Source organism: Marmota monax, unplaced genomic scaffold (genome assembly GCF_021218885.2).
Source record: "Marmota monax isolate L192 unplaced genomic scaffold, Marmota_monax_Labrador192_F-V1.1 WCK01_AAM20220418_F8-fsc00096, whole genome shotgun sequence".
Taxonomy (NCBI): domain Eukaryota; kingdom Metazoa; phylum Chordata; class Mammalia; order Rodentia; family Sciuridae; genus Marmota; species Marmota monax.
This window is the reverse complement of record NW_026695236.1, coordinates 153,799-280,056: the sequence shown is the minus strand read 5'-3', so window position 1 is coordinate 280,056 and position 126,258 is coordinate 153,799. Positions and strand designations below refer to the sequence as shown.

The 126,258-nt window shown below is 34.8% G+C and overlaps 3 protein-coding genes across 3 annotated transcripts; 2 read left to right on the top strand and 1 right to left on the bottom strand.

Moving 5' to 3' along the window:
* Positions 1-8,404: 8,404 nt before the first annotated feature.
* LOC124089357 (tripartite motif-containing protein 51-like) lies at positions 8,405-15,116 on the top strand. The gene is given in 7 exon segments (XM_046439366.1): positions 8,405-8,415; positions 8,624-9,038; positions 9,331-9,426; positions 11,300-11,530; positions 12,205-12,231; positions 13,091-13,187; positions 14,620-15,116. Coding segments are annotated over 7 exon segments (1,374 nt in total).
* Positions 15,117-54,742: 39,626 nt separating this feature from the next.
* On the bottom strand, positions 54,743-98,466 carry LOC124089347 (N-acetylated-alpha-linked acidic dipeptidase 2-like). The gene is given in 20 exon segments (XM_058577352.1): positions 54,743-55,440; positions 57,684-57,776; positions 59,090-59,171; positions 62,429-62,693; positions 65,408-65,498; positions 70,820-70,911; positions 71,792-71,843; positions 71,845-71,857; positions 72,766-72,829; positions 74,929-75,011; positions 75,098-75,217; positions 75,462-75,547; positions 80,358-80,456; positions 81,455-81,548; positions 85,927-86,113; positions 88,439-88,564; positions 89,387-89,489; positions 91,281-91,466; positions 96,808-96,919; positions 97,774-98,466. Coding segments are annotated over 20 exon segments (2,517 nt in total). The 5' UTR covers positions 98,153-98,466; the 3' UTR covers positions 54,743-55,250.
* Positions 98,467-108,916: 10,450 nt separating this feature from the next.
* On the top strand, positions 108,917-115,585 carry LOC124089356 (tripartite motif-containing protein 43-like). The gene is made up of 6 exons (XM_046439365.2): positions 108,917-109,324; positions 110,149-110,244; positions 110,835-111,065; positions 111,839-111,861; positions 113,501-113,598; positions 114,681-115,585. Exons 1-6 carry the CDS (start codon positions 108,917-108,919, stop codon positions 115,193-115,195), a joined length of 1,371 nt encoding a protein of 456 aa, XP_046295321.1. The 3' UTR covers positions 115,196-115,585.
* Positions 115,586-126,258: the final 10,673 nt, after the last annotated feature.

Here is a 126,258-nt window from a genome sequence, read left to right as displayed (position 1 = left end):
GAAAGGACTCGAAATTTTCAAACACAGAACGGAGCAGAGCAGGGAGGACAGCGTGTAGGATGAGTTCCGGAGTCGAAGTGCACACAGAGCGCAGGCAGAACTCGCGCCCTTTTGCTGGACCCAGGATTTGATGTCCTACATCCAAACAGCTACTGTGATGCCATTATGGCTCAGCGAGCCTAGCCGAGCCCTCGCGCTGTAAGCTTCAAGCTGGAGAACCCAGGAGAGCTCGCTACAGGAGAGCAGTGCTGCTGGTCTGCTTTTCTTGGTTAGAGCTACAGAAGGAAATTTATTAAGGAGCAGCCCTAAATTAGGACCCAGTTCTGTGTGAAAATATGCAAATTATTGTCCATTGTTGGCTTCTGCCATCCACCCACCCGCAACTTCTAAACAATCTTGATTTCAGGTTCTCTGAGTCTAAGATTTACCAGAAACAAACAAATAGATAACATCAGGGTTTGAGGAGAACATTGCCAGGTGACAAGTCCAACTTTTTCCTCATTTGGATGGTGGCAGTAGATACCAGTGAAGTATGTACCCAGTTGGTTTTAGTTGGAAGACTAAAAGATCAGTGAAGATTTCAAAGGAAAGTGAAACAAACCTGAACCTTTCTTCTGTCTCTGATATCACTTGTCAGATCCATTTTGGAAGGAACTTGGGTACATTTTCTCAGGAAAGGTGGTCTTTATTTCTCTAGGCAGAATTAAAAGTCAGTTTTCCAAGTTTTGAAAACTCTGAATGAACCATCATTGTTTTCTTACAAACAATGAAAACACATATTTAGATTTTACTTTGCAATTACACAAGAACCAGAAACTAATTCATCAGGATTTTTAAAAAAATACTGAAAAACAGAATAATAAAATTAAATCCTTTTATTCTCAACACACCTACAACAACTTTATAAAATTTTGGGAAAATACATAGTAGGTTCTTTTTTATTTCCTTCTTCTTTTTTTCTCCATCTCAGGGGTATTTTCCCTCTGAAGTACATCCCAGCCATTTATTATTTTATTTTATTATTTTATTTTTTGAGAGAGAGAGAATTTTTTAGTATTTATTTTTTAGTTTTTGGTGGACACAACATCTTTATTTTTATGTCGTTCTGAGGATAGAAGCCAGCACCCCATGCATTCCAGGCAAGCATGTTACCGCTTGAGACACATCCACAGCTCAATCATTTATTATTTTAAAATTCAATTATTTTATTTTATTGGCACTGGGGATTGAACCCAGGGGTGCTTTAAAACTGAACTACATCCCCAGCCTTGTGTGTATGTGAGTGTGTGTGTGTGTGTTCTTATTTTAAAATTCTAAGACAGAATTTAGCTAAATTTCTTTGATACTTAGTAACTTGCAGAGGCTGGCCTCAAATTTTTGGTACAGGCATGTGCCAAAACTCCTACTCAGATCTTCTTAATAAATACAGATTTTCATACTTCACAGAGGAGTGGATGCTGCTAGAAAATTTGATTTAGAATTGGAAATAAAGTGTTTGTGTTTGATGATTATGTACCCCTGAGTGCAGCTGTGATTTCAAATCCAAGATCATTTCTAGAAAGCACAGTTGTGAAAAGTTTCCAGATCATAAATTACATATGTACATATGTGTATGTTGGAGGACTAAAAGATCTGGTACGAATTCTCAATCCTTCTAAAACTCTTGCATTCCCACAGCTGAATATTGGTGTGAAGTATGCCTGGAGGGGAGGCACCCAGATTTAAAGATCAAGTTTGGTACAGTGGCAATATGATTTATTCTTTTTAAAACACTATTTCTAAAAATAAGTAAATAAACAAATGTTCTCACATTTTTTCCATTGTTCTTTTCTTTTTGTAATAATGTCAGATTACAGGTGTCACAGCTGTGCACACCTGTAATTCCACCACTTGGGAGACTAAGGCAGGAGGATCTGGAGTTCAAGACCAGCCTGAGCAACTTAGACTATATAAAATACAAATATTAATAATCATAATGTGAAGTATAAATTAAGTTGCACCACAAAGTTCCCTGAGCTAGGAATAATCTTGGCCTTTCTCTCACATACTCTTGAGATGAGTCCAGCAGTGCCAATCTGAATTCCTGGTCTTGGGAAGCATGAACTTGAATGAGAGGGCAGGAGAAATGTCTACTGTAGAGAGGGATCAAAGATATTCTTGAATTAAATTTTTTTTTAAAAAAAAGAAATCAATAACTGCATCACTTTCTAGAGGACAGGATAGAATTAAAGCCAACCTGAAGTAAAATATTTCCAAATTTTCCAAAATGCTTGCTAAAAGCATAAACTGATGATATCTCTGCTCTATCATTTCATTAAAAAATTCCAAAAAATTACACTTAAAGTTGACTGTTGAATGTTCAATTGTTCTAAAATCAGTGGCTGTTAATGAGAAAATGTTTTTACAATTTTTTAATGGAGATTAACCAAGGTGTTAAATGAATCTCGATTTTGTACATACTTAATGGATTACACATTCAAGCATCTAGCCCAATATTCAAGAATGCAATCTCTTGGAGGAAGTAGGAATTATTTTAGGAGCAATAGAAAAAAAAAGAAAGAAAACAACTTGAAAGCCTAACTCATTTTTCTCCAGAACTCACAGAGTGCCTTTGGGACTGGCTGGAAGATTTCTGTCAGTACCACATGGAGGCCCTGATCACTTCATAGTATATCATATTATTACTTCTGCAGCAAGTATTGGTGAGCACACAGACATATTTCTTAGATGAGTATACAGAAGAGCATCTCTGGCTTCTTTCCCATATCAAAGCAAAGAAATATGTGAATTTTATTTATCAGAAAACTGAACTTGTGGGCTGGGGATGTGGCTCAAGCGGTAATGTGCTCGCCTGGCATGCGCAGGGTGCTGGGTTCATCCTTAGCACCACATACAAATAAAGATGTTGTGTCCACCAAAAACTGAAAAATAAATATTAAAAAGTTCTCTCTCTCTCTTTCTATCTCTCTCTCTAAAAAAAAAATAAAGAAAACTGAACTTGTTTTCTGTAAAGTGATGTAATTTGCTTTCTTAAAAATAATTAGACTGCTTTTTTCTTAACTTTGTACATCCACTGAAATTAATTTGATGATTAATTTACTTCAATAATTTATGGACTCCATTGTTGTTCCTTTGTAGTACAGAAACCAATTTACATCCTCACCAAAGTGTATAATATTTCCTTTTTTTCTCACTTTCCTACCAGAATCTATTGTTTTGTTTTTGTTTGTTTGTTTGTTTGTTTGTTTGTTTTGTTTTGTATTCTTGATTATTGCCATTCTCATTGGAGTGGGGTTCACAGTGTAATTCTGATTTGCATTTGCCTGAGAGCTAAATATACTATTTTTTTTCTTTTTCCTTCCTTTTTTTTTTGTGAAGGGTAGGGGAGTACTAGAGATTGAACCTAGAAGAGTTTTACCACTGAGTCACATCCCTAGATCTTTTTAATTTTCATTTTGAGACAGGGTCTCACCAAGTTTTTTAGGGCATACTGAGTTGCTAAAGCTTGTTTTGAATTTGCAATCCTCTTGCCTCAGCTTCTCCAATCTCTGGGATTACAGGTGTGCACCCTGTATACACTGAGCATATTTTTTATATAATTGTCTGCCAGCCATTTATAATTCTTTTGAGAACTGTCCAGTTCAATATGCCTACTTGTTAATTGGATTATTTGTTTTTATACTGCTTGACTTTTTGTGCTGTTTCTGTTCTGGATATTAATCTTCTGTCAGAAGAGATGCTGACAAAAATTTCTCCTGCTCAGTATATTCTCTTTACTCTATTATTTCCTTGTTGTACAGAAAGTTTTTAATTTGATGTCATCTCATGTATTAGTTCTTTTCTTCTGAGCTATGGGGGTCCTGTTCAGAAAGTCTGGCAAAACGCATTCTGATGGAAAGCACTGCTTGTTCCATGGTGTCAATGAAGATAAATACATGTTTTTCTAATGTGAAGAGTTCTTGATATTAGTTTTAAGGATTTGATAAATATACCTATTAGTTGTATTCATGTGTATATATATTTTTTAATTACAGGAGTATAGATAAAAAAAAAGTCAGGAGGGCACCACAACAGATTATTATAGTTTTCAGTAGATTTTGGATGAAATCCAATCCAGTTTTTGAATGTTAATTTTAACCATTATCACTCAGGAATTTAGAAATTGTTCTGGGATAGTGAATTCAGGTTGAAATAATAATAATAATAATAATAATAATAATAATAATAATAATAAAACTATCATTAATAATGTCATTAATAATAATAATATCAAATGTGATAATTAAATAAAATAACATAGGTAAAAGTTCAATAGCAGGGCCATTTCTATTTTTTTTTTTTTTTACTTTCTTTCTTTTTTTAAAGGTACTGGGCACCAAACCTAGGGCCTCCACCACGCTGGGCAAGACTCTAACACTGACTAAGTCCCTAGCCCTCATATGTCCTTTTCTATTTCAATTACTGACAGTGAGTATTATGATTGATGTTAAGAGTATTAAGAATCTACACTGTAAAAAGCTAACTGGTTAACATCACCTTACTTTCCTTGTAAGGGTTAACACAAGAACATTATCTTATTGTGTTGGCAAAAACTGGCTTGTTTAAGTGATTGGCCATTCTCTCTGAGTTTCTCAAATGGTTATATAAACAATTGGTTTTTATTTAGTGATGTGGAACATTAGTACAAGTGGCTCTACTTTGGTTTGGACCATTGGGGAAAGACCAAATCAGTGAATACCTATTCAATTTATTTAAGAGATAGAATACACATTTGACAAAACATTTAATTATTTACAACTATAGTGCACAAATTAAAATATGCAAACATATTCAAGAATCAAATTTTTATGATTTGATGAGATTTAATTTCCCATTTTCAATTCTTCTTTTCTGATAAAGGTTGAGGGGGAAAATGAAGGTTGAGGTCAGTCACCAAATTCATATAATATTTTGAAGCCTCAAAATCTTTCAATTGAGAGCTCAGATATTTACCAGGATGTCTTTGGTTTAAGTTAGAAGTTAAATTCAGCAATTCCTTAGTTGGCAAATTTTAAGTACGATTTTGAATGAGAGGAAGAAAGTTTAGTGGGAACTGGAGGGAAATGTGATATGGAAAAGAGATCAATGATAATTATGATAATTATTTTCTTCAATTAATATCAGCCTTTTTTTAATTTTGAGACAGAATCTTGCCAAATTGTTCAGGCTGACTTTGAACTTGCATTTCTCCTGCTTTAGCATCCTTAGCACCTGGGATTATAGACACACACCACTGCTTCCAGATGCTTCAATTCAATCTTGGGGAAAGGTCAAATGTTTACTCATGTGTTCCCATACCCCCACATCCTTAGATATCTTTGAGCTTCTTCCTGCATCTCTAGTCCATTTCCAAATATATTTGGGATACACCCATAAGTTACTTTACATTACTATAATTCCATTAAGAAATAAAAAAAAATAATAATGGAGTCCCATTGTCACATTCCTGTAATCCTAGCAACTCAACGTTGACACATGAGGATCACAGATTTTGAGAACACCCTTGGCAATTTACAGAGGACATCAGTAATTTAGTAAGACCCTATTTCAAAATAAATAAGTAAATAAATAACTAAAAAGTTCTGGGGATGTAGTTCAGGGATAAAGTGCCCTGGATGTGAACCCCTGAGCTACATCTCTAGTCCTTTTTATTTTGTATTTTGTAATAATCTCTTCCTAAATTTCTGATGCTGGCTTCACACTTGGGATCCTCCTGTCTCAGAATCCTGAGTTGATGGGATTACAAGTGCAACTCACCTCACCCAGCCAGGGAAGACTCCTCTATGGAGTGAAGGAAGCACTACTTCAGTAGAAGTTCAGAGCAATCTGACATCATTTCTAATACATCTTTGCTGACATCCTTCTTGAAAAGTCAGGTAAGAATAAACTCTAGAGGCTGTTACTTTCCCCAACATCCTTTTCTTAAATACATTTCTGTAATTCTACATACTATGTATCAATAAATTGTTTTTTCATAGAAAATATTTTGCTAAGTTTTAAGTAAATGATGTTTCTTATATTTCTTTGACAATTATGCTCATTCGCTGGCATGCTTATATTGTGTAAACAAAGCTTGTGCTGATGATTTTACATTATAAACAAGACTGCTATCTTATGTGTTACTGCTGTATCTGTTCATCTAGATTTGAAAAACCAGTTCATATGTCTAAACTGTTTTTACAACCTTATGAATGTCACATGTTTATATATTTTTTCTCAATAGGTATTACATCAATTTTAATTGGAATGATGTGTCTTTCCAGGGCACATTTATAGACATCTGAAAACATTTATGATTTTTATACTGTGGTGCTTTCCACTGGTATCTAATGAGTAGAGACCAGGAATCATGGTGGACATGCCACAGTGTATTGGACAGACCCCTGAACAAAGAATGTTACCCAGCTCTGATGTTGAAAAGTTTTGAACAAGTGTATCTTAACTTAGGTAAATAGTAATACTCAAATTAAAAGGCTAGAGATGTAGCTCCGTAAAAAAGCCCTTGTCAAGTATGCACAAGGTCCTCAGTAATAAAGCCCTTGTCTAGTATGCACAATGCCCCAAGACTTCAATTAATAAAAAATAAATAATACTTAGCCATCTATTGGAGAAAACAGGTAATTAATAGAAGTCCTACATAAATTGCAAGCTAGTCTCAAAAGCCAAAGTTACAGCAAATTAGTTTAGTGACTAAATACTTCATTCTATAAAATGGAGAATAATTATTCCAAAGAGTTGAGCAGAGGAGTTTGGTATTTTAGATAGAAAAAGGCCAAGTAAAGCAGAAACCAAAAGCATGTGGATGTCTTCGAATTAACCTACCTTGTATGGTGGGAGCAAACATGGAGCAATAGAACAATAAACTAATTTTTAGTATTAAATTGCATAAGATTACATTTTTTATGTAAGGATTAAGGTGGAGAAAGCTTCATCAACATACCCATGAAATTGCCCTGCATGGGAAATTTGGCCTTTTGCCCTTAATCTTTTTAAGGGGAGTAGAGGGAAGAAGGGATTGAACATAGGGATACTTAACAACTGAAATATATCTCCAATCCTTTGTATATTTTATTTAGAGAGAAAGTGTGACTAGGTTACTAAGGTTTTCACTAAATTGCAGAAGCTGACCTTGGATTTGTAGTCCTTCTGCCTTAGGCTCCAGAGGCAATGATAGATTACAGGCTTATGTCATAGAACTCATATCTTTAATCCAAAGAAAAAAAATTTAAAAAAATATAAAACAATACAAAACAAAACACAACAACAACAACAACAGCAAAACAGTTTCTATCTGTTCTTTCCCTTGCAGAAAACCTAGGTTGTTTTTTTTTTTTTTTTTTTTTTTTTTTTGTGTGTGTGTGTGTGTGTGTGTGAATTTATGGTTTTTTTGGTTCTTTTTTTTGAATATTTATTTTTAAGTTATAGATGGACAAATATATTTATTTTATTTTTATGTGGTGCTGAGGATTGAACCCAGGGCCTCACACATGCTAGGCAAGCACTCTACCTCTTGAGCCACAACCCCAGCCCCTTGTTTGTTTTGTTCATATGATGTAATTGTTAATGTGAATTGTCATCATGATTGGATTAAGAAATCAGATTTTAGGTGTGTCAATGAGGGTGTGTCTAATAATGATTGGCATGTGGAATAGCCAACTGAAATGGAGACCCTCCCTAAGTGGGGCAGCACCATTCAATAGGGTGATGGCTTGGATGGAATAAAAGTTGGAAGAAAAAAGAAGCAGCAGCAGATGCAACTTAATTCTTCTTGAACTGGTTCTTGATTGGTGCTGGGAGAATCTGAAAATATATGATTATTGCTTCTTTGCTCTTCTAAAGCAGACTCTGCCAGTAATTGTCCAGAGAGTTTCCAGAAAGTTTCAGTCTTGAAATAGGGTAGAGCAATTGATCCCTCTTGTTCTGAGGCTTCCGCCTCTTGGACTGCACAGCTACTGGTTCATCCAGCTGTCTAGACTGCAGGAGACCTTTGTGGACTATTCACCTTTTGGTCGCATAAGCCAACCTAAAATATCCCTTTTTATAATTATACTTCCTATTGGTTCTCTTCCTCTAGAGAACTATAATACATGTGTGCTTTTGTTTGTTGGATTGTTTGTTTGTTTTACTTTTAAAGAGCTGGGCTTCTATGTCCAGCTGTCCAGGGATATTTTATAAAACTTTCTTATGAACTTCTCATACTTCATTGGCCCAAATAGAAATTTATCCCAATCCTGCTTTCTTTTCCTGTTATTGGAAAGAGGAATGGGGAAAATTATGATTGTACACTTCTTATGACCCAATTCCTATACCTAAATTCAGAAGATCAATACTAAAATTTCTACTCTGGTGGGAACAGGAACTCAGTATGGAAGGGATGTGAGTCATCTACTCAGAATTATGGCTGATATAAAGCTAAAGGCTCTCCTTGTGCATCACTTCTTCTTTTGTGTCATAGAATATAGTTTATCTTGCTTTAATGAGCATTTTTTAAGAAAATAAAATGTAGTTATTACTCCCCAGGCATAATTCTTGAGAACCTTTTAGCCTAAGAAGGCTCATAAGTGACCTGTTTTATCTTCTTCAGAAACATAGATTCCAGAATGATTCAAGCCTTCCAAAAGGAAATCACCTGCCCTCTCTGCATGAAGTACTTCCTAGATCCAGTCACCTTAGCCTGTGGGCACAGCTTTTGTAGGCCCTGTGTCTACCTTGGCTGGCATAACCTCCCAGATCATGTTACCTGCTCTGAATGCAAGCAGATGGTACAAAAAAGAAACTTTAAAACAAATATTTGTATGAAGAAACTGGCAGCTGTTGTCAGAAAAACCAGTCTTTTGCAATTCCTGAGCTCTGAGGAACACATGTGTGGGGCTCATAAGGAGATGAAGAAGATCTTCTGTGAAGAAGACAAGAACTTTCTCTATTTGCTCTGCTCTAAATCCCAGGAGCATGAAGCTCACAGACATTGGCCAATCGAAATTGCTGCTGAGGAGCACAGGGTAAGTGATTCCTCTGAAGATCCATGTCTATAAGAACAAAGAAATCAACATGGATCTGTTTCCTTGAGGAATGCATGACTTTCTCTGTGTTTCTTATTCAGAATCTCTTCCAGGTTCCAAGTCTCAGGCTTCCCATATTTGACAAACATCTGAAAGGAACAAAGAAAATGTAATGACCCTGTTATTTTCAATGGGTTTAATTTATCTCTCATTTCTGGCTTCTTCCCTATGTGAAGGTTTGAATGTTACACTAGTCATTGCTGCTTCTCTGATTTATGATTTTTTTTTACAGGAGAATATGGCGAAGAAAATGCAGTGTTTATGGGACAAATACTGTGAAAGTTACAGAAACCTGACCATGGAGATATTGATTATGAGCTCATGGGAGGTTAGTTCCATGCTTCTACCTTCAACATGAACTTAGGGGGGCATATGTGCAATATTTAAAGTAGGAAATAGATCTGAAAACTCTAGTTTTCTCTAGGATTAAACAAGAAAGGGGTAGAGTCAATAGTAAAAGTATTTCCTCAGTTCCTATTTAGAGCAATATGGCCCTTAGCTAGAATTTCTAGCTGAGACACAGATATTATCAAAAGCATGCTGCTTTACTACAGGTAAAGGTACACTTAGTACTTAAACAACAGCTACAAAAAACTGGGCCATTTCACAATGTCATATGTTCTGGGATGATATAAGTGACAGGCAAAAGTGGTATTTGGTAGTCACTGAAAATTCAAATGCAGCTTCCAAAGCAGATTAATCTGACTGCTGGTAGAAAATTTCAGAGTGGGATAAATGGTTCAAATATAAGAACACTCTGAAATTACCCCAAATAATTAATATTTAACAACATAATATAAACTATGGAGGGGAAATATGATGGATGACATAGCTTTGGGTTTTGAGTAGAAGATTACAAGTTTGAGAATAATTTTTTAAAAACTCATTTTCTTTATGAATGGTTATCCTGAGCGTGTTATAATTTAAATGAAAATTAATTAAAAATTGTTTCATGATAACTTTGACAAATTATAAGCTAGAAAATATGGCAGAAATGAAGTCTGCAAATATCTCTTATTGGAAAGGTTAGGATACAAATCAGAAAAAAAAATGGTCAACATGTAAATAAGTAAAATTCTTGATATATTAGAGTATGATAACTTGTTTTTTTTTTTTTACAATAATTAAGCAGGGAAGTAGAAAAAGAGTACAAGGGCAGAGACTGGAGATGAGGTTTGAATTTTAAATAGTTGGTGGTAAAAGTTTTCACTAAATAATTACTTTGAGATTAAGTCCTGAAGAAGAACATAGCCATAGAGTGTCAACCCAGAGAGAAGCACATATCAAATAATTGCACTTGGTATATTGGGAGGGAGGTCGCTGAAGTGACATTTAAGTTGATGTCATGGATTGAAATGACTTTTGAGGAGAATCGAAGGAAATGGTCTCAGACAGATAATAGAATCAGATGCTAAATGACATTTCAGTAAGTCAGTTAGGTGGGTGAAGTGCATGAAAATGAGTATTGCACCCTGAGGTTACAGTATGTAGGCTTTAAGTGACTTGGCTTAAACTCAAGAAAAGTGAATGGATTGCAATTCACTCCTTGGGGTTTAAAGTCCTTAAATATGAAATGGGTTATGTTCCTCCACATATGGGTTGGAAAGGATAAAACAACTTTATTTTTGTGTGTGGATTGCTTTAGAAAACTCTTAATCATGAATTAAGTGAATGTAACTTGTTGAATAAAATTGTTGATCATGATTTAGAGTAAAGGACATGGTGGCACAGTCCTGAAATCTCAGCTGTTTGGGAGACTAAGGCAGAAAGATTTTGAGTCCAACCTCAGCAACTTAATGAGATTCTCTAACAAAATTAAAAGAAAGAAAGAAAGAAGCCATGGATATTTATAGAAGAAGGAAAGGAATAAAAATTTGTGGATTCTGAAAGTTTGACAAGATGAAGGCTTAAATATAATTGTTAATAACACAAACAAGAATCAGGGAGTTTCTTTATTTTATTTTATTTTTTGTTTGTCCTTTTAAAATACACATGACAGTAGAATGTATTGTGACATATTATGCATACTTAGATTATAACTTATTCTGATTAGAATCCCATTCTTGTGATAATACATGATGTGGAATTTCACTGGTAGTATATTCATATATAAACAGAGGAAAGTTATGTCCTAAAATCAGGGAGTTTCAACAGGAGTTAGAGGGATAGGTCCACATTTTGATGAATTTATTTTATTGCAGAACTACATAAATTTAAGAAGAAAAGCAGTTAGAGTTGAATATGGGAAGATGCCTGCAACTTACTATGAGGAAGAAAGGCATCATTTAGAGAGGCTGCAAAAAGAGAACAAAGACATTTTTGAGCAGCTCAAAGAGAGTAAAACAAGGATGGCTCATATGACAGAGATGCTAAGAGGAATATATGAAGAGCTGAAGGAAATATGCCACAGACCAGATGTGGAGTTACTCCAGGTAACTACTGATACATGGGGATGTAGGACAAGCATGTATAGCTGTTGCATTTCCCACCTGAAATCCACTTCCCCTGTTGCTTCAAGTTTGGGTCTATAAACATATTTCCCTACAACTGCAGTTACTTTGCTAGCAGGTCACTGCTTCCCAGGATTTCCAAAAACCGAGGATCCCTCCTATGTTATCTGTAAGAGACAAAAATGTATGGAATGATTAATGGATAGTCCCCATCTGAAAATCAACAACATAATTGGGACGTTTAGAAATTCACAAAATAGTGAGCTGAACATGGGTATTCAGGTTAATTCACCGATGTAACAAGATGGGGTGATTAAAAAATATAGACCTTATTAATACTCCTTTGTGGCTGCTCACCTGAGACACAGGGCTTTGGGACAATGGCTGGGATCTTATTTTTGATTGCAGCAGAGCCCATTGTCCACAGTCTCTGCCCCTTCCACTCACACAGAATATTGAAGACCAGAGTTTACCAGGACTCTATAGTGGACTATGTTCTTTTGAGTAGAGAGGAAGTGGGAAACACATCCAAGGATGGGAGATAAAACTTCTGGGGAAGTAGTAACTTCTGGTGCTGTATCAAAAATCTCACACTGTACCTAATGGTAGAGGGGTCCTGTGAAATTCACTCAGACTTTTTATATTTCTTTTCACAGGTCTTTGGAGACACACTGCACAGGTGAGTGTTTACCTGCCTCCCAGCGGATGCTATTTTCAGTTTCTACAGTACTAGTCAGGACTACTATAGTGCATAATTCATTGGAATACTGAGTCACTCTATGGTCTACATTTTTCCTCCCCCACCTACTCTTGACATCTCTTTTACTTCCTATTCTCAGTGATTTTAGGAGCAGCTTCAATAAAAATGTGACAAAAGAGAAATTATTTAAAAATCCTTCCATTCCTTGTTTTCTTTCCAGTTCTGGAAAGCCTATGCAGATAAAGGAGAAGTAGTAAGTGTTCTCAAGGGGGATGAAGTCAGACACCTCACAGAGCTAATAGAGGGAACAGTGGCTAACAGGAGAGATAGAGTGCTCCAATGTGTGAAACCTCTAGAGATTTTTTTAATTTTGTATGTATAAGTTGACAGTTTTAAATGACAGTGGAAAGAAGCTCACAGCATTTTAGAACTCTGTGGGTCCTCCAGGAAGCAGATATCCTGCTTAAGATTCTTCAGAAACTCCCTGTTAAGGAGGCAACAGCCTTTTCTAGTTTTTAGAGAAGCTTGTGTCTGCAGATAGGGAGACTTCAGTGCAGACTGGAAATGGACACCAGATTCTCACTCTTAAATATATGCAAGTGAACAGAAAACTAAGTATGTTTACAGAATTTGAGGAATAACAGAAAGGATTAAGGTGGATTCCAACAGCATTTACAATAGATTTGAATGTTTAGGAACTGCGAATAAGAATTAATTTCACAAAGTGATAATTTCTGTATTTCCATATCTGTGTGTTGCAAGAATTCTTATAAAGTGTCTTATCAAGAAGAGTCATGATTTTCTGACTGTACATATGTTAACTGCATATTCCTTCTTGCAAGATTGAATCTATGCAGCTGTATATAGTCCAGCCTGTGAATCCAGAACTCAGTGCAGGGCCCATCACTGGACTAACTGACAGGCTCAACAGCTTCCGAGGTAAGCATAAGTCCATTGGCAGTATTCTCACAATCTATTATTTGTTGTTAGGACCACATGGGTGGTATTTCTCTTTTATTACATATTTTACTTATTTTAGAAATAAATAATTTGACTGCAAATTCTTGAGTATGAGTCTATAGTCAAATTTACAGTATAAAGAGTGAAAGATTAAAAAACTACTTAAATATAATCCAGGCTCATATGTCCTGAGATATATAAATATGATATATGTATAAAATATATACATATATATAAAATAAGATGTATGTATAAAACAAGTGATATAAAAATTGGAAATTTTAATAAACAGAGCTACACTCAGATTTAAGTTTCATTATTCAATTTCATATACAAATTTATGCAGTTGACCAGTATGTTCATTATTGAAAAAAAATTTGGTCCTGGCATTCTAACTTGGGGCCTTGCACATATTAGGCAAGCACCCCACCACTTAGCCAGGTATGCAGTCCCTAGTTTTGTTTTGAAAGAGAGTCTCACTAATTTGCCCAAGCTGGCCTTGAACTTTTCATCTACTTATCCCACTCTTCTGAGATTTCAGGCTTAAGCCACCTTATCCTGCTAAATTTGAATTGTTAGGAGAAGCTTTGGGGGGGGGGGTAAAAGTTGACTAGAAATTTATGTTGGTTTTAACATGGGTATATGTGATTAAATGACATAAAATTTTAAATAGTTATAGGAAATCTAAGAGAAGAAATCAGCTTTATCACCAAGAAAGGAAAATACACATAAAATTGATTTTGGTTTGCTCAATATAAAAAGCTATATGTTAAATCTCAGATATGCAGGGCAGTGCAGAGCATGCAGAAAACTTACGGATACTGAAAAGTTTTGCATAAATTAATTTTAAATTATTCTTTCTAAAATTACAGAATTTATTGAGGAATAACAGAAAGGATTAAAGTGGATTCCAACAGCATTTATAATATTTTTGAATATTTAGTAACTGTGGATAAGAATTAATTTCACCAAGTGATAATTTCTAATATGTATACAGTTATCTAGAAAAGGTTACAAGAGAGAAAATCTTCACCTCTCATCCAAATAATGACACCATTTTTTTGAAATAGGAATATTTTTCTGATACTCATTTTTTATGCCTCCAGAGAGTTCAGGGCATCCTCTCTGTAGCTATTTTGAAATAAAAATCAAATTAAAAGATATTAGTTTTATATTTGACTCAATATTTGATTTTTCACATTTTCAACAAATTTCTGTATCTGTGGCAAGGAATTTGTTTGTTCTGTAGATTTACTATTCATGCCCATAATTTATTAGATTTTATAACCACAATCATTGTTGCTGCTACAATTTCACATTTTTCAGTAGTATCATTTCTTCTCAGAAAGACTTTTTTTAGAACTTTAACTTCTTATTATTTACATACATGTCTGCAATATTTTTCTTACAGTTGATATTACTCTGTGTCGTGAAAGAGCCAACAGCCATATCTTCCTGTATGGAGAGTAGAGGAGTGTGAATGTTGGATGCTATCCACAAGGTGCCTCCTTGATCACTCCAACATCAGAATGCTTTCTGGCCTGGGATACTCAGACTTTTACCACTGGCAGATATTACTGGGAGGTGGAGGTGGGAGGCTCTTGGAACCAGACTTTGGGAGTCTGTAATGATTATTGGAGAAAGAACAGAAATTACAAGATGGATGAGGTGGAGGGGCTCTTCCTTCTTGGATGTGTTAAGTAGGGTTCCCATTACACTCTCTTTACCACCTGCCCACTTGTACTTCAATATGTACCAAGGCCCGTTGGCCGAATAGGAGTATTCCTGGATTATGAAGGTAGAATGGTGAGCTTCATTAATGTTTCTCAAAGTTCACTGATATATAGTATTCTTTCCTGTTCCTTTTCTCCCCGTGTCAATCCTGTTTTCTGCTGTAGTCACATCTGACCAGACATAGATAAGGACTATGCCCCAATGTATGGAAAATTAAATATCTAAGGAAGCCCTCTTCCTTGGGTATTATCAAACATTACAAACAGGTTACATTTTATTATATTTACACTCCTTTTAATGTTGTGAAAACCTGCTTACTCTCTTATTAATTATGGTGATAATATTAAAAGCCCATATATTTCTAAAATTTGTTTTTTCAAATTTGTTCATTTGAGGAATATAATTGCCTATGGTACATGAAATAGAATATATTTTCTGGTTTTACTTTATTTCTGGACTGTCACAAATGACATCTTGGTCCATTTTCTGTTGTTTTTACACAAAACCTGCATCTGAGTAAATTATAAAGAAAAGATTCATTTATCTCACAGTTCTGAAAACAGGTAAGTTCTAGGTCATGGTGCCTCAGTTTCTGGTGAGTTTCATGATGAATCTGCTCATAGCAGAGAAGCAGAAGGAAAAATCATCCAGTGCAGAATGTGGGAGCACGTGGATGGCATCCTTCATAACAACCCACTTTCTTAAAAATAACTCTCCAAGGGCCCAAAATTCACTCTTTCATTCAGGTTCAGTCCCAGGAGAAAGGCACTGATCCTTTTTAATGACTTAAAGGCCCCATCCCCAAACTCCACTGCTCTATGAAATTACACTTTAACTTGTTTTTTATGGAGGACAAACCATATTCAAAACATATTACTATATGTCCTTCCTGTCCATTATTCTGAGTAATCATGCTTAATCATCTGTGTGATGATTTCCTTTATAAAATTATAATCATACATGTGAATATTTACAATCATTAGTGTTCTCCTCTGCAGTGGCAATCACAGGACAATCAATCTAGTGCTGAATCAAATGGTTATACAGATGGAAAAAAAGAAACCTGAGCCCTACCTATACATAGTCTTTTACAGGTTGACTTAAGAGAAAATAGTAGTCTCATAGAAAAATTGCCTAGACAAGACATAAAAACAATAATCAATGAGGAAGAATTTAATGCATCTGCATTAAAATTAATGACTTTTTGCTTAAAGATAATATTTTACAAGTGTAAACATACAAAACTGGAGTTGGAAAATTGCCATGCACTATGAGCTGTGCCTGTAATTTTACCTACTTGGAAGCCAAATAAGGTGGTTGGTTTGAGTCCAGGTGCTCAAGGCAATAAAGCAAGATCTTTTCTCAAAAAAAATAAAAGCTAGAACCAGGCATGATGGTAGATGCCTATAATCCCAGCCACTTGCAAGGCTAAGGCAGTAGGGTCAGAGGTTTAGCAAGGCTCTAAGCAAATTAGTGGGATACTTTCCCAAAAAATAGAAGTGACATGGTATGAGACTCGGTGGTAAAGCAGCCCTGGTTTCAATTCCCAGTGCACTCCCCTCAAAAAAAGAATATATTTACCAAGTATGTATCAAAGATACAATATATATGCATCATAGATGCTATGTTGGTTGATCTGAATTGTTACTTTGGATTTAAGGATGCTTAAGATTAGGATGCTTCTGGCATGTCAATGGGAGTATTTCTAGAAATGATTGACATGTGGGACAGCAAACTGAAGTACAGATTCAGTACAGATTCAGAACAGATCCAGTACAGATTCACTCTAAGTGTGGTTGAAGCCATGGATGGAATAAAAGTTGGAAAAATGAGGCATCAGTGCCCTCTAGCTTGATTCTTCTTGAGGGGTTTTAGATTGCTGCTGCAATATCCTGAGAGGATCAGACTCGAGCTCCTTCACTATTCCAAAGGGGACTCTGACCACTGACTATCAGGTTGTTTCCAGGCCTTTTATCCCACTGGGACTACATCATTAATCCATCTTGTTCTGAAGCTTCAGTATCTTAGACTAAGCAGCTACTGGTTTCTCCAGCTTTCCAGCCTGCAGACAGCCATTGTGGAATTATACAGCTTCTGGTTCTGTAAACCAATCTAATAATCTCCTTTCAATAATCATATATTCCCTGTTGGTTCTGTTCCTCTAGAGAGCCCTGACTAACACAGATGCATAAAGTTTGGTAAATAAAGAAAAGTGGATCTGGTAAAAAAAATTAGATAAGTTTTCTTGAATGGTAACATCACAAAACAGAATACACATATGTAGTCAGTGAAATATGAAAAAATACTCACCTTTATGAGTCATTAGATTATTGCAAATTCAAACCATAAATTGAATCACTAGACCTTGACAAGAATAAATAAAAATTTAAAGATGAATAATATGTGTTGACAAAAATGTAGAATAAATAAAGTTTACACAAGGCTAGAGAAAGTATTAATTTAAAAAGTAAATTTTGGCTTACTTACTGAAAGCATTTTCTAAGGCCTAGATATTCCAGTAGGGATAAACATATATTATCAGCACTTTCTACATATACTTGTTAGGTAAAAATTATAGGCAATGTTGTTCCTTTCATCATTTCTCATAATACCCTAAAATTTGGAGCCAAAGACACTTACCAACAGTTGAATAGCTAAATTGTTGTACACTCATGCAGAGCAATTCTATGAAGCAATCAAAATGAACAAATTCTCATTGCAACAATGTGAATGAATCTCAAAAGCATAAGCTGAAAAACATATTCAAAGAGTTTTTCCACTGTATATATCTAAGGAATGATATATTAGATATTTACTAAGAGAATACATTTTATATACTTTTACCACACACACACACACACACACACACACACACACCACATACACACACACAATACCAATGGCACCTTACTTAAATAAATTGCAGACTCTATGATGTAACATTAAAATAAAATATTTTGGGGGAGGTGTCGGGGATTGAACCCTGTGCCTTGTGCATGCAAGATAAATACTCTATCAACTGAGGTGTATCCCAAACTCCAAACTTAATATAGTAAATAACTTCATGAGAAAATAATTATATAGGTCAGTAATAACTGGGAATGAAATATAGGACAAATTGCAATTGAGGGGGAGGTATTTTGTTTCACCAGGAGGTAATTATCTCTCCTGTTTAACAAAACTTTAAACAACAAAGAGAAGAGCAAAATATATTATTGTCTTTGGGAAAGGGGAAATAAAGACATTTTAAAAGCAGAGAGAAATTTTAAAGTAGACACAAATATGTGATAAGTCTAGACCTACAGGTGGAGGAGGACATGATCATGGATAAAGCCCCTCCCAAGACTCAGGGACATGGAATGTGCCTAAGATCATGGCTTCATCAGAAACACAAGGAATGCTCCTACATCCTTCATGTTGTCATTGCCCAATGAGACTAGCAAGTGATGAGTAACATGTAAAAGAGTTTGTCTGAGAGCCTGAAAAGAGTTTGTATGAAGAACTAGAGTGTGGAGCAGATATTGAGACAAACTGGTGAGCCAGTCCAACCCTTAAAACAAGGTAATGCTAGGTGAATATGCAGCCCATGCAGCACTGAAATAATGACATCAGTAATGAATCCCAAAACAAACTCAACTTCCCACCAGATTTATTCAGACACAACACACACAGGTAAAGTCTAGTATGAGAGAAAGCATGTCAATTTACATTCTACATTATCATAGAATTGTTAAATTTTATAAGAAAATTATAATATATAAAAATAAACAAGAAAAAGTAAAAGAAACACTATTCAGACACCAAGCAATCAACAGCACTACATTGAGATGTGGCACAGGTGTTGGTACTCTTTACAGTTAGATCAGTTGGCACACTTCTCCAAAAGGTTGGTAAGGTGTCCTTGCAAATTGTGACTTTGTTATCTTTTGTTGTAACTTTTAAGGTTACTTACACAGAATGGAAAGGGAAAGGAAATAATTTTCTTTTTGAGTATGTGTGGTACGGGGAATTGAACTTAGCGATCCTCTATCATTGAGCTATATCTCCAGCCCTACTCATGTTTGAGTTTGAGACAGGGCCTTCCTAAATTGCCAAGCCTATAAACAAACATGTGATCCTACTGCATCAGTCTCCTGAGTAGCTGAGATTACAGGAGTAATCTCACCATGCTGGCTAAAAAAATGACATTTTATACAATGTTTTTGTAAATAGATCAGATTTATTACTTTTCTACAGATCACTCATTTATTTCAGTTATTTCAAGTTTGGTAAAGTCTTCTATTTATTATTCTGTTTGATATTAAAAGGCAATTTTTTAAAAGTTAAGATAGTGATATAAACTTTTAAAAATAAAATTCAAGGGGAAGAAACATAAAGATTGAAGTGTGTTCCAAAGGTTCGTGCTGTTGGCTACATGCAAAAGGATTAACAGTGTCCCACCCTGATTGTCTGTGCAGAAGGTCTGGGTCTTCAGCTTGTAGCTTCCACTTCCTGCCTGTACCATGCCTCCACCATCATATGAGATAGAAGCAGTAAATAGCTCAGAGTTTAAGAATCTTGACATCACAGACTCTGAGAGTATTTGGCAGTTTTTTGTCTCTCCCCTCTTTTACTCCCAAACACTTCACCAGGAAGTAGTGAATGCTCTACTGGTTCCCCGGTGAAACTCAATTTCATGGATAACTTTTTAACAGCATTAACATTGTCTGAAACTAGCCCCTACCCCAACCTTTTTTTTTTTTTTTTTTTTTGAGATTATCTGGCTCAGTCTCCATCTGGCCTTAAATTCTTTATCCTTCCAAGTAGTCTCAGACTCCTGAGTAGCTGGTATTATTGACATGAACCCCTATGCACAGCAGCTGTCTCAATTTTTTTGCCTGAGCTAGACCTTATATAATTGCTTTATCCTAGGTGTCAGAAATCACTGTGACCATACTGCATCTTCCAGATATAAAGTATGGATGCCCAAGCCAGTATCTGAGAGCTTGTATCTCTTTGATTTCTCTTTTAGGGAAGAAATTTAGCAAATATGTACATTTGAGGATTCCAGAAATGAGGAGTTTTCCTCATCTAACACTTTGAAAATCTGGGGCAAAAAACAGGGTCTCCTGGGCATCCTAATGCCTTTGTAGCTCAGGAAATCACAGGGCAGCTACTTCTCCTAAACACTCTCCCTTAAAGCCCAGGATTCTTGTATTAAAAGTCTTGATTTTATATCCTAAGATCATAATTAGTAACAGCTGGACAAATTCATCCTTGACACTAATCTGTGTACAAGGGAAGTTCTAGAAAAAGTCCATCCAGCGTATAAAGAGTGTGTAGAGGCTTATGGTGGAACCTTTCATGTTCCAAACACGATGGGTTGGAGGTGTGCCTCGTCTGCTCTTGCAGTTTACACTGAATATATGTCATTCCTTAAGAAGCACTTGCTAGGAAAGGTAGCAGAATACAACAGTTACTAATAGGGCATTATGTAAAAATGTGGATGTGTAACCGATGTGATTCTGCAATCTGTATTTGGGGTAAAATTGGGAGTTCATAACCAACTTGAATCTAATGTATGAAATGTGATATGTCAAGAGCTTTATAATGCTTTGAACAACCAATAAAAAAAATTAAAAAAAAAAAAAAAAAGAAGCACTTGCAAGGCAGGACCCTAGGTCTCTTACTGGAAAGCATGAGATTGAGGTGAGAAAAACAAAATTATTTTTTTTTCTTTCCTTTTTCTTTCGTGTGTGTGTGTGTGTGTGTGTGTGTGTGTGTGTGTATACCAGGGATTGAATCCAGGGGCACTTAACCACTGAGCCACATCCTAGCCCTTTTTCATATTTTAGTTATGGATAGGTTCTTACTGACTTGCTTAGGACCTTACCAATTGCTGAGGCTGGGGTTTGAACTGCTGAACCATTTGCCTCAGTTTCCCTAGCTAGGAATATAGGCATGCACCCCCAAACCTGGTGAGTAAAATAAAATTTCTAAACTAAATCCCTCTCTAAGTATCAGAATAAAATTAAATTCAATCTCAGGGAAAATATTTATAAATGTTCAAAAATATTTACTAAAAATCATATATTGATGACACCCTCGTTATATGTTTTTAAAGCAAAAAAGTAAAAGAACGCAATTAAAAAGATTAGATATAATCTGAAGCTGAGGATTCATTTTGTTTTATTTTTTTAATTGATCATTTTTGGTAAGCCTGTGGAGGTTTATGTATGAAGATTAGAAAAGGTGATACATCAATAATCGATATTCTGTACAACAGACATTAGTATGGCAATATGTAAATCAATGGATGTGTAACTGATGTGATTCTGCAATCTGTATATGGGGTAAAAATGGGAGCTCATAACCCACTTGAATCAAATTGTGAAATATGATATATCAAGAACTATGTAATGTTTTGAACAGCCAACAATAAAAAATTAAAAAAAAACAATAATCAATATTCTGTACCTGAAAACTAATTACCCACATTACCAAACCACCCACACTAATCCAATCACCCACACTAACCCAATTACCTACACTAACACTGATTGGAAGCATCTTGAAATGCAATCAAGGAAGAACTGGATGTGGTCTTCAGGCACTCAGTAAAAGGGCACTCCTGGAGACAAGCTCATTCTTCTCCAGAGCAGAGTTTGGAACTCACCTGGCTAAGGGACAATTTAATCTACCTCCACTACAACTGGAGCATGTAATCCAGGAGCTGAATTCATACTCTCCCTTCTACAACAGGCACTGGTGAAACCATGGACCCACTAGTTAGGTAAGTACACAATTTATAGTGGAACTGTAGCTGCTTTCCCAAGCCAAATCAAGTGAAATTTCCTATTTTAAATGATCATCAAACTAGGTTATCTCTATGAAATGATGCTGTTTCTCTACTTAGTATAAAAAATCATTCCTCTTCTGTCTTGACTTGAATACAGTTTGGAATTAAAGTGATATTTAATTTAATTTGGTTAGTTTTGTATCCCTTAGTTAGTTCTATGTGTTTTATAAGGACTCAGAAATTAGTTTTCAGATAACTTGTAATTTTGTACTTGTAGATCTAAAAATATATTTAGGAATATTTCTTCCCTCTTATTTCTAGAAATTCAACCACTTGTAGATATGAGAACCCAAATCTTTAGCAAAATAAAATTATAAATGATGCCTTGTTGGGGTTGGGGATGTGGCTCAAGTGGTAGTGCACTCGCCTGGCATACGTGTGGCCCGGGCTCGATCCTCAGCACCACATACAAAGATGTGCTGTCCGTCGAAAACTAAAAAATAAATATTAAAAAAATTATATCTCTCTCTCTTTAAAAAAATGATGCCTTGTTTTATGGAACAGATTAAAATAATTACATATTTTCACAGTGTGAAGCAGTGCTTAGAAATAGTTTGGGCTTGGTAGAGAGAGAGATTCTCTGAAATGCATAATTTATTTGAGTTATTTATTTATTTTTTAAATTTTTATATTTGGTCATACATTAAAGGAAGTCTATTTTGGCACAGGCAGAAGTGTGCTATTCAATAAGAACTTGAGTAAAATTATGTTCAGGACTTTTTCTCTTCAAGCATAGATGAATAAATTCTATTGATATTCTTCCCTCAGAAAATGGACTTAGAAATCTCACAAGCCTTCCAGAAAGAAAGCACCTGCTCCATCTGCCTGAACTACCTTGTGGACTCAGTCACCATAGGCAGTGGCACAGCTTTTGTTGGCCCTTTCTCTGCCTTTCCTGTGAACAAGCCCAAACTCCTGCCTGTTGCCCTGTGTGCAGAGAGCCATCTCAACAGAAATATGTCAAAAATAATATTCTTCTGAAGAATTTGATGTCCACTTCCAGAAAAGCCAGTCTCGGGAAATCCCTGAGCTCTGAGGAAAATGTGTGTGATCCACAAAGAGACAAAGAAGATCTGCTGTGAAGAGAACAAGCCCCTGCTGTGTTTGCTTTGATCTAGCTCTCAGGAGCAAAGGGCTCAAGGACATCCTTCAGTAGATGGGGCTGCTGAGGAGTACCAGGTAAGTGAATCCACTAAGAGCACTATGAAGGGTGAGTGAGGGCGCTCAGGGATTATAACAAAGATGAGGATCTCAACAATGATTGCCCTGTTTTTTACTGCTTGCTACAAAATTTTCTATGCATCAAGGAAGAAGCTAAGAACCAAAGTTGTAAGCAATAAATAAAGTATACAAATATACCTGCCTTAGTGGAGCTTGCTTCTACAGGGCTAGTGATAAGGTACATGGTTACTTAAATTTTGAGTTTAACACTAAGGCATTAGAAAGTTCTCATTTGAAAAGAGTTACAGGATACTAAAATAATATATGCAAAATATTTGTATATAGTATGCATATATACTAACACAAGGGAATAAATAGGATAAAGTGCTTGGAATTAGTGAAGGAGAGCCTCAGAAAAATCCCAATTGTGATGGAATTGCCACACTATCTTAGAGCTATATATCACTATCCCTGGCTACATTATATTTTGTACTTTTGCAGCCTGAAATCTTCTAAAATTCATTATCATCAATGGTAAAAAAAAATAAAATATTATAATTTTTTCCATATATATATATATATATATATATATATATATATATATATATATAGAAAAATTACATATATACATACATACAAAGGAGAAGCTGCTAAATGAAATAAGATCATTATGGGAAAAGATCCATTTAATTCAGAAAAAAATCTAAATGAAGAGAACGGAATTATCAGTCCATGGATGGTAAGTATAAGTCTATTTTCCTAACACCCAGCTTGAGACAGACATTCTAGAAATTGATCTATAGTCACTTTAACATCATAGTGTAAGGATATTAGGCATAGCTTTTCTGGTAGTTTCTAATTCTCAAAGTAAAATTCAACTATGTTGGTCAAATGAATGACCAAGCAATGTTGTAGGGAGGTTTGAGTTTAAAATTAATTTACTAACCATAGAAGAGACTTTTGCATATTATGATGTGTGACTCAACTATAAATTATAATTGCTTGCATAGATGCTTTTATATGTGGAAGAATAAATTATCAATCAAAACTTTTTTCTTCAGATATTTTATGCAGTCATGAAGCAGATAGAAGTGGATAAAAGCAGATAAAATAATGGTTTGGTTCCTTCCATCATTAGAGAGAATAGAAAAACAATCAAGATTAAAGAGGAGTGAAATTGTAATTTCTGAGAAATGGGCAGATATGAATTCATGGTGTATGTAACATACTGATAAAAGGTACTGGCCAAGAGAGGTTTAAGTGGAGGAGGATAAAATCATGCTTCAAAGGTGATCTAGACAACCTATACCTGCAGTGCTACATGTATCTACAGGAAGAGCTGATGAGGGCTGAGTATAAGTAATTGTGTCCCATTCTTCTTGAGGAAGAAAAACTACATGTAGAGTCTTAAAAAGGAAAGCAAATGAATTTTAGAGCACCTCAAAAAAAGCGATGACAAAATGGTTCAAAAGAAGAAAGGCCTCAGAAAAATACATAAGAAGCTGGTGAAAATGTCCCATAAACCCTATGTTGAACTTCTGCAGGTAAGCACTGAGATGCAGGTGAAAGTGATTTATGTACTTTGAGGTTCTCAGTTTTGACCACATTATTTAGTGCCACATCTAAATTTTCACATCTCCTGTGTGATTGATGCGGTTCTTTCCTCTTTGGATATAATCTAGGTAAAGCTTAACTTTCATTCTGACTACAAATAAGCAAAATTTATGGAATGTTGTGAGTAGCTGTCCTAGGAAATGTTTTCTTCTTAAATTGTTGTTTTGAATCTTGCTTTCTTAAGAACCATTTATAACCATTTATTCATGAAAATTCCGTTTTTGCCTGCCACTGGACAATATGAAGAAATTTTGGAAAAGCTAATGGCTCCTTAATTCTGTTTTGAAGTTGTGGGTTTGAAATACCCTCATTAGAGACATTATCTACTATGTGCTACCCATGTCCTACCTTCTCACTCTTTTCTCACCCTCTGGGTGCTGAAATCTTCAAGAATTCAGTTTCTTCAAATATGCTTTACCAGTATTGTCCTGAGAGATGAAAATGAATTTATAACAAGGGTTGCTGTGATGATATTTGATACTTACCTGAACTTTCAAAAAACAAAATACCATCTTATTTCTTAAGAAATTTAAGCCTTTCTGGTTTTCTTTGCAGGACTTGGGAGATCTATTGACAAAGTAAGTTTAGTCTTTAGTGCAAACTAGGGCACCATGTGAGCTATGAAAAGGATCAAGCTGTTTCTCACGAAGTGAAGAAATACTTTATGTAGACAATAATCAACTGTGTGTGCATGTGTTTGTGTGAATATGACTTCCTGTTCCCTTTATCAGAAGTTAGCTTCTCTTTTCCCCTGTGTTTGAGGGTTGAGGGATGAATGTTGACATTCATAAATACAACTCTGTATGATTTTACATTCTAAATCAGAAACACTGAGGTGCATGGGATAGTTTTTCCTAGTTAGGAAATGAGATTGGCACCTCTGAGAAATGAGTTGTTAACAGGCAAATAAAGTAAGAAAGACTCCTAGGAACAGTCCCTTCTCATGAAGATGGAGGTACACTCTGATGAGGAAAGGTTTCAAGAAATATTTTCAGTGGAATGGTTGTTTAGTTCCTTAAAAACTGTGATGACATCTTTCACACCACAACATTCATGTTCTCTTCCTCCTTACAGGAGTGAGTCAGTGCAGCTGCACATGCCTCATTCTATAAAGCCAGCACTTTCTGCCCAGACCATCACTAGACTGATAGGCAGCTCAACTGCTTCCAAGGTGAGTATCAGCCCACTGATGGGAACACAGTATAGCACCTTTCAGTAATGATTTTCTGTGGGAAATCTTTAACTTTATTAACCTTTAATATCCCAAAAGGAGATGGCTTGTCAATTGGTATCTATAATCTCATTTAGTAATCTGGTTACCATGATTAAATAAGAAAAAAAAATAACTGCAGGCTGGTATAATAATAAATGTGATTCAGGGTATAGATACAAAATCATTTAAGTCAGACAATTATAAATTAGTTCAGAATGTTCTCCCTTTAAATTAAGTGCCAGTAATGATGGAGATTATTTAAATATTTTCCCTTAAAATGCCTTTGTAATTGAATGTTTCACATGTATTATATTAAATATAATATACACAAATACATTAAATTTAATATATTAAAATGCATGAACAAACATAAAATAACTGAATTCACAGAGCAATACTTTATGAACATCAAAAATAAAATGAGTTGGTAAAGTTGAGGCAGTATATAGATTTCCATGGTAAACCTAAATAGGAAAAAAGCAAGTGGTTATTTATTTGGATTTAATGGCAATGCAGACCTCCAGTTCTCAGGTAAAATGAAAATCAGTGAGATAGAAGTAGGCATGACCACCCTTTTTGTTACAGTGTCCATATTTTTACCAGTGTTTTCATTGAGACTGGGCTCTTGTTTCTGCAGCAGGTTTTCTGGAACTCTTGCAATATACTCCAGTCACAATTATGCCTTTACTTCTGCCTTCTAAAACACCTCTCCTCCCAAAAGAGTCAAAGGTATAACTTCTCATCTAACAGAAATTTAAAAGATGATTTTGACTGGAATATTGTCTTCCTTCCACAGTGGAAATTTTCTTCAAAAATGCAGTAATCGATCATAACATCAAGCTATTTGATGATGTGAGAAGTTTGAGATCTGAGCATGTCCATCCAAACTCATGTTTGAATTCTGATAGATCTAACTATTTTGCTGTATGGGGAACAAAAAGTTCCCTGGGAAATATTACTGGAAATTCGATATGAAGGACTCTTTGCACTGGGATCTAGGAATCTGCAAGGATTCCTGGGTAAGGAAGAATGGCACACGGATTGACTCCAAAGACATGTTTCTTCTCCTCATTGTTAAGGAGGATGATCACCACGGTCTCTTGACCACCTCCCCAATGTTTCCTAACTACATAGAGAAACTTCAGGGCTACGTTGTTGTGTTTCTTGATTTTTTGAGTGTGGAAGTGTGAGTTTTGTGAATGTTACTAGGAGTTCTCTTATATGGCAGTACCTTGCTGGCTCTTTGAATTTCCCAGTCAGGCCTTTTACTCATACTGGCCACAAATGACCAGGGATAAGTCAGGAAACTATGCCTAGGAATTTTGTAATTCAGGCAGCCCTTCCCAGTAAAAGGCAACAATAATATACTTTAGTATTTTTTCAGTATTTTTTACTTGAGCCTGGTGTGGTGGTACACAATTATTAATTCCAGCAATTATATTAATTCAGGAAGCTGAGGTTGAAGGACCTCAAGTTTGAGGCCAGCCTTGGAATCTTAGCAAGACCTGGTCTCAATAAAGAAAGAAAAAAGAAAGAGAAAGAAAGAAGGAAAGAAGGAAAGAAAGAAAGAAAGAAAGAACGAACAGACTAGATGGGGCTCAGATACAGCTCAGTTGGTAGAGTGGTTCCCTCACTTGCACATGTTCTGGGTTCAATTCCCAGCACCACCAAAAAAAAAAAAAAAAAAAAAAAAAAATTCTTGAATGTATCTTCATTCTGCTTTTAAAAACAAAGACATGTTGAAGACAGTGTGAATGCAAAGTTGTGTTGATTAATTTTCTTTAAATGAAGATCATGTTTTGTGGCACATAAATTGCTTTGCAGTCCCTTTTTTCCATCTGCACTATAGGTTGTGGATCTTTGCATGTTTTGTGAGTTTGTGAAAATTAACAAAATTACAAGAACTATGTTGAACAGAAATGGAAAGAGAGGGCATTCCTATCTTGTTCCAGATTTTAGAGGCAATGCCTTCAGTTTTTCTCCATTTAGAATGATGTTAGCTTGAGTCTTAGCATAGATATCCTTTACAATGTTGAGATATATCCCTAGTTTTTCTAATATTTTGATCATAAAAGCATTTTGTCAAATGCTTTTTCTGTGTTTATTGAGGTGATCATATGATTCTTATCTTTAAGTCTATTGATGTGACGCATTACATTTATTGATTTCCAAATGTTTAACCAACCTTGCATCCTTGGGATGAATCCCACTTGATCAGAGTGCACAGTCTTGTTGATATGTTTTTGTATTTGATTTGTCAGAATTTTATTGAGGATTTTTGCATCTATGTTCATTAGAGATATTGGTCCAAAGTTTTCTTTCTTTGAGATGTCTTTGTCTGGTTTTGGAATCAGGGTGATATTGGCCTCATAGAATGAATTTGGAAGTACTCCCTCTTTTTCTACTTTCTAAAATAGATTGAAGAGTATTAATATTAGTTCTTCTTTAAAGGTCTTGTAAAACTTGGCTGTATATCTGTCTGGTCCTGGGCTTTTCTATGTTGATAGTCTTTTCATGCTTCTTCTATTTCCTCACTTGATATTGGTCTGGTTAAATTGTGTATATCTTTCTGAATCAATCTGGGCCAATCATATGACTTAAGGAATTTATCAATGTCTTCACTATCTTCTATTTTATTGGAGTATAAGGCTTCAAAATAATTTTTAATTATCTTCTGTATTTCTGTAGTGTCTGTGATAATATTGCATATTTCATCATGTATGCTAGTAATTTGCATTCTCTCTCTCCTTCTGTTCGTTAGCATGGCTAAGGGTATTCAATTTTATTTATTTTTTCAAAGAGCCAACTTTTTTGTTTTGTCAGATTTTTCAATCATTTCTTTTGTTTTGATTTCATTGATTTCAGCTCTGATTTTAATTTCTTGATTTCTACTACTTTTGATGCTAATTTGTTCTGCTTTTTCTAGGGCTTTGAGATGTAGTGTGAAGTCATTTATTTGTTGACTTTTTCTTCTTTTAAGAATGAACTCCAGCAAATGAATTTTCCTCTTAGTATTGCTTTCATAGTGTCCCAGAGATTTTGATATGTTGTGTCTATGTTCTCATTTACCTCTAAAAGCTTTTTAATCTCCTCCTTGATGTCTTCTGTAACCCATTGTTCATTCAGTAGCATATTATTCAGTCTCCATGTGATGCAGAAATTTTTATTTTTTATTTCGTTGTTGATTTATAATTTCATTCCATTTTGATCCGATAAAATGCATGGGCCACATCAATGTTTATAGCAGCACAATTCACAATAGCTAAACTGTGGAGTCAACTTAGATGTCCTTCAATGGATGAATGGATTAAAAAACATATGACATTTATACACAAGGGAATATTACTCAGCATTAAAAAAGAATCATGGCATTTTCAGTTAAATGGATGACATTGGAGAAGATAATGCAAAGTGAAGTCAGCCAATCCCCCCAAAACCAAATGCCGAATGTTTTCTCTGATAAAAGGGGGTGACTCATAGTTGGGTAGAGAGGGAGAGCATGGGAGGATTAAATTAATTCTGGATAGGAAAGAGGGGTGGGAGGGAAAGTTATGGGGAAGGGGATGAGCAAGGATGGTGGAATGTGATGGTCATCATTATACAAAGTACATGTATGATGACTTGAATTGGTTGTCAACATACCTTATATACAGAGATATAAAAAAAAATTGTATATATGTGTATTAATAATTATAATGCATAAAAGTACATTTATAATGGCATAAATTGACATTAATATAGTTTATATACAGAGATATGAAAAATTATGCTCTATATGTGTAATAAGGATTGTAATGCACTCCACTGTTGTAGTATATTTAAAAAAATAATAAATCAATTTAAACAATTAAAAGTACCATAAAAATATTTACATATTAATAATGTTCATTGAATTTATTTTGAGTTTTATTTTGCCAAATAGAAAAAAAGGATTAATAGGATGTTTAAAAAAATAAGGAAATAAAATATTTCTTTAACCAAAGGAAAAAAAAAAAGATAGAACACTAATCTCTAGGGTCTATAAAGAATTCAAAAAGCTAAGCACCAAAAAATCCAAATAATCCAATCAATAAATAGGCCAAGGACCTGAACAGATACTTCTCAGGAGAGGATATACAATCAATCAACAAATATATGAAAAAATATTCATTATCTCTAGCAGTTAGAGAAATGCAAATCAAAACTACTCTAAGATTTCATCTCACTCCAGTCAGAATGGAAGCTATTATGAAAACAAAAAACAAAAAGTGTTGTCTAGGATGTGGGGGAAAGAGTACACTCATACATTGCTGGTAGGACTGCAAATTGGTGCAGCCCATGTGGAAAGCATTATGTAGATTCCTTTGAAATCTAGAAATGGAACCAGCATTTGACCCAGCCATCCATCTCCTTGGTGCATACTCAAAGGACTTTAAAACAGCATACTACAGGGACATAGCCACATCAATGTTTATAGCAGCCCAATTCACAATAGCTAAACTATGGAACCAACCTAGATGTCCTTCAGTAGATGAATAGATTAAAAAAATGTGGCATATATACACAATGGAATATTACTCAAAATAAAAGTGAATAAAATCATGGCATTTGCAGGTAAATTGAAAATAATGCTAAGTGAAGTTATCCAATCCCCAAAAGACAAATATCAAAGTTTTCTCTGATATAAGGAGGCTGATTCTTAGTGGGGTAGGGAGGAACAGCAAGGGTGGAATACATGAACTCTAGATAGGATAAAAGGGAGGGAGGGAGGGGATGGGAAAGGGCAGGGGTTTAGCAAGGATGGTGGAATGTGATGGACATCATTATTCAAAGTTTATGTATGAGGACACGAATTGGAGTGGACATATTTTATATACAACCAGAGGTATGAAAAATTGTGCTGTATATGTGTAATAAGAATTGTGATGCATTCCACTGTCATTTTTTAAAAAATATCAATTTGAAAAAAATTGTTTAGGCATGCCAGCCACTGCTGCCTATAATCCACCTACTCTGGAAGTTGAGCAGAATGATCTCCCATTCCATGCCAGCCTCAGCAATTTAACCATGCCTTACGTAATTTAGAAGACCTCGTCTCAAAAGAAAAAAAGTAAAAGTTCTGGGAATGTAACTCTTTGGTTAAGTGCACTTGGGTTTAATTCTCAGGGGAAAAATAATTTTAAAAATACATATATAAATGCTGTCTTTATTCAAAGAAATGTATCACCCCCTGAAATTACATGATTAAATCCGTATGTACTGGAGATAGATATAGTTTAATGTGGGCTGCTTTCACTGAAATTGGAGACTTTTTGTTGGTTAGTATGTATTTTATTCAGTGACTCATGAATTGGAATATGATTTTCATTCCTTATTTATTAACAACATGTGCTAGCCATCAAAGACAGACCAGAAAGAAAGAAAATTATTACTCTATGGGAAGCTTGCTGTTCTCATGAAAGCAAACTTGCACTTTTAGAGAAAGTTGTTGAAGAGACAGATGTAAGAGTAATCACTTACTTTCGATAAGGTTGAATGTTATGAAGGAAAATACTAGTGCCTGTGGTCATAAGTGCTGAAAAGTGTACTCAGATGACTGTAAGAAAGAAAAATTTGACCTTAGAGATAAAACATGATTAGAGTGTGTTTGGCAGGGATAATTAAGTGGGAGAAAGTATAAGTTGAAATGACTAAAAGAAACCATTTAGTCTGGAGTGAGCCTGACACAAGAGTGAAATAAAGAAGGATAAAAAGTTAAGCACCAGCCAGAATATTCAGGATAATCAAGGGTCCAGAAAGCCTTTTTTGTTGGTTTGTTTGTTTGTTTGTTTGAGGGGAGGGGTGGTACCAGGACTGAACTCAGTAACAGTTGAACACTGAGTCAAATTCCCAGCCCTACTTTATATTTAGAGATAGTCCCTGAGTTGCTTAGTGCCTTGACATTGCTGGGACTGGCTTTGACCTTGCAATCCTCATGCCTCAGTAAACCCAGCCACTGGGATTACAGGTGTGCACCACCACAACTATTCAGAAAGTCTTTTTATTTTTAATACATTTACCATTTTTTGCATGTATATAAAAATAATTTATTTATATAATCGCAAAACTAGAAAACAATACAGCGTATTACAGGTTGAGATCCTTTAACATTTAAAGAGGTCACACAAAGCAACAAGTTAATTAAAATGGGCAAAAGATATAAAAAAATTCTAAATACATAAAAAAGATGTTCCATCTAATTTTGGAAAAGAATCAGAATTTTCAAACGCACAGAACAGAGTAGAGAAAGGAGGATGGTGGGAAGCACGGGTTCCAGCGTCAAAGTTCACACAGGGCAGAAATCATGCCCTTCTTATGGACCAGAGATTTGGTGCACTTCATCCAAAAAGTTGAGATGGCTACCCATTGGTAGCTCTGTGAGCCCAGTGGAGCCCAAGGGCTGTAAGCTTCAGGTGGGAGAACCCGGGAGAGCTGCCTGCAGCGAGAACAGCCTTCTGGATTGCTCTTCATGGTTAGAGCTGCAGAAGAAAATTCTTTAAGGATCAGTGCCAAATTAGGACCCTGTTCTGTTTGGAAATATGCACAGGACTTGAAAAAATGAAGTTGCCAAACCAAATTATTGTCCATAGTTGGCTTCTTCCATCCACCCATACACGACTTCTAAACAATCTTGATTTTATGGTTTCTGGTTGTAAGATTTAGCAGGGAGGAAAATAGTAATAATAATAATAATACAGGTAAAGGTTTGACAAGAACATTGCCATATAACAATCCAATCTTATTCTCTCATTTTTGTGGTGGCAGTAGACACCAGTGGAAGTAAAACAAACCTGAAAGTTTGCTCTCACTCTGTTACCAACTTTCACATCCATGTTGGAAGGATCTTGGGTAGATTTTCTCAGGGAAAAGTGGTCCTTATTTCTCCAGACAAAATGAAAAGTTAACTTTAAAAGCTTTGAAAACTTTAAGTGAACCATTCATTGTTTTCTCCCAAACAAGGCAAAAACATATTTAGATTTTACCTACATTTTTAACCTGCATTTACAGAAGAACTAGACATGAGTTATCAGGATTTTGTAAAATATCGAAAATAACAAACAAAAAACAACAACAAAAATCCCCACAAACTATTAAAATTAAATAATTTCATTCTCAACACCCTCAACACCCTTACAGGTACTTTATAAATATTTTGGGAAAATATATAGTAATTTCTGTCTCTCTCTCTCTCTCTTTTTAATTTTTTCTTCTTTGAACCCAAGGGTGCCTTACCACTGAACTACATCACCAGCCCTTTATTATTTTATTATTTTAAAATTCAATTTAATTTTTTTATTTTTAATTTTTGGTGCTGGTAATTGAACATGGGGACAATTTAGCACTGAGCTGCATCCTCAGGCTTTTTTATTCATGTATTTACTTATTTTTAAATTTTAAGACAGGCTATAGCTAAATTTCTTAGGTCCTCACTAAATTGCAGAGGCTGGCTTCAAACTTGTGGTTCTCCTGCCTCAGCATCATGAGTGGCTGGGATTATAGACATGTGTCACAGCTCCTGATCAGATTTGTTAAATAAATATCAATTTTGTACTTTACTGAGGAGAGGATGGTGTTAGAAAATTTGATTTAGTGCTAGAAAGCCCTTAGGTTTGCCAATTATGGGTCCCCTGAGTGCAGCTGTGCTTTTAGAATCCAAGATCATTTCTAAAAAGCAGTGTTGTGAAAATTTATAAGACTATGAATTGTATACATACATATATGTACATTGGAAGACTAAAAGATCAGGTAAGAATTCTCGTTCCTTCTAAAACACTTACATTACCACAGCAGAATCTTGGTGTGAAGTATGCCAGAAAAGGGAGGTACCCAATTTAACAATCAAGTTTGGTAGAGTGGGAATATGACTTATTCCTTTTTAAAACAGTATTTATCAAATTCAGTAAATAAACTATTTCACATTTTTTTTCTTTTTTTCTTTTATTTTTTGTAATAATAAGCAAATTGGAGCTATCACAGTGGTGTACACCAGTAATTCAGCCACTCAGAAGATGAAGACAGGAGGATATCAAGTTGAAGGCCAGCCTGAGCAACTTAAAGTATGTCAAAAAACAAAAATAGGGGCTGGGGTTGTGGCTTAGTGGTTGAGCACCTGCAGTTCATGTGTGAGGCACTGGGTTCGATCCTTAGCACCAAATAAAATAAAAATAAAATAAAGATATTTAAGAAATAAATAATTATAATGTAAATCGTAAATTAAGTTGCCTATAAAGTTCCCTGAGCTAGAAATTTTTGGCCTTTTCTCCATGTATTCTTGAGATGGGGCAGGCAGAGCCAAACTAAATTACTCTCCTTGCTGGAGGCCTTGGGAAATGTGATCTACAATGAGACGCCTGGAGAAATTTCCAGTGTAGAGTAGGATCAAAGATATTCTTAGATTAAAATAAAAAAATAAATCAGTAACTTTATCAATCTATACAGGCCAGGAAAGAATTAAAGCCAATCTGAAGCAAAACAGTTTACCTTTGAAGCTGGTAAGATTACTATACAGGCACACTATCTAGTTTCTATGCTGATGTCCTTGTAGAAAAGGGCTCTGTGTTTTAATTAACATGGACTTGATCTCAGTTATCTAGTACTTGGGATTAAAGAATATTAAATATTAATGTAGTCATGGTACTAACAAACTATGTGACTTTTGATATAAATAATGCAGCTGCTTGGAGAGGCAGCCATTCTTTCTTTCCCTTTCCTGCCTCTGCATCTTGTCTCTATGTCTCCTCTGATTGTCTTTTAATAATAATGATGATGATAATCATCATCATCATCATCATCAAATCCAATATTTAAACAAAATAACTAAGGTAAATATTCAATGGCAATGCCATTTCTTTTCCTTTATTTTTTACTTTATTTATTTATTTATTTATTATGATTCTGGGAACAAAACCCAGGGCCTCTGTCACAGTGGGCTAGATTCCACCACTGAGCTACATCCCTAGACCTCACATGCCCTTTTCTATATCAACTAATGACAGTGAGCATTATGATTGATATTAACAGCATTGAAAATCCACATCAGAATTCTGTAAACTGGGTCAAACACACATGGTTAACACTATTTAGAGGAAGGGTCACATCTCCATGAAACTGATGTTCTTTCTTTTTTTAAATTTATTTTTATAACTTCATTTGACAATCAACAGTTCTCATCCACATTGTGTATAGGTTTCTCAATAGGAAAACTGAGATTAAGCTACCAATGTTTAATGATTGTTTGGTGAATCTTCATACTCATTAAGTTTTCTGAAAAACCGAATATGGACACAAATTTGGGACATTCCGTGGCCTTCTTTTCTAGACAGCTTTGATGAGCCTAGTATTCATGCACACATCTAGAGTTCCCATCTCCTTCACAGAAATTTTCTGGATTTTGAGTGCCTGAGGGACGTGCCTTGAAGCCACTCCCTGGATGGGCTTGTGATTACTGATGGGGCATTCTGGGTCACCACTTTCTTGATGGCAGAACAGCCCTTCTCCTCGCCATTTGTTTTTTTGGGGGGGAGCCATTCTGCCTGGACCTAAGTTGGAAAGAAAGAGAAAAAAGGATTATAAGAAAAAATAATTATATTATTATATAATTTTTTATGCATTAAAAAAAATTAAAAATGATGCGATGATGCTGATAATTATGCAAGCAATGGTGTGTACAGACTTTTAGAGCTCTCTCTGTGCCTCAGTTTTGTTTCATATGCAAAATAAAGCTTATTCTTTTCTATAAATATGCTTATTTTTATTAATAAGTTGAGTAAAATTTTCATAGTTCTTTGTCTTTCCAAGGTAGAAAAATAAAGTTGTTCTGATTCTCTTCCCTTAAAAAAATAGAAAAAGAAGAAAAAAACATGGACTCAGACATCCAGCAAGCATTCCAGAGAGAACTCACCTGCTCCCTCTGCATGAACTACCTTATAGCTTTTGTCATTCTTGTCTCTGGTATTACTGGTAAGAAGCCCAAACTCCTATACATTGTCCTATGTCAGGAAGCCATCATAGCAGAGAGATTTCAAGAGCAATTCTCATTTGAATGATCTGGTATCTATTGCAAAACATGCCAGTCTTAGGCATTTCCTGAGCTCTAAGGATCATATATTCTGCTGAATGTGGTGGGGCACACCGGCAATCCCAGCTACTCATGAAATTGAGGCAGGATGATAGTCAGAGAATTGCTTAGGAAGCTTAGACACTGTCTCTCAACAAGATACTAATAACTTTTAAAAAGGACTGGTGATGAACCTCAGTGGTACAGCAGTTTCTTAGCATGCAGGAGCCCCTGGGTTCAACTGGTAGCACAGTGGGCAGTGGAGTGGTACTATGTATTCAAAAGGCTTCTCTAAGGATACAGTACATTGAAACTCACAGAACATTAGTGGCAGTAGATGAAATTCTGAAGAAAATTGCCAAATTACCTAAAGATTTACTAAACTTTTATATTTGCCATTTTCTCCAAGAAAATGATTTTATCATTGTGGTCTCATAGTTTGAATCTCTGAATCTCCTAAAATTGAAAATACCAGGCAGGGAAAACACCATCCTTCTGTTGCCACTAAAGTTGTAGTTTTTTTGTTTGTTTGTTTGTTTGTTTTTTACATCACTTAAAATTCTCTATCATGGTGGGTGTGAAACCAAAAGCTACTTGCTTGTCTAGCACTCAAATTTTGTTCTCTTATAAGATAAGTTTCTAAAACAAATGAGATCTGTTTGGGAAAAGATCCAAGACAACCAGAAAAATCTAAATGAAGAGAGAAGAAACATCAATCAATTGGTTGTAGCATGAGAGTCTATTTCCCTTAGAAACAACTGACAACAGGAAAGTTAGACATTGATCAGTTTATCATATGAGTTTGAATCATCAAGGATTTTAGGAAGATCTTTCTTGATGGCTTGCCCTTATTGGAATACAAAATAATGCTGCTGCTCAGGGAGATTGTTTGAGCTATGGATCTGGGAGGTTTTATATTATTGACCTATTTACTAACAGAAATCACATTATTGTATGTAATTATTTATGAATAATCTAAGGATGTAAAATCCAATATTTTCTCTCCAATTACAGAGACCTCTGGGTCATATTAGTGTGCTCCTTGATTTTCATAGTGAATGTGTGAGTTTTTTGAATGCTTCCAAGAGTTAATTTTATGTAGATATCCTGCAATGTTCCTGAATTTCCCTGTCAGGTTGGTTTTTATTTTTATTTATTTATTTTTTTAAACAGTTCACACATAATTAGGGATAATTCAGGAACCTGAATTCTTCCTGCCTCAGAACTCCATATCTGAGGGACTCTTTCTCAGTTGAATCAAAGCAGTGATACTGCAGATGTATTTTCCCCATATCTTAACCTTACTTCATTTATTAAATTTAAAAATAGGATACAATGTAAATTTTTTTGGCTCAATTTCCCTTTAATAAAAATCCTCTTTCGTTGCCTATTATCTATAATATAGGGTGTGGTTGATTCAATGTTGGGTTACATTTGTATGGTTATAAAAACTTTTGTTTGTGATTCCAAATAAAATCAAATGCAGGAACATAAGAGTTTGCATATTTACTAAGATCTGGCTATCCACAATGCACACGTCAGTTTGAAATCTCCCTCTGGATCTAATAAGTCCTAATAATCAGTACACCCCAAGGGGAGAAAATGTATAAGGGTGTGTTTGTTTGTGTGTGTGTGTGTGTGTGTGTTACAATCATGGTGGGCACACATAATTTTTTATGTCAATCTAAGGAGCTGAGGCTATAGCTCAGAAGTAGAACATTTGTTCTGCATGTAGATTTTGATTTCTAGCAGGGGTGGTTGTGTGGGGAAATTCATGATAATCCCACAGGGCATAAGACATAAGATGGGAAGATAGAGAAAGAGAATACAGACGTGTACTCCCTACTGATTTTCCATAACACCATCATACTATATTCCATTGATTTTTTTTTTTTTTTTGGTGTGTATGTGGTGCTGGGGATTGAACCCAGTGCCTTTTGCATGAAAGGCAGGCACTCTACCAACTGAGCTATATCCCCAGTCTCTCCATTGATTTTTAATTGTTGTCATGTTATAATTAATCATATGTTTAAAAATGTATTTCTGCCATCAAATGTTCTTCCTGAATGTATTGTAGAAATCAACAAATGTTTGTTAATAAAAAATGAAAATGTAAAGCTAGGTAGACATTTCTGTTTGGCATACCCAAGAATGAGTGTTCACTATGTAGTCTTGATGTTCCCTACATTCACCTTGCCAGTTTCATTACTTATCAGTCCTAGTGAAAAGGCTTATGGAGTTTACATTTCTTGAGCATTTATTGTGTGCCTTTATGTAAATGTATGCTGTATTTTTTAAATACAAAATCACTTATACTGCTGGGCTTGGTGGAGCCTCCCTGTAATCTCACTTACTTGGGAGGCTGAGGCAGCAGAGTTACTAGCTCAAGACCAGCTTTATCAATTTAGTTAGGTCCTAAGAAACTTGTGAAGACCTTGTCTCCAAAGTAAATAAGAGTTGTGGGTGTAGCTAAATGGTTAGGTTCCCTGGGTCAATACCCAGTACCAAACAAAACAAAACAAAAACAAGAAAACCACCAGTACTACACTAATTATAAAGAAGAGTCAGGAGGAATTGAAGGGTCTTGAAATAAGGTGATTGTCTCCAAATGAGCTTTAACTTTGGGTTCTGTGTGTTCCCTCTCAGGTGAGTTGGCTTAAGTGATAGACCAGCATTCATTCCAATGACTGTGAGCTCAGATAATATAATGCAAGTAGAGTTCACTGATAAACTGAAAAGAGCATCCAAAATAAATATTGGCAGCAGATTTTAAAATATTATTAATAGGATCTCCAGCCCTTAATATGAATTTTCTTCACTCCTTCCTACCAATGGCTAATCGACAGTGTCAATTCCTACCAGCATGCCCCGTCTTCCATCTATATTCTCAGTAAATTAAGTTGCAGCCTACCCTGCTAATAGGATGACATTTATGCAGTTTCTTCCATTCATGTTCATACTCATGTATTCTTAACCTTGACAGCAGCTTCATTACTGTATTTCAATTGTGTTCACAAAAAATCTAAAATCAGTTTAAATTTTTCCTGTAGAGTGCATATTTAGAAAAATGCCTTTTTTATGTTTAATATGAATTTTTATGTCCTACATCTACAGAGTATTAGTATTCCTCATCTCACACTAAGATGAAAACATAGTATAAACACATACTATGGCAGCTTGAGGAAAGTTTTCAAAGTGCTACACACATACTAGGAGAAAAAATTATCAATGAAAGGCAAGAAAGAGATAGATTTCCAAATTTGCATGTTCAAGAGGGTCCACTATTTTGGAATTTGAAATCATTACCTTATTTTATGGTGGAAGGATGATTTTGACATTTCTCCAGACATAAATATATGTACCAGTGCAATATGAAGATTTATAGTGATAAAGAAGCATAAAATTTGACCTAGAATGATAGACACAATCAAGAATGGAATTGAAATATTATTAAATCACTTACTAAGCCAAAGTTGCTATAAATCTCATTTATTGTGTTACATACAAAAAATTTTACATTTTAAAGACTAATGCAAATGAAAAAGAATACATATATTTATAACAAATGAGATATCTCTGTTTATTAAAAAAGAAAGAAAATATCTATTGTGGGTGTATATCTATGACAAAAAAATGATTTGTAAAGGAATTGTATCATTTGTAATATGTTCAATTCCACCGTGGTGGGTTCATTTCTCTCTTGCTCTCTCTCTCTCTCTGTTGGAATTGGGACGTGATCTCAGGGTAATTAGCCCCTAAGACACAACCCCAGCTATTTTTATGTTTTATTTTGAGACACTGTCTGAAGTTGCTTAGGGTCTCAGGAAGCTGGCGAGGCTGGCCTCAAATATTCTCCTCCTACCACAGCTTTTCCAGTTGCTAGTATTACAGGTGTGAGCATGTGGTCTCAGGGTTTGTTTGTATGCAAAAAAGGGCAATTGGTTGCCATGTTCCATCCAGTAGGAAAGCTGAAAAATAAAGGTTACAAGGGGACCTGACTCAGGAAATGTTTTGGTGTTTTCCACAGCGTATCTGTTTTCATCCTATAGGTTAAAACTTATATTTATGGTACATGAAGCATCAATATATGTCTGGATATGCTGCAGAAACAATGACTGGGATTTTATTTATTCAGAAAAAAATAAATAAATGATAGTCTCAACATAATAAACACTCAAGAGATAATGTTCAGTGCATAAGGTAATCTTTTTATTTTTGTTATTATTCCATGGAAACCCAGGAATTTTTAACCACTGGACCACAGCCCCTGTCCTTTTAATTTTTATTTATTTATTTTTTTTAAATTTTGGGACAGGATACCAGTAAGTTGCTAAGGGTCTCTGCTGAGGCTGGTTTTGAAAATGTGATCCTCTTGCGTTAGTCTTCTTAATGGATGGATGACAGGTATGGGCCATTGTGCCCAGGTGAATGTAAGGTAATCTTTATCCAGGGATGTGAGGATACTTTGAGTTGCAACCAGAAGTGAGTACAATTCATGAGTGAGTGAACTCTGCTTTTAAAGCCTGGTGATATGTTGAGTGTTTCCTCATTTATTTTCTGGGTAAGAAGCACCTTACTTGTTTTTATTCCCTTAAATGGATGACTAAAAGAAGAAAAAATTCTCCAAATTATGAATTTGTTTCAGAAATATTCCCTTTGTTCTTCTTCTCTGTACAAACCAGATTTTATAGTTGACTCTTAATTTTACTCAGTTCTTTTTTTTTAGAGAGAGAGAGAGAGAGAATTTTTAAAAAATATTTATTTTTTTTTAGTTTTTGGCATACACAACATCTTTGTATGTGGTTCTGAGAATCGAACCCGGGCCGCACACATGCCAGGCGAGCACTGTACCACTTGAGCCACATCCCCAGCTCAACAGTTCTTTATTAGCTAAGTATATTTTTGAACTTTTTCCTCACTGTGACCAAAATACCTGACAAGAACAACTTAGAGGAGGAAAAGTTTATTTGAGCCGCAGAGATTGGTTTCAGAGGTTTCAATCTATAGATGGCTCACTCCATTACTCTGCATTAAAAGTGAAGCTGCTCTTTGGAGAAAAGCTGTTCCTTTTATAGTGGATGCAAAATAAAAGAAGGGGGAGGGAATGGCACCAGGGAAAATGTATCCAAGGGAGAAATTTTATACCTATTTGGTACTTTTTTTCCCACCATTATAATAAAAACTTCTTACTATAATGATTATTCTGAAAATATTTAATTACATTTATTTTTTTAACATTTCTGTGGTACGGGATATTAAACTCAATGGCACCCTACCATTGAGCATAATGCCCACCTTTTTATTTTTGTTGTTGTTATATTTTGTGACAGTATGTCCCTACACTGTTGAGGTTGGCCTTAATTTTGTGATCTTCCTCCTTCAGACTTCCACATTTTTTTTTAAATGAAATCAAGGTGAGAACTCTGGAATTTTTAAAAATTCCATCAAAGATACAAGGCTCTCCTTGTTTTTTTCATTTTTTTTTTCCTTTTGGCAGAAGTATAATTCTTCATAGTATTTAAGAATAAAAACTGATGTGGCAAACATAGCATGTTTGAGTTATAACAAAACAGATGAAATTGTAAAAGGGAGAGTTACAAAATTAAAAAGGAACACCATTAATTATAGAATGCTGAGAAAGTCAAAATACGAAGGAAACACTGTAGAAAACAAAAAGTCAAGCAACTAATTGAGTTGTCAAATACAGTAGCTAAAAGATAACTGTGTATAGCAAAATTAAACAAAGGAATGACAACAGCAAATGGAGTGCTTCCCATGAGCCCTCAATGTTACCAGCAGTATCCAGTTTAAGGATCTAACTGTGACTGAGGGGACCCTGTGAACTTGGGGGAAAATCTTCCTGTTCTACTGTCATGTTCACTTTGATTCACTGCTGAAGACCAATGATTCAGGATTATGTGTTAATGTCATTAGATGATGGAAACTGTACTATTTTTAAATCAGAAAATGTTATTTGCGCTTGCAGCTCAACTAAATATATATATATATATATATATATATATATATATATATATATATATAGAGAGAGAGAGAGAGAGAGAGAGAGAGAGAGAGAGAGAGAGAGAGAGGGGGGGGGCGGGGGGGGGGAGAGAGAGACCTATATATTTTTTCTGTATTTCTGGTTTTAAATACAATTCACAGAGGCCGTTGATTTGTACTGAGCTTCCACCCTAAGTCTAACAGACCAAGCCTGACACTATGTCACATGCTGGTAATTCCAGTGGCTCAAGAAGGGTTCAACTCACAGAACCAAATAATAGTAATAATAACAATAACAATAAAAAAGACTAACAGACCAAGTCATTACAGAGATTTACCACTGAAGCCTCTGTTGCCCATTAACCAATTAAGTTGTCCTTATACCTCACTTCCAGTTTCAATAAATGCTGTTAGATCAAAATCTAGGCTGGAGTTCTCTGAATTTGTTTTAGTTCTGGGGATTGTCTGATTTGAGAACTAGTTTAGTTTTATTTTGCATTGCCCTGTTTTATTTATGATTGCTTATTTAAAGACTTTTGAAGTTAATTAAGATATTCCCTTTGATAAATTGAAAGACAAAATTTGAACAAATTTGGTTAAATAATATAATTGGCTTTATTTGCAACTATTAATTTCATCTTGTTTATAGAGAGCTGCAAAAAAAGAAAAAAGAAAAGAAAGAAAACACAGAAACAAACAAACAAACAAAAAAAGAGGCACTATGCCTCATCTGGCAAAACAATGATTTTTATAATGTAATTTGAACAGAAGCTAGGAAATGGTGTAAGACAAAGTGAACTTGTTAAGAATCTTAAATTTTTTGTAAGGGTTAAAACACGGAACATTCTCTTACTGTATTGGCAAAAACTGGTCTATTTAGATGATTAGCTGTTCTCTCCTGTTTTCTCAAAATGTCCAATGAACAACTTGGTGTTCATTTAGTGATGTGGAACCTTAGCATAAATAGCTCTATTTTGGTTTTGATTTTTGAGGACTAGTTCAAGTCAGTGGACCTTTATCCATTTTATTTATCAAATAAAATATATATTTAAAAAATTAAGTACAATTATGACACAACAATTAAATATATGAGAAAAAAAATATAGTGTCAAATTTTCTGATTTTAATCATTTCCTTAATTGAGAAAATGTAAGGACATACCATTTGAAAAGAGAGAAAAAAAATTAGAACTGAAACTACAGGAAAATATAATATGAAAAAGAGATCAATGATAAGTATTTTCTTCAATTATTATTATTATTATTTTGTACCTAGGATTGAACCCAAAGACACTCAACTGCTGAGCCATTTTCCTAGACTTTTATTTATCATTTTTTTAAAAATTTTGTGACATAGTCTTGCTAAGTTGTGAAGTTTTGTCTTCTTTTTTGGTACTGGGGATTAAACTCAGTATGGTTAACCTTGAGCTACATCCCCAGTCCTTTTTTATTTTGTATTTTGTGAAAATTTCTGCATAAATTACTGAAGATGGCTTCCCACTTGTGATACTCTTGTCTCAGCCTCCTGAGTTGATGGGATTACAGGTATGACTCACCTCACCCAGCCAGGAAAGACTCTTCTATGGAGTAAAGGAAGCACTGCTTCAGTAGAAGTTCAGAGCAATCTGGCATCATTTCTGACAAATCTTTACTAACATCTGTCTTGGAAAGTCAGGTAAGAACAAACTGTATCTTCCCCAGCATCTTTTTCTTAAATACTTATCTGTAATCCTACATACTATGTTTCAACAAATTGTTTTTTCTCCTAGAAAATGTGTTGCTAAATTGTAAGTAAATATAGTTTAATATTTTTCATTGACAATTATGCTCATTCACTGGTATGCTTATATTCTATAAAAATTGTTGAGGTCAACAATATGGATACTTAAAGTAACAAGAGCACAATTTACATCTGAGTTATCTGAGAAAAATAGTTACTTATTTTCACTATATCAGACACAAAAATATAGATGTTAAATGAAGTAATCTAAAATAAAATATTTTCCAATTTCAAGAATCTTTTTTAAAAGGAAGTTATAAAATAGTAACCCACAGAATATCCATAAAACTGGATGTTTTGTGATCCAATTAATGCTCCTCTCATTCTTTTCTGCATATCTAAGAATATCATAATAGGAATGGATATTAGTTGAAATGATCTTTAATATGAACATGATAAAAGTTTACTCTAAAATTATTCTGTTTTTTCTCTAAATGGATTTATAAATTGAGATCTGGTAATGACTTTGAGGTGTTCTTCCAAAGACTCAAAATTGCTTCAGACCGAGCACAAAATACTAAAGATTTGTTAATTCTTTTTCATCAATTTCAAGATTATTTATACATCTATTTTAACTAAAAAATAATTTTTATTTCAAAAAGTGACTCAAGCATTAGAGGAGGTGAAGAATATGAAGGTAGAGAAAAGATGTCACAGGGCTTGGGAGTTCTGGATCTATGGGGGTGGGTGGCTCCTGAATCTTATGTCCTGAGCCCTTGTTCACTGTCACCTGGCCTCAGTTCTCCTGTCTGAAAACTTCCTTGTGTTCTACTAAATGTATTTTCTGTTTTATATGGTGGCACTGCATCAATTAATTCATTTAAATCATGTAGTAATTGTCTCCTTAACATTTTGATGTTGTCATAGAGCATAGAATATAATTTGTTCCATTTCAGTCTCCAATGCTTCCTATTTTCCTTACTCTACACATCTTCCATATATATATATATATATATATATATATATATATATATATATATATATATATATATGGTGGAATTCACCTATCTGCACATAGCATAATGTCTTTAACTCTCATTTTCATTCAAAATTAATCCATATAAATATCTACATAAATATTTGTATTTTTATCTCTGATAGATCCAATTGTTAAATAAATGATAACTTTTTAAAAGTGACACAATTCACAGTGAAGATACAAAAGTCATGTTCCATTCCTCTCATTGTTGCTGCTACTATGATAAATTTATATTTTCATTTTTAGCAACGTACCATATATATTTTGTTTATAAAATCTCAGGTACTTTATAAAACTGCATAACTAAAAACAGTAACTTCTTATCTGATTTCTGTACTTGTCCCATCCAATATCTATTTGTCAGATTAAAAGTCAACTTTTCTGTATTTTTAATATCAACCTCTATTTTCATAAATGATCAACAAAGAATGATCAATAACAAAAATTCAAGCACATTGGGAAATTATCAAAAGGCATAAATCAACATTTTTTAAAGTTTTTTTTTTTTTTTTTTTTTTTTTTTTTTACTGAGGGATAAAACCCAGGGGACTTTACCACTGAACTATATCCCCAGTCTCCCTTTTAGAATTTTAAAAATTGAGACAGGATCTCCCTAAGTTGCCCAGGCTGGCTGTGAACTTGTGATCCTATTGCCTCAGACTTCCAAGTTGCTGACATTACAGAAGTGCACCACTGTGCCTAGATGAAAAGTTATTCCTTCTTGGGTTTTTCTTATGCTGTTAATTTTCCTTATACCAGTCTAACAATCCTTCCCTCTCCTTAGTGAGATTTTGTGTTTACTTCTGAACCTCTCACTGCTTGGACTTTCTACTTTTTCATACACTGTTCATAAGAGAATTGTTTTTTTCCATAGAATGTCAGTGTTTAAAAAATTCTGCATACTTCTCTATATAATACTGCCAACCTTATTTACTGCTTCTAATATCTCTGTATTCTTAAATTATTTTTATCAAAAGCAACACTTGACTTGTCTTTGGTTTCCTAAAACATTTTCACATCTCCCCTATTGTTAAAGGCAAATGTGTAAGATGACTACAAAAGAGTGTTTTATAATATTGTCTATACCACACATACATTCATTTATTTATTTGTTACAAACCTAAAGTGAATTTAATTACTGTGATGGTAGACCCATATAAATTAGCATATTGATATATTTAAGTACTTCCTTTTATTTATTATTAATCAAACATTCTGACTATTATTAATAGCAAATATAGTGCTATGTATTTTATTATAAGCTATCTTACAAGAGATGTGTGCTTCTTTTGTAGAAAACACACAAATTCAGCACCTATCCACTGTATCAGAGCATCTATGAAACATATGATTTGGTGATTAAATACCTTTGGGAAGTTTTTACTGTTTTCTCTCTCTGCTCTCAGGCATCCTGTGCAGAGTTGCCTATCACCAAAAGACCTATCTCTGATATTGCTTAGTGAACTGTGCAGCTCAGAGATGCCAGTGCCTTCTTGCTGCCAACTGATGACCTACAACATACCACTTAAATACTGAAGGATCCTCCACCTGTGACCCTGGCTATTTCCATTTTTATCTCTTGCTCTTTCATTGTCTGTGCATCACACTTCAACCAAATTTTCTTACTCCCAAAAAGATACCTTCTTTCTACCTCTTCTTGAGGTCATTACCTCTAGTCAGAAATCCTCATTTTCACCTCCAGCTGGTAAAATTCAATTTAGCCAGAAAAGGAAATATTTTGAAAATATTACTTTTGAAAATGTTAAACATTTAGAATTAATTTGATGTAAAATCATAAATGTAAATCTAATTTGAACAAAATTTTAAGATTGAAGGAAAAATATGACAATACTAAAAAATTCAGAGTAGAATTGTGGCACATGATATTTGTACACATTTATTAGGCAAAATATGCTTTGGTTTGACAATTTTTAAAAATTGGAAATTTGAGGGTAAATATCAGTCATGATACAAATGTCAAAGCTTTGGCAACTGATGCAAGGATACCCAAAAAGATGAAAGAAGATGATTCAAAAGTATAATCAGTGATATTTAAATGAATGTTTAAAATGAAGGATATAGCAAAAATCAATGGCAAAATAATTACTAATAATATTTTATAAGACCCTTCAGCAACTGTTAAAACATTATTTTCAGAATCTCATTTCATATAACATGAAAATATTAACAATAGGTATATCAGAATTATCCATTAAAAATGAAATTTTCTTGAAAGAGGTATGCACACTTTAGAAGTAAAGGAGAAAAGATAATGAAAGCAGATTTGGGAACATTAAGATGGCTTGGAATATGAAAATTGGCACTGAAAGAGAAAAAGAGTTGGAAACTTCTTCTTCAGCAAACATGGAAAGAGAGTAACACATATAAGATATTTTTGAAAAAAAAAAAGACAATCCAAAAGAACCATTTAGGACATATTAATAATAGGACAAATTGTTCAAAACAAAAATTGCATGAACATATGGTTAAATATTTCCATTCACTAGTAATTCAAAAATACAAATGAAGATAGTATATTACTGTATCATATTACCAATGATTTAAATTTTAGTTGTACCCATTGTTATGGTTGGTATAAAAAAAAGAAATTTCTGATAGCATTGTGAATTATCTGAACCTCTTTGAATAGCGTAAAGAATATACTATACAAGTTTCAATAGCCAGAACAGAGTTCTTATATTTGACTTGGTCTTTTCGTTTCATGTTTTTCCTTAAGGATATAATCTCAAGTTTGGATAAAAAGAAACTACTTAGAGAAATATAGGAATTATAAATTATAATGTCAAATAATTAAAACAACCTAAATGCCCAACAGGGGAAGAAATTATGGAAAGATAACTACCAATTTGGCATTTTATAAACATTAAAATGTATTATTATAAATATTATATATACAAATATAATAACACAAGTTAAATCAAAAATATAAGAAATTATATAGCTTTATTTTTACCAAACAAACAAAAAAAACATAGGGGGAATAAAGCAATTATTGTAATAATTATATTATATTGACATTACTATGAGGGGAGTTTCTTTATCCTTTATATTTTTCTCTAAGTTTTTTTATGCATGAAAAAAACAAGGAATGCCTTTTTATGGAGATCCCAAACATCATCTATTCTATCTTTAGATTTTCTATCTTTTCCTAATTTATTTTTTAAAAACATGGCGATGGAATGCATTACAATTATTATTACACACATAGAGCACAATTTTTCATATTTCTGTTTGTATATAATGTATGTTCACACCAATTCATGTCTTCATATGTGTACTTTGGATAATGATGTACATCACATTCCACCCCTGGCCCCTCTCTTCCTCTCCCACCCCTTTGCCCTATCTAGAGTTCCTCTATTCCTCCCAAGCTCTCCCTCCCTATCCCAGTAGAAGTCAGTGACCTTGTATCAGAGAAAACATCCACCATTTGGCTTTTGGGGATTGGCTAACTTTACTTAGCATTATCTTTTCCAACTGCATCCATTTACCTGCAAATGCCATGATTTTGTTCTGTTTTATTGCTGAGTAATATTCCATTGTGTGTGTGTATATATATATATATATATATATGTGTGTGTGTGTGTGTGTGTGTATATATATATATATATATATATATATATATATGCCATTTTTTAAAATCCATTCATCTACTGAAGTGTAGGAGTAACTCTCAGATTGCATCTAGCAGCTAGAAGCAACTCAGAGTGCTTTAAATACCTTCACTCATATAGGCCTGAGAGGAACACCTGAAGGATGGGGATCTCTGCTCTAGCAAACAGTCTGGGAAACCACATCCTTGGTGACTGAGGTCAGCATTTCCAGGGAACTGAGAGACAGGGGCCTCAGGGCATGATTCCCCCAACTCATATGGCCCCCTTTTCACAGGGACAATGATCCTACCAGTCTGCCTTCCACTGCATAACAATATTTAGAGCTTCCTCATAGTGTGATTACTTTGATTATAAGATGATTGTTTTCTAAATGTTATATAACCTACTTGCTTATGTATGGTTGGAGGATATGCCCTGTATCAATTGTAATCACTTCTTCATTAAATGAGCCTGCTGGAGGTTGGCTGAGGTTGCCACCTGCCATATCTCATCAGCTCCCAGTGTCTGTGTGTTGACTCCAGGTCCCCCACACCAACTGCGACTGAGGTAGCTGAGTGACTCACAGCAACACTGAAGAACATCTAGGTTGGATCAACAATTTAGCTATTGTGAATTGTGCTGCTTTAAACATCAATGTGACTGTGTTCCTGTAGAATGCTGTTTTCCATTGGGTATAGACTTAAAAGTGGGATACCTGGGTCAAATGGTGGTTCCATTCCCGTTCTCCAATGAATCTTCATACTTCCACATTAGCTTCATGGATTTGCAGTCCCACCAGCAATGTATGAGTGTACCTTTTTCCTCACATCCTTGCCAACACTTATTGCTGTTCATCTTCATAATAGCTGCCATTCTGACTTGAGGGAGGTGATATCTTACAGTAGCTTTGATTTGCATTTCTCTAATTGCTAGAGATGATGAACATGTTTTCATATATTTGTTGATTGATTGTATATCCTCTTCTGAGAAGTGTCTGTTCAGGTCCTTGGCCCATTTATTGATTGGGTTATTTGGGTTTTTTTGGTGCTTAGCTTGTTGAGTTTTTTATATACCCTAGAGATTAGTGCTCTATATGATGTGTGCGGGGTAAAGATTTGCTCCCAGGATATAGGCTCTCTATTGACCTCACAGATTGTTTCTTTTGCTGAAAAGAAACTTTTTAGTTTCAGCCCATCTGATTTATTGATTCCTGGCTTTAATTCTTGCACTATAGGAGTCTAATTAAGGAAGTTGTGGCCTAACTCCATGTGATGAAGATTAGGACCTATTTTTTCTTCTAATAGATGCAGATTCTCTGGTTTAATTCCTAGGTCTCCTTGATTCATTTTGAGTTGAGTTTTGTGCATGGTGAAAGACAGGGGTTTAATTTCATTTTCCTGCACATGGATTTCCAGTTTTCCCAGCACAATTTTTTGAAGAGGCTATCTTTTCTCCAATGCATGTTTTTGGTGCCTTTGTCTAATATAAGATAATTGTAATTTTCTGGGTTAGTCTCTGTGTCCTCTATTCTATATCACTGGTCTACTAGTCTGTTTTGATGCCAGTACCATGCTGTTTTTGTTACTGTTGCTCTGTCATATAGTTTTAGGTCTGGTGTAGTGATGCTACCTGCTTCAGTCTTCCTGCTAATGATTGCTTTAGCTATTCTGTGTCTCTTATTTTTGCAGATAAATTTCATGATTGCTTTTTCTATTTCTATGAAGTATTTTTTTCTTTTAAAAAAAATTGTGTTTCTTCCTACCTCTGACAGACTGCCTGATGACTTATATTATATTTTCTGAGGCACTCAGATTAAACTCCCATATGTGCCTCATTCTCTCTAAATGATAATTAAGATACAGTTTGTTTCTTTCTATAATATTTAGGCATCCTGAAACACCTGTGTGTTGCACAAAATAACAGTAAACATCAAATAGAAAATTAAACTCCATGTTGGATTTCTCAACTAAAACTTTCAAATCTAAAAGGACAGTTCTCATCCTGCTTTTCTTACATCAGTGTTTTTGCTCATCAGAGAACATGGGTTCTTGAGACTTTAGTACCTTCAGAGTTGCATAATAATTAACATTAAAATCTATAATCCTCTTGCCCTCCCTGGGGAGACTGGAATGCTCCAAGAGTGAAAAATTTTCTTAACTGTCATAAACTGAGTACTTGAAGCCCAGTGTTGTTTCAGGTTGAACTCAGGTACTGCATTTAGTGGAAGCTACAAAATGAGAAACTTAGAAAAGTAGACATAGGAGATGGAGATGAAGATGAAGAAGGATATTGAAAGAGGGAGAAAAGAGAGAGAAATGGGTGTATAAGAGAAAAAGAGAGAAAGAGGGAAGAAGAATTAAAAAGAAGTGTGTGTGTGTGTGTGCGCGCGCGCGTGCACTTATTTGAGTAGATCCACATAACCTCTTGTATTTACAGCAATGCTTTCTGAATTTGATTCAGAAACCTGTAACTTCATATTGAAATTATGTTTCATTCTTATCTTCTTTGTTTATGTGAGCTGCTAACAGATAAAGTCTATGGCTCATTTATACTATCACAAAAACTCAATTCATTATGTTGAATAAGTAAATGTTGAAAATAGCTCAAATCTAAATTACGGGGTCTTTGTAATATCAATTTCCCATTTGTCTACATAGTGTAGCCTATAGAACAACACTGAACTCCTATTTCACTTTACAGCTTTCCAGTTGCAAATGTGGGCAACTTGATAACCTATTGTTTCTTCTATATGCCATTTATAAAGTGGAGCTATTGCTGGGTGCAGAAGTGCACACCTGTAATCCCAGAAACTCTGGAAGATAAGGCAGAAGGATTACAAGTTCAAGACCTGTGTCAGTAACTTAGGGAGGCCCTAAACAACTAAGTGAGATCTGTCTCAAAATTTCAAATAAATAAAATTAAAAGGTGTGGGGATGTGGCTCAGTGGTTAAGCACCCCTGGGATCAATCCCTAGTACCAAAAATTAATTAAAATCAGTTACAAAATTATATTTAAAAAATAAAGTTATTTCCCTATCCAACCTGAAGGATTGCCCTGAAGATTAAACATAATATGTTAGCACTCAGAACAGTGATTATTAAACACTGTTACTACTAAAAACAACATAAAAAGTAAAAGCAAATTAAGCCAATGAATAAGATAATTATTCCTTTTCATAGTGATTATTTCTCCTTTGTTAATTAAATTATGACACAAGTAATATACTGAATTCAAAAATTACTGTTTATTATTTATGTCTGTTAGATTAACTTTGATTATATTGAATCATTTTTTATTACAACAACAACCAAACACCAGCCTCTGGAATGGAAGCTCTGTGACAGTGTTGGATAGTAGGCTTTTCACTACCATTGAAAGAACAAAAAGACACCATGTCTTATGCTCATGAGAAATAATCTTTAATAACAAGAAAATATCATGAGTTGTCACTTGAAAAATATTTATAATTTTCCTAGCACCTGAAAAAAAAACATTTTTAGATTGTTTCATTTAAATATTGATATGACTTCCATGAGTAGATAATTAAGGTTCCTAAGGTGAAAAAAGTCTTCCCTGCATTTATATTCTTAGATGTATCACTATTTCCACTTACATAAAAATTACTATCACATGATTCCATTGGCACATGTCACAGTATCAATAGGTTCATAAGCCTCAGCAAAACAGAATTTTGCAGGATATCAAAACTATGATAATTACCTTGCTTGTTCTTAATTTGCATATTATAGAATTTTTGATTTTTTTTTTGGCTGGCTAATTAACACACTTGCATTTACTCATACCTACATTAATTCTCTTTTAATCACAATATTATTGAGGATTTTGAATGATCAACTGATGTTTCTAAAAATGCATTCATTGATCATTTATGGTTACTAGATAGGTCATTCTCTTGGTAAGAAAGAAAATATGACTCTTCATTCTAATATAATTTTTAAAATGTTGTGCACTGCGGAAAAAAATATCAAAATTGATTTTTTGCAAGATAATAGTATATTTTAAAATATATGTAGTAAATAATAAAAATATACTATATTGGCTCTGAATCTCTGAAAATATCTTGAGAAAGTTTAAAATATAAAAGTATCTCTAAAAATATTTGTTATCTCCAAATATATTCAATCCAATTTTTAATAGTTGTAACTAGAGCAATTGTCTGTCAGTTACTACAACATCCCCAGGAATGAAACTCCCTATTGAAGAGATTTTAAATAGTGCATGTATGCTTACATTTAGGAAGATCATTCTAAGTATAATTATGGATATAAAGGAGAAAAGGAAGTGGAATGATCTCAAGAGAAGTCATATCATTTAAGTGAAAGATGGCTTCTCTGAATTTAGATTAATTAGATTGGAAATTAGAATATAAGAACTATTGAAAAGGTAGAGAGGCATAGGCATGGTGGTGCACACCTGTAATTCCAGGTACTTTAGAAGCTAAAGCAGGACAGACTGTCAGAAAAGAGAATGTAGAGCAAATGACTTCATAGTTAGAAAGCAACAACAAGGGAAGGCAGTCTAGCTTTTACCTATGTAGCACTATCATTTATTTGGAGGTGACTATTTTACCCTAAACTAATTTCTACACTTAAAAGCTTAAGGATCAACTAATTGATGTTCTTTAAAGTATGAACTTCGGGAAAATATTCAAATGGCCAGTGTGTGTGTATGTAATGAGTATTATTTATATCCTCAGAAAAACTGCTAAATTAGAAAACTGGAAGAGGATTTATATTTGTGAACTGTATTGCATCCCATAAATTCATATACTATTTCCTGTTCAAAATGAAATTTTTTATTTTATCAATTATAAAAGGAATATATCCTGATATTAAAAACTTAAGCAACCCAGAAAAATACTGAGTCTTGCCACCCCAAAGTAAGCACTGTTGACATTTTGTTGATATTTTTATATTTAGATTTATCACTTTTTTTTTTGCAACAAAAGTCACGGACAATTTACCATATGAATTAAAATGTATATATCATCAGTTTTAGGATTATACAGTAAGTTAATCAGTTCTCCATTGAAATTTTGTTCATTACTTATTTCATTATGATAGAGAATGCTGCAGTAAACACCCTTGTGTTATATATTCTGTTCAATTTCCTCTACAGAACAAATTTTTAAAATTTCTAAGTGTAAATATATATATATAATCTTTCACATGCCTATAGCTTAGTGGTCTACTTTAATATTATGTAACTTCTGATTGTATTAAACATGTTTAATTTTTTTAGATGACTAAAGTAAATTACTGTAGTATAATAGGAATGTATGCCTTATTTAACTTTGATTTTAAAAATCATTCATAAATCAGGCAATACACACTGACAACAATATATTTCTTTGTTATTATTTTCTATGTATTCTTAAAAGAAATAATCGTTCATTTGGGGGAATAATGATTAACAGCTCAACTGTTAATCAAATGCTCAGGACGAAAATTAAAAAAAAAAAAAAAACATTCAAATGTGTAATTAACATGGGCTAGCACATACCCTACATCCAGTATCATGGACTGATTACAGTGTTTCCCACGTAGCTGCTTGTTCTGATCAATTGTTGATGAAAGATGAGAAAAACAAAATAGCTTGCCAATTAAAGGAACAGTAAGTTGCAAAGATTAATACTTTATCCCAAATACATATTTCAAGTCACATATGCCGGTTAGCCCATGTATTTCTTCAAAAAAAGCTGCCAGCAGGAATAATACCCTTCAAGAGATTTCCAAACTTTTGTGTTGTCTCCTTTAGAAATGATGTAATAGAGTTGGAAGGAACTGATGTCCAGTTATATATAATTGACTCAGTTGGATAGTAGAAATGTATGACTCATGGGTGTTAATCCACTCTTTTCTACAACACAGTGCCTCCCCATGCATGCCAGGTAAGCACGTTACCACTTGAGCCACATCCCCAGCCCCAACTTGTTATCTTTTTAAAGCAGAAGACTTTGTGGTATTTTTCATAGAATAAGTGGGACACAAAATTTATCTTGATGACTCAAGATTATTGTTACACATGTGCTTATTTTATTATGGGGAAATGGTGAGACACCCTGTAGTAATGTTGAGTTATAAAAGTAATGTCTGTTTCTAAATACCCCCAACTCTTTGTTATATTAAATCATATTGTTGGCCTTGTAAGGAGTGGCAGATGTAGTTTCTCCTTGCAGTCAAACTTGGAGTTGTCCCTTACTTGCCTGTGAATGCCAATAAATCCATTCTAATTTTTGATTCTCAACTCTTTTTGGTAACCTAGTTGAACAGTCAAGCTAATTGAAACTTAATTATGTTCACCTGTAATTCTGTGACTTCATAAAGGCTTGCAGATGCTGATATGCTTTATAGAAGCTAGATTGGAACTTTGGGGCAGCTATCTCATCACCTATTAGATTTATGTATTTATTCAGTAGAGTTGAATTTATCAAAAGTTTAGATACTATTGACTTTTTCTGACAATTGGCACTACTTTGGTAATTTTACAAGAGAAGATGTGCTATCCCAGTTTTTCTACCAGACCTTTATTTTTTTGTAGTCAAATTTACCAGGGCATAATTTTCATACAGTAAGATGTAGACATTTTTAGTTTGATGAGGTATGGCAAATGTGTACACTGCTGTAACAGCTCAAGATACAGAAAACGCATTTATCCAAGAAAGATTTTCCATACATCTTTGTGATCACCCTTTCCCTCCGGTCGTTTGTCCAATCACCAATTTATATCTAGTTTAACACTTCTTCATGTAAATGGTTTTGCCTTATGTACTCTTTTATGCCTAGCTTCTGTCACTCAACAATGTCTGCCAGTAGCATTGCTTCATTTAATTTTAATGCTGAGTAGTATTCCCTTATGGATATGTATTCCCACAAGTTATCCATTTATCTGTTGGTAGACATTTAAAAATCAAGATTTTAGAACACTCTGGCTTCACAGGCAATCAACAAGACTAACTTCATCCTCAGACTTTCAGCAACACATTTAATAGTTATTCACTTAGCTGATGCCTTCTTATAACACTTCTTTCAGTGTTCCTGCTGCTGCTTGAATTGTGAAAACTGCAATAGAAATATGTTTCTTTATTTCTGTCCAGGCCAAGTGAGGGTCTGCTTTATTTTCAATATCAAACATAGCATCATAAATCCCAGGAAATGATTCTCCAGCATATTTGTTGTGGCTACTTGGAGCAAAAATGATGTGCCTAAAAGAAAATATTCTTATTATTTAAAACAAATGGAAATGAATTAGTACCATAACTATATTCACTTCAGAAGTTATTTGGGAAAGTGAAAGGGTGCAATACATTATATATTCACTTAATAAAGTAACCTTTACATTCATACACAGAAAAATTATTCCTATACCACTGCAGTAGACAAACTCCATAATGTAACTACTTTAGAATATACTTTTAATATTTAGTTAATAGTCAAAAATGTATTTTAAAAAATACAGTGTAGGCCAGTCACAGTGGCATATACTTGTCATCCCAGTGATTCAGAAGGCTGAGGAAGAAGGATCATAGGTTTGAGGCCAGCCTCAGCAACTTAACAAGAACCTGTCTCAAAATAGTAAAAGCACCCCTGAGTCCAATCCCCAGTACCAAAAAATAAAATTAAAAAATCAGTGTAATTTTTTTGGAGATTAGGTTGTAGTAACCTCATCAAATTTTAAAATGTGTTGGTCCTTAGACCCTGAAATCCCAAGTCCTAATTATGCAGATAGTAATAGTTCAAATAGGACACAACAATGACTTACTTCCATATATATTTATTATGTCCTATAGTAATAAATAACTGGGAGAAAAGACTCAAAGTGGTAGAGTGCTTGCCTAGCACATGTGAGACACTGGGTTTGATCCTCAGCACCAAATAAAGGTATTGTGTTGTGTCCATCTGCAACTAAAAAAAATAATAATAATTTAAATAAGATAAATTATAAAATGTGAGCCATATAATATAGCAGTAGGCTGCAGATGAAAAGAGCAAAACTATACAGTAACATAGAAAGCTAGAAGAGATTATTAAGGGAAAAAAAATATGTAAACTCCTATATGGTTCCATTTATCTTTAAGTAAAGAAATGTTCATATTATAATGTGTGCATGTATATGTATGCAGACAATATGTGTATTATAAGTAAATGTATACATATATACATGAATACAATTTATGCATACTTACATGTAAACCATATATACAGATTATAATGATACACATTTTACATATTCATATGTGTGTGTGTGTGTGTGTGTGTGTGTAAAGAAATTCCCAATAAACACTGAATTTTTCTGTAAATAGTGGGACTGAGTGAAATATAGGAGGGAGTGATGAAAATGCCTTGTCTCTTTTTTTTTCTATATGATCCTATAAAGACTGATATTTTTATATTTTAAAATAATAGGTGTTTCATTATAAATAATAGAAATTTAAAGAGACTAATAACAAGACTATATTGTTTTTAACTTTTTGATTTATATACTTAACTAATTGCCCTATTTCATTTGCATGAGTAAACATTTATGTTTTTATTTACAATTTATAAAACTAACTGCCATGTACTGAGTGTATGCTTCTTTAATTTTGCCTTGCTCACACTTACTACGTGACAGAGCTGGGCTCCATAAACTTCTTATAATTACTTAAATGTTAATAATAATCACTGATATTTAGGAAGGTAATGTATACAACAATTTTTGGCATGTTATTTGTTGATAGATAGCCTTAGCAATTAACATCATCTTAATTGAGATGGGAAAGCCATGGAAGCCACTTAAACTAAATCTCACATCTGTAAGTGAACTTGATCATATATTTTACGACTTTACATTTTAGGACCTTTCTAATTTCCACAAGAAACCATAATTTACAAAGGACCTTGAGAAAATATGACTGATATACAAAAAGAAAACCATTATATTTCTTTATAGGAACATGGCAGCCATCTTTAAAAAACCTAAAATGTTATATGGAAATGTTACTCTACTTTGGAGAAAAGATCTGGGTCAAAGGGAGAACATTACAGAATAATAGATTTCAGATCTTTATGAAGAAAGTTTTGTAATAATGAGACCTTCTCTAACAGACTGGACTTCCTCATGAAGTAAGCTTCCCATCCTGTATATGTTAACTGAGAATCTGTAAGGATTCATGTAGATAGTTCAACTAGCTGAACTCTCTAAGATCTCCTTTTAAATTCTTTGGCTTGATAATTTTGTTATAAGAGTTCTTATTCAATCCTCACCATTTGTAGAAAAATGTGTAATTTTTTGGTATTATGTATTATACTAGTATTAGATGCATAATATGCCCATGTTTCTTTCAGTATACATAATCACCCTCTATTCATTTAATAATAACAGTTTACAGCAGACTTTGGGTATTTTTTTTCTTGTCAAAGTGAGGTATTTGGTACCCTTTAGTGGATTCCCTACTGTTTTCCTTACCTATAGAACTGTCTCCCTGGTAAACCAAGAGGATCAATGAATGCTCTTTCCAGAAGCATCAATTGGTCATTCATAATTCTCACTGCAATGGGACTTTGAGAACAAGAAATATGTAATTAAAACCTTTACTATAGAACCATATTTAAAATAATATTAAATAAAGATGACATGGAAAAATAATTAAAATCAATATATTTTTCTTTTTAACAAAAATGCATATTAATCCAGTACTGCTTTACATGATAAACTACATAGCAAGGTCATCATTCCGGCATTTATAATAACAGTCCTACTGGTAATGATTTGTTTTTCAAGGCCACAAGATGATCAAAAAGAACTGGAAGACAGTCAGCTAGGCATTTTGGATAGTACAGGGTGAACTACCAAGTTGTTCCTGACAAGTCACTCAGCCTACTGTGGAAGAAAGGAGCCAAATAAAGGCAGAATAGCAAACAATGACTGAAGGTTTTAGGAGTCCACAAGAAGGGAAGGAAACAGTGGGCTGGGAATTCCTTTTGCACTTGAAATTTTCAGACTGTCATCTTGAGTTCCCTGGGCACTCCTACAATTCAAAGGAGAAGAAAGTCTCCTTAAAATGACTGACAAAGCCAGGTGTGATGGCTCATGCCTGTAATATCAGCAGCTCAGGAGGCTAAGACAGGAGGACTAGAAGTTCAAAGCCAGCCTCAGCAATTCAATGAGGCCCTACATAACTTCAGGAAACCCTGTCTCTAAATAAAAATACAAAAAAGGACTGAGGATGTGGCTCAGTAGTAAAGCACCCCTAGGTTCAATCCCAGGTACCAAAAGAAAAAAGAAAAAAAAAATGACTGGCAAAGCTTTCTGTTTTCTGATTAAGTCTGAAAACGTAATGTCATGGACTATAATGTGGAGCAATTTATGTTTATTACATAATGTTTTACTTTGAATATAACTTTTAAACTATTTTCAAGCTAAAACTGGCAACAAGTTATATGAATCTGATAAAGAAAGAGTTATAAATTGATGCATAGAAGTGTTGGAAAAGGACTATAATGAAATAGAGTACAAATGCACTTAAACCCATAAAGCTATGAATGAATACCAGCTAAACAACACAAACTCCTAAAAACACGTTTCTGGCCCTTGTATTGGAATGAGTGTTTAGACTTCCATTTACAACAGTATCTCCTAAATCACCTGAAGTTCTTTTTAAAAAGCAAATTTTAATTCTCTATGTCAAATTTTATTCTCTATGGTGGGCTCTGATTTCTGCCTTTCTAACAAGCTTGTAGGTAATGGTGTGCTATTGATTTGCAGACCATAATTTGAATAGCAGTGATTTAGAGCTGAATGCTTAAGGGAGTGAAAACAGTTCATTCCTGAAACCAGATTATTCTTCAAAACAGTAGGCATCTGAAACTTACTTATTAAGATCAACTTCTGTAAGTCTTCTATGAAAATCTGAAGCAGCCTCTGAGAAGTTTTTTACAGCAGAAAACAAGGAGTCTTTTTTTAAGTAGAAAAAAGAAATTACAGGCATTAGTGAGTCATATTTTAATTTCATTTTTCTGTCCTCTCCACACTAATGTGAAGGAATAGATGCTGAAACTATTTTGTTACTGAACCTTCTTGTAGATTCATGAAAAGTATTAGAATATATCACCAAAAATATTGTATGAAATTTTTTAAATGGCTAAAATTATTCTTAAGGAAATTACCACTCAAAAATTTAGAATATAGATAATTCTTTGACCTATAATTTACTCAAAGCCAATATTCATTCCTTTATATATTCATTTTAATATATTTTATTAGGACAATTACTCCACATAAAACACTGAATATATAGCTATAAATAAATGATAATCCCTATAATTGTTACAGGATTAAAACAATAACAATTTTTTTTTCTGGCACCAGGGATGGAACTCAGGGGTACTTGGCCACTGAGCCACATCCCCAGCCCTATTTTGTATTTCCTTTAGAGACAGGGTCTCACTGAGTTGCTTAGCGCCTTGCTTTTGCTGAAGCTAGCTTTGAATTCTTGATCCTCCTGCCTCAGCCTCCTGAGCCACTGGGATTATAGGTGTGTAACACTGAGCCTGACTCAATTTTAATTTCCAAGCAGTACATTTAAGATCTTACTCAAAAGGCAACCTGTGACAAACTGATATATCCAGACTCAATGATCAGGTTTGATGGGTTAAACTTTTCTTTAGTTTACAAATTAGGTTCTCAGGACTTCTTTAATGCTACAATTTATTTTTTTTCATGTTTTCTAAGCAGGAGTTGATTGATGGATACTGGGAATTGAACCCAGTGTTGATTTGCCACTGAGCGACATCCTCAGCCCTTTTTATTTTTAATTTTGAGACAGGGTCTTGCTGAGTTACTGAGGCTAGCCTCAAATGTGTGATCCTCCTCTCTCAGCTTCCCAAGTGTCTGGGATTACAGGCATACACCAACCACTGCACCCGGCTTCTAAGCAATACATTATTGTTTTGCTATTTGCATCATTCTGTTATTCAGACAAAGTATAACATAAAGTATTCATTTTATAGATAGAGCATGTACAGCTCAGACAACAGGATTTCTATTAGGTCACTCTGATAATTGGTACCTTCAATATAAACACATTTAGAATGAAAAACAGGGTCTTTTCATCCTAGATTTTCTTCAATTTTACTTGTGTTTTAAATCTTGCTTAAATAATAACAGATGTGATGGAAACTGAGGGAAGAGAGTATTGAAGTTTTTAATTTTAACTGTTTAACAGAAGTTACAAGGCACAGTGGCACATGCCTGTAATCCCAGTGACTGAGAAGCCTGAGGCAGTAGGATCTCAAGTTCAAGGCCAGTCTCAGCAACTTAGACCCTAACTCAAAATAAAACATAAAAAGGACTGGGGATGTAGTTCAGTGGTAAAGCTACCTGGGCACAATCCCCAGTATTGGAAAAAAGAAAAAGAAAAATGTACTGAAGTCAAGATAAGAATGGAAATGTTTTCCTAGAATTTAGTGACTCAGGTCAATGACAATTTTGGCAAAAGCCACTTTCAGTAGATAAGATAGCACAATGAATTAATTTGTGTGGCATGGAGAACTGGAGACAGGGAATGCCAATTTTGTGTTCATTCATTTGGTAATTCATCAGACTTTTCTTCTTCATTGAAAACATTTTTCCAAGATAATGTTTTTGACTGGCACTAAATGAAGACTTTCAATAGTGAAAGAAGTAGTACACATCAAAAAAAAAAAAAAAAAAAAGAAATACTATTGAAAGATAGGAAAATATTTCATCTGAAGGAGAGTCACCAATGAAGAAATTACTAAAATAGAGCAGAGCAAGGCATTAACAGAGCAGACCAGGTCCCAAACACGGTAAGCTGGTAGAAGAATGAATACCATTTAAAGGGAGCCCTTCTGTTGAGCTTGTGTAGTTTATGCCTCTTGATTGGACCCTGACTTATACAAATGGATAAGACATAATTCCACCAAAAGGAAATCTGGGCACTTATAAAGGCAACTGTATGCTAAATAGCCAAAGAAATATCAAGGACTGTCTTCCTGTTAACTCTGCTTATTTCTCTAATTTAATCTCTTCATTTCCTTCACCATGCAGAGAGATACCCCAATCATTGATATAACCACAATTCTCTGTATTTTCTTTGCTTGATTTTATTTCTATATCAAAGTACCTCTATTCTTTGTAACTTCATAAAGATTACTAACACTTATGTAATAATACTTAAAATAACATATGACCACTCCATAACACTTTTCTGTGCTATAGTACTCTGTGTATCCTCTAATATCCTATGCATTTTGTCTTCTCCTTGCCCACATAAGGTTTTAATCTTTGAGTATTTGACTAAGTCTTATAATACAATCTCTCAGAAATAACAGCACTTTCGACAGAGTAAACAGTACATATTTTACAATTTTGTTTTATAAGAATAAGTCCCCCTGAATAATAAAAGAAAGTGATAATAAAATAGTAATAATAGGCAGCATTTATTAAGCACAGTGCTAACCACCACTGCTTTTGTATTACTTAATGATCTCCACAATAATCATTGACATATTATAGTCTTTCATTTTATTGTTTCACTTCTTAAAAAAAAAAAAAACAAAAAACTGGGGCACAGAGAAGTTAAGTAACTTTCCAAAGAACACACAGACTAAATGATAGATCTGGGATCTAATTTAGGCAATCTTCCAGACCCAATAATCTATGCTACTATTCTACATTATATTTTAATCCCTACTTTATAGGAGATATATGAAGTAGAACCAAAACTGAGTGACCAGTTATAAAAAGAAAGATATTTACATAGTTATAACATATTTACATAGCTTATAACTATGTAAATAATTCTTCATTTACACAAACACTAATGGAAATATTCAGTGATACGAATGTTTAATACATATATGTAGTAGAACTGGTGGTCTTCTCTACTTTTCAATATTTTTATAATTTCTTCACTTTGCTTTTGTAAAAGTGAAAAATGTTCTTAAAGGCAGTATAGTATAAGGAATATTTACCAATCCACTGCTTGTAGCACTAACTCAGCCATAATTGATTCATTCTAGACACATCAGATTAAATCAGATTCCGAATTTGGAAGATGTTTATTTTTGTGTAAAAGAATTAGTTAGGAAAAATAAGTAATTATGACTAATTCTAGAATGAAACAGTATCTATTGATCATAAAAGATAATATCATCAAGCACTACCTTAAAGATTATAAAATGTCTTACCAAATGATACCCCCTCGTCTTTCAATTGCTGGTCATATTTCTTGGATAAATTGAAGATAGTTGCTGCATAGTTTTCCAAAGCTGTTCCACAGTCTTGAATATTGAAAGGAATGATTATAGATTCTGCAAGCTCATATACCAGTGCTCCTCGTAATTGAGCCACAGAGAGCTGTTTCTTAAATGTGGGGTAATAAAAATTCTCTACTAATTCAAATGTTTCATAAATTGTGTGATATACAGGGTAGCTGCTGTATTTATCTGTTTTCTAAAAAAGAGAAGATTCAAGTGTAAAATAAAATTGGATATTTATTCAAATTAAAATATTTTGTTATCAAGAGAAGTGACTGAAGAATTAATATGTATCCTGAATTTTAACACAATAAAGCAAAAATATTGAAATTTAATTAACTAAAATATTGCAACCAAAAATTCACTGATTTAAAATTTTACCTTTATTCATTTTATATTCATGCAGCCTTTATTCAAAATGCCGCTGCTTGAAGTTTTTCTTTATTGTATTTCTAATAGCTAAAATTAAGGAATATATATTCGATCTGCACATTATCAGTTTGAAATTATCCATCAATTGGGAATTAAAGGTGCTTGGCAGTTAGGTATTTATTCAACTGAATAATGGTGTATTTAATGTCTTCTCTCCCCAAGAAGTGTATAACCAAATCATTTAACCTTTATTATATAATTAAGAGCTACTATAATGAACATTAATTATGGTATAGTAGGATCGTATAAGAATATATATATATATATATATATATATATATATATATATATAATTTTAGTTCTTAGGTCTACCTATCCTAAGTTTAGTTTACCACCTGCTACCTTGTTATATGGTTATCATTCATATTATCATTCTTATTTAGTATCAGCAAAAAAAAAAATTGTCTTGGTCACTCTCCTTCTAATTGTCTGTTTCTAATCTGTAGTGGTCTTAGAAACTACATAACTGCTCAAATTGATGACAGGGTACAGAAGTGAAAATGCCTTGAAAATGAATTAAAAGCTCACCTTTTATGTACAGTTGACCACTAAACAACATTGGTGTTAGAGATGCTGATTTGTCCCCACACATATATTTCAAAATTCAAGGATAACTTTTGACTCTCCAAAAACTGAACTACTAATATCCTGTTATTGACAGGAAGCCTTACTGAAAACAACAACAATTATCATATATTTTGTGTGTTATATGTATTCTATATAGTGAAAATATGTGAGAATCATAAAAGATTACTTTTTATTTTGCTATGCAACTTACTGGAGAGACAACTGATAATGCAGGGATGATAAGTGTCATATGGCATTTGAAAAAGATACTCGCAACACTTAAGCTCACCACAATACAATAGAACACAGCTATGAAATTATTATAGTAGTATAGTGTAGACTATAATTAATTTTAATACTTCTTTACATGTTTATATTTCTTTCTCCTGCAAATGATACCATGTCTCCTTAAGCATTTGTGTGTGTAGGTTTTGATAAATTCTAAATAGTTATAATAAACTTTCCTGGTAGTAAATAATAACACAGACTATTATTTAAATACATTTAATGTATTCATGACATACCTAATCTTTTATGTGTATTTTCTGACAGGGAGGCTACATTATTCATCTGTACATTTTTCAAATTGTAGTGAATCTCCAAAAAAATCTACATATAAATGAACCCACGCAGTTCAAACCCATGTTGTTCAAGGGTCAACTGTATTAAGTATAAGGCATATTAGTATACAGAATTTATACATCTATTTTGTAATATTCTGGAACTGTTCTAGCTTAATTCTTTGTTCTTAATTATATTCTGGACTGTCAATTTTATAATGGATACATATTATCAACATACAAGATGTTGGTGTGTTGCACTTTTGATTTAAAAATTGATTAAAAGCTGTGAAAATCTGTGTTTACTAATGTAATCTTCAGTGTAATTTATGGTTTAATTTATAATATAGATAAGTCAATATGGTATGTTGACTATATCCAAGTTAACTATATCATCCAGGTGCTTAGGTGACAAGGATGCAAAATAGACACTGCAGAACAGAAGAATATCAAGTTAATAATTAAGAGAAACTTGCTGTTCTTTACTCAGAAGTCCTGGACTCATGATAGGCAGGATTTGGAATATGAAGAGGGGCTACTGACAATAGATAATATTAGTGTACCCCTCAAACAAAATACATCCTCCGACTGCATTTTCCTCAGAAAAAGGACATCAGAGCCTACAAGATGAGGCTAGGAAAAAATAAATAAAACTGGCTAGAAGATGAGATTTTTCCAACTTACCCTGAATCAAGAAAAGAATATGAATTACCTACTACTGATAACCATGTGGCATTACTCTGTGAATTGCCATTTCAGTGAATAAACCTAGTAGTGAAATACTCACAAAATAATCCAAATTACTTCCTGGTTTATCTAAAAGAGCAGGCAGTCTGTCTGCATCCCTGGAGTTCTTCCCAGGCCACTTGTCTATCTGGTGCCCAATGCCAAACAACTTAGAAAACAGTTCCTCACCAATGGAAGGTGGATTCATTACATTGTTGCTATCGTTTAGATCTGAAATGTCCCCCAAAGTCCCATGAGTTAAAGGGTTGGTCCTCAGGTTGCACTACTAGAAGGTAGCAGAACTTTTAAGAAGTAGGCTTTGTGAGAGGTCTTAGGTCTTTGGGGCATGATAGCCTGGAAGGATAGTGGCAGTACTTCTTATTCTTATTTCCCTCTTGGTTTCCCAGCTGTAATTAGGTCAGCAGCTTTCCTGCACCATGTGTTCCCCACAAGATGTGCTTCCTCAACCAGGCCCAAAACCAATGATGCCACTGACCATGGACACAATTCTCCCAAATGCTGAGTCCAAATAATCTCTCTCTATCAGTTGTTCACCTCAGGTATTTGTTACAGTAATGGAAAGCTAACACAAATGCTATATATTGAAAATAATAAAGTGGCTTACCCTGTTCTTGGTGTAACGAACTCTGCCTGAAGCAATTCCAAGTCTCTGAAAATAAGCTTCAAAATCACTTCCAGATCCCAGCTTGTTGATTCTAGATGTAAAATATGGAAAAATAAATAAAAATACATACATACATGAATATATAATTAGATAACACAAAGTTAAGCAGATGATTAATGAATCCTGCCCCAAGAGTAGTAAGAAATTACGTAGTGTATGTACTACAAGGATTAGTACAAGCTAATAGCCTTCAAGGTAATTTTTTCCTAGCATACATTGGAAAATTACTGTAATAAATTTATAAATATGCATTGAAGACAACCAGAGATTGGCAGTGTCATCAAAACTTGTAGCCTAGTGATGAAGCCAACTTCCAAATTTTCAGCATCTAAGAAAAGTGCAAAGCAATGTAGCTATGGTGCCTACATTGGAGCATATAGTCCAATATGAAATTTGCCACAAGGAAATCTATATTTAAGATCATGAAGAATCTATGTGTACCTCATTTCATTCAAAAAACAAATCTATTTATATGTATTTGCATATAATTAAAATCACTGTACATATGCGCATGCAGATATATGCACATACATACATGATCTAATGATGTGAAATTTTTCTGTGAACTAATGGTGAACTAATAAAGCAGAATATCATATTATATTTGCATTAAGAACTGTGCCTACTAGAAGAAAAAGCAGGCCCAAATCTTCACCATGTTGCCTTAGGAGATGACTTCCTTAACAAGACTCCTAAAGCACAAAAAAACAATCAATCAATGGGATGGATTCAAACTAAAAAGCTTTTTCTCAGCAAAGGAAACAATCAATAACATGAAGAGAGAGCCTAAAGAATGAGAGAAAATCTTTAGCACATGCACTTCAGATAGAGTACTAATCTCAAGGTTTTTGAGTTCTTTATATATCCTGAACAGAAAAAAAAAAAAAAAAATAACCCAGTCAATAAATGGGTTAAGGAACTGAACAGACACTTTACAAAAGAAAAAATACAATCAATCAACAAATACATGAAAAAATGTTCAACATCTCTAGCAATTAGAGAAATGCAAATTAAAACTACTCCAAGATTTCATCTCACTCCAGTCAGAATGGCAATTATCAAGAATACAAGCAACAATAAGTGTTGGTGAGGATGTGGGGAAGAAGGTACACTCACATATGCTGGTAGGACTGCAAATTGTGCAAGCATTAGGAAAGCAGTATGAATATTCCTTAGAAAACGTGGAATGGAACACTATTTGACCCAGCTATCCCACTCCTCTGTTTATACCCAAAGGACTTAAAATCAGCATAATACAGTGACATAATCACATCAATGTTTATATCAGCTCAACTCACAATTGCCAAATTATGGAACCAACCTAGATGCCTTTCAACAGATAAATGGATAAAGAAAATGTGGTGTGTATACACACATACACACACACACACACATAAAATGAAATATTACTCAGTCTTAAAGAATGAAATGATCGCATTTGCTGGTAAATGGATGGAGCTGGAGAATATCAGGCTAAGTGAAGTAAGCCAATCCCCCAAACCAAAGACAAAATGTTTTCTCTGATATGCAGCTGCTAATTCAGAATAAGGCAAGCAGGCAGCAACTAGGGAAGAGTAGAGTTACTTTGGATTAGGCAGAGGGGAGTGAAGGGAGGGGAGAGGATACAGGGGTAGGAAGGATAGGAGAATGAATCAGACATTATTACCCTGTATACATAAATGACTACACAACCAGTAGTGTGATTCTATATTGTGTACTATTAGAAGAATGAGAATTTATATTGAATTTATGTATGATATGTTAAAGTGCATTCTACTATCACATATAACTAATTAGAACACATTTTAAAAATGCCAAAAGAAAAAGAAAGTGTATATTTCCAAACTACTAGATTATTAGATGTGTTTTGAGATTGAGGCCTTGGATGCTCTTAAAATATCTTTTGTATTCTACTCTCTGTTGAACAAGGATATGAAACTTTTATGAAAAAAATACATTTAAGCTTTCAAAAGACTGATTTGGGATATGAAATGAGGCTATTAACTTCCACCTTCATTTACGAGTATTAGAAATAGCACTGTAGTAGAAAATGAATATACAATAAATTCAAGGAAGCTGCTGTTGCATGAATGAAAAGAGGAAAAAATTAACATATTATATATTATACAAAATCTTTATATATAATCTGTGTATATGTTCTATATATAAAATCTGTGTATATTATATATATATATAATAATATTACATAGATATATATATAAAATCTAAAAAAAATTACAGGTCAATACAATTTGGTGGTTGCTAACAATGCCTCTTAGTAAATTTACAAGCAAATAGTCCATTACTTATTTTTCTTCCCTTCATCAATATCATGGGAATTTATATTTTTATTAGTATATCTACTACATATTGGAATAAAATTTTATATAAGAATACCAAATAGTGACTAATAATATAGCAAAAACATTTTGATTAAAAATTTGCAAAATTACATCCATCTGTGCTCTATTATAGGTTAAAAAATATAACCTATAATAGAGATTATAGCTCTATGGCTGTGCTGGATGATTAGCAGAACAAAACCTGGGAGAAGAAAGCTTTTATCAACTTCACTCCGTGGCACCAAAATAGACCTGTCACCAATGGTACAGAATAGAGAACACAGAGTCTAACCCACAAAACTTCAGTTATCTTATATTAGACAAAGGTGCCAAAAACATACATTGGATAAAATATAGCCTCTTCAACAAATGGTGCTGGAAAACTGAAAATCCACATGTAACACGATGAAATTAAACCTCTATCTTTCACCATGCACAAAACTCAACTCAAGAGTGGATCAAGGACCTAGGAATTAAACCAGAGACCTTGCACCTAATGAAAAAAAAAAAGTAGACTCAAATCTCCATCATGTCCGTTTAGGCCCCAACTTTTATTTTTTTTTACTAGTTGCTCAAAACATTACAATGATCTTGACATATCATATATCATACATTTGATTCAAATGGGGTATGAATTCTTACTTTTCCCATGTGTACAAATGGCAGGATCACATTGGTTATACAGCCACGTTTATACATACTGCCATACTAGTGTCTGTTGTATTCTGCTGCCCTTCCTATCCTCTTCCTATCCCCCCTCCCCCCCTCCTTTCACCTTTCTCTACCCCATCTACTGTTACACATTTCTCTCTCTTTTTTTCCCTTCTCCCTCACATAATCTTATATGTAATTTTGCATAACAATGAGGGTCTCCTTCCATCTTCCGTGCAATTCCCCTTCTCTCTCCCATTCCCTCCCACCTCTCATCCCTGTTTAATGGTAATCTTCTTCTCATGCTCTTCCTCCCTGCTCTGTTTTGAGTCGCCTCCTTTATATCAAAGAAGACATTCGGCATTTGTTTTTTAGGGATTGGCTAACTTCACTTAGCATAATCTGCTATAATGCCATCCATTTCCCTGCAAATGACATGATTTTGTTATTTTTTAGTGCTGAGTAATATTCCATTGTGTATAAATGCCACATTTTTTTTATCCATTCATCTATTGAAGGGCATCTAGGTTGGTTCCACAGTCTAGCTATTGTGAATTGTGCTGCTATGAACATTGATGTAGCTGTATCCCTGTAGTATGCACTTTTTAGGTCTTTTGGAATAGTCTGAGAAGGAGAATAGCTGGGTCAAATGGTGGTTCCATTCCCAGCTTCCCAAGGAATCTCCATACTGCTTTCCAAATTGGCCACACCAATTTGCAGTCCCACCAGCAATGTACAAGTGTACCCTTTTCCCCACATCCTCCCCAGCACTTGTTGTTGTTGTTTGACTTCATAGTAGCTGCTATTCTTACTGGAATGAGATGGTATCTTAGAGTGGTTTTAATTTGCATTTCTCTGATTGCTAGAGATGGTGAGCATTTTTTCGTGTATTTGTTGAATGATTGTATATCCTTCTCTGAGAAGTGCCCAAATTTTTAAATAAAATTCCTGTAGCGCAAAAATTAAAACCAAGAAAAAATAAATGGGATTGATTCAAACTCAGAAGCTTCTTCTCAGCAAAAGAAACAATCATTGAGGTGAATACAGAGCCTACAGAATGGGAGCAAATCTTTACCACAAGCACATCAGAGCACTAATCTCTAGGATATATAAAGCACTAAAAAAAACCTTAACACCAAAATAACAAATAACCCAATCAATAAATGGGCCAAGGAACTGAAGAGACACTTCTCAGAAAAGGATATACAATCAATCAACAAACTTATGAAAAAAATGTTCAACATTTCTAGCAATTAAAGAAATGCAGGGGCTGGGGATGTGGCTCAAGTGGTAGCGCGCTCGCCTGACATGCGTGCGGCCCGGGTTCGATCCTCAGCACCACATACAAAGATGTTGTGTCCGCCGAAAACTAAAGAAATAAATACATTTAAAAAAAATTTTTTTTAAATAAAATAAAGAAATGCAAATCAAAACTGCTCCAAGATTTTGTCTCACTCCAGTCAGAATGGATTTATTAAGAATATAATCAACAATAAGTGTTGGCGAGGATGTGGGGGAAAAGGTACACTCATACATTGCTGGTGGGACCACAAATTAGTGCAGCCAATATGGAAAGCAGAATGGAGAATCCTTGGAAAACTGGGAATGGAACCACCATTTGACCCATCTATCCCACTCTTAGGTCTATACCTAAAGGACTTAAAAACAGCATACTACAGGGACACAGACACATTAATGTTTATAGCACCACAATTCACAATAGCTAAATTGTGGGACCAACTCGGATACCTTTCAGTAGATGAATGGATTGGGCAATTTTGGTATATATACACAATGGAACATTACTCAGCAATAAAAGACAATAAAATCATAGCATTTGCAGGTAAATGAAGTTAGAGAATATAATACTAAGTGAAGCAAGCCAACACCAAAAAAACCAAAAGCTGAATGTTTTCTTTGATATGAAGATACAGATGAATAATGGCAATTGGGGAAGGAGCAATTGGGGGAATGGAGAAACTTTAGATAGGGCAAAGGGGAAGGAAGGGGAAAGGAGGGGGCAATGGGGTAGGAATGATGTGGAATGAGTTCGACATCATTACCCTAAGTACATGTATAAGACATGAATGGTGTGAAAATATTCTGTGTACAATCAGTGTCTTGAAAATTGTGCTTTAAATGTATAATATGAAATGAATTGAATTCTGCCATCATGTATAACAAATCAGAATAAATTAAAAAAAAAAAAAAAATATATATATATATATATATATATATATATATATACACATTAAAAAATTCACTCCAATTATTGATTATACATATAAGGATTACATGTTTAGGGAAATGTGGGGCAGAGGGGAATTTATGGAAGAAAAGCTGAATGTAAGTGATTTACCTAGGAAAACCTTTATTTTCAGGTGAAGGGTCTTTTTCCAACCAGCTTTCATAAAGTGATTTACTCTCAAAACCATCATCTGGGCTAGACATCTAGAAAGATAATCAAATACTGGTGATTAAGAACAGAAACAACTAAATTTATTCCATTATAAAACTATATATTTGCTGGGCATGGTGGCACAAGCCCGTATTCCCAATGGCTTGGGAGTCTGAGGCAGGAGGATCGCAAGTTCAAAGCCATCCTCAGCAACTTAATAAGGCCCTATGCAACTCACGAAGACCTTGTCTCTAAATAAAATAACAAAATGGGGCTGGGGATGTGACTCAGTGGTTGAGTGCCCCTGGGTTCAATCCTCAGTACCAAGTCCTCAGGTTAGAAACAATCTGGGTTCCAGGCACAACGGTATTTCTACAGTTCTAGCTTCTGGGGAGGCTGAGACTGGTGGACTGCCCAAGCCCAGGAGTTCAAGACCAGCCAGGGCAAAATGGTGAGTCTGTGTCCTCTCTAGTTTTCAAAGTTTTTAGTTTTGATGGTCTTCTACTTTTATCATTGTCGCTGCCAAACTTCATCTTATGAGACCTGACAAAGTAACCACCCAATTTATATTTGTTGTATGAAAGGAGTTGCTGGGAAACACAATTTTTTGAACTCTGAGATTTTTCTGTAGCAGTTCAATGTTCTTTTCAGTGTAACAAAATGCTCTGTCAGATTAATATTGAGCCTACTATACATTATAAGTTAGGATACAATTAATAAGCACTATTATCAGAAAGAACAGACTGGAAATACTATCTTCACATTTATGTCACATAGTAAATTTCATATTAAAAGTTTTGTTTTTATTTGTCCTTTATATGAGTCAACCATGTTCTGTCACCAACTTAAAATTAAGTGCCACTAACTTAAGGGAAAAAAGTGTTATTCATGTATCCATTCATCAGAAAACATAATAAGACAGATCTTATATACCTCTTTTGTCAGTTTATACATCAACTGGTAAAGAAGGGGTGTACAGTCAACTCAGAGTATAATTGCCTGAAAAATAAATGAAACTACTATTTCATACTTCCAATGAAACTTCAATTGTGCTTAATTCTAACATTATTCTAAAATTTTAAATAAGATATAACAGTCTTTATATCAAATGCATCATTCCCATGGAATAAAAGAGGGTAGAATTTTCTCTCCAGGAATAGGAGAATCTGCCATACATATTTTGGGCTGAAAAAGGAGTAAATGGCCTTTGGTGTCTGAGGCAAGAGCTCCCACACAATTCAGACCTCATCCTTATGGCAGTATCTCTCTTAGGCAAAAGCAGGATACGGCTACAGAATTCCCTCTGTATTCACTCATTCATTTCAATATTACATATTAAGATATTAGAGTATGTATGTATGCTCTGACATTCATCTAGAAAAATTAAAATTCAACAAAAGACTAGGGACATACATATGTCAAATTCAAAAGGAAATAGTTTGTGCATATTCCAATAAATACAGGAAATATTCCTGTCTTTTTATACTTTTTAAGAAACTGTTTTAAAATAGGAAATATATCTGTATAAAATATTTCTGTATGAAATATTCCGTAGAATATTTTTACCAAAATTTATTTAATCTATCCATAGCAAAAATGTGGTTAATACTAGAGTTTAAGTAGTAGACCAAGATAGACAAATAAATATGGTAAATATAACAAAGAAACTAAGAGCAATAGGTTAGTTATGATTCCCAATAATTGATATGAATCATTATTTTCTCCATGGTAAAATAGAAAATTAAGTTATTACTGAGAAGTCTCATAGCAACAGAATATCTGAAATAGATAATAAGTTGGAATTTATAGACTTAAAGGACACATAATGCATAATAACCATACAGGAAAATTACTCTAAGTAAAATTTACTTTCTAAACATCTTACTTAAAAATGAAATAAAATTTACCTTCTATAGATGAATCTGAATTGATATAAGCAACACTTCTCTCCTGGAGTATTTTTACATTCTCCTATAGTTGAAGCAAAGTTGTTAATTCACAGTATTTACTATCATAAAAATATAAACAAAATAAGCACAATAGTTTTGTGGAAGAGTGATCTGCAAATATCTTTATAACAAAATACTTACACCTGCCTGTGACCATAGCTTCTGAGAAAATGTTGATAATTGGTTGTTTGAAAACATTATGCAATTAAAACAAGAAAGAAGATTACTATGAATCAGTATCTAATATATATACTAATAGCAGAGAGCCCCAAAGGAAAAGAAACATTTTCAATATGTGGTTCTTTGATTCCCTGAATCAACAGATGTAGGGATGAGGTTCCCAGATTCTGGGGACTCAGCCCCTATATACTAAATCAGAACTGCTCAATGTGAGGCCTGGAAATCTGTATCAACAGGTATCCCTGAGAATTAATCTTCACTCCTGTTGAGATTCACTAAGAGTGAATACCCATGTAAAGTTACCATTTTAAAAGCAAAAATAGAAAATTTTCATACTATGTTAATAAAAATATAAAGAAGTGAAAAATAAAAAAGAACAGAGGAAAAAAATGGTGGAAAGAAGGAGTGACAGGTTTGAACAAAAGTAATTCTGCCATATACACACACATACACAGAAGGGAACATGTTGAGAGAGCCCTTTACCTCTCTTTCAAGCTTTCTTCCTCATGAGAATAAGTTATAGTAAAAACATTTAAGGCGGTATGGCTAGGCCCAAATAACTGTCACCTCTTTGCTCTTGCCTACAAAGGCAAGATGATAGCTGCCTTTTCATTACATAGAAATGTACTCAGAGCTTCCACTACAACAGGTTTATAATGGAAATAAAGAAGATTTCTCATGTGTATTTATAAGTGTTAAGTATGCTGTTGAATATGATAAAGAGTCTGGTAATAAACTAGAACAAGTATTATTTCTTAATCGCTATTTATATAAGTTAATGCAAAACATATTAATCACTTTCTGTTGTAAATGTCTTTACTCTGAGCTTCTGAAATTAAAGAAACAGACATGTGTATTTATATATATATGTATCATAAGAAATTACATATTTCTAAAAATAAATTATCTTAATTAATATTTGATTCATCTAAAGTAATGTTCTTCCAACATGCCTTCAGAATACTAATGTAAAAATTAAAATCTACAACATGCATATGATCAACAAAGCATAAGTGATATCAGATAAGTATCTATGTGCATGATTGTATTCTCATGATTACTTGATTTGTATTATTTTTATAAATTTAAAATAATGCAAGAGGAAATGAGTCAAGAGGGAGGCATTTTTTTAAACTAAACACAATGCAAAACACATATGCATGCTTCATAAGAACTCTACACAATCTGGACTGACAAAAGTTAAATACAGGGTAGAAAGATAGCAAGTACTTTCACAGTGCACCTAAATTTATAAAAATGTATGAGCTCACCTCAAACACAGAAGAACTTAGAGATTACTCAATAGGGAGGCATAGGAAAGAAACAAAAGAAAGGAGCATATGACACTTAGAGAATTCAGAGCCAGTTATGAATGAAAATCAATCATCTCTCAAGGAAAAATGAACCTGTGAAACTACACAGTAAATTGATTTACTAAAGTAATCCAAGTTACAAAGTTATCATTTTATATATATCCTTTTACAACATATATATCTTTAGCAAATGGTATATATGTTATAAAAGGCAAAATGTAACTATGGTTGCTATTTTATGTGGAATTTGTAAATGTGAAATAATTATCAGAATATAATCATCTTAATTAAATAAACTTTCCCAGAAGACCTCCAAGGAAACTTTAAAAATTTGAAAATTAGTTTCAATTTACATGTAAAAAATGCTTCCTAATGTTGAAGTTACTGATTTTATTTTCACAAAACAAATGCAAATAGATTTGAGTAGATTTGTTTGTTGACTAAGAGGCTATTCTGTTTTGCCAAACTAATAAGAAAGTAAAAACAAATTCTATTTCTTAAATTCTCTCCAATCACTCTCCAAATTAAAACCATATAAAGTAATGGAGTCTAGCTGTGCTCATGCTGAGATATATATTTGTTCTTTGTTGATCAAAACAATAATAAGAACCTTGGCCATCTTATTTACCTCAGCCCATTCTGTAGAACCCAGCAGTCCAAATTCTTCTGCATCCCAACTGGCAAAAATGATAGTTCTCCTAGGTCTCCAGCCTGTAATCATTGTTAAAATACAGAGTTAGGTACACCTGCCTAGGAATAAAGGAAATATAAGGAAGTCACATTCTCTTATCACTTACCTCTTCTTATCAATTTTCCAAAACTCTGAGCAATTTCTTGCAAAACGGCTGTCCCAGTAGTTGGGTCAATACCTCCAAACACCCAAGAGTCACGGTGCCCTCCCAGAATAACATACCTGTCTGGAAAACAAAAGCTTTGAATACATTATAAATATCTGTAATGTATGTCTTTAAATTAAACTTCCTCCTGCTTGAGTTTCTCCCACAAAAAATAATCAGCAAAAAGTAAAACCTTTAGAGTTGTACAATTTTTCCCAAATTTAGTAGTTGCAAATAAGTCAGAAAAATATCAATTGATGTCTGAAATTTATATTTTCTTACACTTAATCTTTGAAAAAACTGCTAAAAGAACTTGATGACTCACCAGGTTCTACAGATCCTCTAATAGTTCCAATTACATTGTAAATCCTTGTAATTTTATTGGTGTTATGAGCTTGCATTCTAACTTTCCTAGAATTTTAAAAGGAATGAATTACCTCAAATATGGTATTATATTTACAGTTTTACAGTTTTCTTCCAACATTTTTTTTAGTTGTCAATGAACCTTTATTTTACTTAGATATGTGTGGTGCTGAGAATTGAACCCCGTGCTTCACCCATGCTAGGCAAGTGCTCTACTACTGAGCTACAATCCCAGCCCTTCTTCCAACATTTTATTATGAAAAATCACAAAACTACAGAAAATTATACAAGAATAAAAATATGTATATCAATCACCTAAATTCAACAATCTTTAATATTGAATGCTCTGTAAGGGAGTTGCTTTGTAAGGAAGTTGCAGACATTGTGACAATTTACACCTAAGTATTTAAGCATGCAATTTGAAGTCAGTTTTTCAAAACTACCTAATATTTATATTCTTCCTTCTCAGAGCTGTATTACGGATACTTATTTAGAATTCTAAGTAGTCTATTAAATATCTTGGGCATTTATTCAAAAAACTTTAAATACATCTTACTTTAAGTATTAAAACATTAATGAAGACATCCTATTATTAATTAATAAACAGAAGGAACATAAGCCTATTATTTGAACATTTACCTTTATAATCTATGATGGTGGTCCCATAAGATCATAATACACCTGAAAAATCCTTATTGTCTAGTAACATTATAGTTGCTGTAATGTCATAGCCTAACATAGTAGTCATACATTTGTGGAGATGCTGCTGTCCACTAACCTATTGCACTGCCAGCCATATAAAAGTGTAGCATGTGCAATTATGCATAGTACATAATATTATTTTTATCATTTCTTTATAGTGTATACCTTCTATTTATTAAAAGTAAGTTGGCTATAAAATACTATTCCATGTTACACTGGCAGAAGCCTCATAAATCTTGTGTTTAATGCAAATCAGCTAGGTTTGTCTAAGTACATTCTCTAATGTTCAAGCAATAATGAAATTGCTAATATGCATTTTTCAGAACATATTCTCATATCGAGTGATGCATGACTGTATTAATTATATTAATTCCTACTGTTCAATAACTTTCCTCAAGACTATGAAAGTAATCCCTAGGTACACAGTTAAAGAACTGCCTGAGTGCTGCCTGTGAGAACCATGATAAATTCTGTTAAATGACAACTTGAGAAGCTCCTGCTAAAATGCACAATTACATAATAAAAAATTTTCAGACTCTCATTGTTGATTCTGATTTTAAATAGTCATTCATGAATATAAACTAACCAAATTAGAAAAAAATCGAAAGTACAATCAAGCTCTGCCAGATAGGAAAAAAGAAAAGTTTCATGAATCCAGAATGACATGGGAAAATGTTGAGCCATTTTTTCACAAGAGAACATAATAAGCCTGTATTTATTTGGGGGATGGAGGCACCAGTTGGTTTCAATTTGTGATTATTTCTAAATGGAAGAACAATGAAGCTGTCAAAACCTGTATATTGTGTCCCACCAAATTACAGTGTGTTTCAGAATACACAATTAATCTACATGCAGCATTCAACTAAAAGTACCATGGAGAGAAAACTATTCAATGGTTTTTACATTTTAAGGCATTAAGTAAATTATTTTTGCTACTGAGAGAAAAAAATTCATAACACAGCTGGGGTGCAGCTCAATGGTACAGCATTGCTTAGTATGAGCAAGTTCCTGGGTTCAATAACCAGCATCAAAAATGATAATGAGGATGATGATTATGATAATATATAAATACAGAAATATTGTTTAGCATGTTTCTAAAAATATGATCCTAAAATATATGACTAGTAAGAAGCTAAAATTTATTGATATTATGTCATTAAAATAGGAAAATTAAGAGTTAATGTAACAAATGAGAACTGAAGAAAAATGTTAGTCCAAACATAAAAACAAACATAGAGCATCTGCTCAGACTCTCAAAGAATCTCATTTAAGCCTTAATCTTTACATCTTTTTTATTTTTAGTATTTTTGACTTCCAGAGTTATTCAAATGAATATCTGTGAGCCAGGTGTGGTGGCACACCCTTGTAATCCCACCAGCCTTAGCAACTATTGAGGCCCTAAGCAACTGAGCAAGACTAAGTCTCAAAATAAAAACTTAAAAGGGCTCAGGATGTAGCTGGTTTCAATTCCCAGTACAAAAAAAAAAAAAAAAAATCTGCATGTTTATCCTATCATCACTGCAAACTCAATGCATCCCAAACAAACTGATCTCTGGGATGTAGGCTCCATAGAATAGGGCTGTTTGCCTCCTTTGTTCACTTCTGAACCCCAAGATCCCAGAATGGCACCTGGAGTTTAGTAAATGTTCAATAATATTTGTGAAATGAATGAATATACTCCTGTACGGGAAAATTGGGAAAGATGCTATATCACTCGTAATGAATTCCTCTCATTTATTATCTTCAACTAGACTATTTTACAACTCTGTACCACAAATAATTCATGTCCAATGAATTGGTATCTAGTGAAGTTTCATCTGAATCCTCCCTTATTATGAAATACGCCAGCTTTCCTACTGTTAAATATATTAATTACTCTTGATTAAATCTGACATTCCTGATGAACTGATATATTTTGGTATTATCTGTAAGTTCTTCTTTGAATCCATTCTTTCTTTTGGAAGGGTACCAGGAATTGAACTCAGGGACACTTAACCACTGAGCCACATCCCTACTATTCTTTGTATTTTATTTAGAAACAGGGTCTCACTGAGTTACTTAAGGCACCAAGTTGTAGAGGCTAGCTTTGAACTCAAAATCCTCCTGCCTCAGTCTCCAGAACCTCTGGAATTAGAGGTGTGCACTGCCATGTCCACGTGAACCCATTCTTTTTTTAATTTATTCCAGTACTGGGGACTGTACCTGTGGCCTTGGGCATGCTAGGCAAGTTCTCTACCACTGAACTATCTACTTGGCCTTTTGAACCATTTTTAACATAATTCTGTATTTTTTTATTAACTAAAGTTAAATGAAATCTGTAATACATGTTCATTTACATCCATCTAATAATCAGTTTTTAAATTATCCTTCATTATTTTAGAGGTCCCTTTGAAACAAACTGTAGATTCATCTTGAAAAACAGATGTAGTCAGTTGAAACTCATTCTTCATATTTTCTATGGCTCTCCCAACTTTGCTGACATGCCATATGTCTAGTTTTACTTTTTTCCTTACTGGTTTTGTGTTTCGTTTATGTTTCCTCTTTGCTTAGATCAGAATAAGTTATTATTCACTGGTAGCAGCAATGATTAGAAATCTCACTTTATGTGTTATCGTTTGGTTATCTAAGTGAATCAATGAATTCTGAAGATCTCTGTGGTAGGATAGGAAAGAATCTAGTTTTTAGGAATTTTTAACATTGTTCATTGTGCATTGTAAACTCAAATCCATCAAAAATTATGTATCCACAGTGGAGAACAGTGTATTTGATATCTAGACCTGGGATTTCTTATGTTTTTGAGTTTACTCTTGAACTATGACTGAAATTATAGAACTGAACTTATGTTTTGTGTCTATATACTCTGGTTTGTAAATCAGATAGATTTTTACTTTTTGTTATATTATGTGTTTTTTTTTCCCTTCAGAAGACATAAATAAACTAAATAGTCTCTTAAATTAAAGGAACTCTATAGTGATTGGTTATAGAGATTAAAAACACAGAAACTGAATGCTTCTGAAGTTCCTATCAAGGAAGGAAGTTGAATTTAACCTAGTACTTTAACCTTTCTGAAATAAAAAGAATTTCAAAAACTGAAAAACATTCTATCACACTGGGCATGGTGGTGCACTCCTATAATCCCAGTGACTCTGGAGGCTGACACAGGAGGACTGGGAATTCAAAGCCAGCCTCAGATACTTAGCAAGGTCCTAAGCAACTTAGTGAGGCCCTGTCTCAAAAATTAAAAAATAAAAAGAGTTGGTGATGAGACTTGGTGGGGTGGTTAAGTGCCCCTGGGTAGAATCCCTGGTACCAAACCAAACCAAACAAAACAAAAAACAAAAAAAGCAAGCTATGGCATTTCTGATTTATCAGTGACATTTCCCTCTCCTGAAACATTTTAAGTGAATCAAACTTCTTAGTTCTAATCATACAGGGTCATTCCACAAACTCTCTTAAAGTTCACACAGTAGCTAGCATTTCCTGCCTGCCTTGAGCCATTTGGAAATTTTTATTCTTTCTGTAGATCTAACCCAACAGATACATTCCACAACACTCCTCCTCTAGAATGATGCTTTCATGTGTTCAAAACAATGAGTCTATTCAGCTTTATAGTATGATCTATTCATTTAAACTCACTTAATACACAGGAAATAACCAATAATTGTTGGCTCCTTTCTCTGTTCTCCAATATTCCCTCCTTTAACATAACCTAATGTTTCATATACATATATAACATTCTGAAAGTTATTGGAAAAACATTTTTTTTAAACTTTAGGTGAAAGGAAAGTTTAAAAATTATTACTTGAAATGTTAAGTCTATAATTCAAATACAGTAATTGATGAAATTCTGAAACTAATGCTGAAATATTACTATAAAAATTCATTGATTCATGGTGCTAGGGATGTGGCTCAGTCATAGAGTGCTTGCCTTGCATGTGTGAATCCCTTGGTTCAATCCCCAGCTCGCCAGGAGGGAAAAAAAAAGGAATTCAATGGTTCATTCTGTAAATTCTTCTTAAGTGATATAAAATGATAAATTTTTCACTAGTGACAATAAGAAAAAGATATAAGCAAAATATGCCTGGTGGAACAGTTATCTTCACATTTCCATTGAAATATAAAACTTTTCCAAGTTATTAAAGTAATATAAAATTACCTGAAAGACTCATTCCCTGTAAAGCCAGGTCCTACATTGTAACTCACATTAAGAGCTCCCTTCCAGTTCTTATCTGGTGGAGCAGTTCCTCTCAAGTGGCTGTCAAGAGAGAATGAGATGACAGAAAAAGGCTGAGTATCACCATTTCCATGAAAAAAAAAAATCAAGAAGTTCATGCTGAGGTAATATTTAACTCTACAACTAAGAATTATTTATTGACCAACTTGTTCATACCCCTTTTATTCTATATTCTGAGGAGATTTTATTCTAATGAGAGAGCCATAACTGGAGCAAATAAAATATATAATATTTTGATGCTAAGAGCTGAGGAGGAAAAACATATAATAGTGAAGGCAGATGGGAAGCAAAAGTCTCCTCACCCTTGATCTTACTTCTGTGGGGAAACAGTGAGTGTAAGATATCCAACATTAGGAAATTCATAACTGGGTTAGGAAGAAATGAATTTTAAAGAAGCTGTCAACTATGTAGTGTGTACCCATAAAGAAATCATGAAGTTGTTCTGGCAGAAACATTTAAACAATGGGTTGGGAGATACAAAGAAACTTCAATTACAGAATACAGTATGAGCAAACATTAATTGGTGTTTACTATATTCTAGACACTATGCTAACTAGTATAAATTAGTGACAACCCCATCAGGGAGAAAATTTACTGTCCTTGTTTTATAAATAAGCAAACTGAATCAGAGAAGAATCAATTGGTCCAAGATCATACATCTACTAAGTGGTAAGCATGATCGTATTTCTAAACTACAGGTTGGGTATAAATAAGTATTTATTGAATATCTAAGTAAATTCAAATACCTAAAAACAAATCTCAAACCAGTATCAATTTTTATCTTTAAACATACCTTTGCATTTGAGAATTTCATTTAGAGCTACCAGAGTAATGTTTTATTATTTCCTAGTCACTAAACTGACTGCTCCTGTTATGGAATAGAAGTGTGTTCTATCATTCCTACTTCAGGAATTATTTTGATACAAGACTTTACTTTTAACACAATTGGGTTTTATTGGTTTTAGATGAGAAAATGACAAAATGTCTTCCTCTCATATCCAACTAAAAAAACTATATACCATAGTAATATTTCTGCATCATTATGTCCAATAGGATGTACAGGTATTTTCGGGATTCCAACTCCTTCTTCAATATTTAGTCTGAAAGTATAATCTGCAAAATCAAGTACATAAATGAAAACAATTGAAGAATCTGAGCAAAAGCTATGTAGGAAATATTTGTATTATTATTATAGCTTTGCTTGCTATACACATTGTGTTTTTCAGTACTGGGAATTGAACCCAGAGCTTCACCCATGGTAGGTCAGCCCTCTACCACTGAGCTATATCCTCAATATTTTTCTCATTTTATTTTCAGACAGGGTCTACCTATGTTTCCCAGATTAGCATCAAACTTTTAATCCTCCTGAGTAATTGGGATTATAGGCATGAACCAACATGTCCAGCCAATTTTGCTAGACATTTGCAATTATATAAAAATTAAAGTCCCCCCGAAACCAAGCTATTGTTTTATTATGGCCTATTAGATTCAACAGTAAGAATTAAGTTGTTTACATTTTAAGATAAAACTAATTGTAGGGTTTATAGATTCTCGATTTTGTTTTGACATTTCACCTAATTCTCTTTAACTTACAAGAATTTTCTTTAATTTCCTGAAGGATATTTTGAATCCTTCTTTGAGAAGTTTCAGTTAACTAGATGCCTAGAAAATGTATCTCAGATTCTAAAACTACAATTATTGGGAAAAATTGAATTCATAAGGTCTTGGGAAATAAGAACAAATATTTTATTCAAACAGTAATGCATTATTCTCTTCAAAGAAAGACAGAAAACTATTGAACGCCTTAAAACCATGTAAGAACTTTTGGCTTTCAGCCAAGATTGAAGAAATGTTTCAAACAATGTAAAAATGACAAAATAGATGAAATGATTGTTTTGCCAAACAACTATTTCTTATTAGATATAGTAATTGAGTATTGAAACAAAAAGTTTAAGAATATATCTAGAAATTCAGTAAATATATAACTTAAATAGAAGTATCTATCTATTAACTTGGCCAAACTTACATTTATAGAATACTGTATTCCATTTTTTATAATACATATGAAATATGTGTTGGATACACTACATTTTGGACCATAAAACACATCTCAGTATCCATAAAAATCATAAAAGTTATATTCTCCGACCACAGTGAAATTAGAAACCAACATTAGAGAGATACTTGGGAAAACCCTGAATATTTGAAAACTAAATAACATAATAACAAATAATCTATGGGTTAAAGTAGAAATGCAAACTAACATGATAAACTATTTTGAACTGAATAAATAAAAACGGTATATCAAAAGTTGTACAAGACAGAGCAGTGCTTAGTAGAATAATAGCACTAAAACACCTATCTTAGGGAAAGGACAGGTTTCAAACAAATGAAATCAGATTCCAACTTAAAAGTTTAGAAAAAGAAGAAAAAATTAAAGTTAAAACAATAGGAGAAAGGAAAAAAAAATTGGAATAAATCTAAAAATATATGAATCAAACACAAAATAATAGAGATTAAAAAATGACACTGAAAGCTGGTTCTTTGATAAGATCAATAAAACTAATCAATCTCTAATAAGACAGATAATGAACAAAAGGGGAAACATAAATTGTTAAATAAAAAATACAGGAGAAAATATCATTATGGTCTTAGTAGACAAAGTTTAAAAAAATAATATGAGTATTATGAAAAAATTCTACACTCTTAATTGTCTGACAAATTCAATAAACAAAATCCCTGAAATGAATTACCAAATTTCATTCAGGACAAGATAGATAACCCGAACAGTCTTATGCCTACTAAAGAAATTCAACTGGTAGTTAAAACAGAAACAATTTCTACAAATAAACTTCAGGTCCAGAGGAATTATGGGCAAATTCTATCCCAATCTCTATAGACAAAATTTAACCAATTCTATATAAATTCACACAGAAAAATAAGGAAAATGTAAGTGTCCCATCCCAGAATGGCACAATAATATTACAAAAACATTCACAGACCACTTTACAATATGACCATAAATAAAGTATTCTTAAGAAAAGTTTAGCACACATGAAATAAAATAGAAAAAATCAAAATAAATTGTGACCAACTACTTTATTACAGCATGGTATTGGATTAGCATAAAAATATCTGTATGGATTCAATGAAAGCATTAATAACATAGGGTTGCTCAATATACAAAGAAAAAGCATTTTAAAAAACCCAATATAGGTTACTGACAAAAACGTTAAGCACATAGAAATGACCTCCCTCAGTTCAACAAAAACAATTCATTAAAACCTAGAGCTAATGTCATATCAAACAGAGAGTTGACTATCATGGTACATACTTGTAATCCCAGTTACTTGGGATGCTGAGACAGGAGAAAAGAAATTTTGAGGCCAGCCTAGGCAATTTAGCAAAACCCTGTCTCAAACTAAAATTTTATAAAAGAACTCAGCGTGGAGCTTAGTGGTAGAGTGCCTGCCTGGTATGTGAGAGCATCTAAATTCAATCCCCAAAATACTCTGCTACCAGAGAAAGACTGAATGTGTTCCTATAGAACAAAAACAAAGCAAGGATGTCTGCTCTAACAACTGTGTTCCACATTGTAATGAAAGTACTTACTGGCCAGTACAATAAGGCGAGAAAAAGAAATGACACATATAAAAATTAGAAACAAAAAACTGTATTTATTTGCAAATAATATAATCATCTATGTAAATATGCTAATGGATTCTAAAAACCTTAAAAATAATTAGTGAATTTAACAAGTTTGCAAGGTAAAGGGTGAAGTTATTTTTTTCTAGAAATACAATAGCATTACTGTATATTGGTAATGAGCAATAGGACTTGAGATTTAATGTAATTTACAATAGTACAAAATTATGAAATGCTTATGAATAAAAGATGTGCATGATCCATACAGTGTAACTATAAAACATTGCTGAGAGAAATTAACTAATAGAGAGTTGTACTTTTTTCATATACCAAAAGATTCAAACATTTTAAGATGTCAAATCTCCTCAAATTGATCTACAGATTTCCGTTAAACTCACAGAAAAAAAAAAAAAAAGTCTGTGGGATTCCCAGCTCTAAAATTCACATGGAAAGGACCAAGATGTGACAATAACTTTACAAAACAAGAGTTGTAACTTAGAGGACTTACTTAAAATCCAGAATTAAAAGCCACTGCCACATAACTACTGGCAAGGATATAGGAACTGGATTATTAGGTGGAATACAAAGTAGAGCAGTCTTTTTGGAAAACCAATTTGAAAATTTCTTTATAAGTTAAATATCAATCTTCGGTCTTATTCATCCATTCTTCTTCTAAGTATTTACCAAAGAGAAATAAATGTATACACACTGACACTTACTTGTAAACTTGTTCGTAGCACTTTTATATGTAAAAGTTTCTAAAATGAAACAATCCAAATGTCCCTCAACAAGTAAATGGATAAACCAACTCTGGTATAGCCAGTCAATGCAATATTAGTCAGAAACAAACTATGACAGAAATGCCAACATGGATGGATCTCAAAATAATTATGCTGAGAAAAAACAGAACAATGGTTGCCTAGGCATTGGTATTGAGAAGGCAAGAAGAGTAGACAGAGAAAGGAAGAGTTTTAGGGGTAATGAATTTGTAAAGATGGCTTTACAGGGCTGGGGATGTGGCTCAAGCGGTAACGCGCTCACCTGGCATGCACGCGGCCTGGGTTCGATCCTCAGCACCACATACAAACAAAGATGTTGTGTCCTCCAATAAATAAAAAATAAATATTAAAAAAATTCTCTCTCTCTCTTCTCTCTCTTTAAAAAAAAAGATGGCTTTATACATGTCAAAACTTCAAACTTTACATTTAAAATAACACTAATAAAAAAACCTCATTGGTATTTTTAAAATACAAGTGAGTGACCTAAAGAAGCATACAATCCTAGATAACTTAGAAAATGTAAATCCTAGTTTGTTAAGAGCAATATTACTTTGGGTATGAGGAGCAACATTTCTGAAACCCTTGTCTAGTAAGGGTAAAAGGAGAATACCAACTGAATATTCCCTTCCCATGCCTACATGTCATGAGAATTCAAACTAAAAAATAATGCAAAGGCCAAGTGCAATGGCACTCACCTGTAATTCTAGTAACTCAGAAGGCTGAGGCAGTAGGAGTGCAAGTTTGAGGTCAGTATCACCAATTTAGGCCTTAATTAACTTATTGGGACCTCATGTCAAAATAAAAAGATGTGGGAATGTAGCTCAGCAATTGAGTGCCCAGGGTTCAATTTCTAGCACCAAATACATTCACACATACATACATACATATATACTACAAAGGCAATTATTTTGAATTCCTAATATTAATAATCCAAAATTACATAATGTATACATTTTTTAGTTATTTTAATGTTATTCTACAGATGCTTGCTTTTTTCCCCATCTAAAACAGCAAGGAATCTTTTTGAAAAAATGGTACACTGACAGGCTCATAGGCTCATCCATTACCTTTAGCTGGATAGCCTGGAGTGAGAGGGTCACCAGCACCATTCAAATTTAACACATTTCCTCTCTGCACTGCATTTCCAGGAAGGTTCCAGCCTTTGGGATATGGCTGTACCCCAGGGGCAAAGTAGTCAGCTGGATCTGAGTACAAGATGATTTCTATGGCTCCTGCTAACATGACATTTTTAACCTGTGTGAGGAAGGTACAGAAATGGCAAATTACTATTTATATAAAAAAAATCATAATGTAAGGAAATTTAGACATTGCACTTGATTATGCCATTACCTATTTAGTTCTCTTTGCTTTGAAGACAGTTCCCCTCTTTGTAGGCCTCACATTTGTGAAATATTCTATGGTTTCCAAACCTGAAAAATTAAAGTCTCCTTTCTTCTATGGATTTATTCTTTGTATATATATTTATTGTAGGGCAGATCATAGTGTATTAAAATGTCTTTTAAATATCTGTCTTCTCTACTAGACTGAGGATATTATTGAGAAAATACATCATGTCTTAATTTTAAATACCCACCCTCCAAAATCTCACACATCATAGAGTAAGCACTTTACAAATATTGGTTTAATTAAACTGACATAAAATTTTATGCAAAACAGTCATAGTGTATGAAGAACTTATCAGCCTGTTTTTCAAAAATATTTTCAACAATGTAAATTGACCAACAATATGAAAATCTACTGTTTTATTCAGATTTTTTGCAGCTGTGACTAAAGGATTTGACCAGAACAACCTTAAGGAGGAAAAGTGTATTTGAGCACTCACAGTTTCAGAGGTCTTAGTACAGAGAAGGCTAGCTCTTGTCCTTGGGCTTGAGGTGAGGCAGAACATCATGATGGAGTGTGTGGCAGAGGGAAGCAGCTCGCATCATGGTGGTCAACAAGCAGAGAGAGAAACCCCAGCTCCAGATACAAAATATATATACTATAGCCACACCCCCAATTAACCACTTCCTCTAGCCACACCCCACCTGCCTGTAGTTACCACTCAATTAAATCTAATTAATTTGCTGATTGGGTTAAGACCTTCATAATCCAGTCACTACTCCTCTGAAACTTCTTGCATTGTCTCACAGGTGAGCTTTTGGGAGACACTTCATATCCAAACCATAACATCTACCCTGCGAGGTACTAAATCTTTCATCAGCAAAAGTATTATAGCAAAAGATGTAACTATCAGTCTTGATTAACTAAAAGAGATCCCAACATTCAGAAATCATTTTGCTGTTATCAGTGAAAATATAATCTGTCACAATTTGGGGGAAGGACTGTTATCATTATGCCTGTCAAAATGCTGTCCGAAGCTACACTATTATTTAGCCACTCCATATCCAAGAATCTATACTATAAAATGTTCATACAGATGTTTGAAGTGTATATGGACAAGAATGTTCACAATAGAATTATTTGTACTAGTAATCAATTCAAGATAAGCACTCGCTAACAAAGAAATGGTTGAATACACTGCTTTTCATTCCTACAAAATATTATGTTACCACTTAAATTAGTGAGATATTTATTAAGATATAGAAATTACTAAAACCAGCTATTACCCTAAGTGCTTTAAAACATAAAGTCAGTTAGGCCTAGTGTGGCAGAGGGAAGCAGCTCTCATCATGGTGGTCAACAAGCAGAGAAACTCCAGCTCCAGATACAAAATATATATCCTATAGCCACACCCCCAATTAAACACTTCCTTAAATTAGTGAGATATTTATTAATTTATTTGCAGCACATGCAAAGCAAGAATTCTACCACTGAGCTAGTAAGAAGATTATTGTGAAACAATCTGAGTTTCACTTTGAGATTGTTGGTATAATTAGCATTCCCATTTTATATATGAGGAAATGTTGGCACAGAGAGGTTAAGGATCTTGCTCACAATAAAAGAGCAGGGGCCCAGAGGAGAGCAGACCCAGGTGGTAAGGATCCATGGACTATACTCTTAAAGACTATGTTACATGACTTTCCGTGTAATGATATGAAAGAATATCCAAGTCATGGCTGAGTGAAATTATAAAGCTATCCAAGATACAGTGGATAATGACCTGTGTTTAATAAATACTAATTAGATCTATATGTATTCTCATATATTATAATATATATTACTGATGTTATATAATATACTATATATTAAATATAACTACATCCATATATATGTGTGTATAGTAAATATATAGAGGTATGTTTATATATCACAGAATTAGGTTTGGAAAAGCTAGTAAGATTGATTATGTCTAGCCAACGAAGTTGAATAATGCAAGGGAGATTTTTATTTTTTAGTTTGTATGCATTTCTTCAATTAATTTTTTAAAAGATATTATTCTAATAAAACTCTTTTCCTTTATGGACATATGAGGTGAATAAAAAATAAAATTTTCTGTGTACCCATGGCAAGTAGAAAAGAAATTTCAAAGCAATTTTGGAAACCATGAGGCAAGCTGATCATTTACATCCACAGTATCTGTCCCCGTTCCTTCCCTCTAGAAAAGCTCCACCATACTTTATTTCCTCTGAAGATCTTCCCATATCTTGCAATAACAATCTTTCCAGTGCAGTTAATATTCATCTCTCTTTCTAGTTTGAAAAAGTCTTCAGTATGAGCATAGTTCACACATACGAGATCTCCCTACAGAAAAAAGAAGAAAAAAATACCACTGCTAAAATTAAAGAAAAAAATTTTAAAATAAATGTGTTTCACAAAACTGCATCAGCAGAAGGTTTTTGTTTTGTTTTGTTTTTTTCTTTTTTTGTTTTCTTAATTTTTTTCTATACTGGAGATTGAACCCAGGGTCCTGCAGCATATGCAAAGCAAGAATTCTATCACTGAGCTACATCCTCAGTCCTTTTCTTTCCTTATTTGGGATTAATAAATATGCTATTCTATAGAATATTTTAGAGAAACTATCAAAATACTGAAAAGATTGGAGAAAAGGCAATCAGTAAGACATATTTTAAGTAGTGTGGTTTCTTTTGAAGAGATTATCAATGTGTACAGAGTCATAAGAACTAGAGTAAATGTCATTTAAAACATTTACAACTATGTTTAATTTCCAAAATAACATTAATTTAACTGCTCATATGGTATGTAAATTCAGATTAAAAACAATGGAAATCAATTTATAAAAACATCTATTGCCCTTACTGAATTAAAATCATCTTCAGAAGTTTCTTTGTTATTGCAAAGAGTGGCCTCTGCCTTACTGGGGTCTGTGTTTAATGTATTTGTTTTCTTTTTTGTTTTAGGTAGTCTTTTTTTAATTATTATTTTTATTTTGGGGGGCTTGCATAGTACTGAACATAAAACAATGGGTGAGTATGTCTAATCTCCAGGTAAATTCCTTGGTTTTATTCCTCTACATAGTTTTTATACAATAAAGAAAGTTTTAAAAACTTGAATTAAAAATAATAGAAATAAATAAAACTTGAATTAAAAAATGTTTTACTTTACCTCTGGCATGCCTTGGGCTGAGAAAGCATTATAGGGAGGTACAATATTTGTCACATTCTCATATCCATCTGGAGGTGGTTCAAGATATGATGTTTTGAATACCCAGCAAGAAGTAAAGCATGTCAAGCTAGAAGAATAATTCCAGGTTATTATTAAGATATAATTAATTTTTTCCAAGTATAGACTTAATAAGCATCCTAGATTCCATAATTAAGTAGGTAAATTCTACTGACAATAAGAAAGAGCTCTATTATTACTATTCTTTTCAAAATAATAAAAACTTTTATAAATGCATGTAGTCCCAGACAATTAAAAGCTACCATACAGTGTAAAATGACATCAAAGTTGGACACGGTGTCATGTGCCTGGAATCCTAGCATTCAGAAGGATGCTACAGGAGGACCACTTGAGTCCAGGAATTTGAGACCAAACTGGACAACATAGCAAGACTTCATCTCAACAAAACCGAAAAGAACAGGACTTCAAAGGCAGCACTCTTGGTTGGCGATGTGGTTCAGCGGTAGAGTGCTCATCTATCAAGTGTGAGCCCCTGGTTTCCGTCCCAAGCATGAAAAAAAAAATTGCTAACAAAGGTAGTATACTTGTGATTTTCATTTCATGACTATTCCTTTCAGCCTCCTTTGTGGTCCCTTTTTCTTTCATTTTTATTTGAATGTTACACATATTTTATCCCTAGCCCACCACTTGCCTTATTTTATATTCTCTCTCTGTGAGAGTTCATTGACTAACAAAATTTTGCGAACAGCTGATGTGCTTATGTTGTCCAGACTCATATATTAAGAGCCCAAATAGTCACTTAGCTTTAATATCTAAACACAATAAGTTAAAATTTGAAGTTATGTTCTCCCATCTGTAGCCGGTTCCTGGCTCCGCATCCTCTACTTCCATTAATAGCCTCACTAAGTTAGTCACCCACATCCTACAGTCTAGCAGTTATCCTGAACACTCTACACTTCTTTCCTCCAAGACACTAAACAGGTCCTGTATACTTCCTGTTTCTCAAAATCATCATTCTTTCTCACCTGCTAACATGCTAATTCAGGATTTCATCATCTTTCATCTGAACTACTGTCTTTAAATTTTAACTCTAACTCCTTGCCTAGTCTAGGTGTAATCTGCAGACTCCCCCATCTATGTAAAACAGATAGAATTTTATGGTCACATCCTTCCCATGCTTAGGACTTGCTTTTGTTCATGAGGATCACTCAAGACTATCTTCTCTGTGAAGCTTGCCCCGTCTATATCATTAAATGAAAGCTGCAAATACAGATGCTTAATAACTTAAATATTTCACTGGTCTACCTCTTCCATTGGTCAGCTTGTATTTTACAGTCTTGGAATACATAAAAATCTTAAATTCTACCAATAATACTAAGATAGTATGTTTTCAAGCCTTTGCAATATTTTCTTCCAGCTAGAATTTTCTTACCTTACTTTTTCATATTGTTCATCTCTTGTGCTCCTTCATGACTTATATGTCAACTTATATAGGAAGACTTCTCTAACTCCCAGTGTGGGGGCTAGTTCTTGGGTGTGGGGGTGGGGTGAATGACCCATTTCTGTATAGATAAAGACCCTTTATCATACCATTCATGTCACTTACTATACTGATTTGAAACCCTGTATCCTATTGTCTGCCTCACCTTATTTAAGCAAAGGACCCATGTCCTAATCTTCATTCTGGCCTGAAGATCTAGCTTAGCATCATGCCTAACACATACCAGACACTGACTAGTTTACAACTTATTAACTTTTCTATATAATGTGAGTTCTACACACTATTAACAAATTTATATTTTTACTGGACCTTATATTCTAATCCATACAAAGTGTGGCATAATTATATGAAAAGAACCAACAATTCTCTATCACCTCAATTCCATGTCCATCCACAATCGATATGCAGTTAGCATTTGTCTCATTAGGGTAAGAGAGGAGAACATCATAATGAGCCAAGTCGGCTGAATCTAGTCCAAATTTCTTCCATTGGGCTTGAATTTTTTTGGCAAGTAGTAAATTTTCTTCTGTTCCTGCCAGATGAGGAAGTTTTGTGAAAGAACTAAAATGAGAAAAAAGAAAACAATGAACAAACAAAAAACAAGTGTGAGTTAAAGAGCACATTCAGCTTCTGTGCCTAAGAAATCTTCTACATGCATTACACATCTTTTACACATTAAGTTATGAATTATATGTCAAAAATACTAAATGGCACAGCTAGAAATAACAATTTATATATATGCCAATTTTTAAATTACTTATGTACAACTACAATTTTCATAATATTCTCCCTCAGAAAAGAATGCATTCCTTGGTAAAGACAATCAGAACAGATATGAGAAGACACCCTAAAAGAAAGTTATACTGCTATACTAATGGTGCTCCTCCTTGCTGGTGGCTACTTGTTCAGTAGATAGAGGACATTTGGGAAGAAATAATTTCAGTGTTTTCCAGGGACCAGTCAGGCACTTGTACACTTGACTTAACTATTTCTACTATTGATTATGTCAATATAGTTGCTTGTTTATCTCACTAAGGTTAAGGTCTGTATATTTTGATATTTAAAATTCCCAGGGCTTAGCACTTGTCAGGTACCATGGAAATAATGACTGATCGAACTGAGTTTAGGCAATGCCACCTTGGTTCTGGGTGTAAATGAGTTATAGCAATTAAATGAACTCACAAATATACTTCTTACTGAGACACATTTTGCTTTAGGTGAATAATGTTTTAAAGTTTCTCAACTTGGGGCTGGGGATGTGGCTCAAGCGGTGGCGCGCTCGCCTGGCATGCGTGCGGCCCGGGTTCGATCCTCAGCACCACATACAAACAAAGATGTTGTGTCCGCCAAAAACTAAACAATAAATATTAAAAAAAATATTCTCTCTCTCTCTCTCTCTCTCTCTCTCTCTCTCTCTCTCTCTCTTTAAAAAAATAAAAAAATAAAAAAAAATAAAGTTTCTCAACCATCCTACTTCCCACCTCTGTCAGATGAACAATAATATAAACTTTTATAAAATATTTTTAAGTTAAGCAGAGGACAACCAAAAAATATATGGCAATAAAGGTCAATTAATATTTATTGAAAACTTTCGACATGCTAAGGACCCCACTGGCACTTTCACGTGTGTTATCTCATTTAATCCTTACAACCTTCTATCTTTGTCCCCATTTTACACAAAAGTAACTGAAAAAAAATGGTTGAATAGCTTCTTTATAATTGCATAGCTAATAAGTGCTGGAGAAAGAAGCTGAAATTATACTTGTCTGAGTTTGAGAAATGGTGATATTTCACTATATATCACCTAATCTTATTACCCAACTGCTTACATCCTTGTATAGCTCCCTACATTCTGCATTATCAAAGTCACACTGCAATGTGGCATAGGAAGCCCATTGGTGTCTGTCCCATATTTTCAACTTCATTTCCTCCCACTCTCTTTATTAACTGCTCTGGTCTATGTCATTGAGCATACTTCTTTTCTCCCTGAAATGATTGCTTTTTTCTCTCATACCCTTTAGTCTTCACACAAGGTCTTGTCTCAGACATGAATATTGTCTCATCTACTGAATCTCTCTCCATCACCTTTCCCACCTGCAAACTGTTAATGGTTCATGAGGATACCTCAAGACTATCTTCTCTGTGAAGCCCTCTCTATATCATTAAATGAAAGCTGCAAATACAGATGCTTACTTAATAACAAATATTTGTTTTAAAAAGTATAAATGTGTTTAGACAGAAGTAATTTTTTATACATGGGGAAACAATGAGTCTGAGATATTTAATTTTTACTTTACATAATATATTTTCATTTTCTTTTCTGTAATGAGCAGATACTATCTTACAATTAAGGAAAAATAAATGTATTTTCTTAAATTAAGATGTTGGATTAACCATAAGCTTTTGCCTTTCATCTTTTAGAGAACCCACTGAAATGAAATAGAGAAATGAAAAAAAAAAAAAAAAAAAGAAGAAGAAGGAGCAGCTGGAAATAACATCATTTACTTTTGAATTTCTCCCTGTGATGTAAGGTGGCCATCACATATTAACTTGGCAATGTTTAGGACAAAAAGCTTCTTTTCAAAACAATCATTGCCAAAAAGAAAGAATTAGAATGACTGGCTTATGAACTAATCAGGAGATCCCTGGGCTGAAAGGAAGGTAATCATTACTAAACACATGCCCTCCTGGAAGAAGACAAACACAGTTGACATTGTGCCAACAAGAAAGTGATAGGGGAAAATCACATTGTTCCCACAACTAATTATTTTAACACAGTCTTGAATTTGTCCTTTCCCTGCTAAACTATTTTTCTACATGTATACATTCCTTAAACTTATGATCAACAATTCCTCAATATCCTCTGCTCCTTCATGGAAAGTTTGCATTAACTACTGGCCTTAACAGGTATCTTCTGAGGACTTTGCTTATCTGCAAACTATTTAATTTCCATGCCCCTACCTATCTTGGAGCAAGAAGGATAACTAGGAGCCCTTCTTATTTTTCATTGTTTTTTTTCTCATTCTTTTCCTTCCTTTCAAATAGCTCTTTTGGTGCTTATAACCAAATGGGTGCTCTCATTTGCAAAACTGTGGGCTATTCCTTTTCCTTCATTAAAGTCATGGACTCCTGGACTGGGGATGTAGGTCAGTGGTGGAGTGCTTGCCTAGCAGCACAAGGTGCTGGGTTACATCCTCAGTACTGCAAAAAAGTAAAAAATATTTTTTTAAAAAATTGTGGACTCCTAATGCACTCTATTTCCCTCTTTTCCTATTCCTATCATCCTTCTTAGGATGCATTTCTGTATTCAGTCATACACAAAGGAAAGAAAAGCCAGTCTCAAGGATGTACTTAAGCATCATGAAAACTATTAATACATCATTTATCACCATATGTATGGTAATATATCCAAGGTAATATAAAGCAATATAATATGATATATTAACATAATATATTAAACATACTTTATAGATTAGAGCAAAGTAATAGTAATACAAATTTCAAGGTAAGAGCCAGCACCAAGGTTTACTCCTGATAACTCATGTAATTTTCCAGGTGCTTTCTTTTGGACACTTCATGATATGCGGCAGAGGTCAATAATGTTAACATTTTACCTGATTTTTTAAGTTATACAAATTTAAACATGTTGTCTCATTTCATAAGATAGTCTGCATTTTATAGCATTTTACCAAATGAGCAATATAGACTACAAGTGATAGTCATCCCATTGCCCACTCATTCTTTTTCTGTGTCTCCAAAAAGCATGTCAGAACAAACATTTTGAATTAGCTTCCTGATATCTGATGTACCTTGGTCATAAATTAGCTCAAATTTCCCAAGAACAGTATAGCTATTTTTATTTCTCATTATTGCTAATTCTAATTCATCCATGGGAATTAATATGGAATTGTGTGATCTCATTAAACCACAGCATGGCAAGGAGGATACGTATCATGGAGTATGCACTTCACTCTACATATTTATTTCTAGGGTTCAGTTGAACTCTCAGAAGAAGAGCAATAAAGAATATAGGGAAAAATGTCTTAAGAAATAATGAACAAAATCTTCCTAAGAAGGAAAGAAAAGTCTTTTCAAGAAATTTTGCAGGAATAATTGCCTATTTGTATTTAAGATTATCATCAGCTGCAGTAGGCCAGCTGCAGTAGAAAATATTTGTAATACATATGATTAACAAAGGACTTAACCCCAGAATATGTATTGGAAAATATATGGATAGAAATTTTATAAAAGAAGATATACTAATGTCTAATAAGAACATGAGAAGATGTTTAATATCATGAGTCATGAAGAAATGCAAATTAAAATTACAATAATATAGCACTATTCAACAATTAAATTGGTTAAAATCTGAACAACTGACAATACTAAGCATTGTCCCAGATATGGAGCTACTAGAATACTTACACTGATGGGTAGAAATATAAACTGCTATGACCACTTTTGAAATCTCTTTAGCCTTTTCTTAAAAAACTCTAAAGGGCTGGAGGTAAAGTTCAGTGTTAAAGCACTTGCCTAGGATGTGCAAGACCTTAGGTTTGATCCCCAGCAAAAAACACACACACACACAGAGAGAGAGAGAGAGAGAGAGAGAGAGAAGAAAAACACAGCAATTGCTTATCCTCCAACCCAATCATTCTAATAGAAATGAAAATATATATCACATGAAAACTTGTAACATATATCTATATAAGCTTCTTTTACAATAATAAAAAGTAGAAGCAATCCAAATGTCCCTCAAGTACGAATTATAGAATATCTGTACAATGGAATTCTACTCAGTGATTTAAAAAAGAAGAAGGAATTAGTGACACATGCAACAACGTGGGTCAATCATTTTTATTTATTTATTTATTTATTTTTGGCAGTGTTGGGGATTGAACCCAGGGCCTTGTGCATGCCAGGTAAGCAATCTACCAACTGAGCTACATCCTTAACTACCTGAGTCACTCATAAAATCATTATTCTGAGTGAAAGAAGCCAGACAACACACAGAACATGCTATGAACACCACATTTATATAAAAATTTTAGGATATGCAAATAAATCTATAGTGATGTAAAACTGAACAGTGATTAGGTAGGGTCAGGGGTGAAGGGAGGAACAAACTACAGAGAGTATGCTAGAAATATTTTGTATTGTGATTGAGGCGATGGTTTGTTGCATACCACAGACATCTGTAAAAACTCTGAAGTTGTAGATATTATAGGGATCAAGATTACTTTATGTAAATTATCCTTCAATAAAGCTGATTTTTAAAATATCACTTCTTTGAAACAGCCTGAACACAGAAATAAATGTTATGCTAATTGCTTTCAACAAGTTCACAAATATCACTCTGAATATCACTCTTAGAAGATGGACGATTGGCACAGATCATATTTTGTTTTCATGTTGCCCTATTTTTGAACCACAAATTTATATTAGCAAGAGAGGATCAAGGTTTAACCTGTGGCAGACAGAATCTGAAACACTGATCTCCTTTTCACTAAATCACTGAGCAAAGAACAAACTAAGTGAATACAGTGTGTAAAAAATAAATAAAATTGCTGATTAAATTCAGGCTACTGATTACATCCACAGTGAGGAACAAAGAACAGCATTCACTTGCAACCCAGAGCTGCATGAAGTTGAAACATCTCCCAGTAAGCCAACAGATACTTTTCTGGAGGATGAAATTAGGAAGAAAGACCTACTTCTTAACAAGTTATGGATTTCACACCAAGAGTGGTTTAAAGAGACATTTTAACTAACCGTAAATTAATGAGTAATATATAATTTCACACAAAGATTGTTCAACTGTATTAAAACCAGTTTTAATACACCTATGACTAAATAATACTTTAAATACTATGTTTAGAATAAAAATGCAAAACAAACCTACCGAAGAAATGATCTAATGTTTTCAGCTTTCATTTCTGACAACAGTTTCCCTCGTATACTTTGACCATGGTGTGGTGCACAGATTGTTTCTTTGAGAGGCTTAAAAAACCAGCCTGTGGGGGGAAAAATACATATACACAATTACTTTTGACTTTATTAGAAGTAGAAACCAGCTGTGGTGCAGTGGTGAATGCCTGTAATTCCAGAAACTAGGGAAACTTAGGCAGGAGGATCTCAAGTGTGAGGACAGCCTGGAACACTTGACAAGACCCTGACTCAAAGAAAAAAAAAAAAAAAAAAAATTAAAAAGAAGAAAAAAACCAAAAGCCAAAAAAGGCAAAAAGAAAAAGAAAAACTGATGCCTGACAAATAGCTCATAGTGAACTTTTTAAAAAAGATCCATATAAAATGCAGAAAACCTCCACATTCCTTTGTGTGCTGCAATTTTGAGTGGGTTAAAACCGGTTTTACTTGAGAGATCTGCTTTCCCTTCTTACATGTTTGCATCTCTGAGTTAAGGCCTTTCTTATTCTTGCCAGGGGATCTAATTTGTACCAGTTCTTGACACACAGGGAGTTTTCCAAAATTTATGTATTTAAACGATAAGGAAAAAGTTCTTTGCAGTGCTTAGTCAATATTAGCTAATAATTTTGACTCATTACTATTACTTGGAAATGCAAATAAATTTTTCATCCCTGTAAACAGTGACAGCCCTAAGTTCTCTTTTCAAATGCCCACAATAAAAGCCAGAACTCAGTGAGTTTATTTATTTTATTTTATTTTATTTTTTTCTTATTGCGGCCACAAATACATTCTGTTCGGTTTCTAGTTTGGGTGCAGTTTATGGAGTTAGCCATGTTGTGAGCCGAACTAGACACTGGCCTGGGACAACCCACTCGCTCCAGCTACAGGCTTCCTCCCTTTACCTCCCCAGAGAGACAGCCCGGAGACTTGATTGTACACTCACCCACCATAAAGCCCACCAGAAAAGATGCCAGCACGGCAATCAAAGACATCCAAAGGTACAGACGGCCCCTGGACTTCGCCATGGCTTCTGTTCTGAGATCTGGGAGCCAGCAGCCCTCGCAAAAGCTCCGGGCTGCAGAAGAGCAGAGAGAGAGAGAGCCTTGAAAGCGGCGACCTCCCAGGCAGCTTTCACCGCCGCTGACCGCAGCTGACCTTCCAAAAGGCGGCTCAGCCCTGCCAGTGGGTCCAGAGACTAACAAAAAGGAGCGAGCCCAGAGCTCCTTCTGGCCCCTGAAGTCGCCAGGAACCCTGGCGGGGAGAGAGGAAGCCCTGCAGAGGGAGGAGGTACTCTTCCTGTTGGCCTGCAACTTCCATTCCATGGATCCTGCAGTATCCGGGCAAAGTCGCTGTGGCAGCTGCTGGAAATGTTCCTGCTCCCTAAAAGACTAAAGCACTGCTTCTTCGCCAATCCCATCCCAAGAATTCCGGAATCTCGGCTGCAAAATATATTTGAGCGTTATTTTTCATTCCTTTTTGATTGCTCCGGTTCCAGATTCTCGGACCCAATTTCCAACTTGTCAAACTTGGGAATAATCCAGATCCTGACTGCTCCACTGCAACTCACTAATGTCTCAACCATACATCAACACCAAAATGAGAATGAAATTCTTTTGTTCCACGCCCTCACATGAACAAGTCTCCAAATTCGGGTAATTCCTCTCTAACTGAGGTTTTCACATTCCTCACTGGAATGTTATAGATTCAAGTTAATACAGTTAGCCATTCAAAGGATCTTGCATTATTACAGTCAATGAGTTTTGAGCAAATGTCACTGCCCCAGCCCTCATCCTTCCCTTACACTTACCACACATTTTCTTTAAAGGTGTTTAGAAGATTTGCAAACAGAACTCCTGCATCCACCCATCTCACCCAGAGGGAAATTTTAGGAATTTACAAAGGGCTACTCATATGTAAGCAAAATCATTTTCTTTTTCAGCCAAAGCAACATTTTTGCGTGGGATTGGAAGGAGATGGTACCTCCAGGACTATGCCCTACCTTTGCTGCATTGTCTGCAGTTCTAATGGCCTTAGACAAGGCATCTTTCTTCGTTTTTAACAAGTTATTACAAGCAAATGATTTATTTCTCCTCAGTGTCATTGTTGGCTGATATATCTATTTTTTTTTTTCCTCTTAGAACTTTTGTAAAATCCCTAAAAGTTAACTTTAAAATAAATATCTTTATTGAACTAATTGCTTTTTTAGAATATTTATATATTGTTTAAAGCCCAGCTAACCTCAGCTCCTTCAGCTACTGGCCCCTTACACATTCCTCAAATGATTCTTCTGGTGTTTTTTTTTTTTTTTTTTTATTTCAGAGACAAACACCTTTCCATGAGTATTTTCTTTAAAAAATAAGTTGGTCCCTAACCCTATAGATACACAGCAGCATATACAGCAAGTTAGAATGAAATTATTGATAATGTGCAACAGCTGATGAAATAATTATCCCCCTCAATCTTGGAGCACCCAAATGTATTTTATCTGTTTTACTAATAAAGAATATAGGGCTTTAAATAACTATCTAGTGTCAAACATTGGGACAAGAGTCTTCTCAATATCTAATATATAATATCTAATTTGATTTGTGCTTCACATAAACATTTTGAGGATCTCTTATGTAATTTGTTAATTTCTAGACCTTTGGCTATTTTTTTCTTCTGTTTTTCTTGAAAACTTTGCTATTGCTGTATAGATCTCAAAAGACATATGTAAATTACCTCTACAACAAAATTTTGTTGGAGAGAGAAGGTGGAAACTAATGATTAAAATAGCTGCTTGTTAAATTAGTTTTTTCCCTACTCCTATCTTTTTTTAAATTTATTTATTCATTTTGATTTTTTATACATGACAGCAGAATGCATTTCAATTCATAATACACATGTAGAGCACAATTTTTTTTCTCTGCTTGTACATAGAGTCACATCATTTTTGTCTTCATATATGTACTTAGAATAATGATGTTCAACTCATTCCACCAGCTTTCCTACCCCTATGCCCACTCCCTTCCCCTCCCTCCCCTTTGCCCTATCTAAAGTGCCTTCATTCCTCTCATGCTCCCCCTAACCCCCAGTCTTCATTATGAATCAGCATGCACATATCAGAGAAAACATTCGGTATTGGGGTTTTGGGGATTGGTTTACTTCACTTAGCATGATATTCTTCGACTCCATCCATTTACCTGCAAATACCATGATTGCATGCTCTTTTAATCCTGAGTAATATTCCATTGTGTATATATATCACAGTTTCTTTATCCATTCTTCAATTGAAGGGCATCTAGTTTGGTCCCATAATTTAGCTATTGTGAATTGTGTTGCTATAAACATTGATGTGACTGCATCTCTGTAGTATGCTGTTTTTTAATACAGTTCTGTGGTGTGCAGTGTTGTGGCTGGTGATAGTCTTCATACCCTGTCCTGTGTCCCCAGGTGCAGGCTGTCACGATGAACACTACAGAAATGCAGAAAATAATTAGAAATTATTTTGAAAAATTGTACTCCAATAAATACAGTTCTATGGTGTGCAGTGTTGTGGCTGGTGATAGTCTTCATACCCTGAAGATATCAAAGACATAGACAAATTTCTAAAATCAGATGATTTACCTAAACTGAATCAGAATGATATACACAAGGTAAACAGATCAATTTTGAACAATGAAACAAAAGACACCATCAGAAGACTACAACCAAGTAAAGCCTAGGACCAGATGGATACACTGCTGAGTTTTAGAAAACCGTCAAAGAAGAACTAATACCAATACTCTTCAAATTATCCCATGAAATATAAAAAGAGGGAACACTTCCAAACTCATTCTATGAAGCCAATATCACCGATTTGAAAACCAGATAAAGACACATGAAATAAAGAAAACTTCAGACCAATATCTCTAATGAACATACATGCAAAAATTATCAATAAAATTCTGGCAAATCAAATACAAAAACATATTAAAGTGATAGAGCACCAGGATCAAATGAGATTCATCCTAGGGATGCAAGATTGATTCAACTTATGGAAATCAATAAATGTAATTCATCACATCAATAGACTTAAAGATAAAAATCATATGACCATCTTAATAGATGCAGAAAAAAGCATTCAACAAAATGCAGCACCCTTCATGTTCAAAACACTGGAAAAACTAGGGATAATAGGAACATATCTCAACATTGTAAAAGTTTTTTATGCTAAGCCCAAGGCCAACATCATTCTAAATGGAGAAAAAATGAAAGCATTCCCTCTAAAAACTGGAACAAGACAAGGATTCCCTCTTCTACCACTTCTATTTAACATAGTTCATAAAACTCTATCCAGAGCAATTGGATGAAAGAAATGAAAGGAATACAGATAAAAAAAAAAAAAGAACTCAAATTGTCTATTTGCTTATGACATGATTTGTGTGAGAGCAGCTGTTGGAGGTCCTCTAAAAACTTGCAGACAAACAGTGTTTCCACTGCTTGAATCCCAGGTCACAAAGCTACAAAGAATGCCATCTCTCTCTAGCCTGCCATCTAGATCCTCTACTCCTATCTTAAATATACTAGTTGAAGTTTGACTAATAGAAAAATTGATGTATTATTTAGCAAAATTTTCCAAATTGGCTAATTTTCCCATATAAAAATTAAATCACTGCTGGGCACAGTGGTACATGCCTGTAATCCCATGATTTGGGAGGTTGAGGCAAGAAGATCACCAGTTCAAGATCAGCCTCAGCAATTTAGTGAGGTCCTAAGCTTTTGGTGAGACCCTGTCTCAAAATAAAAAAATAACAAGGGCTAGGGATGGTGCTCTGTGGTAAAGTATCCCTGAGTTTAATTTCTGTACCCTCCCCCCAAAATGGTTGGTTTACTAACTCAACCAACACTTATTGAAATGCTATAGCATGCCACTCATTGTGCTTAATCCTGAAATTAGTATCATTTTATTTATAAAACCTACAATGTATGAGAAGACAGATAATGATTAAATAATTAAAAGTAACAGTTTCAAGAAGGAACAATATTTCCTCAAATATGAACATTATTATGCCCTATTAGGCAGCATTTGTAATCTGTATCTTGACAATTCATTATGAAAAGTCCAGTTAGTTTGTTCAATAAGTCTTTGGCCTTTTGTTAATAATAGAATCTGCAAGCATTCAAAATTCCATTTTAATTAAGCCCATAACAGAAGGGGTCACTATCAAAAAATAGTTTCTAATTATTAACATCTCAACAAATATTTGCATCTTGCAAAACACGATTAACAAAGCAACATTGTTGGTTGATATGAACCCTTTTCAGTCTTTCCTTCAAAGCTGGAAAGTGAACTAGAAAGGTATTCTATTGGAAAAAAACAATCTCAACAAAACTACTTGACGTGTACACAATATTTTTCATCTTCCTTTGAAGACAATATTGCATTACTGTTGGAATCAAATATTTGTCATTCATTCCCAAGACCTTATAAATTCCATTTTCCCCAATTATTTCTAGTTTTAGAATCTGAGACACATTTTCCAGGCATCTGGTTAACTGAAACTTCTCTAATTCAAAATATCCTTCAAAAAATTTAAAGAAAGGGCTGGGGTGGTGGCTCAGTGGCAGAGCGCTTGCCTAGCATGTGTGAGGCACCGGGTTCGATCCTCAGCACCACGTATCAATAAATAAAATAAAGGTCCATTGGCAACTAAAAAAAATAAATAAATAAAAGAAATTTAAAAAATATTGTGAAATTAAAGAGAATTAGGTGAAAGGTCCAAACAAAACTGAGAGTCTATAATCCCTATAATTAGTTTTTCTTTATAATGTAAACAACTTAATTCTTACTTTTGGATCTAATAGGCCATAGTAAAACAATTGTTTGATTTTGGGGGGAATTTTAATTTTTTATAAAATTTCAAATGTCTGGGAAATCTAGCTGGACATGGTGGTGTATGCCTGTAGTACCTGGATATATTTTTAATGCTCACACTTAACAAAGTTCACACTTATCCTTTTTATAACCATAAAAAAAAAAAAAAAAAAGCCTTAATTATCTAGGGAAGTGGTTCCTGGCATGAAGTCCCCAGAACAACAGAATCAATATCACTTTGCAACTTGTTAGCCATGCAAAGTCTCAGGTCAATCCTAGAACTACTGAATCAGAAATGAAGCAATTTATGTATAGCAAGTACCACAAGTGGATTCTGATCATGCCAAAGATTGAGAAACACTGAAATGAAATGGCAGCCTGAAATGAAATGAAATTCCAGCTACTGTGGAGGCTGAGGCAGGAAGATCACTTGAGTCAAGCCTTGAGCCAGGAAAGTTGTGACCAACCTGAACAATACAGAGAAATTTCAGTTTACAAACAAGCAAAAATCTCAAAGATTTGTTTGTGTTTTAGTTATGTGAAGGTTCATTCTGTCATGTTGAAGCCAGATTTAAAGTTAAGTAGTCAGTGTAGTTAGGTAAATCAGGTCTAATATCAAGTAAGATCCAAAATGGAGGCCATGTTGAGAATGAATTCCAGGAAAAGCAGAACAACTCTTGGAATGTTAATGAAGTCCCAGAAAAACCCAAGGCCCAGAGCCCATCCCAAAGAAGTGTTAATGAAACAGCTCCCAGCAAACACAAGATGCTGACTCAAAAGTCCTTCCTGCCCAGATTACTTCTTTGGCCCACCTGTGCCCCACCCTTAGGGCCTTCCCACCTACATTCCATCACTGAAAGATAACAGAACAAAGGATAGGAATGGGGGGAGGGAAACCAGATCAAGACCTTAGGTATAAAAAGGGGAGACAACTGCACTTCCACTGATTCCACCTCTTGGGACCCCTTCTTCCTCCGGGAGAGGTCTTTTCTGCTATCCTTTAATAAACTTCTACTTTCCACTCTGACCTTGCCTTGGCGTGCTTCTCTGGTGTTATTTTTCAACCTTGGGGAAGCAAGGACTCGGCACCAGTCAACAGCGGTAACTATGTATTGCTCTTTATCTCAGAACAGTTCTTGGGAGAACAAGAGATAAAAGTTTATAAGCTGCATGAATAATCTTCTTCTTCTTCTTCTTCTTCTTCTTCTTCTTCTTCTTCTTCTTCTTCTTCTTCTTCTTCTTCTTCAGTACAGGGGGAGTGAATTCAGGGGTATTTTACCACTGAGGCACATCCTTTATATTTGTTATTTTGAGACAGAGTCTCACTAAATTGCTTAGGGCCTCACTAAATTTCAGAGACTGGCTTTGAACTTGCAATCCTCCTGCCTCAGGCTCCCAGCAGCTGGGATTATGGGATTACACGTGTGCCCCACCCCACCCAGTTTAGATGAATTTCTTAAAATTGCACAGAATAGGCTGGGACTGGGGCTTAGTGACAGAGTGCTTGCCTAACCTAGAGAGCTCTGAGTCCTGGTGGGCCCTGAGTTAAGGGTTTAATATACTCGGAGCATGAGATTTTCTTTAGTATATTTCTCAGCCATAGCTCTTCCATTCATAAATTGGAGTCATTGCAAAATTAAATAGATGATACTGTTTTTTTTTTTTTTGTTTGTTTGCTTTAAATGGGCTTATAAAGCGATCAAAGTGTAGATTCCATGTGTGTGACATCTGAAAATCATATTTTTCACTTAATCTTTCCGATGTTTTAAAAAGAGAATTCTGCATACATGTGATTCCCCCCAAAAAGCTGAATCAGCATGAGATCAGCATTTTCAAAGTTGGTTACCTTCAAAGAGGTAACGGTGCCCCCTAGCGTTCAGTTACTGGAACTGCCAAGGCTACTATTTTAAAATCGTTCTGCAATCCCAGGTTCCACAATCAGTACTGTTTTGATACTGGGAATTGAACCCAGGGGAAATTTAGCTCTGAGCTACATCACCAGCCTTGTTTACTTATTTGATTATTTTTAAATTTTAAATTATAAGACAGGCTAAATTCCTTAGGTCCTCACTAAATTTCAGAGGCTGGCCTCAAACTTGTGGTTCTCTTGCCTCAGTCTCCTAAGTGGCTGGGATTACAGGCATGCACCACTACTCCTGGCCTGGATTTTCTTAATGAGTATAGATTTTAGACTTTACTGAAGAGAGAATGGTGCTAGAAATTTTGATTAAGAACTGGACATAAAACCCCTGAGTTTAACATTTATGGGCCCCCAGAGTACAGCTGTGCTTTTAGAACCCAAGATCATTTCTAGAAAGCACAATTGTAAAACTTACCAAACCATGAGTTGTATATATATATATATATATATATATATATATATATATACATACATACATATATGTACGTTGGAAAACTAAAAGATCAGGTAAGAATTCTCATTCCTTCTGAAACCTGTTCATTCCTACAGCTAAATCTTGGTTTAAAGTATGCCAGGAAAGGGAGACACCCAGATTTAGAGATCATTTTGGAAGAGGGGACTATGAGTTATTCCTTTCTAAAACACTATTTTCCCAAATCAATAATTAAAGAAACTATTTCTGATTTTTTTCCATTGTTGTTTCCTTTTTGTTATAATAAGCAAATTACAGCTGACACAGTGAGGTCCATCTGTAGTTAAGCTATTCAGAAGACTAAGGCAGGATGATGTCAAGTTCAAGCCTGAACAACTTAGACTGTATCAAAACATAAAAATAAATAATTATAATGTAAATTAAACATTAAGTTGCCCCACAAAGTTCTATGAGCTAGGACTTCTTGGCCTTTCTCCCCTGCATCCCTGAAGTGGGTCAGGCAGTGCCAAACCAAATTTCTGCCATTTATGGAGGCCTTGGGAAGTGTGATCTGGAATGTGAGGGCAGGAGAAATCTCCAGGGTGGAGTGGGATCAGTGATGTTCTTAGATTAACATAAAAAATATATATATATCATCATTCTCTGCATGACAGGATAGAATTAAAGCCAATCTCAAAGAAAACATTTTCAAATTTTCTAAAACATTTGTTAAGTGTATAAATTGATGATACCTCTTTTCTCTCATTTTATAAATAAAAATAAAAATATTCCAAAAAATATATTTAAATTTGACATTTGAAGGGTAAATTGGTATATAATCAGCGACTGTTGATGAGAGGAGGTTTCTACAAGATTGTTTATGGAGATCTCTATTTTGGACACACCTAATCAATCATCCAATCAATCATCCATTCAAGACTATCAAAGCTCCAAGAAATGCAATCTTTTGGAGAAAATGGGTGTGGTTTCTGGAGCAATAAAAGGACACTGCAAGAGCCCAACTTGTTCTTCTCCAGAACTCACAGAGTGCCTTTGGGACTGGCTGAGAGATTTCAGAAGTCTTCCACTACCACACAGAGGCCCTGATTCCTGTGTCGATTTCATATTATTACTTCTGCAGCAAGTATTGGTGAGCCCACAGACATATTTCTTAGGTGACTATACAGAAAAGCAGCTCCTGCTACTTTCCCATATCAAAGCAAGCAAATTTGTGAATTTTAATTATCAGTAAAATGAACTTGTTTTCTGTGAAGTGATGTAATTTGCTTTCTTAGTAATTATTAGACTGCTGTTTGTTGTCTTGTTGCATGCCTTGGAATAAATTTGATGATTAATTTTACATAAATAATTTATGTATTCCATTGTTGTTACTATGTATTAAAGGAACCAGTTTACATCCTCACAAAAGTGTACAACAGTTCCTTTTTCTTACATCCAGAATTTATTGTTTTGTATTCTTGATGATTGCCATTCTCATTGGAGTGAGACTCACAAGATTAGTTTTGATTTGCATTTGCCTGAGGGCTAAAGATATTAAAATTTCTTTCTTTTTTCCTTCCTTCCTTCATTGTGTGTGTGTGTGTGTGTGTGTGTGTGTGTGTGTGTGTGAAGAGCAGGAGAGTACTAGAGATAGAACCCAGGGGTGTTTTACCAACTGAACCATATCCCCTGACCTTTTGATTTTTCATTTTAATACAGGGTCTCATCAAGATGCTTTGGCCCTACTAAATTGATTGATGATGGGCTTGAATTTGTAGTCCTCTTGCCTCAGATTCTCTAGTCTCTAGGAGTACAGGTGTGCACTTGGTGAACACTGGGCATTTTTTCATGTAATTGTGGGTCATTTGTACTTCTTTTGGGAGCTGTATGTTCAGTTCATTAGCCTATTTATTAACTGGGTTATTTGTTTTTATAATGCTTAGATTTTTGAGTTCTTTCTGTTCTGGATATATATATATATATATATATATCTGTGGGAAGAGAGGTTGACAAAAATTTTCTCCGCTCAGTAGTTTTTCTTCACTCAGTTGTTTCTGTGTTGTGCAGAAAGCTTTTAATTTGGTGCCATCCCATTTACTGATTCTTGTTCTTATTTTCGGATCTGAGCAGGTCCTATTCAGGAAGTCTGCTAAAATGCATTCTGCCAGAAAGCACTGCTTGTTTCCTGGTGTCAATTAAGTTAATTATGTGTTTTTCCAGTGTGATAGGTATTTGGTAATGATTTTAATGACTTGCTAGATATACCTATTTGTTGTAATTTGTGTATTTTTTTTTATTACAAGAGTATAGATAATAAAGATAGGAGAGTACCACAAGAGGTTAGTATATTCCTGTTAGTAAGATTTTGGCTGAAATCTGATTCAATTTTGCAATGTTAACCTTAATCATCAGCCCTTAGGTATTTATTTATTTATTTTTATGTAAATTTTTAAATTTATATATGACAGCAGAATGCATTACAATTCTTATTACATATATAGAGCACAATTTTTCATATCTCTGGTTGTATACATAGTATGTGCACACCAATTTGTGTCTTCATACATGTACTTTGGATAGTAATGATCATCACATTAACCCTTAAGTATTTAGAAATTGTTTTGGGATAGTGAATTCTAGTTGAAATAATAATAATAAGAAGTAATAATAATAGTAATAATATCTAAGGAGATATTTAAATAAAATAATTAAAGTAATAGTTCAATGGTAGGGGCATTTCTTTCTCTTTCTTTTTCACTTTTTTTTTTTTTTTTTAATACAGTGCTGGGAACCAAATCCAAGGCCTCTGCCATTTTGGGCAAGACTCTACCACTAAGTCCCTAGCTTTCATATGCCCTTTTCTATACCAATTATGGGCAGTGAGCAATATGATTGATGTTAAAAGCATTCAGAATCCACATTATAAAACTCTAATTGGGTCAAACATTCATGGTTAAGATCATTTAGAGGAATGTCACATTTTTATGAAACTGAGGTTCTTTCTTTGTTTAAGAAAGGAAGATTTATAACTTCATTTGATAAGATAGTTCACATTTTCTGTAAGTATTTGGATGTGGCAACTGCGACATAGGATACCAAAGTGTAATGATTATTGGGTGAATCTTTATCCTAATTATGTTTCCCGAACAATTGAACATGGATACAATTATGGGACACTTCATTGTCTTGTTTTCTAGACAGCTTTGCTGAGCCTGGTATCCATGTGCGTATCTAGAGTCCCCATCTCCTTCACAGCAAATTTCTGGATCTTGAGTGCCAGAGGTACATGCCTTGAAGCCCACTCCCTGGATGGGCTTGTGATTGCTGATGGGGCATTTTTTGGTCACCACTCCTTGATGGCATAACAACCCTTCTCCCCACCATTCTTTGTGGGAGCCATTCTGCCTGTGCCCAAGCTGGAAAGGAAGGGCACTAGGGATTATAAGGTTCTGTTTTATGCATGAGGCAAAAATAGGATGGGGATGCTGATGACTAGGTAAGCAATAGTGATTTCTAAAGTTTTTGAAAGCTCTTTTTATGCCTCCATTTTCTGTTTGTGTCATGCAAAATAAAGGCTATTCTTCCTAGACATAGGCTTATTATTGGGTCATAACTTGAGTACAATTTTGATTAGTTTAATCCTAGAAGCTAGGGAGGCTGAAGCAGAAGAATTGTGAGACCAAAGCCAGTCTCAGCAAAAGCAAAGAGCTGAGCAACTCAGTAAGATCCTGATTTTAAATAAAATACAACATAGTACTGGGAATGTGGCTCAGTGGTTGAATGCCAATGAGTTCAATCCCTGGTACCACCCGCCCCCCAAATTTTTTTTGTTTACTTAGTTTCTTGTCTTTCCAGACTGCATATATGAAAATGTTCTGATTCTCTTCCCTTAAAAAAATAGGGGGAAAAAAAGAAGAATGGACTCAGACATCCTGCAAGTCTTCCAGAGAGAACTCACCTGCTCCATCTGCATGAATTATCTTATAGACCCAGTCACCATATGCTGTGGGCACAGCTTTTGTTGGCCCTGTCTCTGCCTTTTCTGGGAAGAAGCCCAAACTCCTGCACATTGCCCTGTGTGCAGGGAGCCATCACAGCAGATTGACTTCAAGAGCAATATTTGTTTGAAGAATCTGGTATCCATTGTCAGAAAAGCCAGTGTCAGGCATTTCCCGAGCTCTAGGGATCACATGTGTGTGACCCACAAGGAGAGAAAGATCTTCTGTGAAGAGAACAAGACCCTGCTGTGTTTGCTCTGCTCCAACTCCCAGGAGCACAGGGCTCACAGACACTGTCCCATTGAAGAGGCTGCTGAGCAGTACAGGGTAAGTGATGCTTCTGAGATAGCTAGAGGGCAGGGTGACTAAGACTATAAGGCACAAGAACCATTGTTACTGAGTGCCATATACAAGTATAGGTAGCAGTGATAAAATTATGAATAAAGTATGTGATAGTATCTATATTCATGGAAACTGAGAGTGTGAGGAAACTAATTTATTATAACCTATTTCAATAACTTGATGATATGGTTTTACTGCTTAGGGCACTTTAAAGTTCTCATGGTTATAAGAGTGTCTAAACTAACAAAACTAAATGTTCTGCTGGATGTGGTGGTTCATACCTGTAAACCCAGTGACTCACAAGACTGAAGCAGGAGGATAATCAGTTGGAGGATGGCTTGGGAAAATTAAAATATATAATAACTTCTTAAAAGGACTGTTGATATAGCTCAGTGGCATAGCACTTTCCTAGCATACATGAGACCCTAGGTTCAATTGCTAGTATGGTGAGCAGGGAAGTGGTACCACAAATTCAAAGGGCTTTTATATAGGATATGTTAGAATGAAACTCACAGAATATTAGTGTCATTAGATCCAAATTCTGAAGCAAATTGCCACACTACCTAAGAATTAACATTGCCCATGTATTTGCCATTTTCTCTAGGAAAATGGTTTTATTACATTGTGTGATTCCATAGTCTGAATCCCCTAAAATTGATAATTATCCACACCAAGCAGGGAAACCCTAGCCTCTGTGCTGCATAAAACTTTTTTTTTTAAATATAAATTGCATGAAATTCTTCATCATTGTGGGCCTGAAAACATAATCAACTTTGCTTGTCCAGTGCTTAAATTTTATTCTCTTACAGGAGAAGTTTCTAAAACTAATGAGATCTCTTTGGAAAAAGATCCAAGAAAACCAGAGAAATCTAAAAGAAGAGAGCAGAAAAATTAACCAATGGGTTGTAAGTATGAGAGTCTATTTCTCTCAGAATCAACCTAGGATAGGAAAGGTAGACATTTATTGATTCATCAAGTGAGTTGGAATCATCACAAAATTTTAGGAAGATCTTTCTTGATAGCTTCTACTTGTTGGAGTACAAAACCACACTGCTACTCAGGGAGAATTGTTGAGCTATGGAGCAGGGAAGTTTGATATTATTGACCTATTTACTAACAAAAATGAAAGTGTTGCATACAATTATTTGTGAGTTATGCATGAATTCAAAATGGCTTGCATTCAGACTTTCTGATTTGAGAAGATATATACAGGAATTACCAATGAAAATCTTTCTTTCTGGTTGTTTCAAAAAGTCACGAAGTAGATGAGTTTGAGAGAGGAGTGTTCTGCCTCTTAATATAGTTAATAATGAGTGAAAAAATAAATGAAGGGAAGAGAAGAATGAATTAATGGTTTATGAGAAATAGAAAGACACGAATTTATGTACATAGTTTACTAGCATAAGACATGAGTCAAAATGAATAGATGATGTTATAAAGTGGAGGAGAGTAAAGTTGACCTAATATTTGATCTAAGAAATTTGTGTCCTTGCAGTGGTATGTGCATCTGCACAGAGAGAATATCAAGGCAGCTTATAGGATGCTGCATCCCAGTGTCCATGAAGAAGAAAAACAACATTTGGAGACACTTTTAAAGGAACGCAAATTGACTATACAGCAAATTAAGAAAAGCAAAGCCAAAATGCTTCAAAAGGGGAAACAACTAAAGAAAGATTATCAGGAGCTAATGAAAATGTGCCATAAACCATATGTGGAGCTGTTTGAGGTAAGTAATTGGGACATGACTGAAAATATTTTGTGTCTTGGCCACATTATTTGGTACCAAAGATATATTTATATGCATTCTGCATTTTGGGTGGGATCTTCCCCCTTTGGGAATAACAGACACTGTGATTTCATGCAGCAAGCAAGCTTTGTTAAATTGTGACAGTAGGTTCCTCAGGATATGTTTATTTCTGAAATTATCCTTTTGTAGGTTACTTCATTAAGAAATAGAAAGAAACCGGCTGGGGCTGGGGCTCAGTGGTAGAACATTTGCCTAGCAAGTGTGAGGCACTGGGTTAATTTCTTAGCACCACCCCTAAATAAGTAAATTAAATAAAGCTCCATCAACATCTAAAATGTTTTAAAAAGAAATAAATAAAAAGAGCATTTTATTCATGGGTATTTCATTTTTGTCCAGCTGAGCAACATGAAGAAATTTGAAAATAGTTAACATTTATTACATTCTTTTTTAATCTGAATGTCCTTAGTTCAAATTGTCCTTAGCACATGTCACTATGTGAATAAGTCCTGCAAAAGATCTCTTTTCAGACAGTTGCTGGTTTGTAGCATTGCAGAATAACCCTCAGGGTTTTGAATTTAGCAAAAGTTAGATTCTTCTGTTTTACCTTTATGGTAGAAAATTAATTTACAAGGAGTGTTGAGGTGGTGGTTGTAATTTTTTAAGTTTCTCAAATACAAAGGCTTAATGGTAGAATAGCTAATTCTGATGAAATTTAAGCTTTTCTTTCTTTTTGTTTTTTTTTTTCTTTACAGAATTTAGAAGACACATTGGCAGAGTAAGTTTGACTTTTAATGCAAATTGGGGCACCACAAAGTCTGTGAATACCAATGTGTTTCTGACAATGAAGAAAGTACTTATTGAGATAATGTACATTTCCTCTATGTGTCTGTGTTTTACTGATTATGATTTCTTGTTCCCTTTTTATCAAAACTGAGCTTTTCCTTCCCTGGAGCTGAAGGGTGTAGTTTTTGCTGAACTTAAACAGAGGTTTCTAAAGACAGCTATCTATCATTTTAGATTTCAAGTCATAAACAAATTGAGTTACGTGGAATAGTCCTTACCAGGTGATAGGTGAGAGAAGTAGGCAGAGAAAAAAGTAAGAAAGATTCCTTAAGACTAGAACAATCCTGATCTGGGCACAGTGAAGCAAGCCTGTCATCCTAGTGGCTCAGGAGGCTGAGACAGGAGGATCATGAGTTCAAAGCCAGCATCAACAATTTAGGAGACTCTGTCTCAATTAAAAAAAAAAAAAAAAAAAAAAAAAAAAAAAGTGGGGGATGCTCTCAGCACTCCTTGGTATCAATAAAACAACAACAACAACAAAAACAACAAAAACTAGAACAATCCTACCCCATGATTATGTAGTTACACTAAATATCAGTGTTAGATCATTGTTAAGTGATGTAGGAACCTTTAGGATAAAACTCCTACATTAACATACTGTCAAAGTGTCCTTTCATTTATTTTCGCTAAAACTTTTGGAGAAATTTACAAAGACTCAGCCAATATCTCAAAGGTCACTGAGGCAATCTAAGTTTTTCTTTTAGACCCATTACATCATTTAGCTGAGCAATGTTTTTTTTTTTTTCCTGTCAGCCAGAAGTGTTTGCATCAGCTATCTTTACGTGTTCTCATCAGCTATCTTTACATGTTCTCATCTGCCTTTTAAAACTTTTATCATGTGCTCAATGATCTCCACTTGAGAAAACTAAGGAATATATGCCATCTCTTCAACTTGAACTATGGATCCTTAATTGAGAATGTTCAGAAAGGTACATATTTTGGCTGGACACAGTGGTGCAGGCCTATAATCTCAGCAATTCAGGAGGCTTAGACTGCAATTCAGGAGAATGGCACATTCTTTGAAGTCAGCCTCAGCAACTTAATGAGACCCTGTCTGAAAACAAGAAGGGTTATATATATAGCTCAGTGGTAAAGTGCCCCTAGGTTCAATCCATGGTACCAAAAAGAAAGAAAGAAAAAAACAACAGAGAAATGTACATCTTTTTCTTTTTTTCTTCCTTTTTATTCATGGGGATTTCAACAAGGGCCTCCTACATGTCAGGCAAGTTCACTGAGAAATATTCCCAGTCCAGAAATGTACATCCTAATACAATGGCCCCCAAAGTGAATATGTATAGAATCCCAGAATAAAGTCCTCAAGCTTTCTTTCTTTGGAGAGAGCATTGCTTTTCAGACAACTCCCATCCTCTTCTTACTTCCTGTGGGCTATAAATATTTTTCCATTGTTTTATATTCTGGTGTGCTCCTTTTCACTAGGCTTCATTAGAATATGATTTTGATAAAGAACCTTTAGTTGAGCCATTACCATCATGTCTTAAACACTGTTTGAATCTATCATTGTTGAAGTCTTTGGTGCCAGAAAGGTCAATTTATTTATTTTTTCCTTGCAGGTATGAGTTAGTGTTCCTGCACATGCCCCAGCCTGTGAGGCCACAGCTCAGTGCTCAGCCCATCACTGGACTGAGAGATGAACTTAACCACTTCCAAGGTGAGTGTCAGTCTGTTTGAGGGACAGCTACACTGTGCCCTACAATGATGGTTTTCTATTCCCTCTTCATTAATCGTTGACCTAACAAAAGTGATCAGCCTGCAACTAAGAATGCAAAACATATTTATTGATGTATACCATGTTAAAATATGGAAGAATGTAAAGAAAAAAACATAAATTAAATGTTGTATACAAGCTCTGTCACAAAAGTTTGAATTAAGGAAAGGAAATAAAAAGTCTCATTAAGCCCTAAAAGAACATTATCACATACAATATCATTTGTTCACTGAGTCACACTAATGGACTCAAGTCAAGACAATTTCAAGAGCAATTAATTATGATAATGGGTTTATTGAATTTAAATTTGTAAAAATGGTTTTCTTTAATGTTTTCTAGTAACTAAATTTGTAATACATTACACTTGATATAATAAACAGTACACAAATATAAAATAATGAATTCACAGAACATTTTATGAACAATGATGAAGTAAGTCATCACTTGGTGAAGCAGTATGTGGAACTCCATGGTAGACCTAACCCTGACAGGTTAGTTTAGCACAAAATGGGTCAGATGGAACCAAAAGTAAAAGGCAGAAAATTCTTAAAACGGGAAACCAATTCTGTAATAAATAGATTTTCTTAAATATAAACTTGGTTTCTTAACCAGAAGATTGTAATATCACTGATACATTTATGTAATTATGTAATAATAATCATATTATCTACTATCCATGATTACATTTATTTTTGTCTTTTTTTTTTTTTTTCACAAGAGAGAGTAATGGAGGTTAATTTTATTGCTATGGACTTGAGAATGCTCAGGTCTCCAGATTTTCGAGTGTCATAAAAAATAAGCAGCAGAAGTAAGCTCTATAATCAATGAATTTTTAGGAATATTTTCCCTGTAGTTAATAAGTGTTCAGATTTACTGGTAGCCCTTGAATCTGATATTTTTCTAGCCAAAGCTTTTCCATTAATCTTTGCTTGTTTTTTCTTGTAAGTCTCTAAATCAACTCTCACCTTGTATGAATTGGGGCGGGGGGAAAGTCTGATTTTGGCTGAATTATTCTCTCTTCACAGTGAACATTTCCTTCCGTAATGAAATAAGCAGTCACAATGTAGTGCTGTGTGATGTGAGAAGACTGATGTTTGGAGAAGATGATGAAGATGAAGCTTTGAATTCTGACAGATCAAACTATTTCGCTGCATTGGGAGATCAGATCTTCACTTCTGGGAAACATTACTGGGAGCTGGATGTTTGTGGCTCCTGGAACTGGGCTGTGGGAGTCTGTAGGGATTCTGTGGTAAGGAAGAACCACACATTGCCTGAATTTGAGGACATGTTTCTCCTTTTATGTGTGAAGGAGGACACACATTTCAGTCTCTTGACCACCTCCCCAATATTTTCTCTCTATATAGAGAGACCGATGGGCCATGTTGGTGTGTTCCTTGATTTTCAAAGTAAAAGTGTGAGTTTTTTGAATGTTGCCAGGAGTTCCCTTATATGGAGATATCCTATTGAGTCCCTGAGTTTCCCTGTCAGGCCATTTATTTTCCACAGTCCACACATAATTAGGGATAATTCAGGAAGTTAACTTCTCTACCTGAGAACTTCATATTTAAGGGACCCCTTCTCAGTTGAAGCAGAGCAATTACTATGACTATTTTTTATCCCTGTCTTAATGTAACCTCATTTTATTCAATATGAAAATATGATACAATATGAAATTTTGTTTGCACAATTTTACTTTAATAAAACCATCTTTTGTTGCCTATAATATAAGCTGTTGTTGATTCAATGTTTCATGACCTTTGTGTGATTACGAAAACATGGGTTTGTGATTCCGAGTCTAGATTAATACAGGAACACAAGAGTTTGCACATCTACACAGATCTGGCCATCCAGAATGCATCTGTCAGTTTGAAATCTTCTGGAGCTATTCAATTCACCTTAAAGGGGAAAAGGTAGCATAGGTGTGTGTGTTACCATCATGGTGGGCACATGTAATTTTTCACATTAACTTAATGAACAGGCATTGTAGCTCAGAAGAATGTCTGGCATTCAGGGTTTGACTATATCAGGTGTGGGATATGGGGGTTCAAGATTTATGATCATTCCCCAGGGCATGAGACATGAGATGGGAAGATAGTGAAACAGAATACAAACTTGTACTCTCTACTGACTTTTCCATCTTGCCATGATACAATGAATACTCAGTTGATTTTTTATGGTTGTCATGTCATACTCAATCATGTTTATGAATGTGTTTCTGCCATCAAATGTTCTTCCTGAATATATTGTAGAAATCAACAAATGTTTGTCAATAAAAAATTAAAATGTAAAGCTTGGTAGACTTTGTTGTCAGCCATACCCGGGAATGGGTGTTCACTATGTAGACTTGCCAGTTTTATTTCTTATCACTTCTGGTGAAAAGACTTAGGCAGTTTACATTTCTTGAACATTTATTGTGCAGCTTATATATAAATATATCCTGCATGATTTAAATACAAAAATACTTATACTGCTGTGCTTGGTGGAACATGCCTGTAATCCTAGTGACTTGGGACGTTGAAGCTCAATACCAGCTTTATCAATTTAGTGAGGGCCTAAACAAATTATCAAGAGCCTGCCTCAAAAGTAAGTAAGGGTTGGGGGTGTAGCTCAATGGTTAAGTGCCCTGGGTTCAATACTCAGTACCAAACAAAACAAGAAAACTACCTATACTACACTAATTATGAAAAAGAAGCTGAGCCAGGAGGAATTAAAGAGATGTGAAATAAGGTGATGTTTCCAAATGAGATTTCTTTAGGTTCTGTGTGTTCCCTCTCAGGTGAATCAGCTTAAGTGATAGACCAGCACTCATTCTAATGACTGAGTTCAGATAATATAATGCAAGTAGAGCTTACCCTAGTACCTAACAGAGTATCCAAAAAATAAATATTGGCTGAAATATTAAAATATTATTAATAGAAATAATTAACTACTTTAGTTTTTTTAGATGCATTTACTTCCTACCATTGGCTTATCTATGATGTCAAGTGCTACCAGCAAGCGCAGTCTACCTTCTTTATTCTCAGTAGGTGAAGTTGCAGCCTACACTGCTAGTAAGATGGAATTTATGCAGTTTCTTACATTCATGTTCATACTCATATATTTTTAACCTTGACAGTAGCTTCATTTCTGCATTTTAATCATGTGCTCACGAAAAAGCAACTTAAAGTTAGTTTAAATTTTTCATATAGAGTACATATTTATGAAAATGCCTGCCTTAGGCTTAACATGAATTGTTATGTTCTAGATCGACACAGTTTTTAGTATTTTAGTATTTTTCTTCTAACATTAGAATGAAAGCATAGTGTAAGCACATATTGTGCTAGCCTGAGGAAAGTTTCCAAAGTTCTGTTAACATAATAGGACAGGAAAATATTAGAGGATAATGTTAATGAAAGGCAAGAAATCTAGATTCCCAGTTTTGAATGTTAAGGAGGTTCCACTATTTTGAAATTTGAAATTATTATTTTATAGTATAATGTTGATTTTGAAATTTCCCCAGAGATAAAATAATGTACCAGGGGAATATGAAGGTCCATAGTGATAAGAAAGCATAAAATTGGACTTAGAATGATGTAGACAATCAAGAATGAAATTGACCTATTATTAAATCACTAAGTCAAAGGTGCTGTAAATCTCCTTTATTGTGTCAAACACAAAATACTTTTATACTTTGAAGACAAATGCATATGAAAAAGAGTATGTGTTTTATAACAAGTGAGATATGTCTGTTTTTTTAAAAAAGAAAATATTTAGTGGGGGTATATCCATGAATAAAATAATGAGTTGTGAAGAAATTATATCATTTATAATATGTTTAATTCCACCAAACTGTGGGTTCATTTCTCTATTTCTTGTTGGTATTGGAAATAGAACTCATTGGGTACTTTACCCCTGAGTCACATCCCCAGCCATTTTTTTTTTTTTTTTTTTGAAACATGGTCTTAAGTTGCATAGGGCCTCACTAAGCTGCTGAGGCTGACCTCCAACTGGTGTTCCTCCTGACTCAGTCTTCCAAGTCACTAGGATTACAGGTGTGAGGATGTGGTCTGAGGGTTTTTTTTCTCACTGGTACTCAGTGTAAAGTCAAGTCTCTCATAGGATCTGTTAGGGCACAGGCCAATCAATGCTAATTTTAAAGGAATTGGCCAGTGTGTTGTTGTCATTTGTTTCTCCGAATATAGGAGGTGGTCAAAAGGAATATTTTTAACAACTGGATTTTTAATTATGTATGCAAAAAAGGTCAATTTGTTGCCATATGCCATCCAGCAGAAAAGCTAAAAAATATCCTGAGAAGCAAGCCACTGGAGAATGGCTTGGTGTTTTCTACATCCTTTATGTTTCCATTCTATGCATTAAAACTTATCTTTTTGGCACACCCAGCTGCAAGATATTTCTGGGTATGCCGGATACACAATGATAGATATTTTATTTATTTAGAAAAAATAAATAATAATGGGCACAACAGAATATATACTCAAGAGTTCATGTTCAGTGCAATAAGGTACTTTTTTTTTTTTTATTTCAGGGATTGAATCCAGGAGCTCTTAACCACTGGACCATAGTCTCTGTCCTTTTGTTTTTTGTTTTTGTTTTGGAACAGTATCTCACTAAGTTGCTGAGGATATCACTGCTGTGCTCAGGCTGGTTTTGAACTTTTGATCCTCTTGCCTTAGCCTCTAGAGTGGCTGGGGTTACAGGTGTGTGCCATTGCACCCAGCTGAAAGTAAGGTATTCTTTAATCAGGGATTTGAGGATACTTTGAGTTGAAACCAGGAGTGTTTCACGTGTGGATAAACTCTGCTCTTCAACCTTGGTAATGTGTTGAGTGTTTCCTTATTATGTTCTAAGTGAGGGTCATATGGCAAGGAGCAGCTTACTTGTTTTTAATCTCTTAAATGGATGACTAAAACAGAAACGATTCTGCAAATTATGAGAATGCTTTACAGAAATGTTTCCTTATTCTTACTCTTCAGACCAACTAGATTCCATAGTTGACTCTCTTCCTCCTGTTAATTTTACACAGTCCTTTATTAGCTAAGTATATTATTGAATTTTTTCCTCACCGTGACCAAAATACCTGACAAGAACAATCTAGAGGAGGACAAGTTTATTTGAGCCTCACAGTTTGGTTTCCGAGATCTCAATTCATAGATGGCTGACTCCATTACTCTGGGTTAAGAGTGAAGCAGCTCTTCAGAGGGAGAGGGAGGCTGCTCCCCTTGTGGTAGCTGTAAGAAAGGAGACAGGGTGGGAGGAACTGGGACACAGGGAAGATGTACTCCAGGATAAATTTATGTATCTATTTAGTAATTTCTTTCCAGCCACTATAATAAGAACTTCTTACTCTAATGATGCTTCTGAAAATATTTAATTATATTTAAAAAAAACATTTTTGTGGTTCTGGAGATTAAACCCAAGAACACCCTACGACTGAGCCGTTCCCTATCCCTTTTTAATTTTTTTTTTTTTTTTTTTGAAACAGCATCTTATTATACTGCTGAGGTTGGCATCAACTTTGTGATCCTCCTGCTTTGGACTCGGGAATCATTGGTATGATAGTTTTGCAGGATTGCATGCAGGTTGTTACATTTACTTACTACCTTTCAGTTTTGAAGACCTGTATCAGAATTATTATAACCTGGGATATAAAATAGAAAAGTAAAACCAAGGCAAGAACACTGGAATCCTTGAAAATTACATCAAAGATAAAGACTCTCCTTGTTGTTTATTCATTTACTTCTTTTATTTTTCTTTTGGCAGAAATTTAATTCTTCAAAGAAATATCAATAAAAACTTATGGGGAAACTGAAAGTAAAGTGACCACAACACTCAGAGCGACCAAGAGATCTTTATTGTAGCAGTACAAAGAGAAGAAAAGAGAGAAAGAGAAGTGGTGGTGGGGGGGGCCCGGCTGGGGAAGGCTTTTATAGCCCTTCTGCTGTGCTGCCTAAATCTAACAGCTTCTCTGGGTTTGCAAGCTGCCTTGTTGGCACACAAGGGGGTTAAGTGCTTGGCCTTGAGCGGTGGGTTGAGTGTCAGCCTTGAGCAAGGGGTTGAGTGCTCAGCCTTGAGTGGGGTTGAGTGTTCAGACTTGATGCAAACAGGTGATAAAGGACAAGACAGAGGGGGTTTGAGTGTGTGGGCTATCCTGCAGCTAACATATGTTCAGCCTTCCCTGCAGACAACACAGTTCAGCCTGTCCTGCACCTAACATTCCTCCCTTTTTGTTTTTCTAGGTGACATGGGGCAGTGTAAAATCCTCTGGCTACTTCCTGCTTCATGGTGTTTGGCTTGGGACCTAGGAGGGAAAGTGGAGGAATGTTCGGGGGACAGGTCTGGGAATACCAAGGCAGCTAGAAATAATATCCAGGGGCTATAGACAGTTATTTTGGCAGGTACAAAGTCCATAAAGTTTCCTTGAAGCCATAGGTTGTCAACAGCAGGCATCAAACCATTTCTGAGCGGAGGAGATACGTGGTATCTGTCATTGGTCCTGTCATAGGGACTCTAGGAAGTATCTAAGGTGGCTTGGTTGAATCCAGTAATGTTAAGAGTAACAGCCTGATTGCAGCCAGTGGAAGAGCAATTGCCTTGACCCATCAATTGAGTGGGTGGTGTCATCCTGGTGCCATGTCACTTGGATGTAGAAGCGCCATTGTATGGGGTCCTGTCCATCGAGGTTCCTACAATTGAGAATGCAGTTCCTGAATCACCCAGTTGAAGAGGGTCCAATTAAGCTCGTGGTTGCTCTGGGATTGAGGCAATGAATGGCCCAAGAAGGCACCGGTCTGCGTGTTCCCTTAGGAGTTTGTGTAGAAGTATGAGATTAGGCAGGTAGGACACAAGGGGTGGAGGAGTGATTGGAAAGCTTCCGTTGATTAAGAAAGGGTTCCCATAGGGTTTCTCAAAAGGGCTAAGGCCTGAAGGAGCTCTAAGGGCTGCCTAAATTTCGATGAGGGCCCATGGCAGGAGATTGGGCCAGAAGACCCTGAGTTCAATAGCAAATTTAGTGAGATGATCCTTGAGAATGCCATTAGGCCTCTCAACCTTACCCGAGATTGGTGGGGGATGTGGAGCCTCCAAGTGATGTTGAGGCCTTTGGAGACTATTGAACAACCTGAGAAGTGAAGGCCAGACTGTTGTCTGACTGGATGGAGGCAGGAGGTCCAAACCTGGGAATGATCTGCTGGATGAGGATGGAGGTGACAGTGTTAGCAATTTCCCTGGGTGTAGAAAAGGCATCTATCCAACCTGAAAAAGTATCAACCAAAGTAAGTAGGTAGCAAAGCTTTTTGTGCCTAGGCATGTGAGTGAAGTTGATCTGCCAGTCTTCACCTGGCTGGTGGCCCCTCATCTGAGGTGTGGGGAGTTTAGGTTTGATGCTTCCTTGTTGGGATACTGTAGAGCAGACAGAATAAGCAGAGTGGACCTGCTGGAGAGTATTTCTCATTCCTAGGAAGAGAAAGAGGTGTTGTGAAAACTGGAAAAGGGGTTAGAGAAGGTTTTAGATGGGCACAGAGTCTCTGGAGCCAGAGGAGTTGGTCATGAATCGTAGGTCTCCATCTTGGGCATCAGGGGTGGTAGTCTTAAAGAAGTAGTTGATTGACCAGCTTGTTGGTGAATTTGTGTATCTGATCTTGCAGGAACTTCTGTAGGCAATTTAATAGACATGGTCCTATTAGGAGAAACATAAAGAGGACTAATAGGGGTCCTGTGAGGGGGAGGAGCCAAGGCCATACTTGACTGAACATTCCCCATGGAGACTGTTGGCTAGTTGCTGTCTCCTCTTTTCTAGCTGTTCTTGTCCTTCATTACTCCTACGAATGACTTTTTGGCTTAACTGTTTTTGGTAGGTGTTTAAAATCAAGCTGGTCAAAATTGACTTTGTTTCTATCTATTGTTAAGAGTCAGCTGAGTTCCCATAGGGGTTGCTTGTGGGGGAACTTGAGAGCAGCTTCTTAGTTCTGCTAGTGCCATTTGGGTTAGGATGGGTCCAGGTCTTGCTTGACCGTGTGGCTTCCCTTGGAAGCATTAGGGATGTCTCCTGTCTCCAATGACCCTCCTATTCACAGCAAGTGCACTGATTGGCTTTTCATTCTCCAGTGGTCTCATTAATCTCCCTGATTAGGAGGTTTTGTGGCCCAGAGTTGCAAAGCTCTTTAGAGAAGTTCCCTGTTCCCTGGATTCAGGCTGACTCAGAGGGCCAGAACCAAATATTGGTTTTCTTGGCCATTTTAATTTAACTTTAAGTCTTGATCTTAAACATCCAACAAATTCATTGTGACATAGTAAGATTGTGACATAGTAAGATGGGAGGCAGAGCCTTATCTCAGGTAAGGCAGGGCTCTTTATAAATCTTAGGTAAAGTGTTCTAGTATTGAAGCTGATTTTTGTTTTAAAATATCATTTTATAAAGTTTACATGTGTTATTGTTTGAGGTCACATGAATACTAGCTAACACAATATGATATTATATTTAAATTGTACCCAGTGTATAGAACTTTATATTTATCTTATTTTTTTTTTTAATTTTTTATTGTGGGTTGTTCAAAACATTACAAATTTCTTGACATATCATATTCCACACTTTGATTCAAGTGGGTTATGAACTCCCACCTTCACCCCATACACAGATTGCAGAATCACATCAGTTACACATCCATTGATTTACAAATTGCCATACTAGTGTCTGTTGTGCTCTGCTGCCTTTCTATATTTATCTTATTGATAACGGGTCCAGTTGTAGGAAATTAAATGATATAAATAAATCTCCAATATGTTATTTTTATAAGCCTAAAATTACCATGAAACCCTTTGGAGAACAGCAGCTTGATATAATTTTTTTAAAGCTTCTATCTTAATGATTATATACCTGGAAAATATGAACACATTTAATATACAAAGAAGAGTAATAGTACCACAATTACTTTGATGTTTTTATATTAATCAAGTTTAGCTCTTAAAGAAATAACATTTTACAATATTGCAAAACAACAGTTGTTGTTTAACCATAGTTGTATAATCCTTAATTCCCCAAGATTACTTGCTCAAAAAACTTACATATTTAACCAACTTACACAGACCTTCTTTATCACTTGCTTAAACCCTCTTATTTACTTAATTACATAGACTCTCTTATCCAGAAACACATTTTCCTTCTATTAAATCCATACTTAGAACCTTCTAATTTCTCTTTCCTATCTGTTAACTCATTCTTTATTCACACTTTGAAACAATCCTTGTAAATTTCTGAATTTAGGCAAATTATTCCATTTTAATAAGAGATATTTTGTTATTTGCAGTACATAGTTAATCACATCTGTTTACCATTTCATAAAAATATAAACAATGTCTAAGTATATAGAATTATACTGTTGTAGGGATGGACAAGGCAAGGGACATATGATAGCTGTGGAGATAGGGAAACAGTCCTATTTGTTTGCAGCCAGATTCAGAGGGCACATCTTCTGCTGTAATCAATTAATTCCCTGAACCCCAAGTTTAGGTAGTTTCAGAATTTTGTACCCAACATGTAAGAGAAGGGGCTCAGAAGTTCACTGTCTGCAGAAGTTCACCAAAAGCAGGTTTTTTTTTTTTTTTTTTCTCTGTTCTGGGCAAGTTAACCACTCAAGGACACCTGGGAAGGGGAGAGCTTTTTCTTTCCTTTCTTTCCTCCCCCTGCCAGCTGTTACCATGGAGCCCAGATTGTAACTTCCTTTATCTTAGAAATGTAGCCATCTCTGTGAAGCCCCAGCTCAAGGCCAGAGGCCTTGTTTACATATTTTGTGAAAAACTAGTAAGGGGGTGTATAGCTTTTGGAGTGCTGATTTTTCCAGCCAGTGGCCAAGTAAAACAGGGCAATATGAAAAGAGGAAGTTTATCTACATTAAACTCTTTTGTAGAGATCCTTTTGCTGACAGTCCTAAAATCAGCCATGGTGAATATTCTGGAGAAAGTCAGTTAAGGCTTTTCTGTGGGTCGGGTAGGGAGGGGGAAGACGGGAAGGCAGGGCTGAGAGCAGCTCCCATGGATCTTAGAATGAGGAAGGAGATGTATGATAATAATGGGAAAGGGGTTTGGGGTTTTCCCTAGCAACAAAAACTTGAGCAGTAGAACAAGTAGAGCAGAGGGGAAGACAGGAGCGAATATCCCAAAAAGCCTGTAAGGGACAATTCTTACTAACCTGTTTTCAGTGATGACAATGCAACTTTAAAGGCCATTTTCACCAGATCTCTGATACCAGTCTGAGGGCCCTACTCAGCTCATTTGAGCTTTGGGTAAGCTGGTAAGAGGACCGGGTGTGGGCACTGACAGGAGAAGAGAGGGGTGAGTGGGTGGAGAGATAACTTCAGTACCTGCTACCTCAGCAAGGGGGCAATGGTTTGAGGAAGGGTGGTGGTTTGGGTTTTTGATCTAGTAATTGGAGGGGAGAAAGCAGGTTGTTGAGTCAGGGGAGACGGTGGAGGGGTTGGGGCAGAAGGTTGAGGGTGAGGACCTATTTGAGCCAGGTGATAGGGTGGAGATTCATCAGCAGGGTCAAAAGTAGTGGATGAGTCCTGAGGAGGAGAAGATTGGAGATCGGTGGTTGTGGGGGTTGGTTTGCAAGCTAGAAAAATTTGTAGAGGTTTGTAGCAAGTGCAGAGAACAGGATTGGATTGGAGCAAGAAGAAAGCCTGGACATAAGCAATCTCTACCCATTTTTTTTTTTGAATGCTCACAGTAATTGTAGAGATCTCTTAGAATGGAGGGATCTAGGGACCCAAAAGGGGGCCATCTGCTTTGGTTGTCTAAGGGCTAATTGGGCCAGGCCTGGGTGCTATATTTGATCAATGTTTTGGGTTTGATGTCAGGTGTCAAGGAGAGGGTTTTGAGGTTATCCAAGAGGCATTGTAGAGGAGAGTCGACCAGCAGAGAGGACACATTACCCATGTCATAGACATAGTATAAGGAGGAGGGAAGAGGACGCAAATGTAGTATAGGGGAGAAGGAAGGAGACGCAAATGTAGTATAAGGGCAAGGGAAAGAGATGCAAAGATAGTATAAGAGAGAAGGAGGAAACTGATTTATTGACAAAAGGGGTGTCCCTGCTAGAGCCAAAAATCAGGAGTGCCTTAGTGGCAGGTTCAAGCTGCAGAGATTGGTCATCACCAAATCCTGACAGTTGAAGCTCTTGTCCTGAACAGAGCCAGAGCCGTGGAAGACCTCGGCCAAGGCTTTTCTGGACCCCTCCTGGAGAGGCCAGATACTCCCAGGGGAAAAGAGGGAAAGAGAGGCAGGGGAAGATAGAGGAAGGGGAGGGTAAGTGTCTATCTAGCAGCCGAGTCTTGAAGGTGTGAGGACTAGGACTTTATGATAGCCACCGAAATCATGAAGGTCTGGGTGGGGTGTGATGTTCAGTTCTCTGTCATGTGTTCCCAGAGGTTACACAGTCCTTTGAGGGAGACCTACAAAGCCTGTGCTGGTAAACTACAAGCTGGGAAGGGGAAGGGGAATAATTTTGAACCCATGAGTCTAATCTGCCCAAGGCAGGAGTCCCTGAGGGCCACTGTTGCCACAGTCTGGCTGCAGACAAATAACCGGGGGGTGACGAACAACTTGTGTACATTGATACAGCAGGAGTGGGAGCCGTTTATTGTAGGACAGGAGGGGTATATATACATTATACACAACTTATCTTAATTAACATAAACTAGATACAACAGTCAACCAATAAGGAATCTCCACACTTAATGGCTTGCTGGTGTTACTTCACAAACCACTCCCTCTGGCAAAATGCCAGGCACCATCTTGACTTGTTTACAGACCCTAACATTTCCCCCTTTTGTTTAGTTTAAATATCGACCATAGTGGTTTTTACACAAACACCATAAATAATCTGCTACAAGCAGAAGGGGAGGATTCAAAATGCCACAATACCAAGCCAAAGATGGCTCCATGCAAGAAGCCCTTGGAAAAATTATACCAGCAATGACACCGTTAGCAAAGATACCGAGTTACAATTTATTGTAGATTACAGTTTGTTCTCTCAGTCCAGGTAAAGCAGTGTCTCAATAGATTAACTCACAGTCCAGGTAAATCACAGTCCAGGTAAGTTCTGCAGGCAGCTAGCTTGATCTGAAGTCTCCTCAGTTTTTCAGCCAAAGTTTCATCCAGTTTTCAGCAACACTGGAAATTCTTCCACCCTCATCCTCACCAGCACTGGGATGAAGGCAGGAACTCTGGCAATGCTGGCTAAAGAAAATCCTGTAGCATTCCACTAAGAAAACAACCTTCTGAACAATTTAGTACATTATCTCAAGGTTTTTTTACATTTGAAATAAGCCTTAATAGTGCTCATTACTCATTAGTTTCCAGGTGTGAGAGAACCATTGTAGTTACTGGCCTTGGAAATGATCAAACTGCAGGGATGCTGGCCCATCTTCTGCCTGCAGCGTCCCTGGCAGCCCCAGATGGCCCCTGGAAGAGTCCAGGGAGTGTTCCAGATTCAAACTGCCACTGGGCACAGGGAGCAAGAGCCTGCTAGACTGTGCCTCTGGGTCAGGTTTGGATTTAGGCTCTCATAGTGGTGTCCTGCTCCCTGGGTGGGGGGTAGGGAAGAGCCAG

What these genes read in the sequence shown, in the direction of transcription:
- LOC124089356 (XM_046439365.2), top strand. Translation starts at nt 108,917, where the DNA reads ATGGACTCAGACATCCTGCAAGTCTTCCAGAGAGAACTCACCTGCTCC. An exon ending in AGGCTGCTGAGCAGTACAGG is followed by an intron (nt 109,325 to 110,148) that starts GTAAGTGATGCT and finishes ATTCTCTTACAG; the next exon opens with GAGAAGTTTCTAAAACTAAT. An exon ending in TTAGAAGACACATTGGCAGA is followed by an intron (nt 111,862 to 113,500) that starts GTAAGTTTGACT and finishes TTTTCCTTGCAG; the next exon opens with GTATGAGTTAGTGTTCCTGC.